At 33.2% G+C, this 144,179-nt stretch overlaps 1 protein-coding gene across 1 annotated transcript; it reads left to right on the top strand.

Moving 5' to 3' along the window:
- The first annotated feature begins 73,057 nt into the window (after window positions 1–73,057).
- LOC126022453 (platelet glycoprotein 4) lies at window positions 73,058–133,568 on the top strand. The gene is made up of 15 exons (XM_049783352.1): window positions 73,058–73,167; window positions 98,905–98,999; window positions 99,479–99,678; window positions 109,400–109,560; window positions 114,736–114,883; window positions 115,936–116,115; window positions 117,757–117,848; window positions 120,414–120,460; window positions 123,458–123,527; window positions 125,052–125,239; window positions 127,573–127,691; window positions 128,249–128,322; window positions 128,866–128,920; window positions 129,932–130,096; window positions 133,070–133,568. Exons 3-14 carry the CDS (start codon window positions 99,559–99,561, stop codon window positions 130,094–130,096), a joined length of 1,419 nt encoding a protein of 472 aa, XP_049639309.1. The 5' UTR covers window positions 73,058–73,167; window positions 98,905–98,999; window positions 99,479–99,558; the 3' UTR covers window positions 133,070–133,568.
- The last annotated feature ends 10,611 nt before the right edge of the window (window positions 133,569–144,179 follow it).

Here is a 144,179-nt window from a genome sequence, read left to right as displayed (position 1 = left end):
AAGCTTAATAGGAATATGATCTTACTATTGAGAAAGGATTTACACCATTAAATTAGGGTTTCATGATATAAAATATTATCAACAGCAATGAGACAAATATAAAATATTTATTTGAAGTAATTATGTTTCCATACACATACCAACTAGAAAAATTTGTTTTGTTTTCTTTTGACTAGTTCTGGTTCGACCTCAAATGTTACATAATCCCCTAAAAACCTGACTTCAGGCAAAGTGCAGGTGGTTGTTTCTCTTCAATGTACTTAGTTTTCATTATGCTATAATTCTGGCTCTTAGATAGTTCTGTTTTTATAGCTTATGTTCTTTTTTTTTTTTTTTTTTTGGTTTTTGGGTCACACCCGGCAGTGCTCAGGGGTTATTCCTGGCTCCAGGCTCAGAAATTGCTCCTGGCAGACACTGGGGACCATATGGGACGCCGGGATTTGAACCGATGACCTCCTGCATGAAAGGCAAACGCCTTACCTCCATGCTATCTCTCCGGCCCCTAGCTTATGTTCTTAAACTATTTCCATTTATCTGTTTTTGCCCTAAAAACTTAATGTTTGCCCTAAAAACTTGATCTGATGTTAGTCTTTTTATCCCTTTTACCTTATTTTAAACTGAGAAGTATAATGCTTATTTAAATTATAAGTCTCAGGAATCTGAGTGGTATATATAGTACAGTGGATCAGGTTGAGTGTGATTAGTTGATTCTGATTTAGTCTGCAGTATTACATGATAGTCCTCTGAACCACCACCAGGAGTGATCTCTGAGAATAAACCCAAAAGTGAGTCATAAGCATCCCTGTGTGTGATCCAACTCAACCCTCAAACAAAAACAAAAAGAATAAAACTTTCCAAGCTTTAAATAATTAATACCTTAACAAAATAATTGCATAAGAAAGACAATCCATCATATCTAAAACCAAAAGAATTTCATAAAAATGAGAGTTTAAGAGTAAAAAAGAAAACCTTCCTTTAGACAAATTTTGGCTTTTGGGGGCTTCCTAAGGGATCTGAGAGTTTATCTTGTTATGTTATCAAGTTAATATCTCTTATTTAGCTCCCAGCTTTGTTCTAGTCACAGGACATTTCATAGTAAGGATAAATGCTACTAGATTTGCAGGGTAAATTTTTAATGTGTGTTTAATGGCTGAGAATTTTGAAGCTCAAGGAGTTTGCCTAGATAACACTTTGTAGTTACTAAGATGTGTAAGGTGACCATAATCAAGAATGTAGGTCTCTCCCAATTGTTATTTTTTTAATACCTACAACTACAATGGTAGATGAGGTTAGTAAAACATGGTTAAGGCCGGAGACATAGTACAGTAGTATAGGCCTATACCTTGAAAGCAGCTGGCAGAGATTAGAGTATTCATCTCAACCCTACCAGAAATAAAACATGAACAGAGATAATAGTAAACCCCAACCACGCACGTGTGGTTCAAAAATCAAAAACAAAACAATAAAACACTCTTGGTTTTTATATCATCCTGTACCCATCTCTTCACTTCACTTACTGTACTAACATTCTCCATTTTTCTTTGTCCTTTCCTCATTTTATAAGAACTTACACTTCCCCCTATACTGTATATATTGCTCCATCATTTTACATGAATCATATCAAAGATTTTCATGATAATCTCTGAGCCAGGGCCATACCATTCTTCCTTTCATTCTAATCCTAATGGGTAGAAATGAGTACAACCATGATAATCTCTGCCTGAAGCATATTGGCTGATGTGAAGGGCAGGCAGACTGGGAGCCAGCACATTTCATAAAAGCCACAATCAAGTTATTAGAGATATGACACAGGACAAAGTGAGCAAGTCAGACCAGAGATGAAGACTGATTCATTCACTTTTACTGTTTTTATTTTCTATTTCTCTAGAATTTGATATAGGTTTAGCTCCAGAAAATAATGAGAATAGGGAGAAGCCTACGTTTTCTTCCACTTAGTCTTCAAAGCACCTTTTATATTAAAAATGGCAAAGGAGGGGCCTGAGGAATAACAAAGTGAGGAGGGTGCCTGCCTTTCATAGAGTAGAGCCAGTTTGATCCTTTGCTTCCCATATGGTCTTTTGAGCACAGCCAGGAGTAATTCCTGAACTCAGAACCAGGAATGACCCTTGAACACAGCTGGGTGTGTCCCCCGCCAAAAGCCAAAAAATTGCAAAGAAAAAGTTTTATCTTATAATGTACTTTTCCCTTCTATGTATCTTTATTTTCTATTCCTCTTAAGGGTGTGTTTTTTTTTCAATATTTTAGCATATTTGAAACAAATTAGTCATCTGTCTTCTCTAATTCAGGTTAAAAAATGTTTGTCATAAGGGATAGTTGCAGAATATACTGGTGGCTCTACTTGTCACTTTTGACAGAGCCTCAGGTTTTTTAAAATTACGTGTTCAACACGTAATGTGTGAGACACATCACTGTTCTGTGCCCAAGATTTTTTGAACAGCTTGAATTTTACAAAAAGAACATTCTGGAAGTGGGTGTCCTAGAGACGACTTGATGTCGGAGAATTTAGGATATGAGCTCACTCTGTTTCCTTAATGCCTGATTTCTCTGGGGAGGAAATGTATTCCCTTTCCTTACGAGGTCTCAGTTGGAAGACAATTGTTCTTAAGTCATTCTACTTGCTCCTTCTTTTAAAGTTCTTGGACTTGTAACAGGTTTTTCTTCACATATATTTAAGTATTGGTATTGGTAGGAGAAATTTTGAGAAGAATAAAGGAGGGAAAAAGGAGAAGTTTATGAAGCCAATAATTTGACATGCTTTTATAAATTTTTGATAATCATTAATTATGTTATCAACTCCTGCCCCTCCCGAATAAAAAGGATGAATTCTAGTTTTAAAAGGAGGTAATATTCATAAATTAGTTGTAAATCTGTAGAGAATTTGTTTGTGAGATAATGTTGAATCTATTTCTTATTTTAATATCTATAGTTCAGGGTTAAGGCACAGTTAACTAACCTCAGTTCAATCCTGTCTTCACATGGAAAATCAGAGATGGCAACCACAAATATCAAGTGCAGATCAACCCCAAAATTAAATAAAAACTATAAGATATAACTGTAAGATATAATATCAGGTAAGGTACTTTTAGGTGTAAACTTTAAACTACTTTATGAAGTAAGGTAAACATTATAGAAAAACTAATCAGTCAAGATTAAAATCCACATAACCCAAAATACAAGTTCTTTGGACTAGGATTTCTGTTACAGCTACCAATAAGTGAAAAATGTGAGAGTTTGATTGTGTAAGGAATACTATGATTGAGTAAGGCTGACACTTAGTAAGATTAACATACTTGTGTAAGTTTGACACACTTTTTTGTTTTGTTTCGTTTTGTTTTGTAATGGGGACATACCTGGGAATGTCCTACATTTATACCTCATCTGTGCTTGGAGATCACTCCTAGTCATGTTTATGGGACCATTTGCAGTACATTAAATATAAACTGTGTTGGGTTGGCCATCTACAGGGCACACACCATACCTGACACATTATATTTCTGACCTCTGTTTTTACTATAGCAAGTTACAAGAAGAGTTTTTCCTTTGAGTACATGAACATAAAAGTCATTAAAATGAAAGAGACCTCAGTGTGAATTATGAGATGAAGACTAAGATCTTCATATTGATTTTGAAGTCACCTCACATGAACCAGTAACTTTTCTCTGAATTAATTGGCATTCTTTTATGTATCTTTCTATAATGTCTAACTAGTTAGACTAGGCATGTGAATATTTGTAATAGGAAGTTTTTCTACATAATGATTATAACTCTAATCATATAGTGGATCAAGATCGAATATAACTTTGATTGGGTTGATAATTATAATAGAGAAGAATCAGTCTATTCAAAAATTCTAAAACTTACCTGTACTCTAGACAGGCTTTCCAGTTCCCTCATTCATTCACACAATTATGGTAGTTCTGTGTAGTTATTTATTGTCTCAGTAGCATATTTTTATTTTATTTTATTTTTTGTGGTTTTTGGGTCACACCCGGCAGTGCTCAGGATTTTTTCCTGGCTCGTGCTCAGAAATTGCTCCTGGTATGCACGGGGGATCATATGGGACGCCGGGATTCGAACCGATGACCTTCTGCATGAAAGGTAAATGCCTTATCTCCATGCTATCTCTCCGGCCCCGCATATTTTTATTTTTATCACACAAAGAAGAACATTAACAAATGTAATTAGAAACTAATAAAATTCTAGGAACATATTTTCATTTATGACTTTTAAAAACGGATGTTTTTGAAAACCGAATGCCAAATTAGCAGAAATTTCTATACCAGCACTATAAATGTAAAAAGTTTTCTTGGGAATAAACTTTGACAGCTTACAATATAAGTAGAAAAACATTAATCTGATTCAAAATATAAATCAAATAGAAGTGTAAGTGCTAGATTCTAGGTAAAGTCAAAAAACAAGTTCTGTTTATATGTCCTGATCCAATCTCTTGCATTGTTTATATAACTTCATTTAAACACTTCTTATATATACTTAAATCACCTATTATGGGCTCTAAGTTCAACTAAATTTCATAGTATTGTTCATTGATATAAGACAAATGAGATAATAGTTGACTGTTGTCAAGATAATTTCAAATTTTGCAAATAAGCTGTTCAATTTAATATTTCTCTACATTTTATTGTGGAGCCAAAAGTGCATTTCTCAGCATAACAAAACTCTCAGGGGTCAATTTAAAACAATTATTTTGTAGTTTGGTCTGAGATGACTTTCAGTGATGCAGAGGGGAAATTCATTGACATAAAAAAAAGGAGAATAGAGAGTCACTGTCCATCTCTTCAGTATTTGTTGCTCATTGATATGAGGAAAGATTTAGGCTTGTCACTTAGTAAATTAAATTGGTTGTCTCATATATCCAGGACTGTCATGACTCAAAATGTAAAGTGGGTGACTTTTCCCGTGAATCTATTACTATGTTCATAGAATGACTCTGACATTTTAGAAGAACATTAATAATTACTTGGTAGTGTATATACCAGTTGCAGTACCCAGAATATTTTCTCACACAATTCACTACCTTTGTTTGCTTGCTTGTTTGTTTATTTTGGGGAATTCACCAAAGAGTGCTCAAAGATTATTCTTGGAGAGGCTCATATGCAGTGCTGGGAATTGAATAGAGTCAATCACATGTAAAGCAACTTCATTAATCTCTGTATTATTTCTTGATCCTTCTAACACAATTCACTGAAACAACTTGCCTCATCATTTTTGATAAACAGAGCTCACTGTGACATGTCCTGAGTTCAAGAATGGTTAATCTACAAAATTATGGCCAAAAAGGTTGAACTAGATTTCATATGTTAATATAACAACCACCCACTTGATATTAACACAAGAGAATAGATATCTCTTCTGTGACATCATAGTGGGATGTAAAAGTGATATTTTTAATTGAATAACTTTTGTGATTCCTTTGACCACAAATTTTGTTAAAACTGTGCTAGCATGTGACAGAAAAGCAATTTAATCAGTTTCTTAGGTTATGAATCAGCATCAATTTAAGAAAAGATTAGTGACAAATTTTTCCTAGTGATTCCTGACCTTGGCTCTTCTAATTCTAATCTAATCTCTGATTTAAATTCCAACTTCAAATATTCAAACTTCCATTCAAATAGTCAAACTTACTTTCATTTTCAAAATTTTTCCTCCACATTTTCTTTTTTATCATCAAAGCTTTTTAAACTGAATACCTGAAATTCATTGATATGTAAGTGACAGTCATTCAATATTTAAACAGGGAGGATGGTCATAGAAGGTGGTAATAATTTTAGGTCATTCTTGAAGAGTACAACAAGAAAATCATAGTATAAATTATTATTAAATAATATACTTGTGAACAAAATGAGTACAGATTACTAAATATTTTAACTATAAAAGAATAAAAATTTAGGGATAGTTAGTAAGTTTATGTATTTTTATCTATTTAAAACAAAAGGTATTTTCCTCTCCATGGGTTTGTGCTTTTAAGTTCAACTTAAAACTGTTGTTATACAATAAAATTTTTAAAAGTTCTTTTGATAGGGTAGTGTCATGTAAATCCTAAAGTAGAATTAGGCTTGATGTCTGAATTGCTGAGCTCACTCTAGGTTGTACTTACAGTTATTAACTTCTATTTAAAATTTCCCAGCGCTGAAGATTTAAGATATCACTGTCAATAGAGGCCAGATGTTTCCTGCATACCAAGATGAAGTTTATTAGTTGCTTTTCTAATTTTTCTCATTACATTTCTACCCATATCTTCTGTGTAGTTATTTGAAGGCTATTACAGTGGAGAGTCCTTGAGCTGATAGCTTAAAATAATGTCTCTGGAACAAGGAAGGAAGCTGTAAGTAAAAAATGTAGAAAGGAAAAAAGGAAAATAACACAGTTTATGGATAAAACAGATGAGAATAAAAAATAGACAGCATTCTTTAACATAGTTAACTCTTTTCTTAGTATAGAAGAAAAATGCTTCATGGAGAAAAGATCCAGTTTGTTTTAACGTTCAGTGAAGCTTTAATCAGAATGTCTTTTGAGATATATCTAAAAGTATTTTCATGACAGTATTCCCATGGTTTTGTTGAGTGATTTTAGTATGAGGAAAAGATAAAAACACTGATAATGTTTTTCACTGTATTCTTCTGGATGTCATTTCTGTTCTATATCTATATGTTCTATATGTATAATATGTATATACAGAATCCATAATAATACTGTAAAACTATTTTATTACATTCATTTACTTACAATATTTGGTTGCATTTTGCAAATTACAGAACTCGAATGCAAAGAAGTTGTGGAGCCTGTGATAACTCACTTATAAGTGGAGAATGAGAGTCTTACTAACTAGCACTTCCAAGCTCCTGCTTTACATATAGTTAATTTAAAATTTAATATATATATAATATACATATTATATATAACATATAGTGAATTTAAAAGTTGAATATGGAAAATATTTTATGTGCAATAAAGCAAAAATAAGATACTTGGGATGACAAAGGTAGTAGAGAGGATAAGATACTTGCTTGCCTAATTCAGATTTGGTCCCCAGTACCACTTATGGTCCCCAGAATACCACCAGGAGTAATTCCTGAACCCAGTGTCAAGGAGTAAACCCTACACACCACAGGGTTATCTGGCCACACCCTGAGTACTAAGGGGCTTCTTCTAACTAAGGGGATAATATGACCACAAGGGATTTGAACAGGAGTCAGTGGCATGCAAGCATAGCACTTTACCTCCTGTACTACATCTCGGTCTCAACTAGCTTTCTTAAAGCACTTTGGTTCCATTGTCTCAATTTGTATTAGTTAAACCATATTCAGCATCAGCAGCAGGTGGTATATGCTTTGTTGTCTTCTTTTAAACATGGTTTTTCTTTTCAACTTTTCAAACATCATTAAAGGGTTCGAAGGTGGTGCTTGAACGCAGATGCCACTAGGTCAAAGATGTGGCTTGACAAAAGAATTTACCAAAAAGGCGGTTTATGCAAAAGCCAAGCAACATTATTGAAGGGAAGAGAACATCACTTCTACAAGCAGTGGATACTGCCAAAGATATAGGTCTGTCTGACATTCTTAGTAATACATACTCATTTTAGCATATTTTTGAGAGAAATATTTTTTCTACAGATTATTTAGTCCTGGAAGCTGATGAGCAGTACACAAATACTTAATATGGGGAAAGAGTTAATTGTAAATAATTCTAAGCCAATCAAATAAGAAAGATAAGAAATATATATATATATATATATATATATATATATATTAATTCTGAGGCAATAATAGAAAGATAGTTAAGTAATTTTAGCCTGTCTTAGGAAAGAAGGGCCAATTCTAGGAATTTGAGTGGCATAGCAGAGAATATATGGCTTACTGGGTAAAATTGATAAATTGGCTAGTACAAAGGCCTATGGAGGTAGAATGGAATAATGAAGACTCTCTAGAGCCTCCAAAGTTGCTACTTTGCATTAAAGCCCTTTGGATGGGCTTGGATGGTGGTGGATGGTGATGGAGGCCTTTCTCCTCCAGCCCAGGACCACGTGTATCCAACTCCCTGCAGCCAGGGGATCAGCAGGTATCAGAATAGGGCAAGTAGAAAACTCACAGCCAGGCTTTGGAGTATATCATCTTTATTCAGGCCCTGGCCAATATGTGTGGCCTACCATAACCATTTATGCTGGATCCTTATTCAGCCCTGCATTCTAACTTGTCTTCCAGACATCTCTCCTCCTGCTACTTCTCCATCCTCTATCCATGCAAATCCCCTTTCTCCTCAGGCCAAACCTTTTTGTTACCTACCAAATGTTACCAGAAATGGGCAGGTCTTTCTTGTAGGTAATGTTACACAGGAAGAATGGGGGATCGAGTTATAGGTACAACTGACCAGAGCATCCTTATCTTAGCCAAGAGAGTATCAATTTGCTCAAAATTTAAAATGAGACTTAAATGAGGCAACTTTTTAGGGAAATTTTGCTGCAGTACTTTAATCCACATAAAATTAAGTACTACTATTTTGTCAATTAAATTTTCAAACATATATGGGGCCACAGTAGTAGGTAGGGTATTTGCCTTGCACATGGTGGACATGTAACACAGGTCATTTAATATGACCACCAAGCCTACAAGGAGAAATTACTGAGCACAGAGCCAGGAGTAACTCATGAACACCTCTAGGTGTTTCCCCAAACCAAAATACTTAAGTTATTGAATTTTTAATATTCAGAAATTAATATATTGCATTCCATCTAAGCCTCCTATCAATTGGTGACATTACATTTCAGCCTGAATATCTACTCTGTTTTCCAAGAACACATTAAAAGTCATTTAGAACCAAGATATTTACAAAGGAAAAACATGACAAGAAAGTATCATTTTAAAAGCCATGGCTATATTTCAAGAATGAGGGCCTACCTCATGGTAATCTCATTAAAATTAAAATGAGGAGCCATATGAAAAAAAAGTGTTACTGAATTTTCTTTATCATGTATTCCAAAGCAAACCCAGATGAAATCAAATGAATTTATAAATGTAAATTTATACACATAAATTTATTTTATATAGGTTTACATAGTTAAACATATCTTTTCGGAAGCATATTTAGTGCAAGCTCTGGCAACCACCACTATTGTTTGCTTCCATTAAGATTATGATCCACAGTACTATCTGGAGTGCAATAAAAAGAGACTAGAACTAACTCGGCAGCTACATAAGTGAAAACCTTAGAAAATAAATGCCTTGGTCAAGTACACAAGCATCACAATCTGCTGTAAGACTCTGGTATGCACCACAGTTAAAAATGCATGAGCAGGGGCCGGAGAGATAGCATGGAGGTAAGGCGTTTGCCTTTCATGCAGAAGGTCATCAGTTCAAATCCCGGCGTCCCATATGGTCCCCATGCCTGCCAGGAGCAATTTCTGAGCATGGAGCCAGGAATAACCCCTGAGCACTGCCGGGTGTGACCCAAACCCCCCCACCCCCAAAAAAATGCATGAGCAGAAGACAGAGAGATAGCAGAGCAGCAGGGCATTTGCCTTGAAAACAGCCGATCCAGATGGACAGTGGTTAGAATTCCGGCATCTCGTATGGTCCCAGAGCCTGCCAGGAGTGATTTCTGAATTCAGAGCCAGGAGTAACCCCTGAGCACCGCCAGGTGTGACCCCCTCAAGAAAGTATGAGCACTCCATCTAGGAGTGTGTATAAGTTCACCACCCTCTTCTCACACCCCAGTACCACCACCAGTATCAATAACACCAAAGGAAGGGAAAGAAAATAAAGTGTATCATTAAAAGCATTTTAATTGGTGACACAGTAATAATAGATAATGCATTAGTACTAGATCAAAACAGACTTCAATTTTACCATTTTAGGGTGCCTTCCTATGTTTTCAAGAAGCGTAGGGAACTCACAAAGCATTTCTTGGCCAAAGACTCAAAATAAAGACCTGAAGATGAGCACATGTTCAGATATGAAGTTGTAAGGATTATTAGGGGCCACCCTGACAGTTCCTAGGGGTCTCTAAGATCACATCCAGGGGTGCTCAAGAGATCCAGGGATGCACTTGGGTATACTTGAGGACCACGTGGTACTTAAATGCACAGCATTTACCTTATGCAATCTCCCTGGTCCCTACTTCTACTTTTTTGGGGAGGTCACCTTACAACTTGATGCACACAGATCTTTCACATTGATGGGTTTGGACTTGATGAGACTAGGAAATGGGGTTCTGTTCAGACCAGATGTGTTCAATATTATCAGTTCACTCTATTTGGTGCTTGGGGTGCTTGGAGACCACCAGGGTTGCTACTGGTGGGCCTGGGTTGTAGGTGGCTAGTAAAAAGAACCAAATGAGAGTCTCATACATACTCTAGCCCTTTGAACCTTATCTCTTTCTTATATTTATTAATATTTATTTTGCTTTGGGGCTATACTTGGATATGCTCAGTGTTTACTCCTGGTTCTGTACTTCGAACTACTATGTGATTCAGGGGATTGAACCAGGTTGGCATCCTGCATGAGAAGCATCTTGTCTGCTGTTCTATCTTTCTTCTCCTAATTTTTTTTGTGGTTGTTTTTTGGTTTTTGGGTCACACCTGGCAGTGCTCAGGGGTTACTTCCGGCTCTACTCTCAGAAATCACCCCTGGCAGGCATGGGAGACCATATGGCATGCCGGGATTTGAACCACCATCCTACTGTATGGAAGGCAAACACCTTACCTCCATGCTATTCTTATTTTTAAACCTCAAACTCAAGCAAAAGTAAGTCAGTTAGGATATTTATGAGTTCTTCAAAGGCTGTTTTATTAAGATCCAAGATCTCACTGAAAATTCCTTGCAAAAAGAACAAAGAAATTTTGATCAGTTGTAGAATAAAGAAAAAATAACCACAAAAATATATGAAAATCTATCTGCTTTCTAGGCAAAAACACAGAACATATGAATATCAAGTACAATGAATGGTGAGGTTTACTGTTAAAATTGGAGAAGCAAAGCTCAAGGTATAAAATTGAGTATGCCATGAATGCATACTCAATACTCAAAATAGTTTTGACTATAGTTTTGAGCTTCATAAGCTATCTAAACTATGCAGCAAAATTCAGAATCAGGGAAGTATGTGGAATATTTTTAACACAAAAACTTGTCAATAATTTTGTAAAATGACTTAAGGAAGTTAATTTTCTTATTGCTGAATATTTATACCAAAACAATAATCTGTATTCTCAGTAAAATTTATACTACCAAATGCTTGCATACAAACTTGGCATTTGATAGACATTAAAAGAAAAAAATCTTAAATTAATAGCCAGTTTTGGGCATCTTCCTGCTGAAAAATTTGTGGTACTTATACCAAATATATCATATAAAATCAATTAATTTTGCCATTTTTCTTCATTGAAAATGTGTATAGACCCCTGTAAGTCTATTGCCATGCTCTATTTCGGTTGCTGAAATATGTGAAGACTTGATAATATAACATCAAGTTCAATAATCATATTGTGTCTCAAAGGAGGAAAGCTTATACAAACACAGGTTGGAATGATCCAGAGTTAGAAACTATGCTCACATCAAGCACTCTGCTGGTTAAACAATTAGCAATATGAACATATGAACACATATGTAAAATCAATGGGAATAACTAAAGAAATTTTCCACAATTCTATAGCAAAGGGGGGACCTTTGCTATCTTTCTGATCTTTAGCTTTTGCTCTAATGCTGATTTGTACAAAACATGTCTGGTTCTTTATATTCTATCTGACTCTTTTGAACTAATTGGTATGCTATAAATCTTCAAGTTTTAAGACAATTTCACACTTAAGAATATGTACTTTCAGGGCCAGAATGAGAAGTTTCTTTGCACATAGCCAGCCTATATTTTAGCCCTACTATCCATATGGTCCCCAAGCCTGCCTGGAGTCACTTCTAATTGCAGACCCAGGAGTAGCCCCTGAGCACCACTAGGTATGTGAAGTGTGAATTAAACAGTGGTTTAGTATTTATTATAGTTAGATATAGTATGTTGTACATTGCATCCTTAGGACTAACTTAGATAATAAATGGACATTTCTGCTTTTTTATCACATTCCCCTCAATTACCTCTTTGCTCACCTTTCACCACCAATGATCAAAGTCTTGTCTCCTCTCTTATGTATATTTTAAGGTTTCACACATATGTAAAACAAAAAAGTATTTGTGTTGGGGCTGGAGTGGTGGCACAAGCAGTAGGGCATTTACTTTGCATGTGCTAACTGAAGATAGAAAGCTGTTTGATTCCCCAGCATCCAAAGCCAAGGGCAATTTCTGAGTGCATAGCCAGGAGTAAATACTGAGTGTCACCAAGTGTGGCCCCAAAAGAAAAAAATATTTGTTTTTGTGTGACTGATTTAACATAAAAAATTATTCCATGTTGTTATATTGTATTTCCCCATTTTACCACAAGTAATAATTAATTTTATACAAAATAACCTTTCAACCATTGATAAACAACTCAGTTGTAAGATAGCCTTTATGACTTGTCTATTACAAATAATGTTATAAATACCGTTGTGAAAAATTTGTTTTATAATTTAAACACCGTGATTACAAATATAATTTTAGTTGGGTTTAAGTCATAAAAGAAAACCTCCTTCACCATGCAACCTTTCCATCACCAATGCCCCTATCTCTTCCCTCCCCAGTCCCCGCCTGTATTCGAGACAGGCTTTCTAGACCCTCATTCACTGACATTGTTATGATAGTTCTGAGCTTAGTTATTTCTCTAACTGCACTCACCACTCCTTGTGGTTTGCTTCATATCTTGTGCCTGTCCTTCAAGTCCTCATCTCTGGAAATTATTTCAATGTTTTTAATTTTTCTTAAAACCCATAAATGAGTGAGATTATTCTGTGTCTGTTTCTCTCCCTCTGACTAATTTTACTCAGCATAATAGATTTCATGTATATCCTTTATAGAAAAATTTTATGACTTCATTTCTTCTGGAGGCTGTATAATATTCCATTGTGTATATGTACAAAGGTTTCTTTAGCCATTCATCTGTTGAAGGGCATCTTGGTTGTTTCCAGAGACTGGCTATTGTAAATAGTGCTGCGATGAATATAGGTGTAAGGAAAAGATTTTTGTATTGGATTTTTGGTGTTCCTAGGATATATCCCTAGGACTGGTGTAGCCTAATCAAATGGGAGCTCAATTTCCAGTTTTTTGAGAAATCACCATATTGTTTTCCATAAGGGCTGGACTAGACGGCATTCCCACCAGCAATGAATGAGAGTTCTTTCTCCCCACATCCCCGCTCACACTGGTTATTATTGTTCTTTTTTATGTATGCCAGTCTCTGTAGTGTGAGATGGTAACTCATTGTTGTTTTGATTAGTGATGTGCAGCATTTTTTCATTTGACTTTTGGCCATTTGTATTTCTTCTTTGAGAAAGTGTCTATTCATTTCTTCTCCCCATTTTTAGATGGGTTTACATGTTTTTTTCTTGTTAAGTTCTGTCAGTACATTATATGTCTTAGATATTAGCCCCTTATCTGATGGATGAATAATTTCTCCATTCTGTGGTGGCTTTCGATTCCTAGGCATTATTTCCTTTGAGGTGCAGAAGTTTCTCAGCTTAATATAGTCCCATATGTTTATCTTTGTTTCCACTTGTTTGGAGAGTGCTGTTTCTTCCTTGAAGATGCCTTTAGTTTCAATGTCTTGGAGTGTTTTACCTACGTGTTGTTCTATATACCTTATGGTTTCAGGTCTGATATCAAGGTCTTTAATCCATTTGCATTTGGCCTTGGTTAATGATTCACTATTTGTTGAAGAGACTTTCCCTGCTTCATTTTACATTTTTTGTCCTTTTATCAAATATTAACTGATTATATATCTGGGGATCATTCTCTGAATTCCAGTCTATTACACTATTCTAAGGGTCTGTCTTTATTCCAATGACATGCTGTTTTAATGACTATTGCTTTGTAATATAATTGAAAGTTGGGAAAGGTTATTCCTCCCATATTCCTTTTCCCAAAAATTTTTCTAGCTATTCATTGGGTGTTTATTGTTCCAGATGAATTTCAAGAGAGTTTGATCCACTTCTTTGAAGAATATTTTGGGTATACTTAGAGGGATTGCATTAAATCTGTGCAATGCCTTGGGGAGTATTGCCATTTTAATTATATTAATCCTACCAATCCATGAGTAGGGTATGTGCTTCCATTTTCAAGTAACTTTTTTTATTTCTTGAAGCAGGGTTTTGTAGTTTTCATCATATAAGCCCTTCACATCTTAAGTTGACCCCAAGATATTTGAGTTTGTGTGAGACTAATGTAAATAAGATTTTTTTTGATATCCATTTCTTCTTTATCACTATTGGTGTATAAAAAGGCTATTAATTTTTGCGTATTAATTTTGTAGTCTGCCACTTTGCTATATGAGTCTATTGTTTCTAAAAGTTTTCTGGTAGTGTCTTTAGGGTTTTCCAAATACAGTTTCATGTCATCTGCAAACAATGAGAGTTTGACTTCTTCTGTTCCTATCTGGATGCCCTTGATATCTTTTTCTTGCCTAATTGCTATAGCAAGTACTTCCAGTGTTATGTTGAATAGGAGTGGTAAGAGAGGACAGCCTTGTCTTGTGCCAGAATTTAGAGGGAAGGCTTTTAGTTTTTCTCCATTGAGGATAATATTTGCCACTGGCTTGTGGTAGATGGCCTTAACTATATTGCGAAAGGTTCCTTCCATTCCCTCCTTGCTGAGAGTTTTGATCAAGAATGGGTGTTGGACCTTATCAAATGCTTTCTCTGAATCTTTTGATATGATCATATGGTTTTTATTTTTATTTTTTATATGATCTATTACATTAATTGATTTACAGATGTTAAACCATCCTTGCATTCCTGAATGAAACCTACTTGGTCATGGTGAATGACCTTCTTGATGAGGCATTGAATCCCATTTGCCAGGATATGGTTGAAAATCTTTGCCTCTGTGTTCATCAGGGATATTGGTTTGTAGTTTTCTTTTTTTCTTCACTTTTTTTTGCAGTATCTCTGTCTAGTTTTGGTATCAGTTGATGTTAGCTTCGTAAAACTTATTTGGGAGTGTTCCTGATTCTGCAATTTTATGAAAGAGCCTAAAGAGAATTGGTAGAAGGTCCTCTTGAAAGGTTTGAAAGAATTTATTAGTGAATCCATCTGATCCTGGGCTTTTGTTTTTGAGAAGATTCTTGATGACCACTTTAATTTCCTCAGTAGTGATGTATCTGTTTAGATATGCATGGTTATCCTGAATTTAACCATGGAAGATTATAATAGCCAAAGAATTTACCCATTTCCTCCAGGTTTTCATGTTTTACGGTATAGAATTTCTCAAAGTAGTCTCTGATAACCTTTGAATCTCTGCAATATCTGTGATTTCCCCCTTTTTATTCCTAATCCAGAGTATTAGATTTCTTTCTCTCTATTTCTTTGTGAGTTTTGCTAGTGGTTTATAGATCTTGTTTATTTTTTCAAAGAACCAACTTTTGCTTTTTATTGATCTTTCAAATTTTGGGGGCATTTCCATTTCATTGATTTCTGCTTTAAGCTTTGTTATTTCCTTCTGCTACCTATTTTTGGTTCCTTTTGTTGGACATTTTCTAGTTCTAAAAACTATGTCATTAAGATTTTTATATAGGCCCCTTCTTCCTTTCTGAAGTGTGCTTACAAGGCTATAAATTTTCCTCTTAGTACTGCTTTTGTTGTGTCCCATAAATTCTGACAATTTATTCTTCATTGTCATTTGTTTCCAGCAAAGTTTTTATTTCCTTTTTGATATTATCTCTGACCCACTGGTTGTTCAATAGTGAACTGTTTAGTTTCCAGGTGTTAAAGGGTTTTTTTTTTCCGTGTTTCTTTGTAGTTCACATCTAATTTCAGTGCCTTGTGGTCAGTGAAGGTAGATTGTACAATATTTTTCCTCTTGACTTTATGGATATATGTTTTATGGGCCAACATGTGGTCTATCCTGGAGAATGACCCATCTGCATTGGAGAAGAATGTGTATATAGTTTTCTGGGATGAAGTGCCCTATATATGTTTACCAGTCCAGTTTCTTTCATTTCTCTTTTCAGAACTAATATATTCTTGTTGGGTTTCATCCTTATTGAAGTATCAAGGGGTGTTGGGACATTGTTGAGATCTCCCATTATTATTGTGCTGATATTAATATCTTCTTTCAGTTTTGTCAAGAGTTGTATTGAATATTTTGTAGGTCTATCATTGGGTGCTTAGGAGTGTGATTTCTACTTGTTGTATGTATCCTTTGATTAGTAAAAAAAAATAACCATCTTTGTCCATTATAACTTTTCTGAGTCTAAAGTTTGTTTCATCTGATACAAATATGGCCACTCCAGCTTTTTATGGGTGTTGTTTGCTTGGATGATTTTCCTCTAGACTTTGATTTTGAGTCTATGCTTTTTGATTATTCAGCTGTGTTTCTTGTTGGCAGCAAAACATTGGATTCAGCTTTCTGATACATTTTGCCACTCTGTGTCTCTTAACGAGTTCATTTAATCCATTGACTTTGAGATAGTTATCATCAGATTTATCATTATCTTTGTGTAGAAGTTTGGTGTATCTGTTGGTCTTTCTTTCCTTAAAGTAGACCTTTCAGCTTTTATTTTAGGGTTTGTTTTGAGTCTGTAAAGTTTATGAGCTGTTGTTTATCCATAAAACCATGCATACTTCCTTCAAACCTGAAAGTGAGTCTGGCTGGGTGTAGTATTCTATGTGAAGCATTCATTTTGTTGAGTTTTGTCACTATATTCCACCACTGCCTTCTGGCCTTGAGGGTTTCTTGTGACATGTCTGCTGTAAATCTTAAGGATATTTCTTTGAATGTAATTTACCTTTTTGATCTTGTTACATTCAGTATTCTATCTCTATCTGTGGGATTCTTCATTGTGACTAGGATGTGTCTTGTGGTGTTTTTCTTTGGGTTTCTTTTAGCTGGTACTCTTCTGGCATGCAGGATTTGGTTGCATGCAGTCTTTATCTCTGGGATAAAGACTTTGTAATGATATTCTTGACTGTTGATTCTTCCTGGAGATTTTCTTCCTGGGTGTCTGCAACTTCAATGATTCTTATGTTGTTTCTGTTGAAATTATCGAAAATCTTTATTTTCATCTATTCAAATCTATGAGTTTTTTTCCATTGTCTTATCATTTTCTTTGAGGTTCTTTTCTAATTTCTTCTGTTGTATGAAGTTATTATGCATCTCATCTTCCAGCTTACTAATTCTCTCGTCAGCTGCTGTTACTCTATTGGAGAGGCTTCCCATAGTTTTTTACTTTCTCTACTGCATTTTTTTAGTCCCATTATTTCAGTTTGAAGTTTTCTGACTTCTGTATTTGTAGTCTGTTCAGATCAATCTATGCTTTCTTTGAGTTCTACAAACTTCCTACATATTTCTATTCTAAGCTCCTTATCTGCAAGGTTAATTAGATGGTTGGCATTTTTGGGGGTCATCAGAGCTGCCATCTTTATTCTCTATTCATGCTCTTGTCCTGTATTGTTTCCCCATTGCCACACTTGAAGTGTTATTCTTACTCCATATTGCAATTTTTTTTTTTGCTGTATTCTTCTTTGTCAGTGGGAATCAGGAAGTAGCCCCAGGTTTCACTTTTAAAAGAGTCAGCTGTAGCCCAGAGCCAGGCAGGAATTATTTCCACTCTTTGTCGGCAGAGGCACTCCTACCTGAGGTTAGGTGCTTGTGAGCTGATTTTGCTGTATTCTTCTTTGTCACCAGAGATCAGCATGAATTTTTAATTAGTATTTTTATATCTGTTTTCTATGTATATATTTATATATTTTTCTATATTAATAAGAGTATATTTGGTATTTTATAATAGCAGTTTTCATTATATAAAAATTCTTCATGTTTTAAATTCATATTAAATTAATTAAAATTCATTATTAATTCATTCATATTTAAAAATTCTTCATGTTTTTAATAGTGCATAAAATTTACAATAAAACAGTGCTCAAGGATTCTCTTTTATTCACTTTCACATCAGCATCTGACTCAACTTTTTGATAACAGACAATTTAACTGATATGAAGTAATGTCTCATTGTAGTGTTAATTTACATATTTTTAAAGGCTAGTAATACTGAGATGTTTTTAAAAAGCACCTGTTGACCTTCTGTATGTCTTCATTGGAAAAACATAAATGCTCTTTGCTCATTTTAATCTTATTGTCAAATAATTTAATTATTTTAAACCATTGTTATTATTTGGTATAGAGCTGTGTGAAGTCTTTTTGTTTGAGGGGTTACTCCTGGATCTGTGATCAGGAATTTACTTTTGGTGTGCTCTGGGGATGTTTGTGGTGACAGTGATAAACCCTGTTCAGCCATTTACAAGTCGTGTCATACTCACTGAACTACCTCTCTATCCCCACAAATTCTTTTAGATATTGACCCCTAACCAGATATATGGTTTAAAAATATTGTAGCTTCTTTTGATGTATTGAAACTCTTCATTTTTATATAGTCCCACTTTTGAATGTTGGTTTTGCTGCATTATATAAAAATTTTAAAACATTATTATCTTGACCAATGGGAAGAATACCTACATATGTTTACTTCTAGAAGTTCATGCTTTCCAATCTCATGTTAAAATATTTAATAAATTTTGTGTTAGTTTTTATAAATTGTATTAGATATGGATAAAGTTACATTCTCTTACATGTGACTGCAATTTTCTCAACATTTGTTGAAGAAATTGTATTTTCTCCTTTGAATATTCTTATTATTTTGTCAAATATATGCTCGTGCTGCTTTCTTTTTTGTGGGGAGGTCACACCCAGTAGTGCTCAGGGGTTATTCCTGGTTCTATACTCAGAAATCGCCCCTGGCAGGTACAGGGGACCATATGGGATGCTGGGATTTGAACCGCTGGCCTTCTGCATGAAGGCAAATGCCTTACCTCCATGCTATCTCTCTGGCCCCACATGCTGCTTTCTTATATCTTTATTTTGGGGAGGTCACACCCAGCAATGTTCAGGCTTTGCACTCAGAAATTGCTCCTGGCAGGCTAGGGGGACCATATGGGATGCCGGGATTTGAACCACCATCCCTCCTGGGTGGGCTGTATGGAAGACAAATACCCTGCCACTGTGCTATCTCTCTGCTCCCCTTTTTTATATCTTAAATTATAGCCCATTATTGTTTGTGTCTTAAGTCTATTACATACGATTGTGATTACTACAGCTTTTTAAAATAATTTGACGTTTGGTGCCTTCTGTTTTTTATTATTTATTCTAAGGTTTTTTAGAATAATTGTGAATCCTCTGTGGTTACAAAATAATTTTGTAGTTTTTCTTCAATTTCTTTTAAAAATTTTATTATAATCTAATGCGGATTCCCTTTAATTTATGACTCTTGGCAGTGCTGACATCTTAACAATATCATATTTTCAGCTCATGAAAATATTTCCCTCACTTTATCTGCATGTTTTTCATGTTGACTATTGTTTACTTTTACTATACTTTATCCAATTTTTAGAAATAAAAAACACATTTATAGAACTAAATTTAACCAATATGATTAAGAATATTATTAAATAAATATGGTTAAGAATATTAATCTAATTAGTTGTAGGAATTACATATTGTTTAGGTATGCTGAAACTTAGAAGAATATTTTGACTAGGATAAACTAACACTGTGGGTATGGCAGTTACCTTGAATATGGTTTTTCCTGGATTATATTCCTAGCACCACATATGTTTATGAGCACTGCCATAAGAAAGGAATAAAGGAGGGAAGGAGAAAGAGAACATAAAGAAAGAAGAAAGAAGGAAAGAAGGTGGGGCCGGGCGGTGGCGCTGGAGGTAAGGAGCCTGCCTTGCCTGCGCTAGCCTAGGACGGACCGCGGTTCGATCCCCCGGCGTCCCATATGGTCCCCCAAGAAGCCAGGAGCAACTTCTGAGTGCATAGCCAGGAGTAACCCCTGAGCGTCACAGGGTGTGGCCCAAAAACCAAAAAAAAAAAAAGAAAGAAGGAAAGAAGGTTTTAATATTCTCATGCATAGATCCTTCTAGTATTGACCAAAAAAAACTGTAGATGGACAACTTTGAAACTTATTTGTAACATTTGTTCAGAAGCAATATGTTCAGAGATGAAATCTTGCTTCTAATATTTAGATAGCAGAACATATTCAATAAGCTTAACTTGTCAGTCACTTTACTGATGATATTTCTATTTTTCCTTAAGAAATTATCAAGAAAAAAATCAATAATTTATGATATGCAATATCATTTTATGGCACTGAATATTTTATTAGCAGTTGTGGTCTTTAATAACTTAATTTTTACTTTAGGTTTACAGTAACTGGGCTTGTAATGCAGCCATTCAATGTGTAATAATACATTATTTCACAGGTGTTTCATTAAATACAAGTTTGGTTATTTGGGAAGAGAATTCAACCAGTAAGCAGAAGCAGATCATAAAGTTACTTTAGTTTTGTAAAAATAGCTTTACCAGAAATCTTCAAATTATTTTAATTCCCAAAATCCATTCCTTAATTAAAAGACCATTTACTTTGATCTATTGTCATCAAATAATAAGACCAAACAGTAAACATCTTAGCTGTCTATGGTAGCATGCAGACACATTGGTTCATGCATAATAACTATCCATATCACCTACAATTTGGTCATCAACCACTAATTCCTTTTCTTTAAAAGAGAGACTTGAATCTAAATAGTTAGGATCCTCCAAGTATGGGCTATTCCTTACCGCTGCCATCTCAGAACCACTTTAGGGAACCCTTTATTCATCTAGGCCCAGTAAGCACAAGATATATTTAACTAGGTATTGAAAAAGAGGTAGGAATTGAGAGTATGTACATAAAAACCTAAACAACTGATACATTTATTTAGATGACTTATTAATGTTATAGGATATCCTTGGAGGTAAACAAGACATTTTTGTAGAGAGATAATTTTTTTATTATTACAGCTTAGGGAACATGGTTACACTTTTGTTAACTTGACACTTTCAGTGTACTTAATGTACTTTCCCCAATACCAAAGTAGCCCTCTAAAATGTCCTATGTCACTTTCATTATGCCTCATCCTTTCACTATTTCCATGGTGTATATTGGACACAAGTACAATTAGACTTAGGAAACAAATCTTTAATACATCCCCCATTAGACACGGATGTCTTCAGTAAAATGGGTTTGGTTTTTTTGTTTGTTCTTCCAATTACTATGTACAAATATTATATATACATAGAAGTTTTATAAGATTATATTTTACTCATGTTACTTTCCAGAACTGTAGCCTAAATTAAAAGAGATTTACTATTAATGGTGGACACAAATTCCAGCCAGAAGTAGGACATTTAGATTATGTTATAGTTGGTTCTTATTCTTGAAAAATTGTTTTCTTAAAAAATTAATTTTTATTAAGACCAATATGAGTTACAAGTCTTTCACAGTTGTATTTAAGGTACATAGTGACAGTAAATTAGGGCAATTTCCACCACCAGTGTTGACCTTTCTCCTCCACTGTTCCCAGCTTGCGTCTCATACCTCCACAATTAGCCCCCTGAACTGCTAGTGTAACAGGCCCATTTTGTATATAGCTTGTTGTAGTGTGGATCTCTTAATTCTATTGTCCTTCTGGGTTGGGTATTTAGGTCTTACCATTTATTTAATTTCCACTGAATTCTCCTGAGACTGCTTTGCCACTGATACAATCCACATTTTTTCTCAATTTGTAGGAAGACCTAAAAATATGAGGCAAGGCAAGATGATTCATGTTCTGTGGGCAGGACTACGGTCTAGAAGCTATAAATATAAATAAAATTAAATGAAGATTAAATAAAGATAAATAAAAGGGGATAATATAGTAAGTAGGTTTTTTTGTTGTTTTTTGTTTTGTTTTGTTTTGTTTTTGCATAGGCACAGTAAATATTGGGTAAATTAGAAAATAAATTTCCTTGACCTAATTGATGCAGTATGTCTCTACCCTTATTGTCATGAGACCTATTACAGGCTCTGGACATGTTCATTGGCAAACCTCTAGGTCTTTCTTTATAGTACCAGAAAACATTCTGATCAATCGTGGTTGTCAAAGTCAGTCCTCTGTAATTAGAGATCTTGGTTTTTGCAGATACACTAGGATGAAGTCTAGAATAGAGACTTTCTTTATGGTCCCAAGAAAAGTTCTGCTCAGCTGCGGTTGTTGTGCCAGTTGTAAGGTTAGGATCTGGGGCTCGGGATTGAACTATCGATATTCTATCACATGAGGTCTTAGTTGAGTCCCCATGACAAATATTCAGGGTTGAAGTCAGCCCTGTATTATAAAATTTATGTATTCTTATCCCCATTAGTTTCTCTCTCTATATATATATATATATCTGTGTGTATATATGTGTGTGTGTGTGTGTGTGTATTGTGTTTTGGGCCACACCAAGTGATGCTTAGAAATTGCTCTTGTCTTGGGAGACCATATGGGACCTACAGGATCAAACCGCAGCGGTCTGTCCTAGGCTAGTACTGGCAAGGCAGATGCCACCCTCCTGGCTCCAACCCTATTAGTTTCTATACATAAGATTTCCTCATTTCAGTGTGCCTATACAAAAAGGAACAATTTCATATTATATTACTGATGTATGTGAGGGTAAAAATGATAAGCTATACAATTTCTGTGCCCTGGTTTGACTTAGTTCTTATCCCAATAAAAACATTTTTACTAGAATTTCTTACTAAGCAGAACCAAAAACAAAAAAAAAAAAAACAAAAAGCAAACAAAAAAAAAGGAGGGAGGTGGAGGAGGCTACTACATTTGGAAATGAACACATTAAGAGTTATAACTATGACGGATATAAACATACAAAGAAATATAGATACCCCATTAAGTCTTTTGAAATAGTATGGGGTGGGGGATAAGTTCCAGGGCACATTTTTGTCCTGCACCTTAGTCTTATGGAGTCTGAAAAAAAGTTGGCAGCAGTAAAGATCAGATAGTGTCTTCAAGCTGGTGGTCCCTCTGGAGCTGAATCTGGTGACCACTGTGAGGGGAAGTGGAAGATAAAAAGACCACATAGAATGAGTCAGCTGGAGCTGTGGCTGAAACTTCTTGCTGAGGTGAGAGATGGGGGGCTAAGTGGTGTCCTTTAACTTTGGAAGCCAGGTGTCAGCTTACTAGGGCAGGGTAGGGAGGTCACAATTACTGAGAAATTAAGAACTGAGGGTAAGAGGATTAAATAGGGAGTGATAATAGATCAGGATTGAGGGCGTGAGAGGGTAGAAGGAGCTTTATAAGGTGGTGAATGGGGAGGAAGAGGGATAATATATCACAGGGGATATATAAAATATAGGCAGGGATTATTTACAATACAGATTAGACAAACATAGAAGAGTTCACTGCATATACACTAGCAACCACTTATAGACAGACATTAGAGATCTGTTCACAGGTTGTAGTTGGAAAACTGACCCTTATGGGATGGGTTTATTTTGAAAAGTTCTGTTTCCCAAAATAGGTTCTGCCAATAAATCCAGGTGTTGAAGTTTGTTTGACACATATTAGGAAGATAATTATAATTTGAGTAATGCAATATACTAGGAGATAAAGGTAAAAAGTGGTCAGCAAAATTCAATTAGATACTTCAATATTGTTTGTTTGTTTTCAGGTGTCCCACAGCTGTCAATGTTGAGAGTTTATTTACATTTTTGCTCAAAATCAGGGATCACTACTACTGGTGTAAGGAGCACCATGTACCAGTGGTTGAACTGGAGATGGCTATATGCAACTAAAACTTAGACTGTCTTCCAACCTCATCATTTTCTTTTTAGTAACACTTCTCTGTTTTTGGTATTTGAGTATTTTGGTATTTGGTTTTTTTTTTTTTTTTGGTTTTTGGGCCACACGCGGTAACGCTCAGGGGTTACTCGTGGCTATGTGCTCAGAAATCGCTCCTGGCTTGGGGGAACATATGGGACACTGGGGGATCAAACTGCGGTCTGTCCTAGGCTAGCGCAGGCAAGGCAGGCACCCCTTACCTCTAGCACCACCACGCCAGCCCTGGTATTTGGTATTCAAGAAACTGCTAAGAAAGGTTTAGGATTTTTTAATTCTTTGAAAAAGATTGAGAATTATAGGTATTATTGTCTTTATGAAATAAAATGTATTTATCTTTGATTTTACAATTGATTTCTTACACATATTCCTAGAGATATTTTTTTCTTATGAGTGGTAACTTTAAAGATACGATGCCCACTTCATCTACACTTAAGATGAACTTCTCTATTTCAAGCTAAGAACATGATTATTTTGGAAGACCCTGTAATGATACTGATAAAGCTTCCTGTAACCATATTTCCTGAACCAGACTGTGATAAAGTGCCATAATGTGTATGAGCTCCCGAGTTGCCAGAGCATGAAACACAGTAATAATGAATTTGCAGCAATTCTCTATAAAAGTGGGTTCTTGGATACCTGAACTTTGCCTAAGGTTGCAGGTGCAACATAGTTGAGCCATCTGTCTGATCAATTGGTGTGATAAAGAACTTCTTGTTCTTCTCTCCTGATCTGGTGTGCTTGATGAAGTGAACTCCACTTAGAACAATGTGTTTATTTGTACATAGATAAATAAAATGGCAATTTTCTTGCAGAGAGCAATAAATGTTTTACATTTGCACATTTACTGCACAGCTAATGAGACTAACTGATTTTTTAAACATGGGAGTATTTATTAATTCTGATTTAATTACCTAGACTGGAAATGGAGCATATTATTTTAAAAGGAGTTTTGCGTGCAATTTAACACCATGTTTAAAGAGCATTGAATTTTGAGAGTAATATTTATGTGGAGGATTAAAAGATCCATATATAAGATATATTTGAAGCTTTAGGAAATATGAGGTTACAGTTCAGAGGCCATAAAACTGGAGCTGTCACTCAGTGGAACAATATTGCATTGCATGTATAAGAATTTCAGTATAATTTCTGAAACCTGAGACTAATAGTCTAGAGCAAGAAGTCAGAACATTTTATTAAAAACTATGTTTAATGAAGTAAAATAAATTATATTTGAGAATTCTCACTAAAGGCCCAGGAGCTTAAATTTGACTCTGTAGACATTAGGTACTATAAATGTTTTATAATGTTAAATAATACAATCTATTTCATGCTTTAAAAATTAATCTCAAAGAAAATTAAAGTGATCAGTCCCCTGGAGGCAGCAAGCAACTAATACCTGGCCCATGGCACTGAAGAGAACCAGCAGCCTGGCTGACCAGTACCACAAAGACTGCAAGCAACCATTGTCTGGCAGTGACCCTGAAGAGAACAAGCAGGAAGATGAACAGTCCCTCAGTGCAGCGAGAGACTGGTGCCCAGCACAATGGCCAGAGGGAACCAGCAGAAGGACTGATTAGCAGGTATTGAGCTCCCCCTGATCTCCCATTCTGCTGTCCCATGCATATCCTCTAAATAAGGAACTCCAAAATAATCCATAAAAAAACAACACACTACAAAGGACACAATGGGGAAACAACACAGAACACCAACATGCTTAAAGAATGATGATGTTAGATCTGCAGACCCAACAAGTGCCTATATATCCTACATATCCTCTCCGATAAAGACTTTAGAGAGGAAGTGGCTGAGGACTACATCAGTGAACTGGAAGATGAAATGTATAACAAAAGAGGATGGAAAAGAACGTAAAAATGACCAGATAGTGAAAAAAAGTATTCAAGGAATGTGAACAGGCAAAAATAGAAGTCTGGGATAAACTTAACAGAAATAACATAAGAATCAAAAGTCTTCCCCAAAACAAGATCCTAGCCCAGATGAATTCACTAGCAAATTTTTTAAAACCTTTCAAGAGGAGGGGCTGCAGTGGTGGCACAAGCAGTAATCAAAAGTTTTCCCCAAAACAAAAGCCTGGACCCAGATGAATTCACTAGCAAAATTTTAAAACCTTTCAAGAGGAGGGGCTGGAATGGTGGCACAAGCAGTAAGACTTGCTAGCCTAGAACAGACCGTGGTTCAATTTTCTGGTATTCCATATGGTCACCCAAACCAGGAGTGATTTCTGAGCGCATAGCCAAGAGTAGCCCCTGAGAGTCACCGGGTGTGGCCCAAAGACCAGAAAAAAACTTTCAAGAGGATCAAATGCCAATTATTTTCAGGCTCAGAAAACTAAAGCAATAGAAACACTCCCCAATAGTTTTTATGAAGCTAACTTCACTTTGATACCAAAAGCATATAGAGATACCACCAAAAAAAAAAAAACCCAAAAACTACAGACTAATATCCTTTATAAATACATATACTAAGATCTTCAACAAAATCTTAGCAAATAGAATCCAATGTCTCATCAACCCTATGACCAGAAAGGATTCATTCCAGAGATGTAAAGATACATTAACACATGCAAGTCAATCAAAGTAATACACCATATTAACAAAAGGAAAAACAAAAAACATATTATCATATAAATAGATACATATAAAATATTTTATAAGGTTCGAAACCTTTTCATAATTAAAACATCAACAACATAGAAATGAAAGTAAATTTTCTCAATAGCCAAGGTCATTTACCTCAAGTCCATGGCAAAGATTACCCTCAATAGGAAAAAACTGAAAGCCTTTCTTCTAAAATCTGCAGAAGACAAGTGTGCTCCCTCTCTCCACTCCTATTCAACATAGTAGTGGAAGTACTTGCCATAGCAATTAGGCAAGAAAAAGATATTAAGGGTATTTAAATAGGAAAGGAAAAAGTCAAGCTCTCACTGCTTTATATATATATATATATAAACAATAGATTTGTTTAGCAATGTGGCAGGCTACATAATTAACATACAAATATCAATTGCCTTCTTAAATACAAATAATTATAGAGAAATAAAAGACATTAAAAAACTCATTTACAATAGTAACACAGAAAATCAAAAATAGTTTAGTTAGAGAAATAACTACATTACGAACTATCCTAACAATGAGAATATATGTGGGAAATAGAAAGCCTGTCTAGAATACAGGTGGGGGTGGGGAGGAGAGGAGGGATATTTGGGACAGTGGTGGTGGGAATGTTGCACTGGTCATAGGGCGTGTCATCTTATATGACTGAAACCCAACCACAATCATGTTTGTAACCAAGGTGTTTAAATAAAAAATATTAAAAAAAAACAGAAATAAAAAAAGAGAAAATCAAATACAGTGGAGTCAACTTAACTAAAATGGTGAAGAGCCTATACAAAGAAAATAACAAAAATCTGCCTCAAGAGATAAAAGAGGACACAAAGAAATGGACACATACCCCTGTTTATGGGTTGGGGAAATTAACATAACTAATATGGTAATAATCCCCAAAGCATTTCATAGATTTAATGCAATCCCTTTAAGGGTATCTATGACATTCTTCAGAGAGTGGATCCAGCACTTCTAAGATTTGAAAAAATGAATGTCCACGAATAACTAAATCAACCCTTAGAAAAAAGAAGATGGGAGGCATCACTTTCACTAAATTTAAATTGTACTACAAAGCAATAGTCATTAAAACAGAATGACATTGGAATAAAGACAGACCCTCAGATCAATATACTTGAGTAAATTGAATAGACGAGTATTCAGAGAATGACACCCAGACATTTAATCAATTAATCTTTGATAAAGGGGTAAGAAATGCAAAATGGTTCAAGGAAAGCCTCTTCAACAGATGCTGGTCAGTCACATGCAAAAAAGCAACTCAGACATCTATCTAAAACCATTTACAAATATCAAGTCAAAATAGATTAAATACCTTGATATAAGACCCAGAACTATGAGAAATATAGAAGCAAACATAAGCATAACACTTCGTGACTTTTAGATTAAAGACATCTTTAAGAAGGACACTCTTCTTTTTAAGTAAGTAGAAGCAACAATAAGCAAATGAGACTACATTAAATTGAGAAAATTCTGCACTTTAAACAAAACAGTAATAGTAATTCCACCCGTGGATTGGAGAAACTATTTACCCAATATTCCTTTGATAAGGGGCTAATACTAAGACATACAAGGTAGTGAAATAACTCAAGAAAGCACTCACTCACACACACAAACACACACATACACACACACACACACACACACACATCCAAAAAAAGGGGGAGCAGACACAGATAACCAAAAGGCTCATGAAAAAAATGCTCCACATCATTAATCACCAGAGAGATGCAAATCAAAACAATAGGAGGTACTTCTCATGCCACAGAAACTGGCACACATCACAAAGAGCATGAACAACCAGTGCTGGCACAGATGAGTGGTAAAAGGAATTTTTATTCACTGCTTGGTGTTAATGTCATCTAGTCCAGCTTTTCTGGAAAATAATATGGACTTTCCTCAAAAAAACTGAAAGTTGAGCATCCCTATAATATGAACTACCAATACCACTCCTGGAAATATATCCTAGGAACACAAAATTACAATACAAAAATGCCCACTTCTCTATTCATCGCAGCACTATTTATAATAGCCAGAATATGGAAGCAATCCAGGTGCCTGACAACAAATGAGTGGCTAAAGTAACTGTAGTATAGATAAATAATGGAATATTATGCATCCATTAGGAAAAATTTAGCTATAAAATTTGCCTATACATGGATGGACATGGAGACTATTATATTGAGTGATATGACTCAGAGGGAGAGGGAAAGATATAAAATAGTCTCATCATCTGTGTGATATAATAATAATAATAAAAGACAGTATGGTATTAATATCCAGAAACTATAGAGATGAGGACTATCAGGACCAGTCCATTATATGAAGCTTACCACAAAAGAAAAGGGAGAGCAGTTAGAGCAAGACCTGCAATTACCATTACAACTACTATGACAATAATAGTGAGAGAAAGAAATTAAATGCCTGTTGCAAAGACAGGCAGGGGGTGGGGAGGAGGAAAATGGGGGATATTGATGGCTGAAAAGTTACACTGGTGATTTGATAACTAAAAACAAAAAATGAGCATTTCTGTAAGATAGTGTTTAAATAAATAAATTATTAAATATTAAAAAAGGAATGAAAGTGATAATAAGAATTAATTCTGAATGCAGGAAAATCAGCAAAATAGGTTATGACAACTGTTAGGTTTTGTGTGTTTGAAAGTTCACTTAGGTAGTAGAGTCACAGAAATGAAACAGCGAAGACAAATAATAAATGTTGAAGTTAGAGTTGTTAGGAATTGGTAAACAATTGAGTGTATAGGGAATAGTTGAAATTGGATGCTGGAGAGTATGGTACTTGTAATTTTACAGTGACTCTGAATACAGACTGGGAAAAATGAAAAGGGAAATAAATGTTTAAAGCAGCTGCATACAGATGTTCACAGCAGGCTGGTAAGCAACAACATAGTGTTGAAGAGCTGGAGATGTGGAGTCATGGAGGTCTGGACAGAAACTGAGTTGCTTGGAATGATGTGATAGTAAAGTAAGTAAGCTACTTAACTTTTCTAAATTCCCATTTAATTTTGTAAAGTGTTAAATAATAGTTTTATCTTCAGAGATATAGACACTTAATTGAAGTATTACGGAAAATCTATAAGTGTTGAAAGAATTATCAGAAAAGTTAACTAATTTCATTAGTCCAATATCATTTAGGTATAAAAGTAGAAATGGGATTATGTGTACAGAAGTGCTACATTAAGGCAATAGTGTATTGTAGATTGACAAAGATAAGCTACATGAAAAAAGGAAAGAAGAAAATCCTGTACCATTATAGTTATTGTTTTTAATGTGCCACTGCATGCTGGAACCACAGTTGACAGAGAATTCAAAGAATTGGATGTCAGATGTTCACATGCATAGTTATCAAAAACAGGGAAATCTTATCTGATCCAAAGAGAGCATTTATTTTAATGATATTTTCAAATATTTATTTTAATACTTTGTTAAAACATTAATTCCAGTGTTCTATTAAACCAGTTGTTTGACCTCAGGATCTTCCTGATTTATCTTTCCCTTTCTCTTGAAGACAAGAGGTTGGAGCTGCTATTATCTAGAAACTGTACAATAATTCATATAAAATTATCTTGTAAGTAGATTAATTATTACATGAAAACTTAAAATTATACACAAATTGCTATAGCATCGAGGCAATAATTAAAACAAGCCAAGTTGTTTCTGATTTAAAAACCAGTGGGACAGATCTGCTTGGCTGAGACTGTAATTGGCCACCAGCCTGTTGTTTTGTTGTGCTAAAGAAGGACTTTATGTCCTGTGGATATTATTTGCTCTAGGTCCAGGGGGACACAAGTTTCCAGTAGATTACAAGTTCTATATATATATAGCCAAATCAGTACAAGAATCTTGCACAATTTTTCTATGTTATTTACATTTTCCTTTTTATTTTTTTTTCAATTTCCTATTGCCCTGTTTCTGTCAATAGTATTTCTGTGACTACCTTAATCAGTATCAATAGTATCATTACAAATCTTGTAATAGCATCTGATATTAGCCCAAACAAAATAGATATTATGATGTTGTAAAGCAGCTATTCATTTCTATTTGTACTGTACTTACTCCTTTATTTATTTATTCAAGAGTTTTTGACTTACCTTATCTATTTTATTTACATGATGCATGTAATTATACTCATTATTACATAGTATCTGAAGAGCAAATGTTCAGATTAGGATGTGTAATAGTTTTCAAAACAGCATCAATTAAGTTTTTTCTCAGTTTTATCTGTTTTCTTTAAATATCGCAACAACCATCAGTACTAAAATCTGATTTTTTTTTTTACTATTGTAATACTTCTTATATCCATGTTGTTTTTCAGTTTTTCCTTCAACCATTTAAAGCAAATTTACTGTTCAAAATGATCAATAGTGGTCTCACTGGTTTTTCAAGATCTTTTCCCATTATACACAAAACTTTCAGAAATATTGTTTCTCCTGGGCCCAGAGAGATAGCATAGAGGTAGGGTTTTGCTTTGCATGCAGAAGTATGGTAGTTTGAATCACGGCATTCCTTATGGCCCCCTGAGTCTGCCAGGATTGATCTCTGAGCGTAGAGCCAGGAGTAACCCCTGAGCACTACCGGGTTTGACCAAAACAAAACAAAACAAAACAAAACAACAACAAAAAAGAAATATTGTTTTTCTTAATGTAATTTAGATCCAATCATGTTCTGGATAGTTCCTTGTCCCTTATACCTTACTTCTGAATGCTTTTATAAATCCTTGCATATATGTGATATATACATCGATGGCACCTATTATTAATTATATGCACACAGAAATATATTCATGATTATTTATCATGTTCTTCCCAGTTTACAATACATTATAATTTGTTAATTTGTACTCATCTTCCTGTCCTAAAATGTAAGATAATGAACTCAAATTTGGCTTTTATTTAAATTTTTTTAGTGGAGGAGCACAATGCCATCCACATAAATAGAAACAGAGTATATGTTACATTCATTTGGGTTAATAAATAATTTAATGATATCTTAGATATCTAAAAGAGGAAAACTTATATTTCATAATTTTTTGATTCCTGGAGTAGCAAACTTTATATGAACACCTATGTATTATTCAGTAAACTGGGTCTAATCATCCAATGCTTGGACCTAGTGATGTGCTTCTCAGACCCAATAGTGCAGGGGTTTATCAGGGCCATATAGCAGTGCTCAGAGGCCTCCAGAGACTATCAGCGGTACTAGGGACCAGGAATACCTGAGAGCCGAATTCTCATTCAAATTATTCCTTTCCTCTTCTTTTCTTTTTGATTCTTTTTCTCCATATTCATCAATGCTCTGGAGTTACTTCTACCTCTGCACTCATGAATTATCTTGATGGTGCTTGTTAGACCATATAAGATGTGGGAGTCAAACTCAGTTTTGCTGAGTTTAAGGAAAGTGCCCTACCTAATATCACTATGGCCCCTTCCTCATAATATATTTTTATTTTAATTAATTTATTTAAACATGATAGTTATAAGGTTTTGCAAATAGTTGGCTTTTTCACAGTTACAAAGTTGTTCATGATTGAGTTTCAGTCATAAAATGTATACCAGTGCATATTTCCACTAACAAATACCTGATTTTCCTCTTACTCTCTGACCCTATTACCTACCTGTCTCTGTAGCCAACATTTTCTATCTCTCTCTCTTTCTCTCTTTCCCCTCTATCTCCTTTATGCCTTCTTCCTTTAGACACTGTGGTTTGTAATATTGTTAGTGAAGGAATACCATACATATCACTTTATCTCCTTTCAAAACCCAGTTCTTGTCCAGAGTGATAATTTCCAACAGTTGGACCCTACCTCTTCTCTAATTTATATTTGTGGCAAGCTTTTTTAGCATGGACTGCTCCTCCTGGCTCTTATCTCTAATGTCGCTGGATATTATTACCATACTATCATTTCATGTCCCACAAATGAATTTGATTATTCTATGATTATTATTGTTATTCTGACTCACTTCACTAAGCATAATGCTCTCCATATCTGTTTAAATGAGGGAGAATAAAGCTCGTGAGGCCCAAATAGAATAGACCATTTATGGACCTAGAAAGGCTTTAATCATTAACTTTCCTCAGGATCATATTTAGGGTAGTCCCATGGAGAAGCTTTTCTACTGAGCTGCTCTGAGATTGACTCAGAGTCTGAAGATAAGGTAGCCAGCTCATCATATTTATCTTCCTCATCTAATGGCTAGACATTAAGCTATATGGAGATCTCCCAGCTTTGATACCAGTAGTGAATGATAAATCACTGGCCCTGTGAAAGGTTTTAGACTGAGAATATATCTCCACTGGAAAAGTGCCTACCTTTTCTTGTCAGGAATAGGTGCAAGAGGGTAACTAGATCCTGCTTTGCTCCCAGTTTCATCCTAAATAATGGACTGAGGCACAGGAGGAACTTTCTTTTCAGGGCATGGGCAGGGAAGGAGCTCTCCTTTTTCAGAGCATGAGCACCGGTGGGATTGAAGAGGTAATTTTCTAAGTCAGGGGCCTTGTTTGTTTTGTTACTAATAACCTTAGAGATTTCAGCAGGAGTTACTTTATCTCTTTAGTTCCCTTTCAAGTCCCTCTTCCTCTCCTATCTCATATCTAGCATCCACTTCTCTAGCACTACCTTCCAAAACCCAACTAATGGACCCAACAATTGCCCAAGTTACCCAAAACTGTGGGTAAACATCAGTTCCCTCCTTAAACACCCTGTAAACATTGTCCTTAATCTTTTTTTTCAAATTTTTATCTCAATTTTTAGTTTTTCAAATTTTTATCTCAGGGAACCAAGGATTAACTTAAAATATAATTTTAAGGCAGGACTGGAACTGGTCACAGGAAATTTCATGTCCAGTTTTGTGGAAAGGTGCAGAATTGACTACAGAAAGGCACTGCACATTCAGTCCAGTGAGAGAGATACATGGTAGGGATTGGCATGGCTCGTTTTCTATTCATCTTAACAGAAGAGGTATGGTTAGGATTCTATCTCTTCAGTAACACAGAACATCTGTTATCCCATTCAGCTGTTTATATGGGGGGGGTTACCAAATTATGTTCATGATCTTGTTTTCACATCCCTATTCTCACATTCTTGTTTTCACATCCGTATTCTTAAGATCCTGTTCAGGTACCAGATATGTTGACTCTATTAGCCAGCAAGGTCAGCTTCCCTTTTCCCTGTGAATCTGGGACTGAGGATATTCCCATCAGCTAATGATTGGTAAAGAAAGAAAAAAAAAAACACCACCAACAACAACAAGAACAAAAAGATGGCACCCAGGCTGATAACTAATGACACTTTATTCCATTCTAATAATGATTATATAGAAGAACAACTAGGTTAAGTGCAGGGTATCAAGGTCCAGAACACCAGAGAAGGGTAGCTAGCAGTGTGAGGCACCAGGGAAAAGTTAAAAACAAACATTGGGGGCCAGAGCTATAGAGTAGCAATAGGACATTTGCCTTGCACCAGGTTGACCCAGGAGAAACCTGGGTTCGATTCCTGGCATCCCATATGGTCCCCCATGCCAGGAGCGATTTCTGAGTTTATAGTCAGGATTAATCCTTGAGCATCACCGGGTGTGGTCCCAAAACCAAAAAATAATAATAATAATAATAATAATAATAATAATAATAAAACCCCAAACAAACATTGGGCATCAGAAATATTTGGGAGCAGAGTAACAGGGCATAAGATTAGCTTTATCTCTCTCTCTCTCTGAAAAAGTGTGCTTTGGGGCCGGAGAGATAGCATGGAGGTAAGGTGTTTACCTTTCATGCAGAATGTCATTGGTTCGAATCCCGACATCCCATATGGTCCCCTGAGCCTGCCAGGAGAGATTTCTGAGCGTGGAGCGAGGAGTAACCCCTGAGCGCTGCTGGGTGTGACCCAAAAACCAAAAAAAAAAAAAAAAAAAAAAAGTGTGCCTCCAAGATGTCTGCCTCAGGGAGAATCCACAGAGTAATTGCTCTACAGAGTTGACAAGATTAATTGCTTTATGAGCTCATTATGCCAGGCAGTGTAGTAACAGTGTACTAGGGGAGAATTTAACATTCACCATATATAAGGATAGTTTATGACTTCATTTTTCTTAAGAGCTGCATAGTATTTCATTGTGTAGATGTATCAAAGTTTCTTTATCCACTCATATGTTCTCTGGCATTTGGGTTATTTCCAGATTTGGGCTATTTTGAAAAGTACTGCAATGAACCCAGGATTTCAGAGGTGTTTTTTTTTTTTTTTGGTCATTGTATTTTTTTTTATTTAAAAACTTTTTTTTAATATAAATTTTTATTTTGATCATAGTGGCTTACATATTGTTGACAATAATATTTTAGGTACATATTTACATAAAATCAGGGGGGATTCCCATCGCCAAATTGTCATCCCTAAGCCTCCGTTTCTATCCTACCTCCCTTTTCCTTTTCCCTCACCCCAGGGCGGCTAGAATATGTGGTCCCCTCTGTATCTAACCCACTACTTAGTAGTCTTGCACCTGTTTGGTCTTGATGCCTCCCTTATTTCCCCCTCTAACTGGAGTCAGGACTAGCTAGTTCAAGTTGCGTGGTTTTGTTTGAAGGAGAAAAAAGTAATAAACTGGGGTAAGAGTCTAATACCCTGAAAATGGGCGGAGTCCTTCTAAAGGCTCTCATCATCAATCTGGGAGATGGAGAAAAAGTAGGTGAAACACTCCACTAGTACCAAAAGAAGTGTCAAATATCCAGTGAGGGCTCCAGCTATATCGATAAGCACCACACAGAGCAGACAAAACAAACAAACAAACAAGTAGAAAAAAAACAAAACAAAAACAGACAAACAAAAATCACGCCATGGTCTTGAATTAAGAAACATGGCATAGCACATAACGAAAGAGAAGAAAGGAAGAGAAAAAAAATAAGTATAATTGGGGACTACACTTTCAATAATCATTGTATTTTGGGGCTCCTAGGGTTTATTCCTAGGAATGTTATTACTGGGTCATATGGGAGTTTAATTTCTATTTTTTTTTTTGAGGAACATACATATTGTTTTCTAAAAAGGCTGTGGCAATTGACATTCCTACAGCAGTGAATTAAAACTGCTTTCTCCCCACTTCTGTGCAAGCACTGGTTGTTTTTCTTTTTCTTTAGGGTGTGTGTCAGCCTCTGTGTTATGAGTTGATATCTCATTGTTTTAATTTGCATCTCCCTGATGATTGATGTGGAAAATTATTTTATGTGCCCTTTGGCCATCTGCATTTCTTTAAAGAAATGTCTGTTCTTTCCATTTTTAGATGACATTAGCTGTTTTTTCTCACTAAGCTCTTCTGATTCCTTATATATCTTAGATACTGACTCCTTATCAAATGTGCATTTGGTGGATAATCTCTCCCATTCCCTAGGTAGTCTTTGTATGCAGCAGATTTTAAGTTTAACATAGTAGTCCCATCTGTTTATCTTTGTTTTCACTTTCTTGGTGAGAGGTGTTCATTAATCCTTAACAATGCCTTTAGCTTCAGTGTCATCATTAATCCTTAACAATGCCTTTAGCTTCAATGTCATGGATTGGTTTGCTAGTATATTCTTCTATGTAACAATGGTTTAAGATTGACATAAAGTTCTTTAATCCCTTTTGATTTGACTTTTGTGCTGGTTTTAAAGATATCCAAGTTCACTTTTTTGCATGTTCTTGACCAGTTATCCCAACACCACTTGTTGAAGAGGCTCTCCTGTTCCACTTTATATTACTTGAAGGTTAATCAAAAATTAATTGTTCATAAAAGCTATTTGGAAGTTTTCCTGTTTTTTCAATTTCATGAAAGAGTCTTGCCAGGATTGGTAGTAGTTCCTCTTGAAAGGTTTGAAAGAATTCATTAGTAAATCCATCTGGGCCTGGGCTTTTGTTTTTGGGCAGACATTTGATTACTTTCTTAATTTCCTCAATAGTAATGGGTGTGTTTAGATATGCTACATCCTCTTCATTCAATCGTGGAAGATTATAAGATTCCAAAAATTTATCCATTTCTTCCAGGTTTTCATTTTTAGTGGCATAGAGTTTCTCAAAGTAGTTTCTGATTACCCTTTGAATCTCTACCATATCAGTAGTGATCTCTCCTTTTTCATTCCTAATACGAGTTATCAAGTTTCTCTCTCTTTCTTTCTTTGTTAGTTTTGCCAGTGGTCTATCAATCTTGTTTATTTTTTCAAAGAACCAACTTCTGCTTTCGTTGATCTTTTGGATGGTTTTTCTGGTTTCCACTTCATTGATTTCTGCTCTCAGCTTTGTTATTTCCTTCTGCCTCCCTATTTTTGGATCCTTTTTTTGGATCCATTACCTTGATACCTAAACCAGACAGTTATGCTACGAAAAAAGAAAATTACAGACCAATATCGCTGATGAATGCAGATGCAAAGATCTTCAACAAAATCCTGGCAAATAGGATTCAATGCCTCATTAAGAAGATCATCCACTACGATCAAGTAGGTTTCATTCCAGGAATGCAAGGCTGGTTTAACATCCGTAAATCTATCAACATAATACACAACATCAACAGCAAGAAAAATAAAAATCACATGATCATATCAATCGACGCAGAGAAAGCATTTGACAAGGTCCAACACCCATTCTTGATCAAAACTCTCAGCAAGATGGGAATGGAGGGAACCTTTCTCAATATAGTTAAGGCCATCTACCACAAGCCAGAGGCAAATATTGTCCTCAATGGAGAAAAACTGAAAGCCTTTCCTCTAAATTCTGGCACAAGACAAGGCTGTCCTCTCTCACCACTCCTATTCAACATAGCACTGGAAGTACTCGCTATAGCGATTAGGCAAGAAAAGGATATCAAGGGAATCCAGATAGGAAAGGAAGAAGTCAAGCTCTCACTGTTTGCAGATGACATGATACTCTACTTAGAAAACCCCAAAGACTCTATCAAAAAGCTTCTAGAAACAATAGACTCATATAGCAAGGTGGCAGGCTACAAAATTAACACACAAAAATCAATGGCCTTCCTATACACCAATACTAATAAGGAAGAAATGGACATTAAGAAAACAACTCCATTCACTATAGTGTCACACAAACTCAAATATCTTGGAATCAACTTGACTAAAAATGTGAAGGACCTATACAAGGAAAACTATAAAACTCTGCTCCAAGAAATAAGAGAGGACACGCGGAAATGGAAGCATATACCCTGCTCATGGATTGGCAGGATTAACATCATTAAAATGGCAATACTCCCCAAAGCACTGTACAGATTTAATGCGATCCCCCTAAAGATACCCATGACATTCTTCAAAGAAGTGGACCAGGCACTTTTGAAATTTATTTGGAACAATAAACACCCTCGAATAGCTAAAGCAATCATTGGGAAAAAGAATATGGGAGGAATTACTTTCCCCAACTTTAAACTTTACTACAAAGCAATAGTTATCAAAACAGCATGGTATTGGAATAAAGACAGGCCCTCAGATCAGTGGAATAAGCTTGAATACTCAGAGAATGTTCCCCAGACATACAATCATCTAATTTTTGATAAAGGAGCAAAAAATCCTAAATGGAACAAAGAAAGCCTCTTCAACAAGTGGTGTTGGCAAAACTGGGTAGCCACTTGCAAAAAATTGAACTTAGACCCCCAGCTAACATCATGTACAAAGGTAAAATCCAAATGGATTAAAGACCTCGATATCAGCCCCAAAACCATAAGATATATAGAACAATACGTAGGTAAAACACTCCAGGACATTGAGCCTAAAGTCATCTTCAAGGAAGAAACTGCACTCTCCAAGCAAGTGAAAGCAGAAATTAACAGATGGGAATATATTAAGCTGAGAAGCTTCTGCACCTCAAAGGAAATAGTGCCCAAGATACAAGAGCCACCCACTGAGTGGGAGAAACTATTCACCCAATACCCATCAGATAAGGGGCTAATCTCCAAAATATACAAGGCACTGACAGAACTTTACAAGAAAAAAACATCTAATCCCATCAAAAAATGGGGAGAAGAAATGAACAGACACTTTGACAAAGAAGAAATACAGATGGCCAAAAGACACATGAAAAAGTGCTCCACATCACTAATCATCAGGGAGATGCAAATCAAAACAATGATGAGATACCACCTCACACCACAGAGAATGGCACACATCACAAAGAATGAGAATAAACAGTGTTGGTGGGGATGTGGGGAGAAAGGAACTCTTATCCACTGCTGGTGGGAATGCCGTCTAGTTCAACCTTTATGGAAAGCGATATGGAGATTCCTCCAAAAACTGGAAATCGAGCTCCCATACGATCCAGCTATACCACTCCTAGGAATATACCCTAGGAACACAAAAATACAATACAAAAACCCCTTCCTTACACCTATATTCATTGCAGCTCTATTTACCATAGCAAGACTCTGGAAACAACCAAGATGCCCTTCAACAGACGAATGGCTAAAGAAACTGTGGTACATATACACAATGGAATATTATGCAGCTGTCAGGAGAGATGAAGTCATGAAATTTTCCTATACATGGATGTACATGGAATCTATTATGCTGAGTGAAATAAGTCAGAGAGAGAGAGAAAAACGCAGAATGGTCTCACACATTTATGGGTTTTAAGAAAAATGAAAGACATTCTTGCAATAATAACTTTCAGACACAAAAGAGAAAAGAGCTGGAAGTTCCAGCTCACCTCAGGAAGCTCATCACAAAGAGTGATGAGTTTAGTTGGATAAATAACTACATTTTGAACTGTCCTAATAATGAGAATGTATGAGGGAAATTGAGAACCTGTTTAGAGTACAGGCAGGGGTCGGGTGGGGAGGAGGGAGACTTGGGACATTGGTGATGGGAATGAAAAAAAAATTAATTGTTCATACACTTGAGAATCAATTTTAGAATATTTAAGTCTATTTCAATGGTGGGAGGGTCTGTCTTTATTCCAGTATCACAGTTTTAAGAACAATGGCTTTATAGTACAGTTGAAAGTTGAGGAAATTGATGCTTCCCATCTTCACTTTCCCATGGATTATTTTAGCAAATATTAAAGTCTATTATTCGATATGAATTTCAGAGGTATTTGATTTATTTCTTTGAAAAATGTAATGAGTATCCTCTTAGGGTTGCATTTTATATGTACAATATATTGAAAATTATTGCCATGTTAATGAGGTTACTAATCATAATCCATAAGCAGGAAATGTTTCTATTTTCTATGTCCTCATTTATTTATTTTTTAAAAAAACTAATATTGAATTCGAACTCACTAAACCAACTTTTAAGCAAATTTGTGAAGATAATACCAAAATGATGGGTCTTATTTGAGAGTTTTCACATGAACTATATTTTCTTTTTTTTATCATCATCAAAGTTTTATTTTTTTTAATTAAAAAAATTCCCATCACCAATGTCCCAAGTGTCCCTCGTCCCCACCCCACCCCTGCCTGTACTCTAGATAGGCTTTCTACTTTCTACTTCCCTCACTCATACACACTGTTATGGTAGTTCTCAGTGTAATTATTTCTCTAACTGCACTCATCACTCTTTGTGGTGAGCTTCATGTCTTGAGTTGGACCTTCCATCCCTCCTCTCTTTTGTCTCTGAGAATTATTGCAAAAATGTCTTTCATTTTTTTAAAACCCATAGATGAGTGAGACTATTTTGCATCTATCTCCCTCTGACTTATTTCACTCAGCATAATAGATTCCATGTACACCCATGTGTAGGAAAATTTTATGACTTCATCTCTTCTGATGGCTGCATAATATTCATTGTATATATGTACCACAGTTTCTTTAGTCATTCATCTGTTGAGAGACATTTAGATTGTTTCCAGACTCTGTCTATTGTAAACAGCCCTGTAATGAACATAGGTGTGAGGAAGGGATGTTTGTATTGTATTTTTGTATTCCTAGGGAATATCCCTAGAAGTGGTATAGCTGGATCATATAGGAGCTCAATTTCCAATTTTTGGAGGAATCTTCATATCGCTTACCATAAAGGTTGGACTAGATGCTTTCCCACCAGCAGTGAATAAGAGTTCATTTCTCTCCACATCTCTGCCAGCACTACATGTTCTTATTCCTCATTTATTTCTTGAAGATGTGTTTTGTAGTTTTCTTTGTATAGATCTCTCAGCTCTTTAATGCAATTTATTCTGACACACTTTTTATGAGACACAATTGTGAATGGAATTGATTTTAATACCTTTCTTCTCTTTTATTATTTGTATATAGAAAAGTCATAAATTTTTTGTTATATTTGTAGTCTGCCACTTTTTTACAGAAATATATTGTTCCTAGAATATTTTCTTTAATCTTAAGTGTTTACTAAAATAGTATCATGTCATGTGCAAAAAGTGAGAACTTTACTCCTTCCTTCCTTAATATATTTTTCTTGCCTAATTGTTATGGCAAGTACTTCTAGTACTACATTAAATATAAGTTTTGAAAGTGAGAAACTTTGTATTGTGGCAGATCTTAGAGGAAAGTTTCTAGCTTATGTACATTTTGTATAATTTTTCTTGTGGTAAATGGCTTTGAGGAAAGTTACTCAAATTGCCATCTTGTTGAGAGATTTTATCAATAATGGGTCTGTACTTTGCCACATGTTTTCTCTGCATACAGTTCTATAATCATATATTTTATATTATCTTTTATTGATACAGTGTGTTACATTTGTTGACTTGCATACGTTAAATAATCCTTGCGTATCTTGGTTGACTTAAGTTGGTTACAATATTTGATCTTTTTAATATATTGTTTGATGATAATTTTTGAGTATCTTTACATTTGTTTAATTCTCTAATTATGTAGTTAATTTAATTCTCTAATTAAGCAAGTAGATAGTAATGTTTCTATCTACTTCTGGTATTAAGTGATGTTTGACTTTGTAGACTTTGTTTGGGAGTATTTCTGTTTCCTCAACAATAGAAAGGAGATATTTCCTAGAAAGGCCTAAAAGGCCTGAAAAGAATTAACAGTAGATTCTCATCAAAGGTTTAAATAAAAGTATGTGTATATATAGTATATATATACACTGTTGTGTTGTGTATATATACCATTTTGTATAAATATATACATATATAATATATACACAAATATAAATATATGTATAAATACATGTATGTATGTGTATATATATAAATATAGCTCTTGTCTTCTATTTATTCTTTGAAAGTCAATTTATCCTTGTTGAGATTTGGCCTGGTTGATCATTCACCAATAGATGTAGTACAAAAACTAAAAGAAAGAGAAAAAAAGAAAGAAAGAAAGAAAGAAAGAAAGAAAGAAAGAAAGAAAGAAAGAAAGAAAGAAAGAAAGAAAGAAAGAAAGAAAGAAAGAAAGAAAGAAAGAAAGAAAGAAAGAAGAAAGAAAGAGAGAGAGAAAGAAAGAGAAAGAGAGAGAAAGAGAGAGAGAAACAAAATTCCTGTCAGGTTAGTGTGAGCAAGGCAGAGGCTTTACCTCTTGTGACACCTCTCTGGTCTCTCTCTTTTCTTTTTTGACACTGTGGTTTGCACTATTATTAATGAGGTGTGCTATGCATGTCACTTTATTCCATTTTGGCACCAAATTCTTGCCCAAAGTGATTAGTACCAATTATCATTGTCATAGCAGAACCTTCTCTACTCTAATTGCACTCATTGATTTTTGTGGAAAGACCATGGATGGTCTTCCTGACCTATATCGTATTTTCTCTGGATACTATTATATTATTATATAACTATATGCTAAATGAATTATTATGTTTTATGTTTCTTATATCTCACAAATGTATGAGATTATTCTATATCTATCCCTCTCACTTTGATTCACATTTCACTCAGCAGAATAATCTCCATATCCAAGCATGTATAAGCAAATTTTATGACTTCGTTTTTTCTTTCTTTTTTTTATTTTTTTTATTTTTAATTATGAGAACAAAGATGGAAAAAAAGAGGACAAATAAAGTTACAGTGGAAGGACAATCACCCATAACATAATTCTCAGAAGTCCCCTTGCTGATATCTTAACTTTGAACTTTCAGCCAAAGAACAGTAAGATAAATAAAACAGAATCCATGTACAATTACTTTGTCCCTCAAGTCCCCAGATTGTAACACATTATAATAATTCTTAACAGCACACAAGGCAATCTAAAGCCATAAAACTTATGTAAGTCCTTAAACATTAGAGGCATAGTATTTTTTACATTTCCATGTACATGCATATTAGCTTAAGTTAACCTCAAATTTTAAGTGGTTTTTTTTTAAGGATTAGAGTCAAAGAAGCACAGTAAAAACGGTGTTAGAGTGGCAATTGTTGTTTGCATAGGCCCACCAAAATAGGAGGGGCATGGAAAGGAATAACCTTGGCCTAAATACAAAGAGACCCGACCCCTGAAGTTTCCTGGCATAAGACCAACTCTAGGATCCAGGCAAGCTAGATCATCCAATCCAAAACATTGTCTGTAGTGCCAACACACTTTTATTTTTCACACAGTCTCTGTTGTTGGTATCATGTTTCTGTATTAAATATCCTGAAATCTGCATATCCTACATTGAAGTCAGGATGTGGAGCATCTTCTTGTTCCACCTCACCATTAAAGGGCAATGCAGAGAGCCCTGTCCTGTAAGCAGGTCGTTGTTGTTGTTAAGTCTTCTCAGTGTTAAGGGAACTCTCTTTTGAGCAGGTCGATGTCTGAGCAGCGGTAGGGTCTTCCGTGGTAGAGGATTGCTTCCAGGTGATGTTATAGACAAACCTGGATGTTTCGTGGATGGCTTCCCTGGTTCAGGGGTAAATGGAAAATGCCCTTTCTTCTGAGGCCTGTGCCATTATGTCAATGTTCAGGGTGTAAGGTCCCTTTGCACTACAAGATTTGTGTGTTCCAATCTCTATTAGATAGGATCTTATTTGTATGTATAGTATTTTTCCATTTTATTGTGCCTATGCAGAAAAGGAGCAATGCCACGTTGCGTTATTGGCACATATGGGGGCCATAAGAACAAGTCCAGCAATCCCCATGACATGGTTCAATCATAAGCATTAAACTGGGGGACTATTTCAACAAAATTCCTTGTTGAACAGCTCATCAAAAGAAGATTAAAAGTGGTTAAAATCGTCACTATATAAGAGAATATTTAGTAAGACATAGCTGTCAGAGAAAAAACACAAAATATTCGAAAGAAATATGTGTCCATTTTATGTCTTTTGAAACAGTTTGGGGTTGTCACACAAAATGCACGGCTTTGGTCTGTGATTAGGATTGTGCAGTACTAAAGTTAAAAAGAGTAATGTGGGTTAGTGATGTTTGGGGGGTGAGAAAGTTAAGGAGTAAAAATGAGCTTTGTAGGGGTGTGGGAAAGGACAGAATACAAAATGTACATTCTGGATACGCAAAACAAAGATAAAAATAAGGGATGCTCTTAATACATGCTAGCGCCCCCGCGCGGTTTTCCATATGTGGACTAGTCAGAAATTGCCAGTGACAAACAGCGCAACCGAGCAAATCTCAGCACACCCCAAGTTAAGACCCACTATTTCTGGCCTCCTGGGCTGGAACCCCAGAAGGCCTGGAGGCCGGGGGCAGAAGAGGGGAAGGCTAGGGTCCTATCAAGGCTTCCAGTGAACCCAAGTTAGGGAGAAGGCCTTCCACATGGGGTCTCCCCAAACCCCATGTGGCTAGAGCTAGCTTCCAGCTCAAGAAAGGATGGATAGAAAGCCAGATCTGCCCGCCCTACACCCTGTGCCCTTCCCACCCTAGACTTCGTTTTTTCTAATGGCTGCAGAGTATTCCGTTATGTAGATGTAATACAGTTTATTTGCCAGTTATCTGCTGTAAGGCACCTACGTTATTTCCTATTCTGGCTATTGTAATTAGTACTGCAATGCACTTAGGAGTGTATAGGGCATTTTTTTTTTACTGTGCTTTTGTGTTCCTAGGATATATACATAGAAGTGGTATTGCTGGGTTGTATGGGAGCTCAGATTTCATTTTTTTTGAGGAATCTCCACATTTTTTTTAGAAAGGCTGAAAATAGATAGCATTCCCACAGCAGTGAATGAAGGTTCATCTCTCCCCATACCATGTTAACACTGATTTTTTCTTGTTCCCTGTGATGTGTGCCAGTTTCTGTGCTGTGAGATGATACCTTACTGTTGCTTTGATTTGCAACTCCTTTATGACTAGTGTTGTGGGGCACTTTTTTCATGTGCCTTTAGGCCATATGTATTTCTTCTTGAAGAAATGTCTAGTCATTTCTTCTGCATATTTTTGGATGGGGTCATATTTGATTTCTTCTTAAGTTAACCCATATCAGATGGGGTTGAGTGGAAAGCGTCTCGCATTCCATGTGTAGCTTTCACATCATACTCACTGTTTGCTTTGAAGTACAGAAGCTCCTCAGTTTAATGTAGTCCAATATTTTTATCTTTGCTTTCACCTTGCTTGGTCACTGTTTTTTTCTTCTTGAAGATGACTTTAGTCTCCAAGGAGTGTTTTGCTTATATTTTCCTCTATGTAATCTATGGTATCAAGTCTGATATCAAAGTCTTTAATCCTTTGTGATTTTACCTTTGTACATGGTGTTCATCAGAGATCTGAGTTCTCTTTTTATTTGCATGTAGTTAACCAGATTTTCCAACAACACTTGTTGAATAGGCTTCCTTCTTCACTTTGTATTGCTTGCCCCTTTACCAACTGTATTTCTTGTGGTCAGTCTTAGAATAGTTAAATTTATTCTATTTATCTGAGCATCTGTCATTATTCCAATATTGTGATGTATTTGTTTGTTTTTTGGGTCAGACTCGGCAGCACTCAGGGGTTACTCCTGTCTCTACTCTCAGAAATCGCTCTTGGCAGGCTCAGGGGACCATATGGGATGCCAGGATTCGAACCACCATCCTTCTGAATGCAAAGCAAACGCCCTACCTCCATGCTATCTCTCCTGCCCCATATTGTGATGTTTTAATAATAAATTCTTTGTAGTACAATTTAATTTGGGGAAAGTGTTGCCTCCCATCTTCTCTTTTCTAAGGGTTGCTTTAGCTGTTTAGATATTTATTGTTCCAAATCTATTTCAGAAGTGTTTGATCCACTTCTTTGGAAAATGTCATGAGTATTCTTTGAGGGATTGCATTAGATCTGTACAATGCTTTGGAAAATATTTTCATTTAAATGGTGTTTATTCTAAAAATCTATGAGCATGGTGTATGTGACCATTTCTTGTAACATCTTTAACCTGGTGTCTATGTTGTCTTTTATTAGAATGACTCTCCCTTCTTTGTAAGGAAGTTGTTTGTTTGAAGGATTATTTCCAATATGATTTTGAGTCTGTTTGCTCTAACTATTCAAATGTTTTTCTTACAGTTTGAAAAATGGTAAATTCAAGTTTTTGATTTATTTTGCCACTTTGTGTCAAAATATGTTGCAAATAATTAGTCCATTGGCATTGAAAGAGATGATTCTCATGGAGTTTTTTGCCCTCTTTTTCTAGAAGTTTTGTATGTTTCTGGGGTATTATTTGCTTTAAAAAACTACATCAGATATCTTATTAATGTTTGTTTTGAGCTTTGTTTTTCCATGAAGCTGTGTATCCCTCTTTCAAACCTAAATGAAAGTCTCACTAGGTGAAGTATTTTTGGTTTGGTATTCATTGAATGTTTTCATTATATTGACCATTGCCTTTGGACCTGGAGAGTATTCGTAATAAATCTGCTATAAATCTTAAGAATGTTTCTTTATATATAATATCTTTTTTTTGATATTGCAGTTTTCATTATTCTACCTCTATCTATAGTTTTCTTCCTGTGAGGAAGGTGCCTTCGGATGCTTTTATTTGGGTCTCTTAGCTGTTACTCTCTACACATCCTGGGAACTTCTCAGCAATCATGCCTTTGACTGCTATTCCTTCACGGTGGTTTTCTACCTGGCTCTCTGCAATCTCAATGTTGTTTCTGTTGATTTTATCCCAAGGTTCTATTTTCCTCTGTTTTCTCATTTTGAAATTATTTTTCCATCTTTTATCATTTATTATGTCTCTTTTCCAACTTCTGCTGTTTTATTGAGGCATTATGCAGTTCATCTCCTAGTTTACTTATACTGTCTTTACAAGCTCTTACTTCTCTGGTGGTACCTTCAAGTTAGTTTTTAATTCACTGACCAATTCTTTGTAGTTCTGCCTTTATATCTTCCTGTTCTATTGGCTATCTCTTCCATAGTTTCTTCAATTTTTTGAATTTATATAACATTTTCATTTTCAAGTCCTTTTCAGAGAAGCTACTTAGGTATCTTATACTAGTTGAATATTCAGAACTACCATCCTCATTCAATAACCAATGTGGAGTTCTATTTTAAGATCTTTGTAGTGTGTTGTTATTTTTTATATCTTGTGGTGGGGCTCATTAACTAGAATAATTGCACACATACAAATCAAAGAGAGTGAAAATGCTCTTCTGATTAAAAGATGTGCCTGCTACTAGTCTTTTCTCTCTGCCTCAGTTTTTTGGGATTGTGTGGTAGGTCATACAAATTCTTTTCAATGACCTAATGGCCAATAAAATTTACATTGAAAATAAGAAAATAAATGAGAACATAAAAGTTTAGCCATACTTTTATGCTTTAAAAACATATGATTGCTACTTTATTAAGGGCCACATATAGTACTAATGTTTGCCATGCATGGTTATTCTAGGTTTGAAGATTCTGATACACAATGTAACACTCTGAACCCCACTGATAATAATAATCTGAGCTGTAAATCCTGAATCCCAGAGTAATTCCAGATGGTGCCCAAAATTTAAAATAAAATAAAATACCAAAGAGTACTTAATTAATTTTTATATAAGAGATTATACCCAAAGTTTACTCACACACAATAGTATGCACTCTATTTGTGAATTAAGGCCCCCACTAAGTAGGATTTCTTTGTATCAACTGAATTATTTTAGTTGATTCAGCAATTATTTCCAGAAATCCTCTTACTTTTTATTAATAAATTCCTGTGAAAAATTATAAATGAATTTTGAAAATAAATGTCATTAAAATCTAATCTAGAGCTGATACTCATAATACTTATTATCCATGTATATAATTGAGGAGATCTAGTAAAATAAAGATTAATAGTAAGCCTTTGTCAAAGCTCATCTGAGCAAAAATTTTTTATGAGTACATTAATTTATTCCATGATAATTTTGGAAGCAAACATAAACAGGAAATTCTGGTAAGCAAAGACTCTTGGTTTAATCAGTTACAACTTATTTAACTGTCTTATATACCCTTGGTAAAAGTGATATTTATCCAAGTGTTTTTATGTATATATTTTTCTTAAAATTGGTTTTCAAGTTTAATGTGCTCAGTCATCTTGGTTAATATTTTTTAAATTTTTTTATTTTTAATTTTGTGGACAATGATGCAAAAAATGGGGACAAGGTAAAATTACAGTGGAAGAACAATCACCCAAAAACAGAGTTCTCAGAAGAAATCACCCTGCTGACACCTTAATTTTAAGCTTACAATCAAAGAAAGATAAAACAGAACCCATGTACAATTACTTTGTCCCTCAGGACCCCAGATTGTAGTACATTATAAATTTTCTTAGTGGTACACAAAGCAATCTAAAGACATAAAATTTATGTAACTCCTTAAACTTGAAGACATAGTAGGTTTTACATTTCCATGCACATGCATATTAGTTTAAGTTAACATCAAAAGTTTAAATGATTTTTTCAAAGTTTAGAGTCAAAGGAGCACAATAAAAAAGGTGTTAGAGTGGCAATTATCGTTTGCATAGGCCCACCAAAATATGGGGGACATGGAAAGGAAAAGCTTTGGCCTAAATACAAGGAGACCCTACCCATAACAAATTCTAGGCTCCAGGCAAACTAGTTTATCCAATCCAGGTCATTATCTATCATTATAATGCCAATACAGTTTTATTTTTCACACAGTCTCTGTTGTTGGTATCTTGGTTAATATTTTTGCTTTTAAATGTTTGGAAGTTTTTTCTCTTAAATTTTCTACAAACTATTCCTTCTCCTTTTTTATAACAGATATTTATAATTAGACTTAGAGTTACTTATACTTACTATACTTAGGAAAAGCCTGTTATCAAGAGTTATGTAATGAATATGACTATAAATTAGAAAACTTTCTGCCTAAATTTGAGTTTCTCTGAAAACAACTTCTTAAAGCACAGTATTAATAATCAAAATTTTATAAATATATTATTCATAGCACACTTAAGGATAAATTTACTGCTGCTGATCATGCTTAATGAAGTAGAATCCCAGTTTCAAATACAGGCAGGGGTAGAGGAGGAATTTGGGGAGCATTGGTGGTGGGAAGTTGCACTGGTGAAGGGGGGGGGTGTTCTTTTCATAACTGAAGCCCAACTACAAATATGTTTATAATCATGGTGCTTAAATAAATATATTATTATATTTTAAAAAGCATATCAAATGATTCCTGTTAGATGTAAAAAGATCTGGAAAAATAAAAAAGTATATCCTGAAGGCATCAATGAAGGAGTTGTGAGGTGTTAGCAAAGAGTAAAAATAGTGTCATTATTCCTGCTGCAATTGATGATGCTTTGCATATGTACATATTCATTTAATTACTATGTCTGAGGAAAATGTGTACATGCATGATAAATTTCACAATAATGTCTTATTAAAACATTCTATCAACAGTTGACAACACCTGCCATTAGCAGCAGGATTGTTTATTCAAGTTTAACACCTTAAAGTTTTACCACGTATGCAACACAAGCCAGAAAAGTTTTGATTTGTTTTTGTTTATTTGTTTGTTGTTTTTGCTATTGTTGCTCAAGCTTTAGTCCCATAAACATTTAAAGAGCAATCAGTTGGGGGACAGAGAGAATCCTAGGTTTCATTAACATTTTGCAATGAAATGCTAAATTGTGAAAATAGTTTCAGAAAATATCTGATCATTGTCTAAATAAACAGTACCAGAGGTTTTCTACTAATACTCCAGAAATATAATCTCTAAACCAATGTTTAATTTTTCTTTCCTCTTCCTTACCACTTTTTTTCCATAAGTTGATATCAGCCAAGAGTGACCATTTAATGAGACTGGAATTCACAAGCAATGATGTTTAGTATTTCCTGCCTGTATTTATAGACTATAATCCATATTCAATGATGACAATGCATATAATGGCTGGCATACTCTCTGATGTGTTAGAGTGATTCATAGAAAATGTATGATCTCACATTTATTGAAAATTTAGTTTTATCTTTTCAATTATTTAAACAATTTTTATAAAGAAAATGTTTAACAATATGTCACATAATATATATCAAAGAGAATATGATGAGAAAGTAGTCCTCACATAAAGATCTTCCTGGTAATGGCCACCAATCTTTTCAGCTAACTCCATGAATTTGGAGAGTTCTCATCTACCATATTTTCTGGCGTATAAGACAACTTTTAAAACAAACAAACAAAAAAAGTCAACCGAAAATCGGGGGTCGTCTTATATGCCGAGAATATCCTGAAAAATGTTTCAATATGCCGCTAAACAAAAATTGGCTGAATATTGCCACAAAACGAATTTTCCAACTCGATCTTGCACCAATCACTGCAAGGCTGCTCGGACCGCCTCTCTAATTCAGCCAATCTAAAAAGGCTTTTTATGCATGCAAATTAGACAATGTTCTGGACCCGAATCTACACTGTCAAAAGCCTGCTCAGATTGGCCAGAGTCAGAGAGGAAGTCTATTACAGTATAACCTTTGAACCTTTGCTTGTTGTGATTGGCTCACTGTGGTACATACAGTTGCAGCACAGGAACGTTCTGTCTGATACAGCGAATATAGGCCTAAACCTATGTTTTAACTGAAAAATTAGGGGGTTGTCGTATACGCCGGCAAATACGGTAGATCATTAACTCAGTCTCCAACTGCCCTGTTTGGTGTGATTGCTGAGAGGTACAAAAATCAGGTCACCAGACTGATATAGCTAAAACATATAAAGACAAATTGAAAGTATAAATACATGGGATAAGAAATATCTGGAGCTAGAGTTGTGTCTTACAGATCTTTTTCTTGTTCCAGGGACATAATTCATGTGGGGATTTTCTGGTGTCATAGCAATATTCCTGTGGGGCAACTCCGCTCTTTCTCTAATTCTGTCTTAAAAGGTTGAATAAGCCTTGGTATTATGCATAATATGAGTAATTTGATATGATAAAGCATGGATAAAGTCATATTTTATATTTGTATTGAAATTTGGTTGAAAGAATGTAGGTGTTTATATATATATTCGAGGTATGATGTTACCATGCACAGTCAAAAATGCAAATATCACTTTAACTTAAAGTTATATTGTAGGATATTAAATAAATATGTTTTAGTCAAAATTGTACTTTATTTTAAAATAAAAAACTTGTTAGCTAAACGTACATAGTCAAAATTTTCTTTAGTATACAGCTTTCTGTAAATAGAACATAAAAATGAAATAAATTGAGATGTTATTGGGTATTAAGAAAAGTGAGAGCATGTGATATCTATATAAAAAAGTTCCAAGGAATAAATATACTGTATGCATTACATGAGATCAGTTATTAAGTAATTGGATATAATAGTCTGCATTTGAAAAAAGTCATGTTTACTGGAATGGCTGCTGCTACTGATTACAGGTCAGTTTGATTTAGAAAGTGATAAATCTAAAACCCAGCTTTTTTCCTCAATTCTTTTCAGTTAAATATTAATATTTGGAACTAGTTAAATTCAAAAATAATCTCAAGGAGACCAGACAAATTATTCTAACCTTTATATATATATATATATATATATATATATATATATTCCTATAATAAATTTTTCTACTTAACCTATAAATCTCAAAAATATATATCTTTCTCTTATAATTAAAAAAAATAGCTTTAGCTATAATCTAATCAGATTCAGATATATACCAAGAGTACTAGGCAAAATTCTATCTTAATCAAATCTATTTTTCAAGTGTGCCAAATGACTAACTCTAATCAGTGTTCCTACAATGTTTAACATCTTTTATCTCTAATAGAGGCAACTGAATGAAAGGCCAATCTGATACTGAAGAAGATAGTCCTAGAAAGTTTACAAGAAATATTCACATTTAAAGGAATGTTTTAAAATTTTGTTCATTCAAAGTTTTATTGAATCAATAATAATATTCATTATTATTTTCTTATAATAAAGTAATTATAAAAGAGGAAAAGCATTTTGAACCTACCTCTATTGTTGACAAATAGTGAACACCTATTTATTATTAATGACTAATTATATGAGCACAGAAATCTTTGCTAAGGAACAAGAAAGGCTTTTTAAAAAGAATAGGATTAAAATTTTTAGTTTTCACACAGACTCAAAATGAGTAAGCTCTTTCTAGTTAGCATGAACTTCATCTGGCTCAGGTATCAGAGCTCTATATTTATCTTGTGTAGGCTTGCGCCTGCAGTGCTGGAAGTCTCAGGATGTTAATGGCTTTCAGATATCATGAGAATCTGGAATCAGGAGCTTCATTTCTGAGCTTCATTTCTGAGTTCTCAGCTGCTATGATGTGAACATCATGTGTTTATTTCCTGTGTCTCCTGCTGCAACTGTTTTTGCTAAGGCCAGTTTTAAAATTCTACATTTGTTCAAGCAAGTTCCTCTACACATTTGGTGAGCAAAGTTTTTTTTTTTTTTGTTTTTTTTTTTAGGGGAGTGACTGTCTGTAGTTTATGGAGTATCTTCTAGTAAATGGTAATGTTTACTTATGACCTATTAAGGAGTAAAAAATGTCTGTTATAATAAGTATATGGTGTCTTTATTTAAATGGATTAAGGCTTAGAATTTTAACACTTAAATTTTACATTTTCTTTAGTTTTAAGTCAATTCTCTGAATTTCCACTTGCATGTTATTTGATTTTTTTAGGAAGTATCAGAAAGCTTAAGTTTCTAATTATTTTGAAGTGTATTATAGTGAAATGTTTATTCTTTCAGATTCTCTAAGCTGATCATTTTTATAAACTTATGTATGATTTTATACAAATATCTGTCAACATAAGATTTTAAAAATATTATTCTTTGAAAAAGGATACTCTATATTTTCTCTTCAAACTAAAAGGACATTTTAATGGAGTTGGAAGTTGAATGCTTTTCATTCAGGCGATTCAAATACTTTTAGAATTGTTTTCATGAGTACCAAGTATGTAAGAAAGAAATTTAAAAGACCAAATTTTCTTAGCAAGCCAGCTAATGAGAAAAATCAAAGACCTTTCTATACATAAACATACAGAGAATTAGTGATCCTAAAATTATGTATTACTGCAATTACAGATAATAATACTTGGGGGCTGGGAGATTTTACTACATAGAAAAATTTTTGTTACATTGCATATTTCATGTTAAGGTTATATAAATAACTTCCCCAAAGCAATGGATGATGACTTAACCAGAAAGAAAATTTAAAGATATGCTTATTTAGAAACAAATTTGCAGGCTAAAATAATAAGCATTTCCTAACTGGCTTATTCTATAGGCTTGTGTATGAATGTCAACTCTTTTACATTTGAAAGAATATTATTTTCTTGAGTTCTTTAGAGTTTGTTTGATGCTGCATGGAATTCTATGGGAAGTATTCTGGGATGATACCTACAAAGTGCTAATTTATTACTCAATTCCTGTGAGACAATTCGAAACACAGACAGAATGTGGATCTGATGAATAGAAGTAGGCAACTTGATTTGGTCTAAAGTAAAACTAAAGAAATAATAAAAGTGATATTTGTGGGAAAATATTTAAGACTCTGAAATACTGACAGACAAAGAAGAGATTTTCAAGTAATGTTCCACATAAACAAAAATTATTAGGAACTTTGTCCTTTTGGTAAAGGATAGTGGCAACTTTACAATGAACTGTTGTAAGACTTAAAGAAATCAAACACCTGAGGACAGCAGACTGATTTTCACATGGAAAAATAGGTAAGAAGCTTGTGAATTCCAAAGTTATTGTTAAACAAAAAGGGGATTTAAATTTTAACATGACAATGACAGACCAAATGAAACTGCAAGCTGTATCAGTTAAATAAAAAATATGAGATTATTAGAGCAAAGTTTTAATAACAACATATTGTTTATTATTTAATAATGGATAATGTTTCTTCTATCACAATTTGCTTATTAATGTTATAGATTGTTATTCAATCTGATGATCTTTGTATTCATACACAAAGCTTCAGAGTTTAAGTCTTAAAAATTCACAAAAACATTGAAATTAAAAAGCAACTACTGTAAAATAAATATAAATAGGAATATACCTCTTTTAATTTGAGGATGAAAATTGTACAGTGTGTCACTGATATGTGATATGAATAAAGAGTGGGAACTACTTGATATTGGATAAATTAAGTTTCCATATCAGGTTCCTGGCATCCTACATAATCTCTTATACAAAGTGGTTCTTATTCACAAACAATGGGTCTTCGTCAGGAAAAGGAAAGTCTAAAACTAGCATGAGTGCACAGAGAATATTAAACAGTTTACTTAACAGTTTTAACGTTATGTGTGCTGTATGTCAAAGTGCAGAAACTGGCTAAGTACATTTTTTTCTTTTACAAAGAGTCATTAGTATGCCATTGGTTCTACTCTGAACTTTCTAGTCATCTATATAATGGGCAAGGTGCATTCTGTTTTGTGTCTTCTGACAAATTTAGCTGTATGGAGATAAAGTAACACCTTTAAATAGGTTCTTGGTGATACACAGTTAAACAGCTTAATTTGTTTTCAAATATACTCAGAGACCTTTGTCACACAAACACTGACATCTGAAGGAGGAAATGACAGAAAATTGGCAGCATCATGAAGGACACATAAACAACTTGGCTGCATTCACCAAGGATTGCTCAAATGTAAAAGAGGCATTTGCCTTTCAGTGACCATGAAGTTTAAAAGAGGAATAAGGACAACAATTTTTAAATCATGTTTTATCTTTTAATTACTAGTGATTTATTCCACTTAAATATTTCAGAAATGTGACTAATCATTTATCTCACTTTTTCTTTTAGTAGTATTAGTAAATCTATTAGTATTAGATTTTTCAAAATCAAGGTTATATTTTATCAAAAATTTATTTAGGGACTCCTTTTGTTGAATTCCCGAACAAAGTTTTTTACTTCATTGGAATATAACTAATATCATTATAATATATCTTTCTTATTTTCATTTCTAGGAATGAAGTAAAGAAAATTTATGCTTTACAATTATTCTATAACATGGATCCTAAACATGAACTTTTATGATGCAGGGATTTTTAACAAGTATTATTAAATACTGAGTCCTAAATCAGTATTTTATGTGTCAGTAGTATGTACTGGAGAACATTAGGAGAAATTTTGTGTTGGGCTTTGGTAAGAATCAAGGATCTTATTATAGGCAATAGTTTGAAATTTATTTACTATAGAATAAAACTTGTTTGACAACAGTTGCAAAAAATGATAACTTAGAAAATTATGAAAATATAAGCTGAATAAATAAATGTATGGATACTTTTTCCATTACTGCACAAACAGACCCTTTAATGAACTATTAAGAAACTAGGCCAGCTGCCAATACTTCTCAACTACTTTGGTCTGAACTAATACCTCTGTGGCATTCTTAAAAGAGGACAGATTCCCCTTTTTACTTGAACCTCAGCAGTCCAGCACCATCTCCTACACCCTCCAATAGAAACCCCAGACCCACAACTTAAATTATCAACTGCCAGACCACTAAATTATTTATATTGTATCTATAAATTCTAGACAAAACACCTAATGACACCTCAAAATTTTAATATAGTGTCACACACTAATATGACAGGAAATCTTATAGGCAATCTACCAAACTTATTGGGCCTAAATAGTAACACAGAAGGTTCAACTAACACCAACCACAACCCAGTAAATCCTTAGACACTGACTTTAGTAATACCATAGAGAGGTTTAACAATATTTTCAAATTGACCCTTTTTTGTTTGTTTATTTTGTTTTGTTTGGGGGCCACACCCGGTGACGCTCAGGGGATACTCCTGGCTATGAACTCAGAAATCGCTTCTGGCTTGGGGGGGACCATATTGGGAAGCTGTGTGATGGAACTTCAGTCAGTCCTAGGCTAGTGGGGGCAAGGCAGATGCTTTACCTCTTGTGCCCCAAATTGACCCTTCTTGATCTAAGTTATAATAATTTCATTTGCCTTTGAGTTGTAACAAATAATATGAAGTAAATTTGTTTGTATCTGTAAGGAGACAAACTATAGTTGTGAGTGAGATATTGGGTACACTGGTGAAGGAAAGTTCATCCAGGTTGTGGGATTGGCGCCTTAACATTTTATGACTAAAACTTCTTTATGTATTATAAACAACTTAGTAAATAATGGTGTTATAATAAAAAAATATTTTAAAAAAGAAACTAGGCAAACCAAGAGATAGTTATTTTTCAGGGAGATAAGGAATAAACCAGGTGAAGTAGCTTTCCTTGCTCACTTTCATGCTACTGCCTATTCAAATGTGTGAATTAACTAACATAAAGAACATGGAGCCCCTTCCTAATAAATTAACTTAACTGAAGCATGCAATATAATCCTGAGGTTTGGTGACTTCCTTAATGCAATTTTCGTTACTCAGCTTTGTCTCAAAAGGGAACCAAATACTAATCTAAAATTTACTTGGACCTCTTAATAGAAAGACCTCTAGTTTCTATGGAAACCTTTAGTTTTGAGCAGTCCAGTTCTTTCAGAAGGACTTAATCAAAAGATAACATCTAAACAGACACTTCAGTGGGCAGTTTCAAGGCAGGGGGGCAGGAGAGTGATCAGGGATACAGTGATAAGGGAACATTTATATGACCTTTGCTATTCCTGAGACAATTCTCATTGGGTTGTAAACTCCAGGAAGTCAGAAACATGTGCAACTTTTATTAGAAGCAGCAACGTTCAGTGCCTGCTGTGTATTATGCACATAACAGAGCCTATTAATTTATTAAAATATTATGACTGTCTTATCTAACCACAGATGTTCTTCTTTCACTATGGGCTATGAAATTTTAAGACGTTTTCATTTTGACAAGTTAAATAAATCTGTCTACCATTTCTTATGCTTAGAGTTATTCAAATTGACATAAATCTTGATCATAAAGTAGTACATATATATATATATATGCCATTTTATTTCATAAAGATATACACCAACTGAAATTAGGGTACCAAGAATCACTTGCTAGGGGCCATTCATTACCAGGTATCAACTAACTTGCACCACCACTAGTGTTCTTTCCCTGGCCCTCAGGCCTGTATTTTTATTACTATCACCACACCTCCACCACTTTACCCAATATGCGTGGGTTGTTTTTTCTTTTGATGCAATAAAGAACAGCTAATTCATTAAAAAAATGCCTTACAAAATTTAATATAAAAGTGCTCTTTAATTTACAGTAATTAGACTCTAACAATTTTTATGTAGCTCATTCTTTTTAACTAGGACTTTTTGTCCTTTTCACCACTCTGTTTTCAAAACTGAGATGAGCTTGATTCTGGTTTTTTTTTTTTTTTTCTATTAGGCAATTTTGTTGCAGAGAGCAAGCTGGAGGAAAAACTAGAGAACCTCTAAGCTAAGTTTCACTTTAGGTCCAGAATCAACTTAAATATCTGTTTCAAGTTTTTCTTAGAAGTAAGGTCTCCCTAATGGATTTCTGCCCAGATCAGATTGTGATTTTTCACTTCTCACTGTTTTGGGGGAAACCACAGCATGTATTGTGGTTACTCATCTTTAGCCTGTTCATGCATGCTCCCAGAAAACTCTTTCTCAGGTGGATGTGGTGGCCAACTTGTAGTGGAAGTACAATTATCTTCTACTTCTTCATTTATAACCCTTGCTAAAAGTTCTTTTATAGCCTCAATGAGTTTCTTGAATGATTCTTCACCTTCAGTTTTCAAACCTGTGCAATGTTTTTATTTATAATCTAGTTCTATTATAATATCTCTGAATACAATCAGGAACATAGAACCTAGGCAAAAGAAAATATAAAGCCTTGTATTAAGAAGCAAACAGAAAGAAGCTTACTATAATTATTCTCATTACCTTTTATGCACCATTCCTAGTCCATTCATAGTATTCAAAATGGTATTTTTTCTATAAAAGTTTCCAGGCAAAACTTCTATACATTATAACTATGAAAGTATTTCTGTGGCAGAAGTTTTTGTAGAATAAAAAAAAAACTGAAAGTATTTAAATGATCTTCTATGAAAAAGAAAGTTACTTACTAATTATTTACCACAGCAAAATAATAACTATGAAGCTTGAATTTTCTCTCTGTCCCCAACCTGTGGAATTTAAGCTTAAAAGTCTACATTCAGCTGCTTTCCTGATGTCCTAGTTGTTTATACATTCCTAATTTGTTTACATATTTGTAAGACTACAAACATTAGAAATAGAAATAGTTTGTACAAAACTCTTAAACCAAGATACACTGTGCTTTGCCTGTGAGGATTTGAGGATCAAGAATTTAAGTACATATCCTCCACTGGTCATTGGATTTCCACTCTCTAGTTTTGCAATTCTAAACTCTGAATCTTAAAGGAGCCTAAATTTATATTACATGGCTCCAATTATTTTTCATGCTTTGATATATGTCTGTGTTTGTGTGACTATATTTCAAGATACATTTTTGTCAAATTTATATGTGAAAGTTCCATTGTTAAGTTAAAACTACCAAAACTCAAAGTAGTTAATCTTACATTTGTGTTCTAACTTAACATGTGTATCATATATTTAAAATTAAATAATAATCAACTCTATAATGAGTTTACTACATACTAGTTTTGAAATTACTCTGATATTCATTAAAATGTATTCATATGCATCTCCAAAAATTATTTTTAGGCCATTCGTGTATTGATATTTAATACATAATTATACTCATGCATGCAAGATAGGATGATAGCAATTATACTAGTGGTCAGAATTTAATGATAGCTTTTATAAGTGGTTGGTTGAGCCACACTGTCTGTAGATTTATTGAATAGATTTGAAATTTGGATCTGCCACTTCCTTTGCTAACTGGTAAACGTAGTATATCAAATACATACTTCAAAATACATATAAAAGTGTATTCTACATGATAAGTACTATAGAAGAATTTGAATTATTATTTAATTTTTACTATAATTTTAATTCGGCCTTTTACACTGAGTTATCATTAGTTTAGATATGGAATTTTAGGGCTATAGATTAACATCTTTTTATGTATATAGGGTTCACTGCATTCACTACCAAAGTTTCAGTATCAATACACCAATGAAAAATTCACCAACCCCATTACGATCTTGCAACCACCATAGTTTTCAGTGAGATTCAGAATTAATTTTGTTGTTTTAAACACAATGATTGCTTTATTTAATCCTATCCCACATGAGTAAACCATTTATTGGCTTCACTTTGTTGTTTCAATTACTATAATCATTCTAAGTTCTGTGTCCCTAAAGGGTACAATTTCATACATTTTACACACAGAATAATAGTCTATTTAGTCTATATACCACAGCTTCTTTACAGCTTTTCTGCTGAGGAGCATTTAGCCTGATTATATGGTTTGGCTGTTTTGAATAATAGCTTTATGCATATGGATATATAAATTAGTATTTTTATATACTTCATGAATTTGTATTTTTATTTCTTTCAAGAAAATGCCTAGTAATAGTATTTATAATGATTTTAAAGCAGGTCTTGTTCCACTTTTTTTTTAATTTAGTATAAAGTTTGCAAGAAATTAAGAAACAAGCCTAGGATCATGTGACTAGAAAATGAAAATACACATAGCACTGACCTCACCTATCTTGCATTCTAGTCCTATTTCCTTTCATATTGTTACTTCAGTCTGAAAACTAGCACTTCATGTTGATTTTTCTGTTCTACCTAACTATGCTGAAGGTTTAAGATACAGTGTCTTGTTTACTTTACTCTAATAACTAGATTTAAAATATTTCTGTGGCTCTGGCTAAAGATAGGACTGGGCCTTGCTGCAAGCCGTGGTTGGACGCGCATCCTGTTTTCCCCTAAGCCAAATCAGATGATGGAACACTCCATGTCTGAAGAGCACCACCTGACTGGTGGGCAACATTAATGACCTTTCATGTCTCCCTGCCCTTCGTATACACGGGCAATCTCATCTCTTTTATTGTTTACACTCCTGTATAATTATCCCTTTCTCACCTACAATAAATGAACTGGAATGCTGAACTGCTTCCAGAGGAAGTCTTGTGTCTCTGTGTTCCCATCCCACTCTTGGCCTCACGTGGCTGTTAGCACACCGCCACTGAATGACTACATTTTCTAACTTCTACAATCTTACTTAGGGAGCATATATTTCTGCCTATATTATCTTTTATTTGTTTGTTCTATTTTTAGTGGGCCACACCTGGTGACCCTGAGGGGATACTCCTGGCTAAGCTCTCAGAAACCGCTCCTGGCTTGGGGACCCTACAGGACACCGGGGGATCAAACCCAGGTTCACCCTGGATCAACTGCGTGCAAGGCAAACACTACTGCTGTGCTATCACTCCAGCTTTTCATTTCTTCCCTAAATATATTTTAACAGGTTTATATTGCTCACAAATGAACTCCTAGAGAATGAAATCCTAGGTAACCAAGGCAAAAATCTTAGTCTGTTACATGATACATTTTATTAGAGTTTCATGATATCTTTTGACTTCCCCATCACTCTAGTTAGTAATGTACCCAGTTTTTCCACGGATCTTACATTGTACCAAACCTTTTCCAAAATATCTGATATCCCCAGTTATGTTTTCTTATAGATCTATATGTGAGGTAAATATATTTGATTCTCTGTATTTTCTTTTTTTTTTTCTTTTTTTGCTTCTGGGGACACATCTGCAGTTTCCAGTGCTTACTTCTATCTCTGTGTTTGAGGACTCACTCCTGCACATGCTCAGGAAACCATATTCAGGGTTGGGGATTGAACTGTGTCAACAGTATGCAAAGCAAACACTTACACCTCTTACATTTTTTACCTAAATTTCTATTCTGTAACTTTCAAGCAAGATATCTCTTCCTTCATCAAGTGTAATCTAATTATGTTCCCTACCACAGCATTTGCATACCTAACAGGACACATCACTGTAATTTGTTATGTTTTGCTTATGAATCACCCTAAACATTCTGTAAACTTCCTGATGAGAGATAGCAGTCTTTAGAATTTTTGATTTTCTCATTTTATCTCATTTAACACCAACACTAATATTACTTTAAACATTTTATTTGTGTTTATAAGGACTACAGATTGATGAAACAAATTTTAAAAGAAAGAATAATGAAAGAAAAGAATTATTTCTACTATGGTAAAAAAGTCACTTCAAAAGTAATCTAAAATAACTATATTTTGTGATAGGGAGAATACTCTATTAGAAATAATAAGCTCTCCAGTAAAAGACAGGAGTGAAAAATTGTCTTTCTTCTGAGTTTTGATCTGATGCTACAGGGTGCCAGATTAGAATTTGGTTCAAGTTTCAGGCATGACTACACAGCAGGTGCTTTCTAGGCAAAGGGTTGAGGGCAAAAAGATTAGAGAAGGACATGTAGAATGAAGCATGATTCAGATCCAGTATGTGTAATCTCCTTATAATCTTCTCTTCTTTTGTAAACAAGTACTGAAAAGTGAGTGCTAAAAACTATAGTGTAAAAAAGTATTAGAAATTTAGATTCAGTTTGAACACCTATTCAAATTAAAGTAAAATTTTTTCAATAGTTGTAAAAAAATTGGGTGTACAAGAATCATGGCTTGACTCAATATATAATGCCTTTAAGAAACTTTAGTTTTTGTGTTATTGTAGCTCTTTGTCTCTTCATTATCTTCAACATCAGTATTCTTAATTTTCCCTATCTACATTCACACTAATATTAAAATGCTGTTTTAAAAAATGTGTTTAATTTTTGCACTTGTAGTGCATAATATAAATCTACTTCTATAAAAATGGTTGAAAATATAAGACGACTCTATTTTGATATCTCTGAAAATAACATTAGTTTTTCTTATACATAAGAGTGTCATTATAGTAAGATTTGTTTAAAAAAACCTATTAAGTGATATAATGTAAACTTTAAGTATTATACAATATGTTTCAATAATACATGCTTTCAAATTGAAAATGTCAATTAAATACACAAATGTCACATGCTTATAATTTGCTTTGTGACATTATTTTTGAGGAAGTGTTGAGGGTACTAAGAAAGAAATAAAAGTAGAGCTTAATACTGATTATATCACACATAGCAAAACATAGTTTCATAGTTTATTATATAAGACCAATTTTAAGTAGTATTACATGTATAAAATTATAATTCATACTACAGGTTTTGTAATTGTGCTCTACATAATAAATTTGTAGCTTGATTTGTATGTAATTTTGTTTCTCCATTCCTGAAGGGTTTTGATGGTGGTGGTTGAATATAATAAAGGCCTTACATTTTCTTTTACTTCTAATATATCATAGTCTTAAAAATATTTTGATTGACTTTTATTAAGCTATCTCTTCAATTATTATGGAAGATGTGATCTAAACAAAGAGAGTCGTTTTTCACTTTCTTCTAAAGATTTATCCTTTTATGATCTTATTTCATCTTTCCTATTTTCAGCATGAAAATATGTTTTGTGTGATCCAGATATAATACTTTTACTGACTAGGGAACTGAAATTGATAGCTAAATTCAAGTTTAGCTTCTTAAGTTTTTGATGGAGTAAATAATGCTTATCTATTTAAAGACCACAATGTCTTTCATGGACCTAATAGTTGTATGTTTTTTCAAATTTTATTCAATCAATGGTAACATCTTGTGTCCTTAAAGATGAACAGTTTTAGGGGCTGGAGTGGTGGTGCAAGAGATAAGGTGTCTGCCTTGCACAGCACTAGCCTAGGATGGACCGTGGTTTGATCCCACAGCTTCCCATATGGTCCCCCAAGCCAGGACAGATTTCTGAGTGCATAGCCAGGAGTAACCCCTTAGCGTCACTAGGTGTAGCCCAAAAACAAACAAAAAAATGAACAGTTTATAGTTACTTAATAGCAGTATCCTAATAACTCACTTAATTCTTATTAATATTAATAAAATAGAAATAATACATGATTAATACATTACTACAAATAATACATTAAAATGTCCATTCATTATTTTGTAAATGAAGATAACGAACACTTTTAGAATATCCACAGAATGTGCTTTTGTGTATATTATTTAATATTCTTATCTGGAAGTTTGTTATCAAAAAAAATTTATACTAGCTTGTATGGTGGTCAAAAAAGTTGCTGCCTTGTTTACCAATAAATTCAATTTGAAATAAAATTTAAAACTAATTAATGTCACAGAATTTTCTTACCTATAATATTCCTGATCATGTTTTCCTCAAGCTTTCACATAACTGATATTAGAATAATTGGTGGATAAGTTAATGCCAAAAAAAGATAAAAATTTCCTTTTATTCCCCTATAATCTAACCTTTGTTTCTCCAAGAACATATCAGTCTTGGTGAAAATGACTGAATTGTTTTTAATTGAAAAAAACCTCCCAGATTATTTCTTGGCAAGTTTCCATATTTCCTTGGCTTTAGTCTTAGATTCTCTTTTTATCTTTATTCTATTCTTGCCTCTGTAAACTGTGATAATACATTTATTTTTTTATTTCCACTGAGCAAACAAGATAAATTGTAAATATAATCACTTAAAAAAGTTCATATTATTATTTTATCTACTGCTTCTGCCTGGCAAAGACTTGCTTTAACTGAACCCTATGACTTTAGTCAGTAATTCATTCATCTTATGAATGAATCAAATAAGGAATCTTATTTGATTGTTGGTTCAAGGTCTTTTGTGTAAGCCCTTTCTCTAAGTGTTTGTTCCCAAACCCAACTTTACTCCTCCTTGCTCATCTCAATTTCTATGATGCCAAAGTACTACTATCTTGATTCTGTATTCTCTTGGAAGCTAAACTCCATCTGCATTTGAGACAGAGAAAATGAGAAATAAGGCTCTTGAACACATCCAAATATGATAAAATCTGCCCCTCTTATCTGCCCTATTCAAGGTTGGTTTTTGTACTGCATTTGTTACCTTAACCACAAACCAATAAAATAAAAGTTTTTTTTTTATTGCTTTTCCTTTGGCCCTCAATGAAGTGTCTCTGCATTTACTGGAATTGTTGCTTAATTTCATAATCTATTTTTATTCTCCACATACTCCTGTTGTTATGCTCTAGAATGCTGACAGAAAACCTTAAGCAGAGTACTTTTTCCAATCCTGATGCTGATGTGGTCTAATTTCTCAAGTTTTACAATTTTCTCTGCTATGACTGCCATCCAGCACTGCAAGTAATTTCTCACTAATCCATAACCCTATCTAGAATGAGTACATCTTTAGTAGACTGAGTATACTTTTCTGAACATTTTATCAGTATTATTAATCTTATGTGTGTACTTTCATCATAATTATTTAGTTTACTGTGTATTATAAAGTTAAAAATCTGATTCTGTTAAAACAAAAAAGAAAGAAAGCAGTGAGCCCCTATATAGAAGCTATCAATGTAAATTTAAAAGAAGAAAAAGAAAGAAAAAGGAAAAAGGAGGGCTGGTGTGGCAAGGTTTTTGTTGTTGTTGGCATTTTTTTTTTTTTTTGCACAGGCACAGTAAATTTTGGGGAAATTAGAAAGGAAATTCTCTTGGTCTAAGAAATGAAGGTTATCTCCACCGTTGAAACATACTGTCATGAGACCAACTAAAGGCTGTGGACATGGTCATTGTCGAACCCAAGGTCTTTCTTTGTGGTGCCAGGAAATTTTCTGCTCAGTTATTATTGTCAAAATCAGTCCTCTGTAATTGGAGATCTTGGTTTTAGCACAGATCCTATTTCTATGTCTTCCAACAAATTGAGGGAAAAATAAAAGGGAATGGTACCAGGGTCAAAGCAGTCTCATGAGCATTGAGTGAAAATAATATGATCAGACCTAAATAACCTATCCAAATTTAATAGTAATAGAATCAAGAGACCCAAACTACAAGTATACCCATAAGGGACCTGCCCCACTAGAAGTCCAGGGGCCTAAGAGTGGAGTTATAGGATGCATGCTGGGAACAGTGGAGGAGGAAAGTCATCACTGGAGGAGGGGATTTCCCTAATTCACTGTCACTAAATACCATAAGTATAACTGAAAGATTTGTAATTCACATTGGTCTCAATAAAAATTATTTTGAAAAATGCTAAAAATCTGAACTGGAAAGACAGTACAGCAACCCAGGTTGGATCTCTGGCAGTCCATGTGTTCCAACAAAACCCTCAAGATCTCCCAGAGTTCGAACCATGAGTAAGCCATGAGCACTGCCAGGTATGGCCAAATACCCACCCCCCCAATATTTATCAGGTATAGAGGTTTGAACTCCTAAGAGAAGCTCAGAGGTTCTTGGGAATATTCCTGGTCTACTCAGCCAAACAAACATTAATTCAGTACAACACCCCAAGATATCCGACTTCTGTTCTACTGTCCCGGAGTGCCAGGGACCAAAAGGACCATAAATGAAAGTTCTGAATCCTCCAGTTCTACACATTGGCACTGAAGCAGGGACCAGGGACATGCGGTAAAGGTACATTTCATCTCTAGAGTTTTTTCCTAAACATGAAAAGTGAAAATGCTTTCCGTCTTTATGAATAATTACAGCTACTTAACGATTCTATCCTGCTTTAAACTTTGGTTCAAACTCCTTGGATTATCATGTAAGGGCTAGCAAAGTCTGTTTTCTACATTTTTTCTCACTCTTTTTTTTTTCTCCTCATATAAACCAGTTTTTAAAGTGTTTGAAATATACTATGCCTTTCCATTCCTTTATGTATGCCAAATGTTTTTTCTGCTTGCACTTACCTTTCTCCCAGTTACTTGATAAGGGGCTAATATCCAAAATATACAAGGCACTGACAGAACTTTACAAGGACAAAAAATCTAATCCCATCAAAAATAGGAAGAAGAAATGGACAATTTGACAAAAAAGAATACAAATGGACAAAAGACACATGAAAAAATGCTCCATATCACTAATCATCAGGGAGATGCAAATCAAAACAACTATGAGGTACCATCTCACACCACAGAGATTGGTACATCACAAAGAATGAGAACAAGCAGTGCTGGCGGGAATGTGGAGAGAAAGGAACTCTTATCCACTGCTGGTAGGAATTCAGTCTAGTCCAACCTTTATGGAAAGCGATATGGAGATTCCTCCAAAAACTAGAAATTGAGCTCCCATATGATCCAGCTATACCACTCCTAGGGATATACCCTAGGAACACAAAAATACAATACAAAAATCCCTTCTTTACACCTATATTCATTGCAGCACTATTTACCATATCCAGACTCTGGAAATAACCAAGATGCCCTTCAACAGATGAATGGCTAAAGAAACTGTGTACATATACACAATGAAATATTATTCAGCTGTCATGAGAGATGAAGTCATGAAATTTTCCTATACATGAATGTACATGGAATCTATTATGCTGAGTGAAATAAGTCAGAGGGAGAGAGATAGATGCATCTATTTCATAACTCATCTATGGGTTTTAAGAAAAATGAAAGACATTCTTGCAATAATTTTTAGAGACAAAAGAGAGGAGGGCTGGAAGCTCCAGCTCACTTCATGAAGCTCACCACAAAGAGTGATGAGTATAGTTAGAGAAAAAACTACATTGAGAACTATCCTAACAATATGAATGAATGAGGGAAGTAGAAGCCTGTCTAGAGTACAGGCGGGGGTGGGGTGGGGAGGAGAAAGATTTGGGACACTGGTGATGGGAATGTTGCACTGGTAATGGGAGATTGTTCTTTACATGACTGAAACCCACCACAATCATGTTTGTAATCAAGGTGTTTAAAGAAAGATATTAATTTAAAACAAAAGAAAGTATATACTTCCCCAATTAATTCATTAGAAAGTATCTACATATTGAAAATTTTCTATTGTTTTGTCATATCTCACTGTAACATGTCTATTTAGGATCATATTTTATTCATATTTGTGATCCTCATATTTGATTCATCCTAGTGCAACACCTAATGTCTGACGTACATACTTAGTGTTTTCTTTATCTTTCACTGTTCATTCCTAGTCATCAAGACTGCAAACCTAAATCTTTTATTTTCACAATCCAGTACTATAATTTTGATTTTGTTTTCATCAGTCAATGCCACTTTTATCCTGTAATTTCTTTTTATTCCTGAAATGAGTCTCGATCTCTAAACTATCAGAAGACTATTTTCCCTCTCCTCTACCATCTATTTTCCTCTGACAGAGAAAGGTGGGTGGGCAGACTAGATAGAGAGTACAGAGATACAATTTAGGGAAAGAAATTTCTTAATTCAGCCGATTTCTGGACTGGAGATATAGTACAGTGGGTAAGTTTCTTGCCTTGCATGTGTCCAAGTCGAGTTCGATACTTGGTCCCGGATATGGTTTCCTAAAACCCCACCTGGGGAGATAGATCCCTGAGCATAGGGCCAAGAGTCAATCATGAGAAGTGTCCAATGTGGCTTAAACATGGGAAAAGATAAAGATATTTGGTCAATTTACACCCCAATTTTCATTAATTCTATAATGCTATTTAGAACCCCATTTAAATTACAGAGCATATTCTTTTTTCTTTTTTCTTAATTGTTCTGTATACTCAAACATGGATATTCTGGCCTGAAGAGAATGATGCTGAAATGTCTTATTATGAAACTGCCATTAACAGTATTGTAAATCAGTGTCTAGATAAATATATTTTAAAACATATTAAGGTGGGGGAGAGATAACACAACGGTAAGGCGTTTGCTCTGCAAATAGCTGATCCAGGATAGACAGTGGTTCGAATCCTGGTGTCACATATGGTCCCCTGTTCCTGCCAAGAGCAACTTCTGAGCACAGAGCCAGGAGTAGCCCCTGAGAGTGGCTGGATGTAGCCCAAAATCCAAAAATAAATAAATAGATAAATAAATACATAAATAAATGGGTCTTGAATCACAAAAGATTTAAGAAAACCTGAGTTAGATGAGACACATAAAATTCTTAAACTGGTGTCTGTTTTTGTAGTAAGTCACTTCAGTGTTCGTCATTAGTACAATAGGACAGGATTCAGATTATTCAAAAAATATAATTATGACATTTCTAGAAATTAAAATTTTCACAAGGAATAAGGATGGTTATGTGGTTACTTAAAGTCGGTGCTATATACAATCTTTTCATTTTAATTGGTGTTTTAAAAATACTCACTGAATTGAATTTAGTTTATCTTAAAAGGAGACAGGGTCAAATTACTATTAAGCTGGTTGTTACAATCAGATTTTATAATTACTTGCCCAATTTTCTCAATGTATATATCAGAACACTTATTCATAGATTTAAATGTTGAAGTCTATAATATTCAGGAAGAGGAGTTTACTCCCTGTCCGGAGGGACTTTGGGAGTTACTTATTTGAATGTGAAGAAAACTCTACTTATTATTACTTAATTCTTGTTGAGCAATCCAAAGGTGGGAAAGAATCCAGACTGAACGCCCTCAGAGGCCAGAGCTGGATTGTTCATGAAGAGAGAGAGAGCTGTCCTCCCTTTGCCTCTGCTTCTAGTAAGGTCAGTGGAGTTTAAAACTAAATATCATCAGGATTCATTATTTATTGTGTGTCACCGATAGAATATACAATCTGGGTTTGCAAAAAATATTAAATAGAGAAAAATAAAAGATACTTAAGCAAACAATATGTTTAAAAAGTCTATTCTGTGACATAGTGCTACTACAGATCACATAAAAACATTTATGCTTAAAAACAGGAAAAAGTAGTATATTATATTTCCGTGTGATTTTAAATAATAAATCAACTTTACACTTTATTTAAGAACATACTAATTAAGTATCTGTTGTATTGTGAATTATTATTTATACAACCTTAGCTTTCTTCTTTTTCTTTTGTAGGGGGTGGTGTTGGTTTTGAGGCCAAACCCCAGTAGCTCTTAGGGATTACTCCTGGCTCTATGCTTAGAAATTGCTCCTGGCAGGCTCAGGGGACCATATGGAATGCCTGGTATAGAACCCTGTTTGGCCAAGTGCAAGGCATATGCCCTACACACTGTGCTCTCACTCCAGCCCCTCTTTTTTTAAGCCTTGAATTTCATTGTTTGCTTTCTCTACACCTTGTAGCATTCACAAGATGATATGCATTATCTACATGAGATACAATAATGTAATATGATCTTTTAAAATTTTATTCTACTTAAAAATACAACAAAAGATCTGTCATAAACATTAATTTTGATATATTTAGTCAGATTAGTTTTAGATTTAAAATTTATTAAGGTGCGGGGCCGGAGAGATAGCATGGAGGGTAAGGAGTTTGCCTTTCATGCAGAAGGTCATCGGTTCGAATCCCGGCGTCCCATATGGTCCCCCGAGCCTGCCAGGAGCGATTTCTGAGCGTAGAGCCAGGAGTAACCCCTGAGCGGTGCCGGGTGTGACCCAAAAACCAAAAAAAAAAAAAAAAAAATTTATTAAGGTGTTATATAGCACTTATGTCACATGAATCCATTTACATGTAGTATAAATTATACATGTATCATTTTTTTAGTCTTCATTTCTTTCATGTCCAATTGGTGAGTCTTTTTTCTATAACATTGAACATATTTGCCAAATAACAAAACCAAACCAAGATGATTTATAAAACATATCCAGTATCTTTTTCTTCTTTCTTCTGCATTAAGTAAAATGTGTTTTGAAGCAGAACTTGTAGTTTTTTTTTCTTGTTTTACTTGTGCAAGAGAAATGATCTTACATCAATTTAACACAAATTGCTTTTGAATTCTAAGATGTAACTAAATTTTTCTGCTAGAATAAAGTGAATATAACATGCACTCAATTAATTTGAGATGCATTTTATCTAATCTAACCTAGTTAGTTTTGAATCACCACAAAAATGTTTTTTACATTTTTCCTGATATAAATAGTTGATATTAGAAATGGCAATAACTTTCTAAAGCTGAGGAATTTCACACTAAGTCAAATCTATAGAAATTATACTCTAATTCTTGCTCAGTTTGAGGATGAAGCCAAAAATTGGTTCTTTGAAGCTTGTCTGCCATTTCTAAAATTTCATAGACCCTGTAGGAACTCTACTGAACCATATTCTTCCATTAAATTCTTCTCTCTTTTGCTGCTTTATAATATTCTTTCTATTTGTCTTTTAGCACCAGTCAGTAAAACCTAGGTTTTATTTTATTGATTTATATCATATCTAGATCAGTAGTATCAGATACCAAAAGAGAACATTTTATTAAGTTAAATAATTGGTAGTAATTATTTTCACTGTAATCTTTATATAAAATATAATTATTCTAAAATGTCAAAATTGTAGCATGATCAGACTCTACCAAAATATTTATATAACAAAACTTAAAAATTTAGAGATGGGGGGCCCGGAGAGATAGCACAGCGGTGTTTGCCTTGCAAGCAGCTGATCCAGGACCAAAGGTGGTTGGTTCGAATCCCAGTGTCCCATATGGTCCCCTGTGCCTGCCAGGAGCTATTTCTGAGCAGACAGCCAGGAGTAACCCCTGAGCACCGCCAGGTGTGGCCCAAAAACAAAAACAAAAAACAAAAAAATTTAGAGATGGGCAAGAATGTTAATTAACCTTCTATCATTATATCTTCCTCCCAATCTTTGACATTATTTTTCACATAGATGCATACACTCAATGATTCATTTCATATCAATTTTGGACATCTTAGAAGTTAATTTTCCCATGTCAATTATCTTCTCCGTAGACATATGTCTAATAATACTATATTTACAGAATATTTGGAGACTGAATAACACAATAAATTTAAAATAATATCAAAACCTTAGTAATATTTTAAGAAGTATTTGTTTCTTCTCATCCTTTCCTGAATGTTCAAGCTGTATTTATTAAGGGAAAAAATAGACTGCACTAATTAAGTATAGAATTTTATTTTTGTTTAAACAATTTAGTTAATTATATACATTTTAACTTTTAAAATTCTAATGTTCACTGAAATCTGAGTAATTTAAATCTGACTTCAATTCAGAATTCAATTCAATTCAATTCAGGGACAAAGACAGTAACACAGCAGTAAATCATCTGTTTTATATACTTTTGTTTGTTTGTTTGGTTGGTTTTTGGGGCCACACCCAGCAACGCTCAGGGATTACTCCTAGCACTGTGCTCAGAAATCGCCCCTGGCAGGCTCAGAGAACCATATGGGATGCCAAGGATCGAAGCCCTTTCCATCCTGGGTCAGCTGCATGCAAGGCAAACACCCAACTGCCATATTGTTACTCGAGTTTTATATACTCGAGCATCTGAATCCAATCCCAGCACAGCAGGAAAAAAGTAGATAACTGCACAATACAAGAGTTCAAAATAAGAGGTATAAATTATGCTGATTATCCAGAAACTTAAATTAACTCCCATTGTGGAGATGAATGAAGATCATGAGATTAACAGAAAATTAAAATAATATTTTTGTGCTATCAAAGAAAAATCTAAGTAAAGAAATATGAAAAAAGTAAAAATGCAGAGACAATAGAGAATAAAGGAGCAAAGAGCAGTATCAACTGGCAGGTTTTTGGTTTGAAATTTTTTTTTCTTAATATCTTATTACAGCAATGTAAAAACAGCAATTCTTGCTCCCTGGATCTCTAAAAAGACATCTGTTAAACGGTCAAGAGTAACTTCCTAAGATTGTTTCCATTCTACAATCTGAAGGTCATGAATAGAGAAAAAAAATGTCACACAGATTTGGGTGAAAGGTCTTTAAACTAAAAGTCACAGTTACTTATATCTGATAAATTTCGATGTCCTATGAGTTCAGGATACTTTATAATATTCTACTTTAGAATATTTAAGTAGAATCTTTCTTTGGGCTTTTGAGGACATTTCAAGAATGTGAATTTCTTGAGTGTTTCTTCATTTAATTTTGTTTACTTACCCTGAAGAAATGTATCCACATGGATACACATTATTGAGTTAGCTTAGTAAATGCTGGTAAAAAGTTTTCAGTGCATAATTGTTGAAAGAACCATTGGTCTCCTCTCCAAAACAGCCAAGTGAAGACTTCTCAGATTGACTTTTGATTGAAGGAATTGAAGACTGATTACTTCCTATTTCATATGCTTTCTCAAATTCCCATGCTCATCCTTTCAGGAATCCCAACAGATTTTTCTAAAGCATTCCTCAAGAGGCCAACATTTAACATTCTAACTGAAGAATTCAACTAACAGTTCATCTCAGCCAAGAACCTAGAATGCTCTAAAATTAAGAGCATCTGTGGTATATCTGAACTGAGCCACGCATATGAATTTAGTGATTTATTATGCCTGTCACATAAGAAGAGGGAGTAGTAATATTTTAGGCATTCACAAATATTTTAGTGATTATTATGAGTGGAAACCTCATCTTTAAGATGTATAATGCACATTTTTATATTTTAAGATATTTCAATAATAAAATTGTGGAATATTACAGGATATAATTATTACAACTAAGGTAGCTGCCCACTTTGAGAAAATAGATTAAAATTAGCTCTTAATTATTTTATTTCATTGGGGGCAACACCCAGTACTGCTGAGGAGCAGCTCCTGTATGTGGTGCTGAGGAGATACTTGAGAATATATGAGAATGAGTTATTGATTTGGCTTCTTGAAAGTAAAACATACACATCATCCTTGAGCTATCTCCTTGAAACTTATTTTATTTTAAAGTATACTATGGATAACTTCAAAATAGATATTAAAATTCATTTTTATTGCAAGGTATTTGTCACTTTAAATCTTCATTAAGTATGCAGGTGTATATATACATCTCTTCATCATTGATCCCTAAGAATGACTCTTAATAGATCTAAAAATATGTATTTTTCTAATTTATCATAAAGTACTTTGCTTTAGAGTTCTTATTTTAAGTCCTAATTTGTTTATCAATAATACCCATAAAATATTGTTGTCTTAGTTCTTTTGTGTGGTAATATAATAACATAACTATTATTTCAACCAGAACATATTTGATTTCCAAAGTCCTGCCCATTATCATTCTCTTTGGTAGCTTTTCAGCGACTACAATATACTGTCTTTTATATTAAAAAGGAGTATAAGTGTTCATATTAAAACCAATGTGTACCTTGTTATGTGGTTTCTAGGAGGACAATAAAGTCCTATAGCAAAGACACAGAATGAAAAGACTCAAGAGGATTGCTGTGAGAACATACAACTAGGGTCATCCCGAGAGAGGGATTTGCTTCTGTGTTCTTTTAAAAGTCACAGAGTAATTGTTTCTTCCTATTTTTTTCCCCTCCATTCTTCTTGTTTATGAAGAAAAAAGCAAGGGGAAGAGCAGCTTTACAAACTGGAGTGGTTAGCAAACAGCCTGCAAGGTTTACTTTGGTATAGGAATCCCAGGCTCACTAGTGTCAATCAGAATTTCACAACCATTCTCGGATACTTAGAGGTGGGGCTAGCCGATGCATAGCAGTGATTTGAACCTGCACTTGGGACAAGTACAACCAGAGTCATCAGTGTTAATTACTTGGTCTTCAACAGCATTTCGAAAATCTCTTAACATTGGTGGCCTTGAATTTTTTTCATCAAGACTTCTAACTGGTAATTACATCTCTGTGATCACTTTTAAGTTCAAGCCGGGATGCCTGCAATACTATAATATTTGGTTCCTTTTGTTTTATTCTCGTTTAGTTAATGCATGTTTTCACTTCTCTCTCAGGGAGTTGTGAGTATATTGAATGTTAGATATTTAGGAACCAATTCCAAACTTTTAATAAGGTCTAGCTAAAAGAAAACAGAACTAGTAGGTCTAGTAGGGTAATTTTTTTTTAGATCTTGTCAGCAATTGCTAGTAAAATAGCATAAGTAAGAAAAGACTCATAAATCTTTAAACTTATACAAATCCTCCAGCATACAATGGGGAAATACAATCATAGAAAAAGGAACTGAACAAGCAAATTCACATTTAAGTTTTTAAGAAATTTATTAAGAAAGACTTAAATTGGTGATGGCCAATATTTTCTGGGGCATGAAATTGTAGTGTATAGTTAGATAATCACTGGACAATCATATAGAAATTTAATTTAGAATGGGAGTCTTGCCTGTCTTGAAGAAGACTCTATCCTGTCCACTTTCTATAATCAGCTGTAATCTGTAAAGGTTACTGGAACTTTCTACTGCTGGCATTCTTGGCATTGCTGTAATTAACTGGTGTCTACTCTGAATTGTTTGAGAGGTGACTTTGCAACTTTATCTCACTCTTAGGTCAGAGAGCTTGTTTATATATTGTCCATTCAGCTAGGATCTTTGCTGATGCATTTAAAACATGTTGCAACAACTACGAGTTATCAGAAGTAATATTAAAATTTACTTTTAAATTAAAGCCAGTTTTTTCTCTATAATCTTTTTTATAATTTATTTTTTTATTTTGATCAAAGTGGATTACAAATCTTTCACAGAAATATTTTAGGTACATAGGGATATGTTCCCAGCTTACATTCTATATACACCTCTTTTACACCCAGGCTGCTAGTATAGGTGGTCCGCTCTGTGTCTAGTATGTTGTAAATTGGGTATCGATTCTGTTGTCGTTTAAAGCCAGTTTTTAATTTGCATCTGGGTCCTATGTTTTTCATGTTAAGGTTTAAGTATATAGAATACTGATAGGAGTCACATAAAGTCAGATGCTAAAACTAGGAAAAGTTTTACAGAATCCAGATATAAACACTTTATAAGTCACATCAAATCATTTATATGATGATTTATATGATTTTTATTTCTATTTTCATTGTGATGTTCTCTAGGTTTAAATATTATTTAAGCCTAAATTTTATATCTTAATTATCTCCAATATTAGAGAATATACGTTGTGAGTTAAAAGAGAATAGTGGAGGCAATGGGATTGCCATGATATTGTGTGAATAGGGAAAGTCAAAGAAAATCTTTAATATAAACAAGTAGCAAAAATTATATATATGGTCCTTTAGCAAATAAAATCATAAACTTGTTTGTACTTCAAATCTATGTTATTCTATTTCACATGTGGGTAGTTAATATTTAATTATCAGACAAACGCTAGTATTTCAATACATAATTATAATAAAATACCAATTTATGCTTATAGGTTACTTAAATATAAAAAATAAGAAACATTTAATTACCTCTGTATAGTAATTTTGATTAAAAAAGTACATATTTTAAATGATAGGACCTTTATGAATAACTGAATTTGTAAAAATTAATTTGTTCTGAGAGTTACATTTTTATGTCCCAGTAATTCATTTAATATATATGTATGTCTACAAAATTAAAATACTGATCATTTCCTATCCCTACTTTCACCCATTTGTAATTTGAGTATACAACTAATTTCTCAATATAAATATTATTGTCTAATCAATATTTATCTATACAGAATACATTTTACAGGGTCACTGCTGTATGGGGTAGTCAGAAAATATTCCTGTTAGTTTGGTATCACAAATTTTCATACTTTTCCCAAAAGGATGATGAAAGATCAGTGGACTCCTAAGTACCTAAAGTCTGTGGAGTCTTAGGTTGCTTAGGAACTCAGTGATTATGGGCTTGCTATGGCAACACAATTTATAAGTGTATGCAAATTTAACTTAGCTGGCTTTGTGTCAAATCTCTATCTTTTATTATTTAGATAAATTATTGAAAAACATTATTAAATATTTAAAGATTATTTAATCTGGTAAAATTATTCAGATATATTAAATCAGTATTTTTAGTATTTATACAATTAAAGAATTTACCAGCTTTTGAAATTAGACATTTCTTATTTATAACAGATGGCAGGCTATGGTAAAATTGAACTTAATATTACACTATAAATTAGGTGTTTCATATTTATTATGCCTGTTGTTTACTATTTCATTGCCTAAGCTTGCTGATATATTCATAATTTTGCCTTAAAATCACCATAAGCAAGGCTAGTATGGATATAATCTGTATGGATAAGTATCTATACTAAACTCTTATTAATATTTATATCCAAAGATCTCTATATTTACACCTATGTATAGATATAGTAAAATTAACGATATTTAATTAATGTTAATGCCCATTTACTACAGATACAATGATTTGTCACAACATTATTGTTCACTAATATATTATTTCTACACTTATTTTAGATAAGATGCTATGTAATGTGACACAAATGTATTTGAAATTAAATTATTTGAAGGGAACTTTTTTAATAAAGATACAAGGGTATCTACATTTATCCTCATTATAATTACCTATTATGTTTAAAACATTTGAAATCTATTTTTGCTTTTCTGATTTTGTGTTTTCATATTTTAATAGCACCTTCATTTTTATACTTATTTATGTTATATATAAATAAATTTTCTTAGTACCTCCTCATATGTGGTTATTGTATTTATTTTATCTCTCTATTAAGTATAACGTGTGTGTTTATTTATCATAATTCATAGGAAAGGTATAACTAGCAGACTCTCCTGAGACAAAAAGCTACCAGGTTCTATTTATTGTCCTTTTCTCTAGGGTTTTAATATTTATGCATTTTGCTTTTTATTTAAGAATTTATCTTACTAAATTTTCTCTTGAGAAAATTCTGGTCATGTTTTCATGGTATAAAAACATTAGGTGATATTTTATTTCTTTCATTATACTTTCAAAAGAAAGTATTTTGCAGCTCATCAATGTTTTGAATACACTAGTATGTCAACACAATTAGGCAAAAGCCATGTTTAAGTTGATATGTCATATCTTATTGGTGGAAATAAAAACAGAACTGCTATAGAAATTGTTTTTTATTAAGCATTATAAAAACTCAATAAACAGTTCCTAAGGGTTTATGTTTAAAGCTACTGTGATTATATTGCAGTGAACAGTGGAGTATTTTATAATAAAGTAATGGTGCAGTAAATTTTTGTAAACCAAATGAATAATCCAGGACAAATTCACTAAATAGCATTTCATCTTTCCTTATTGCAGAGTAGTTTTCCATTGTGTGTGTTTGCGTGTATATCTACTATTTACTATCTACTATCCATCCATCTATCTATCTATCTATCTATCTATCTATCTATCTATCTATCTATCTATCTATCTATCTATCATCTACTATCTATCCACTAGTCTATCTCTATATATCATATGTTCTTTAACTCTTATTCTCTTGATGGGTAATTAAGTAGTTCACAATCCTTATCTGTTCGAAACAAACAATTCAGGAATAAAATAGGGTGCATATTTAAAATATAGTTTTTATATACTTTGAATAAATACCTAGAAGTATAATAACTGAGCCATAGAGTATTTTATTTTTAGATTTTTTAATTTTAATATAATTTTTATTTTAATCATAGTGGGTTACATATCATTAACAATAATATTTTAGGTACATATTATCATAAAATCAGGGGAATTCCCACCACCGAATTGTCCTCCCTCCACCTCCGTTCCCATCCTACCTCCCATATCCTTTTCCCTTACCCACAGGGCTGCTAGAATAAGTGGTCCCCTCTGTGCCTAACTTACTAGTAAGGGGGCTTACCCCTGTTTGGTTTTGGTACCTCCCTTATTTCCCCCTCTAAATGAGAGGCAGGTCTAGATAGTTCAAGTTATGTGGTTTTGTTTGAAGAAGAGAAAAGTAATAAACTGGGGAAGAAAATCAAATACTTCGTACATGGGCGGAGTCCTTCTAGAGGCTCTCCTCCTAGGTTTGAGAGATGAAGGGAAAAAAGAGGGTGAAACACCACAACAGTATAATAAGAAGTGTCAAATAAAGTATCCAGTGAACACTCCAGAGGGAAAAAAAAAGGATAAGCATCACATAAAAGCCATGGTATTGACATAAAAAATGTGGCAGAGCACATAAAGGAAGAAAAGAAAAGAAGAAAAATAAGTATAGATGAAGACAACGACTTCAATGGCCAAAAGATTTTTAAGAAATATTTATATTTTCATAGTCACTAATATATATTTTATATATTTACCTATATATCCCCTTTAGATATACAAAGAATCTCTTTTCTTTACACATTCTCACCAACATTTATTGTTTGCAATAATTCATTGTTACACTTCTGACAAGTGGAAGGTGTTATGTTATTGTAATTTGTTTTTCTATTTTCCATAATAGCAACTTAAAATAAATACTTCTCATGTATCTAATTTCTACCTACATGATTCTATTAAGATTAAAATCTTTATTCATTTTTTTAATTTTTTAAATGTCATTATTTATACAATTTGATTACAGACATAATTGTAGTTGGGTTTCAGTCATATAAAGAACACCCCCCCTTCACCAGTGTGACTTTCCCATCACCAATGCCACAATTTCTTTCTGAATCAAGTTGTTATTTAGTGATTATTGGCTTTTATTAATTTCTTCTGTATTTTAGGTATTACTCCTTCATACATATGAACTCAAAGAATTTTCTATTCTATAGGTTATCTTTTATCTACAATATTAGTTTTTGTTGTTGTACAGAAGATTTTTTTAAACATTATAACATTCTTATTTTTTTTCCACCTTTAAAATTTAGTTCTCTAAGACATTTATAATGCCAAGTCTGTTTTCTCTATGAAAATTAGCATTCCAGGTCTTTTGTTTTATTCATTCATTAATTTTTAAATAATACTTGTGTAGAAAGTAAAACAATGTCTATTTTTTTTGTATGAGGTTGTTTGGTTTTGCAACACCACATATTGAAAATACATTTCTATATTTATAGCAAATTCTTGGTGTTTCATGTATATATTATGTGTGGGTTATTCATACTCCTAAAACTGGGCTATTGCTATTATATAGTTTTTTCAATATCTATCCAATAAAGGCTTTAGAGGTATTAAATCATGGAGGCCCAAATCACCATAAAAGTGTCCTGAGTTGTATCCAGTACCACATGGCCAACAGCACTGTGTCCTCTGGCCCTTATCAAACACATTGTCTGCAAAACACAATAAAGAATCCTGACTTTCCTCATCACTGTTTAGGAGCCTCTCACACACACCCTGATATTTTTATTATATCTAAAAATCTATTGCATATTTATATAGATTTTTATATAGCATTCATCATATTTATATAATTTTACATGTGATAACAAGCCACATAATAGTAAATTCTAGGGAATTGCTCATCACCTGTATTTACCAAAATTATTTAAAATATGAAAAATAATAATAGATATTACAGTTAGTTCCCTGGGAATATATTACAATAACTTTCATTGTGGCTAACTTATTAATTGAGTTTGTTGGTAACTATTTCTGAGTAAATAAATGAAATATACTAGAGACATATAGATGAATAGTTTATGTGGTATTTTATCTTGTGCATTACCTTATGTCCTTTGTTTTGGAGGACAACTAGATAAATTATGTTTCTTGTTCATATGGAATGGGCTAAAGTTCTGGATAGATATTATCATTGTTCAAAATACAAATAGTCTAAAGCCTATGATTTGCATAAAATCTCAGAATATTCAGTTTTCATATTTGCAACCCAAGCTACCTGAGTTAATATGGATACTTCATTCTGAATAAATGGAAAGTAGCTCAAATATGTTCAAAAATCTCTAATTTAAGTAAAATAATATGGAAGATAAAAGTAGATGAAATAGAACTTACTTCAATTAATCTTACTATTTGAGTATCAAAGTGTGAAGAATTTAAATATTTTCTACCATATGGGATGGTAAATGCAAGGTTAAAATAAGTTATAGAACAAGAGTTAGTTTTAATTGAAGTATTTTACCACATATTTGGGTATTGGAAACCCACTAGTATGTACTGAACTGCCTCTCAACGGTGAGTGCTTTTCAAAACCAAAATATTGGTAGGTTGGATACTGTTAGCATATCAATAAAAGGAGTTAAACATCAGTGACTAAAGACTTCTGCCAATTTAGAGACAGTTGTGACATTGTACATAAATATGCTGTTTATATGAATGCAACAAACTTTACATACTTAAAATATTTTATCATTTCCCAAGAATATTAGATAAATATGAGTCAAATAAAATTCACCAGTATAGATAAATGTAGGATAACTAAGGAAGAAAGAGGAACAAATTAAAGCAGAGAAGCCTGCAAAAGAAGAGTTTTCTAAAGTGTATTAGAATTAGTATGTTCGGACATTTTATTTATAATATGAAAATTATTTAAGTTTAATTTGGAGCTGCATAAAATAATGTGGTTTCCCATTTTTATGGATTTACTTCATCTCTATATTTTATTCACTATAGTCCTCTTTCCTCAGGCCTACTATTGTTAGTGAATTTTCCCTGAGGAGTTACAGAAAATGAGAGTATAAACAGGCCTACCAATGATCTTGGACTGTATCCAGAAAATGTGTTTAGTCCTTGAAATAGGTGGAAGACACGTCTGTAAGTCTTGCACACGCAATTTGCTAAAACAATGATATTCTTATCATGTTCATTCTAAACAGGAAAGTACTGTGTGCTTCACAAAGGGAGTACTGACGAGCATACAAAAAGGTACTTAAGGCAACATAGGAATTTCGCATACATTTGGATCTGTAGCCATGAATTGGAGACAATATGGAACTGGAGCATCTGCTTATAAAAATCACACAACTGAGAAAGCAGTTTTGTCCTAACAGATTCTGAAGACAGATGTACTAATCAGGTGGTATAAAACCAGCAAAACTAGTAGAGCCATTTATGGTTGCATTCCATAACAATCCAGATTTCTTTACCTCCAGTTGATTTAAATTCAAAGTCCAGAACAAAGGAGTTTCAACAATAAATAGGTTCTGCATCCTTAGGCATTGTTGAAAAGCAATGAAGATGACACATCCTTTGCATAAAGACAGATATGTATTGCCTAAACTTACCTAGAACAGTTAGAATACAAATTTAAAGTTTTTCTACTAGGCCAAAAGGTCAATTGTTATATCAAGTTCTTTATCATATGCCCATAATTGGATGCAAACATTAATGCTACTAATGAAGCACCAGGGTAAAAATGAAGCTTAGTAAGTAAGTCAAACTTTTCTATTGTATGTGTTTGTAGTATACATGAGTATGATTTTATTAGAGTTCAAATATGTATATTTTTTATTTTTCCATTCTAAACCTGACAACTATTAGATCATATGTTTCCAAATTTCTTAATATTTAAATATTGAGTACCTACATACTATGTTTACAAACTGATAAATCAGTTTGCAAACTGATTTGAGTTTGAGAAAAAAATAAGTCTGCCAACATTTTTAGATGACCTATGACATTTACATATATATCTGGGCCTGCCCACATAGGCATTATCACATATACAGAAATATTTTCTCTCATGTTTCTCTTAATTATAACTCCTAGGATGTATTCTAGTGAATATATATGTAAGTTTGTTTTAAATGCTCTGAGCTTGCTTTCATCTTATGTTTTGATTCACTATTTCATGTACTTAAGGCTATAATTACCTTTAAATATTCATTAATCTTTTTAGTATGCTGAAAATTTTCTTTTAAAGGTATGTGTTATAAACTTACAGTTTAGTTTATGCAGCTTACCCTGACATTTCATCATACTGTTTTTCTGTGTCATTAAAAATAACATATATATTTGCTATTCTGTCTGTGGCATTATTTCTCACCAGAGAGATATGTTGAATGTTTATGTAAAGTTTAACTACCAGTTTGATATTTGCCTTACATGTGACTGTACTCAAGAACCTAGTTAAAATCTCTGGCACCGATAAGAACTGCTTAGAACTATCAGGCTGTTTCCTTAGCACTGAGTGACCCTGGAGCATCACCAGATGTGTCCACCCCCACCCATACTTGCAGAAAAATAAAAATGATGCATGTTCACATAAAACATCCATGAATATCTAATTGTATGTATATATGTGCAAAATATGTGAGTGTAGCTATACTGCAAAAATTAGTTGTTTGTATTAATATTCATTGTTGTCATCTCTAATGTTATCCCTGAACATAAAACAATAGCCCAAGTATGATTTTCTGTGGACAACAGATGTTTCTAAAGTTGTATAGCTCATTACAATTTGTTTTTACTTATTGTTTTAATCACACAATAATGACCTTAATTGCCTTTTACAGAACTCATTCATTGTTATTTATTCTTTTTATATATTCAGAACTAACTTTTTTCATTATTATTTCAGGATATCTGAATGTTACATTAAACTTGTATAAACATTTGAAAGGAACACAGTATTGACCAGATTTTTAATTGGATTTTTTTAATCATTCTTTTTTTTTTTTTTGGTTTATCTGGCCACACCCGTTCGATGCTCAGGGGTTACTCCTGGCTAAGTGCTCAGAAATTGCCCCTGGCTTGGGGGGACCATATGGGAGGTCGGGGGATCGAACCGTGGTCCTTCCTTGGCTAGTGCTTGCAAGGCAGATGACACCTTACCTCTAGCTCCAACTCACCCACCCCGGATTTTTTTAATCTATTTTAAAAAAAAATTTTAAATTCTATGTTTAAATTCTCTATTCATACTTATTATCTGTAGGACATCAGTTCACACTGGCTTCTTAAACTTTGTCTATTCATGACTTCTTTTTATGTATAAAATTCAATATGAGGGCCGGAGTACAGCATATCTGGTAAGGCATTATGGCCAGGTGGCTGACCTGGGCCCATTTTCCCAGCATCCCACATTGTCTCCAGGCCTACCAGGAGCTATGTCTTAGCAACAGAACCAGGAATAACCCCTGAGTGCTACCGGGTGTTGTCCAAACCTTCCCCAAAATGCAATATAAAAAAGCACTGCCAGAAATAACTTTGATTCATTTCATAGTTGATTTTTAATTATATGTAATGGGTACCAATTTGAATTAATTTTTAATCAGAAGTCATTTACTGTTGCCAAAGTTTTCATGACACCCCCTACCCCCAATTCATGTTTGCAATTCTTTTCTTGAAACTAGGATCTGAAATCCCTCAGATTAGAAGGTATATATCTGAAACACTTATGAAACACTTGGTTCAACACTTAGTAGCTATGTCATTGTATCATCATAATTTGTCTTTGATTATCCTTTTATCTTTTATTTTTATTTGGTTTTTGGGACACATCTGGTAATGCACAGGGGTTACTCCTGGCTCTGTGCTCAGAAATCACTCCTGGCTCAGAGGATCATATGGGATGCTGGGGATCAAACCCCAGGTCCATCAGGGTCTGCCGCTTGCAAGGCAAATGCCTTATCACTATGCTATTGCTCCAGCTTCTGTTTTTGATTATTCTATACAATATATGCTATATTAAAATTCTTTTCACTTTCTAAAGTGTAAAAAATTAAAAAGAACCACTTAAAAGGACCTACATTAAACCATATATGATTATATTAATAACCATTTTAATTACTAATAAATTTGATTTTCCACTGAGGGTGTGAATGGTTGCTAAAAAGGAAATCAGAATATAATGGCTATGTCTTATTCAATTTACAAATCCTACAAATAGCTCTGTGTTCAGTATTTGCACCATGTGATCAGTCTTCTAAAGAACCTTATATCTATCATGTACATCTCAAATATGTTGCAAGATATATTACTCATTGACTTCACTCTTCCTCTTTTACTTCCTATACTCAGTTCCATGAATTATTATATCTAGAAATAGGATTTCTAAATAATAGAAAGGCTACAGAAACTTTATTATTTTACAAGTATTTAAATTAGGTCAAGGAAGAGACAATTAAAGACTATGAAAGTCGATGGTGTGAAGTAAAAATTTCAAAATATTATAGAACAAAATATTAAATGCAATACAAAATTATTGAATATTTGAAGGCCTATTTTTATATTTAACCAGGAAAGAAAAAATCATAAAAAATAAATATTATCAAGAATGTTATAAACTATGAATAGCTAATATATTTAAAAACTAAGTTAGAGCTCTCTCAATTAGTTACACACAAATTAGTTACCAATATTTTAAGAAGCCTTTCTATTTCATATAAATTTATGTGAATGATGTGTGTAGGCAGCCATTGCATACATAAAAATTTAATAATACTCTAACAAGAGTTCGTTACCTTAACTTATTAATTCCAGACTTAAACTTGTGGTACTTCCCTTTCATTAAATTGTGGATTTGGGAGGGATTACCCCAAATAACGCCCAGAGGTTCTGGGGTGGAGCGGACACTTCTGTAGGGGCACACTTGCCCCTGTTGGCAAAGTACAGATAATTCTGTGCTAGAGTCCAAGATTATGCAATGTTAAGACTTGTGGAAAGTCCTTCACTCAGACAAAATACTCTTTATTCCACTCTAACCAGTATATATTTATGATGTGAATAATCAATACAATAACCTCTGACTTTTTTTTTATTTTTGGTTTTTGGGCCACACCCATTTGACGCTCAGGGGTTACTCCTGGCTATGCGCTCAGAAGTCGCTCCTGGCTTGGGGAACCATATGGGACGCCGGGGGATCGAACCGAGGTCCGTCCTAGGCTAGTGCAGGCAAGGCAGGCACCTTACCTCTAGCCCCAACCTCTGACTTTTTAATGATCATTGCATAAGGTCATTATTCAGCTATTGATGGTGATGGTCTCTGTACATTGGAAATTCAACAGACAAGTGAGTGCTCCTCTTGTCCCTTCCTCCTGAAATCTTAGCAGAAGCTTTATATAGAAAGTATATTAACATCTGTGTAAGCTCAACTGGCCCTGTAAGCAATGTATGCCATTTACTACATGTTGTTTTTATTATCACTGTTTTACCCTATCCATATTTTGTTTAAGACAATAAAAGAAAGTGATTTTGTAAATCATATTCTTTAGAATCATAGGGAGAACTTTGTACTGCCTGGTTCACTTATGCCTGTGTGATTCAAAATCTTTATGGTTTCTAAGACAAAATCTTTATGGTTTCTAATGAACTAAGTATTCTTAGTTTCCAAAGAGCTATGCCAAAGTTGTATTTAAGCATATTAAAATTTTAGTCATTTATTCTGGCTAAAAACAAAAATCAACGATTAAATTTAAATCCTATAGTGGATTTACATAGAGCAGGATAAATTCTCTTAAAAAATAGCTCTCTTCCAAACACTGAGATAAAATTTTCTTTTTCTAAATGGATCCTCCATAATGAATTCCTCTGATATGGGTACAGTGCTTTTCTGTCCTATCAATTAAGTTACATATTTTGCTTTCTTCTGAATATGTGGCTGTAAATTTAATTCAGTCATGAGCTTTCTAGGTCTAATTTGCTAACGAACTGCTGTCTCTGGGATTGAATACTTAACAGGTGCCTCTGGGGATGTAAATTTGATTCTTTGGATTGCTCTTGGGAGTGTGACATTTCCTTCTCCAGAGAATCAAAGGTTTAGAATGGCTTTAGACTGATTAAACATTCTGTGCATATGATCAACATCAATTTAGTGTCTATATCTACTTTGCATAATTTTAATTCTAAAAAACTGTTCTCTAGTAGTGTTTATATTTTCATTATTATTTAGCTACTACTCATTCAATATGTTTAAAATATGCTCTTTAAAATAGATCCCATCGGAATTGATATGTTGATGAGCTACTTCTGAGTTCTCATGGGGGTTGATATGTGAGACTAAATATATATATGCATATGTATATATATTTCAAAGCAAACTAAATACAAAATAATATTTTAACATTTAAATTAGCATTTATATAACTTCCTAATAATGTAACAAAGATGAAGAGTCATTGTTGTAAGGGTATTATTTTTGTAATTTATCTTGAAATCTCTGCAGTTACTTTGAAACATATATCACAATAAGGTTGCTAATGTCCTTTCTATTTGGGTGGGTGGAGATCTATATATGTGTAGAGCATTTTCTAATTAATTACTTTTTAATAGGTAAAAAATGCCTCAGAAAAGAAAGCAATGCTTGAGAGAAATAGGGACACCGAGGTTTTTTCTGGTAGCATGTAACTGCTAAAAAATTAAAAAATAATTGCTTGCCCAGAAGGCCCACCATGAGCAATGGAAGATGTCTTGATTTAAATATGATCTAATGAACTAAGTATATTTCTGCCTGTTATACTTAGCTTGTTTTATTTTAAGGATGACTTCTGGGCTTTGGCCAGCTGACCTGTCAAGTAGATTGACTGTATAAATTTCTGAAGATTTTATTCTGAATATATAGTCCTGAGAATTTATATATAAGAATACCATCGTGGGGCCCAGAGAGATAGCACAGCGGCATTTGCCTTGCAAGCAGCCGATCCAGGACCAAAGGTGGTTGGTTCGAATTCCCCTGTCCCATGTGGTCCCCCGTGCCTGCCAGGAGCTATTTCTGAGTAGACAGCCAGGAGTAACCCAGACGACGAGGTGGCGCTAGAGGTAAGGTGCCTGCCTTGCAAGCGCTAGCCAAGGAAGGACCACGGTTTGATCCCCCGGCATCCCATATGGTCCCCCCAAGCCAAGGGCAATTTCCTAGCGCTTAGCCAGGAGTAACCCCTGCGCATCAAATGGGTGTGGCCTGAAAAAAACAAACAAAAAAAACTAGAATACTATCTTAGCTTTTCCAAAAATGGAGTTCTATCTTGATTAAATTTTAAAATGTCCCTTTTTTAAATATATATTTACATATATACTTTATATTTAATAGTTCATTTTTAATAGTAATTCTATATTCTATTTGAATGTTATAGTAATTCTATTTGAATATTATAGCATTCTGGCTATATGTCATTCTGTCAGAATATAGGGTATTCTGATACTTATAGAATAACCATTTTAGCTGAATTTTTTAAGAGAAATTTTATTGAGTTTTTGTTTCTTTTGTAAGAGGATTGTGTTAATCTTGACACTTTAGTAAAACTAGCAAAAATGATAAACATTTAAGAACTTCCTTTAAGAACAATAGGCTATTTCCTTTCTGTAAATCTGTTTGTCATCTATGCTGATTGACAGTCTCTAATTGTTTTTAAGGTTTTTGATCTCAAAGTTTTTCATAGTAATGCTTTTCAGAAAAGTGAATTTATTAAAATGTTATTAAAAACTTTTACAAGCTAAATAATTATGGGAACTAATTATTCTCACTACACTTTCTATCCCAGACCCATTTTATCACTGGGACTAAGTATTGAATAGTAAACCAGAATATGTTAGAGGAAGTTTAAGAAATCAGTTATTTTTGTCTCTTTGACTTACTTGGATGAGAAATTGGAGAGAGAGAGAGAGAGAGAGAGAGAGAGAGAGAGAGAGAGAGAGAGAGAGAGAGAGAGAAATGTAAGGCTAAGTATCTTAGATATAGGTGATGGGTCCTCACACGACCATAAAAATAGATCCTATGAGCAAGACCAGTAATGTGATATGCGTGGGTTTCTTTTCCTTTTGAAAAAAAAATTACTCTGGCAACAAACCACATACTAGGTTCTGACGTAGTCTTTTTTTTTTTTTAAGCATATTTAAGCTCACATGGTTTATGTAATGCAGAGTTCAGTGTAGGAATTTTCTTCAGAGCACTGTTTAGTCCTACTAAGAACTCTGTGTTCAAATGTTAAGGCATTTGGTTGAAAAATTCTTTTTATCCTTTCTCAAGGTAAGTCACACGATTTTCTTAAATTAAAAAGAACAAGGGATTTTATAACTTACAAATATTAGGAAATGATACACTATATAAATAATATTTATATATTATATGAAAGTGACCATCAAAAAAGCAGTAAATGTTTCCTTAAAATCATTTGATTTATTTAAACCTGAGACGTGTATTTTTTTCCAGTTATCAATCTTCTACTTTTTGTTTTAAAAATATTAAAATATTTTTAAGGCCAATTTTAATTAAATTTGTAATGTTTTAAATATTATCTGTAAGGATTTATTTGTTAATATTTAAAATAATTTTCACTCAGAATCATTGTGACATTTTCTTTGTAGACTTAAGCTATTTATACATCATTGTTAATTTAAATTGTGAATGAAGATCATCATAAATGAAAATCAATATAGTAAAATTAGTTATTGTAAATGACTAGCCATTCATATGTTGACATGTTTTCTGATATAAGTCATTAGTATTTATTACATTATATAAAGATTAGTTTATTTGATTGTTTATCTGAATCAACAGTCATTGGTGAAAGTGACTTTTATAAATGGTTAAAGTAAATGTGTATTTTGCAAATGTTTTTAAGCAAATTTAATGAACAAGATTGAATTTGCTATTAAATGGTAAATTATATCAATTTCAAATAAATATACTAAATTTCAATAATTGATATTAAATTTAGCAAATATTAAGTTTAATTTGGGAGCTACCTATAAAGTTCTTTTTTAAACTGCAAATTGCTTTCTTCTGCCATGATATCAAGTGTAAATAAAGACCATATTTTTGGAGAAATTAAAAGTTTTAATTTAGCTATAATAAATAAATTAATGTATAACTATAAATGGCATAAATTTCCTAGGGTAAATTTCAAATATTTTCTGGAACAACCAGGCAAATATTCAAAGATTTATTTTAAATGTTAGCTAGTAGCATTTAGTTTATTGCTTTTAGTTCAAAGTCTTTTGAATTTAGATCATCACCTTTAGATATTTTATTCTCAACAATAATCAAATTGAAATTTTAGAAACTTTTGTTATTGAAAGAGAAAATGTATTTTGGATTTTATGAAATAAATAAATAAAAATATTTTTTAGAGACAAACAAAAATAAAGTCATCATAAAATATTAGTCTAAAAGTAAATATTAACTAAAATTAGAGAGATACTGAACAACATATTGAAATATTTAGTTTATCTCAGAAATAATACTTATACTAATTTTTATGAAATTTTGGACTTGTTTATTCACATAGTAAAATTTATAATATAATATATAGTAACATTTCATAACTATTTTCTTATTTGATCATAGGGCATATTAGTTCACTGATCCAACTCTGATATAATACTAAGCAGTATTCACACAATCACCACTGTGTGAAATTAGTAGTTTCCTTTCTATTTATTTGGTATTTTTAATACCTGTATAAAGGAAATAATAAATACTTGTATTTGTAAAACCTTTGGTTTGATGCCTACTACCATTTTAATTCATCTCATCAGATTTTATCATAACCTGTTTTTATAAGTATACAAATTATTGTACTTATTTTTTTAATTATTTCACAATTTTTCATTAATGTTTTCAACAACTGATAGAGTTGTTAAAATATAATTTCACAAAATAATTTTAAAAGCAGTACTATTTGCTAGGCTATCATTTTATAGTCTACTCGCAGTGGTCCTCAAACTATGGCCCGCGGGCCACATATTGTATTTGTATCTGTTTTTTTTTCTTCATTGCAAAATAAGATATATGCAGTGTGCATAAGAATTCGTTCATAAGTTTGTTTTTATTATAGTCAGACCCTCCAATGGTCTGAGGGACAGTGAACTGGCTCCCTGTTTAAAAAGTTTGAGGACCCCTGGCTCTACTGTAATATTATTTGACATTGGCAATGTAATTTTAAATGATGTGCAATAATTGGATAACAAAAAGTGTAATAATAAGATCTATCATATTGTCTGTTTTGGGATCACACCCAGTGATGCTAAGGTGCTACAACATCTGCCCTCAAAAAATTATGTCTGGCAGACTTGGGAGTAGATTTCGGATGCCTGGGGATCAAACCCAGGTTGGGGGACTGGTGAGGTGGTGCTAGAGGTAAGGTGTCTGCCTTGCAAGCGCTAGCCAAGGAAGAACCACGGTTGGATCCCCCGACGTCCCATATGGTCACTCCAAGCCAGGGGCAATTTCTGAGCGCTTAGCCAGGAGTAACCCCTGAGCATCAAATGTGTGTGGCTCAAAAACAAAATAAAAAAAAATAATAAAAACAGGTTGGCACATGGAAGGCAAATACCCTACCCTACAATATTATCAAACTAGCACTCTGGCCCCATAAATATTATAATTGAGTCCAAATTACTTAACTTCAAATACCAAAGTCTTAACCATTGTAAATATTTAAGTATTTTATTGTCAATGGAAATATTTGGGGTAAAAATATAATCTTTTACTAGAGTAAACCATGAAGATATATAATATTCATTTCAAATTAATCCTTGCTAATATAAGTTTTATAGTTCCATTTTTCTTTATATTGTAACATTTTGAAGTAAATTTGTGCCTTTCTGGAGGCAGGCTATGATGGTGAATGGGAATTGGGGACACTGGTCAAACTAAAGTCTGGTAATGGGATTGGTGTTTGGGCATTTAATGAATAATTAGTGACATTATAATAAATATCACAGCGTTATGAAAATAGGAAAAAGTCTAGAATTTTAAAATATTGCATTTGCGCCTAACTCATAGTTCAACAATAATTCTAGATAATTCTATTAATGCCTAATTAACTTTAAAAGAATCATTTTGATCACATTATAGACTGACTCAAAGCCTTAAAATGATAGTCTAGTTTCTAGGACCCTTTTAATAATATATGTAGTCAGGTATATATTTGCTTTCTTAATTCTTCAAAATTTAAAAAAATTTTAGGTTAGTTTTATATCCTATACTGTGCAGTTTAATTTGGTATTTATATATGGTTTGTAAAGTTTCTATCATATTTATCTGCATTTATGATAAAATCAAATACATATATAAAATTAATTATGATAACTAAATAAAAATCAGAAGTTGGACATCTCAGTATATTTATTTTAAAAAATTTCTACAGAGACACAACCTGTAGAATAACCCACAGATTGCATTGGGATATTCTCAGAGCCCAATTGTTATATTACTGGAAAATTATGGGCCACAGTATCTGGCGGAATTTTCAAAAGAAATTTTCTTTGAAATCTCTTTAAGTAGGAAAATTGGGTATAAAATATATGATCGGATTCTGTCTCTAAATAGATCTAAAATTGCTGAATTAATGTTGATTCTCTCTGATAAAACAGTCAATTTCTATCAGTAATTTCTACCCATTTCAGTTGGCTCCAACTTAAATCTGCATCTATTCATGTATAGTGTACCATTATTTGTAAAGATGTATAACACAGTATGAGCATTCAAAAGAGAATTACTTTGGAGCCAGAGAAATTGTATTATGGATTGGGCACATGCCTTGCATGCTTCTGACCCAGGTTTGATCCTTGGCAAGCTATATGGTCTTCTGAGCCCAACCAGGAGTGATCTCTCAGTTCAGAGACTGGAGTGAGCCCTGAGCACTGCTCCAAAACAAATAAAAAGAAATCCCAACTGCAAGTCATTAGACTTAATTTATTTTGAACGTTAATTTTTATATCCATGCTCAAGATATTATTGAATTCATTTCCTCCCCAAAAGTGATTTTTATGTGCATAATCTGTATTTAGTAGTGAGGAAGACTGCAAATCAAGGAAGTGAGAGTGTATGGGTTATAAACGAAGCAGGTGTGTTGGCTACTTCTATTTTAGGAAAATAAGAAAGAAATTTATAACTGAAAGAAAAATTTCGATTCTCATTTAAAAGATGGTATCATCTTGGTCCTGCTCTTATTTGTGGTATAAATAATCTATAAGCCCGAAACATTTTCAGATTTCATAGTTCACATCCCAGGAATTTCTGCCTCTGGATCATTCCATTCTTGGGTGGAGTTTCCCAAGGATTTATCTGCAAGTGGAAATAATTACAGAGAGTCTGAGTATTTGCACAGATGTTCTGACCTACATATTGGAGAAGATTATTTTAGTTCAAGCTACTTCAGGCTCAGAAAGCAAATTCTCACTCTGTGTTTTCACCACATTTTCAATAGAGTGAAAAAGCATGATACTCAAAAATCCATTGCAGAACATTGCCTAGAGCAGAGGTTGGGAGGGGGCTAGAGACAGAGACAGAGAGAAACACAGAGACATGACATTCCTTCTCTCTTGCCAAGTTCTAAGGGTATGTGAGAAATTTAGATTACCCTCTCATAGAATGAAAAAGTTACATGATTTGTGGTTTCTTAAAATACCCCTTTTATTTTTTTCTCTTCCTAATTTTTAAACATCCCCAATTTTATTTCTTTTATCTGTTTTTGTTTACATTCTAAATGTAAACATGAACTACAGCATTGCAGTTATAATTTATGTCTATTTTAGTAAGATAAATTATTAGAGATAAAATTAATCAAAAATTAATAATTATTTAAAATTTTATATTCTAATACATGAAAAACTAGATTAAGTATGAGGGAGAGTTGCAGCCAACCCAGGTTCTATCCACATCACCCATATTGTCCCCTGAGCACTGTCAGTAGAGATCCTTCAGCAGAACAGGTGTGGCTCAGAAGAGAAAAATGAAAGGGCATAAGTGTGTTGGGAGATATTATTTTTGTATACTCTTAATGGATAAATTTCAGCATTGGTGATATGCTCAGTGGTAGATTGCACACCCCAACATATGTGAAGTCCTGGGTTCCAAACCCAGAAGTAGAAAAAAAAAGAAAAGATAAAAGCTAAATTTTAGTACAAAGTTTCTCTGAAAACAAATGTAAGTGAAAAGTCTGTGCTGTGTAAACTGAATTTTTCTCTTCTGTGCCTAGTACATGTGTTATGTAATATCCTTGGTCCTCCTAGGCCCCAACAATTCAATGCAAACATTCAAGTGTGATTATGAGAGCAATACTTGATTGCTTAGGGTGTAAAGATACTGAAAATAATAACAAATGAACACAAGTTATGTCAAATAATTGCCATCTTAATTGAAAAGATGTTGGCAATTTGCATTAGGGAAATAGAAATTTAAGAAAAAATGAGATGAACTCCATCTCGCCTCTCTGGAATATTAATGGATAAATGAAGTTATATTGAATCAATACTTTAATGTTTCTTTTCATTATACATCCTCAGAACAGTAATAATTGACAAACCATGTGATTTAGCAGAATAAATTACTTAAGATTTCTGTTTTCCAAGGAGCTTGACACAATAGCAATGATAGAAATGAAAAATCTCACTTCAACTTTAAGTTCAAAGCACAAGGAAGCTAGACAATATTCAGGCCTGTCTCTGATGAGCATTGTTGGGCTCAGGGTTCACAGAGAGCCAAAAAATGAGTTTTCAGTTTTAGAGACAGGAGCTGGGAATCACTAGCTGCCCTCTGAGCTCTCTAGTGAACATTCTTAGGATACTTTCCCTTATAGGAGCAATTCTTTTTTTTTTTTTTTTTTTTTTTGGTTTTTGGGCCACACCCGGCAGTGCTCAGGGGTTACTCCTTGCTGTCTGCTCAAAAATAGCTCCTGACAGCAATTCTTTGTAGCACATATTGTTACTTCAAGGAAAGAGAATGTTCTGGAGGAAAGTCAGATGTTTTATAATACAGAATCCGAGAGTAAATATACATGAAAAATTATATTTCATCAGTCAAAGAATTATAATTTTTGTGGTTTATATTTGTCATTTACAGATAACATTAACATTACATACCTTTTGTGATGTTTATAAAAACAAAATATTTCAAGTGGTTAAAATTAAACTGTGTGTTGTGTTTTCCTAATACATGCATGCTAGTATCAGCAAAATGGATTTTTTTGTCTTTTTGTTTTGTCTTGGGCCACACCCAGCAATGCTCAGGGGTTACTCCTGCCTCTGCACTCAGGGATCATCCCAGCAGTGCTCAGGGGATCATATATCCTAAAACAAACATGGGTCAGCTGTATTCAAGGCCAATGACCTACCCACCAAAACCTACCCACTAGAAATTTTCTATACTATTTTTTGTTATTTTTTTAAAAAGAGAATTATATTTGCTAACTTTATACATATACATATATTTAGATAAAATCTCAAAAAGACTAAATATTTGATAATGGAATTAATCAGAATTTTATATAATTTTAAGACTTTTAACCATAGTTTATTCATCATTTTAAATTTAAAATTTTCCATTCATTACATTTTTAAAGTTAATTTATATATTTTGGATTGCACTTGTAGAAGTACTAAGAAGTCACACATGGCTGGCTGTGTGCTCTGGGGCCGCACATGCATTTTTGCTCAGTTGTACCCCTGGAAATGCTCAGGAAACCATATGTACTACAATATTTCTCTTTTTCTTGTTTTTGTTTTTTGGATCACACCCAGCAGTGCTCAAGGGTTACTCCTGGCTCTGCGCTCAAAAATAGCTCCTGGCAGGCTCACGGGACCATATGGGATGCCAGGATTCGAACCATTGTCCTTCTGCATGCAAGGCAAAGGCCTTACCTCCATGCTGTCTCTCCGGTCCAATACTACAATATTTCAACCATGGTTAAGGATCTCTTTATATTTTTTATGGTTTCAAAAAGCCATTGATTCCTACAACGGTTCTTCGGGGCTCCAAAAGATGTGATTAGTCTATGTTAAATGCAAGTGGGGAAAGTAAATTAGGAATAAGGTCTTTGTATTCTCAGCACTGACAGCGTCATAAATACTCTGCCTGTTGGACTTCCATGTCAGATCTTATTTGAAGAACTGTTTCAGATATTTAAATTAAAAACTGCTATTTCTTATTTTACACTTCAGACAATTGAGATATATAGAGATTAACTAGTTTGTCCACAGTCACCTAGCAAAAGTGCCAAATCAGTTTGATGTACTTTTAGTCTACTAATACCAATTGTTAACAGGTTGAATTCCATATTTTAATCGTTTCTTATATTTAATAAACGTAACTTTGAAATGAAAGTTTGGATGGTCCATGTTGTGCATTTAGTAAAATCTTACTTTATAAGCTAAACTGAATACTTGTTTACTATATGAAAAGTACAAGATGATATTCACTATTTTTTATTGTGATTTTAAGATTATTTTAATAAATTTTAAGGTACTTTACAATTATATGTTGAAGAGAAAATCCTACTTAATAATATCCAAATCTTTTTTTTTTTTTGGTGGTTTTTGGGTCACACCCGGCAGTGCTCAGGGGATATTCCTGGCTCCATGCTCAGAAATTGCTCCTGGCAGGCACAGGAGACCATGTGGGATGCCGGGATTCGAATCAATGACCTTCTACATGAAAGGCAAATGCCTTACCTCCATGCTATCTCTCCAGCCCCAATAATATCCAATTCTTATGAACAGTTTTACATAACTTGTTTTATTTCATTATGTTTCATAAGGCCAAAGGAAATAGTATGTCAAATGATCTCAGAAAGCTATTCTCTCTAAGAGAAATTGGAGTGTGAATACTCCAATCCTAACAATCATTAAAAAGTCAGCTCTAGGTTAGGGATATGACTCAAGTGGTATGGAAAAATGCCTCTTAAACTTGAGTCCCTGGATTTAATACCCAGTACTACATGGTCTCACCAAACAATGGTGGGGTATATCCACTATAACAGTTAAAAAGCCAAAAGCCAACTCTGAGTCCAGAAGATAGCCCAAAGGAGTAAATTATGTTTTTATCCTCAAGGCCAAGGTTTAATTTCAAGCTTCATATGATCCCCTAAGCATTACCAAAGCATCAAGCTGGTATAGACCCTGAACACCACTGGTGTTTCCCAAACACACACACACACACACACACACACACACACACACTATGTGAAAAAGAAAAAATAAAATAAGTTAATAAGTTAGTTCTACTTACTCAGTGGCTATAAAAGGGTACAGAAAAAAATAAATGACTTGTGTAGGTATATAAATTTTTCTTTTGTATTGAATATAATACTATTATTCAAGCTTGCAAAGTTTAGCCTTCAGAATCTCAATATAAATGAGTTTGTTGCTTCATAATTATAGTCAATTAAATTATTATTATATGATTATATTAAAACTAGCATATAATTAACATAACATAATATAATTATATCTTAAAATATTCTACTATATTTAAATACTATACTAGCAATTAGAGCAAGATTATATATAGCTATATACAATATAACATAATTTATATTATACTATACTAGCAATTAGAGCAAGATTATATATAGCTATATACAATATAACATAATTTATATTATATTCTACTATTATATTATATTGTATTATATCATATTATATCATGCCATGTCATATATCATATCAGACCATATTATATTTATTATATTATATTTAAAAATTACTACTTATATTTACTAGTAAAAGGGCATAGGAAATGAGAAAATCCCAAAAGACAGGAAATAGTAAAAAATAAATTGCATAAACATTTTCAAAACATTGATCCATCTCTATTTGAGAGGAAAATCATATTTTCCTTACCACTTTTGTTAGCTATTGACAAAATACTCTGTGAGGTGTTTGCCTTGCATGTGGCCAACCCAGGTTCAACCTTGGGCATCTCATATAGTTCCTGATTATAATCGAGAATAATCCAGAACACAGAGCCAGGAGTAACCCCTGAGCAACACTGGGTATGGCCCCAAAATAAATGAACAAATAAAAACAACAACCAACTCCTATAATATCTAAATGGCAATCAATACTAATAAAATCCTATATCAGGAATGTGTTGCAACAAACTGTTCAATGAGAATAGGAATTCAAAACAAAATATGATTTTTATATTACATTTAAAATATTGATAACTTTTCTGTAAGCTTCTCTTGCATATGCTGGTCACTTCATTTGGCATTTATTACTTTCTTTAACTATGGGCATTTTAAACTTGGAAATGTTTGTTTATAAGCCATATAGAACATCTGCTTATTAATATAATGCTAAATCCAGTTTTTAAAATTAACCAAAATTGATCAAATAGATTTTCAGATGTTTGTCAAAATAATAAATTAATTATTTTTATAATGGAATTCATTCTTGCACAAATTATTTTTCTTTCAATCTATGAAAGAAATACATATGAAGACATTAAAAGTAATATCAGAACAAAGTCATACAAGCACAAACTAGTTAATTTAAAATGGAATTTTACTATGCATAATAATAGAATAATGTGAATAGGTAAAAACAAATATTTGTGACTAAGAAAGCAATCATAATAATTAAAACTAGGTGTCTTCATTTAATTTTTGTCCAACTTCTTTGTACATATAGTCTAACCCAAGTCATTGCTAATAAATAAATTGAAAATAAAATCTACTTTATTTTTTGTTTGGGAATGATACTCAGGTGCGCAAGGGCTTACTTCTGGGTCAGCATTCACAGATCACTTCTGGCTGAAATTGTAGAGGCATATATAGTGTCAGGAATTGAACTTGGGTTGGACACCTGCAAGGCAAGTCCCCTACCTTTATACTAATTTCAAGCCCCCCCCAAATAAAGTATAATTTAAAATATTAGTGTCTTCAATACTTTTATAAGATAACAATTTAAGAATAATTAAATAATTTCAGCACTGATTAAAAATAGTATTTTCTTTTCATAGTGAAGGTAATTCTAGATATATTGAAAAGTAAGCCAGATGTGATTAACAATATCTTTTATTGACATCTATCTCTAAAACACAATTTAATTTGAAAAGATTTATTTTAATTTGAAAAGATATATGTATGCCTTAGTTCAATAGCCAAAACATGGTACCAATCTAAATGCCAAGTTACAGATTAAGATCAAGAAGTTGTATTATATATACACACAGGGGATATTGTGCAGTTCTAAGAAAGAACAAACACAGGGGCCAGTGAGGTGGTGCTAGAGGTAAGGTGTCTACCTTGCAAGCGCTAGCCAAGGAAAGATCGCGACCGCAGTTCAATCCCCCGGTGTCCCATATGTTCCCACAAGCCAGGGGCAATTTCTGAGCGCTTAGCCAGGAGTAATCCCTGAGCATCAAATGGGTGTGGCCCCCCAAAAAAAGAAAGAACAAAAACATGCAATTTTTTTTCTTTTTTATTGTAAGATTTATTCAAGAGACAAAATTGATTAACATAGTGAGGTAAACTAACATAACATAATATAGTGACCTCACATAACATATAATATAATTGATATAATAATAATACATGCAAGTCAAAGAAAGTTTCTGATTAAAAACACATTTTTTTCCATAATGGCTTACATATCTTTCACAGTAGTGTTTTAGGTACATATTAACATTGAGTCAGGGGAATACCCATCACCAACTATGTCCTCCCCCCATTCCAGTTCCCTTTCTACAACCCATATACCCCACCATCACCCCCCGGGCTGCTAGGGTAGGTGGGCCCCTCTTTGTCTGGCTTACTCTTAGTGATCACATATCTGTTTGGTCCTGGAAACCTCCCTTGTTTCCCCCTCTATTTAAGAAGTAGAGATAGAAAAATCAAGGTATGTGGTTTTGTTTGAAGACAAGAAAAGCAATAGAATGTGGTACAAAATAAGAGGGGAAAAAAAAGAAGTCAAAAGTCAAATACGCTGAAAATGGGCTGAGTCCCTAAGAGGCTTCCAACCTCAGTTTGAGAGAGGATGTGAAAAAGGTAATTGAAATACCACAACAATACAGAAAAAAATATAGAATTAAATAACCGGTGAGCACTACAGCAATAAAGACAGGCACCACACAATAGTCTCGGTTCTGAAATCAAATCATGCTTGAGTGCAAAAAGAAAAAGACAAGACAAAATAAAATCAAGTAATATTGGAGACATCAACCGTAATCTCCACACCAAAATAAAGACGTCAAAAAAATCGATCATTCGATAAGTAAACATGTGGAAAAATTATTGTTTTGTGCTCTTTTTTTCTCCTTTTCTTTATCCCCCTGCATAGGCACAGTAACTATTGGGGATATTGTAGAGGGAATTCCCTTGACGTAGGAGATACAGCGTTTCTCCACCCCTGAAATATACTGTCATGGGATTAACTCTAGACTCCTTGCATGATCATTTACTCTCCCCTTAACTGCTTTTGTGGTGTGTGGAAGACTTCTGCTTTGTCTTGGATGGTAAAATCAGACCTCTGTTTCTAGAGATCTTGGTGGCTGTACAGCTCAGGGAATGGAGTATATGAAGTCTTTCTTTGTGGTTCTAGAAGTTATGTTTCTTCAGTGTCGTTTTAATCCATCTTCTGTAGTTGGTGTTCTTGGTCGTTATGTTGCTCCTAGACTGGAGCCAGAGATAAAGTCTTTCGTTATGTTTCCGGAAGACCCGTTCAGTTGCAATTTGCAGCAACATGGATGGTTCTAGAGAATGTCACATTGAGTGAAGTCAGTCAGAAGGAAAGGAATAGATAAGAAATCAACTTCCTTAGTATCTTAAAGATACAAAGCAAGGAACTCACAAAGGTCCAAAGGCAACAGAATGGGTGCGCCAATCAACACAATTGAGATTGGAGAGAGTTTTGGAAAGGAGGAGTCTTGGGGTCCCTAGGAGAAGGTGGGGCTAGATTGGTGATGGAAATGGTGTTGAAATTATGTTCAGAAGAAACTAATATTAAATACATTGCAAACCACAGAATCTCAATTTTAAAAGTGTTTTCAAAAGGATAGTCTTTCTGACAATATTTCCCTGATTCTGTGTTTTTATTTTTTAACAGATCACTTACAAATGATTAAAAGAATTGATTTTTTTCCTGAGACTCATCAATTCACTTCCTGAAAAATATCATTTTGCTGATTATTTGTAAATAAGGTACAGTAAAGAAAACACCTGTAACTATTCTTTTTAAGCATTGTAATTTATAAGTTATCAGTACCCCAGATTTACTTTGCAGACTTATAAGAGTGTGGATTGCCATATTTGGGTGGAGAAGCAAGATAGAGGGAAGTATCACAGTCTGAGGGGAGGTGGATGGGGTTAAGAGTACATCCAGTAAGCACATTTTCCTTAGATAAGATTTCTTTGTATTAATTACGCGATAGAAAGAAAAACAAAAAGAGAAGGTAAAATAAATGTTCTAGTTCCTAATGCTTATTATTTCGCCCATTGGTAAGTAGTTAGAAGCAAGAAAGGGTAGGATCACAAAAGTGAGCTTTGTGAAATGAAAATTAAAGTATTTGTTTATATAACTGGCAAAATTATCTGTCTGACTTGTATGTTTCCTTTGTACTTTGATCTTTTCATTCTGATATTTAAGCTTGTTTTATGATCTCTTTATAATGACAAAACAGACTCTTGGAAATCACTGGAATCAGACTCAAGTGTTTAAAAGAAACGGGTGTGCACCTTAATACTATTCTCAATTAGAAAAATGGGCTGTGATCGGAACTGTGGACTTATCACTGGTGCTGTTGTGGGTGCAGTGCTGGCTATCTTTGGAGGTGTTCTAATGCCAGTGGGAGATATGCTAGTCGAGAAGACAATTAAAAAGGTACGAGTAATCTGAAACACATTTTTTTGTCATTCTGTTCTATTCTACTATCTGTCCTTTTTTGCTTTCCTTTGATCACCTTGTTTATATTTCATGGGAACTAAAAATATTGCATCTTCAACACAGAGGGGATTATAAAGAGATATTACAAAGCTAATATATATTTGTCATGATTTTTGTCAAAATACATGAATACATATAACTGATTTAACTATAAATATCCAAATTATGAAAAACTTTTAGATATGTTGATTTGTTAAAATAATACTTTAGACTTAATTCAAGAGTATATTAGCATGTTTTTAAATGATTATTTTGAATAAGAATGATTATATTTTGTGAGGATAACTTAAGTGTAGTCAGTCTTTGGTTAATATTGAGAAAAGTCAAGTACTTCATATATATAAATGTAATCAAAGTTTGTTTATATTTAAGTAGAAATCAATGGTAATTTTTTATAAACTGGCGATCTTTATGCTACATACATCTTTATTTATATAGTAGTCCTGTAGCTATAATTTATAAAACTTTATATCTAATTTACAAAAATATACAAGTGTTATTTCAATCATATGTATCATGTTTCATCAGTGTATACACATGTTGACTATTTTTAACTCAACAGAGCCATTTAATATACATGCTTTTATAAAAAAAAAACTAACTCAATGTAGTTATTGTCTAAATGCTCATGAACATTAACTTGTAGAAATAGGGAAGAGTAGAATAAGCATATGCAGATTTGCTGAAGTTCTAAAACAAGGATTCAAACTTAAGTGGCTTTTGGTGTTGGTGACACAGATATTTTAAAAGCATGGGAATCTTCCAAGAAGAAAAGAAAATGGATTTTATGGACTATCCTAAACTTGAGAGCGTATTTTTTGCCAAATGGTACATATTCTTATCTTTTTTAAGAAAATGTTGGCCAAACAAAACATATATCTGAGAACTGGTTAGACTCAACTTTAAGTCTATTTAAGATATCAAAGAAAAAAGAGGGGTTGACAACATAATGCACAATGAAGAATAACAAGAACTAAATTTAAAATCAACTAGAACTAAAACACTGAAATTTCTGTTGCTGCCAAGAATCTGGTATCTCTTATTCATTTATTTGTAGTTGAAGTCTTGCTTTTACTAGAAATACATAGAAAAAATTATTTCACTGTCTATTTACTAATATAATAATTACTATAAACTCTAGTCACACAAGAGTTACTTGTGACATAAAGTAACTATTTCCTTTTGTGTCCTTATCTAAAAAAGTTGTTGACCTTAAGTTAAATAATCTCATCATACCATAATAACTTGTTTTACCAACATGTGTAGAGTAACAAGTCATATGGTAGATGATTAAAATAAACTGAATATTGTTTATTTTCCTTCTTTTACCAACATTATTACAATAAAGTCTCTAGATGGTATGTAAAGTTGATGACTACCTTATTTAATATTTATGTTTAAGATAATTGTTAATGATAAGAAAATAAGAATTTTTAAGATAGTGCAGGGGTTAATGCATATCATCATATTTTGTCCTTTTGGAAACTCTATGGTTCCCAAGCACAGAGATAGACAAAGCCATCAAGAATAGTCAGGAATAAGGCTTTGATTACTAGTGAGTGTGGCCCAAAAATAAACACACCACAAACACAAATATACACAGAAATAATACAATAAAACAAAATAAAGAAATTTAAAACAAAATTGTCTGCATATTCACAAAAAGAGAGGAAATGCATTTATCTCCAAAGCATTAGATTTATCTAGGTAATACATATATATCTAGATACCTATGAAATTCAAAATTTAATAGTACACTAATAAAATACTATACTATATAAAACATTAATGTTATTTAGAAAGACAAATCTCTCAAAATATTTTAAAAAAGGGTCATGAATTTTTGCTTGAAATTTAGAATTTTGAAATCTAATTTAGGCTACAATACAATTGTCAATGGGAAATGTAGTAGAATTACAATTAAATGTTCTAAAGAGGGAAAAAAGAATACAGATATTGTCACACAAATATGGAATTACTAAGAGAGGTTATTAGATAAAAAAGATAAGATGATTTTCAAAGGAATCTTTGAACAACTATAAGCAGACTTTTCACAATAATAATTGTCTATTTACAATAAATGTATAGCATATAAAAACTTACTTCATTGATTGATATTATCAAATAATATTTGTTTACAAAGAACATAGTATGAATGAACAAAATTCACAATGGTTATACAATCACATTTATTATACAATAGAATTTTACATCACAAAAATTATGTATAAGAAAGGCCACACTCAGGGTTTATTTCTGTCTCTGTTCTCTAAGCACATTCTTCAGCAGTGTTTAGGAAACCATATGCAGTGGTGCTGAGGATCAAACCAGGGTTGGTTTCATGCAAGGCAAGTATCTTACCTGCCTGTATTGTCTATTGAACCTCCATCTAAAATCAAATTGTCAACTCAAATAACTCAAGGAGTCATTTTCCAAGCTATATCTGAACATAAAGATCAAATTATATGCATTTTTGCACTCATTATTTATATTTAAAAGCTATACAAAAAAGTTAGCAAGGAGATTAGGAAACAATATAAAATATGTCTGATAAAATACTTTCAAGGAATTTTTCTGAGTTCTATTAGATGATATATGCATTGTATAATAAAAATACTCTGGTATATTATGATCAAATATTATTAAAATGATGTAATGTCCAACAACAATTTAGAAAGACACTAAATTAAGAAAGAAGGCATATAAATATATATTTCAAGATACCCAATTGAGTTATTATTTTAATTCAAGCACCATGATTAAAAGGTTGTTCATAATACAGTTATATATTTTTACAGATAAAGTTGTTCATGATTGAGTTACAGTCATACAATGTACAACAACCTTCAGCAGTGCACATTTCCTGTCACCACTGTCCCCAGTTTTCCTCACTCTCCTTGATGCCCTCTTCCCTCCTACCCATTTGTCTCTGGGGAAGACATTTTACTGCACTCTCTCTGTCTCTCTCATTTCTTTTTTTACACTAAGTTGATGAGGGGGTGCCACGCACATCACTTTATCACTTTCAGCATTTAATTCTTGTCCAGAGTGATCAGTTCTAACTATCACTTTTATAAGTTGTGGAACCTTTTCTACTTTCTTTGTGGCATGCTTCCTACCATGGACTCTTGCTCCTAATCCTCATCTCAATTTTTTTCTGAATATCATCAACACATTGTCTTTTTCCCCTTATATACCATAATTATTGAGAATATTATAGTTCTAAGAAAAAAATAAAAAAGAGATTATTATAGTTTTGTTTTTCTGTATTTTTGGTTTGAGGGCCACACCCAGTAATGGTCAGGGGATAATCTAGGCTCTTGCACTCTGGAAGTATATGGGAATCATATGGGATGCCAGTGATCAAAAACTGAGGATGCATGTAAGGCAAGCACACTGCCTTTTGTACTACATTTTTGGCACTCCAGCTGAGTTATTAAAAAGAAGTGTACTGTTGATCATAACAAAGATTATTTATAATTGTCATGATAGGAACATGTAAGTGTATTTTGAAGGTCGGAGTTCAAATAGATTTGATTGTCACTATAAAGATTTCAGATAAAACCAAAAGTAGTTTTGCTTTCTAGACTTGTTTAATGTAAAAGCAAAACAAACAAACAAAAACCAAAGACATTTCTATAGTACCTGCTTGTAATTGAGAGGTAGGACAAAATAAATTATAAAATAAATATTTTTATATGAATATGTAAAAATAATTTATTTTTAAAGAGTTTTTGTAGAGGACCAGTCTTTAAATAGAGAAATAAAATATTCTTAGTTGATAAAATAAAGCAAACTAAGAGAATAATCCATGATACTTATATACATTTTAAGTATAAATTTAGTAGTATAAGGTAATTAAAGAAAGTATAAAATAAAGATACCTTTATATATTTTTAAAATAGAGCAATCTAAAATCTTAAAAAATATATAGGCAATAGGAATAGAAAAATATACAAAACTGAAATTTGAGGAAAGTCTAAGTTTTGAAACAATATTAAATAATAATTTAGTTTGTATGCATGCTAAATACTTGTACACTAAAGTTCATCTTCAATGATCAGAGATTATATTATATAAATAGTATGTGCACCCATTTTTATTCTTTATTTTCAAAGTTTTTTTTCTGGGATATAACCAGGTTTATTTGAATTGTAGATTAAAATTTTCTTACTAGTTTTTAAAATAGTTTATATTTTAGTAAATATTTAGTTTTGTAAGTAGTTTAGTAAATAAAAGTTTAATACAAATTATGAGACTTTTATTTTAGTAAATAGTTTAGTTATAATTAGTAAATATTACCAGATTTTATAAGTATAATGTAACAAATTTTTAAATAAATTTTATTTACATCTCGATGACATGTAAACACTGAGAAGGGAGTTCATCTTTTTATTGTGTTAAAAATACTGATAAATGGGACCAGTGTGATAGCACATCGATAGGGTATTTGCCTTGCACACTGCTGAGCTGGGACTGACCTAGGTTTGATTCCAGGCATCCTCTATGGTCCCTTGAGCATGCCAGAAACTATTTCTGAGCACAGAGCTAGTAGTAACCCCTGGAGCCACCGAGTGTGGCCCCCAAACAATACAAACAAACAAACAAACAAAATCCTAATAAATGGGGCTAGAGCAATAGCACAGTGGGTAGGGCATTTACCTTGCACGCAGTCAACCAGGTTTGAACCACAGCATCCCAGATGGTCTCCCAAGCCTGACAAGAGTAACTACTGAGTGCAGAACTAGGTGTAATCCTAGATTGCCACTGCCAGTTGTCTTCCCCAAACAAACAAAACATTTATAAATGTAGAGTAATTGAGAGGATGGGATATTTTCATGTTTCTTTTGTCAGGGAATTTTTCCTTTTTTTTTTCTTTTTTCTTTTTCTTTTTTTGTCCTTTTTGGGCCACACCAGGTGATGCTCAGGGGCTGGCTACTCCTGGCTATGCACTCAGAAATCTCTCCTGGCTTGGGGGAACCATATGTGATGCCTGGGGATCGAACCTTAGGTTAGCTCATCTACCACTTGCACCACCACTCTAGCCCCTGTTTTCTATATTATTATTGTTGTGTTTTGCTTGCTTGGTTGCTTGCTTGTTTTGAGAGTACCACAACCAGTGGTGTTCAGTGTTAACTTTTGGTTCTATACTCAAAAATGACTCTTAATGAGACTCAGGGAAACATGGAATGCTAGGAATTGAACTTGATTTTCCACTTTACTATTGTTCCAGCCCAAAGAGTTTGCTTTTACTTTTTGTTTGTTTTTGGTTTGTTTTTTGGTTTTGGGGCCACACCCTGTGACACTTAAGGGTTACTCCTGGCTTAGGAGACCATATGGGATGCCAATGGATCAAACCACAGTCTGTCCTAGGCTAGTGCGTGTAAGGCAGACTCCTTACCACTTGCACCACCGCTCCAGTCCCAGAGTTTGCTTTTTATTTGGAAACAAAATAAACATAAATATAAAAATATAAAATATAAAATAAGGTTAAATGAAATATTGTGAAGAGTTGTTTTATACGATATTACATGAGTTCTTGTCACATAACTTTTACAAGCAAAAACAGAATAAATAAATAATAAACAGAATAAAACATTTAAATAGTCTAGGGAGAAAATTATGCTAAATTTTTCTCCCTAAAGGATGTGTATACACACACACACACACACACACACACACACACACACACACACATCCTTTTTAGCTTTGGAGCCAGCTGTGCTCAGGGTTTACTCCTGGTGAGTTTCAGGGACCATATAATGTTCCAGGATTTGAACCAAGGTTGTCCACATCAAGACAAGTACCTTACCTGCTATACTATTTCTCCATTCCCAAGTCGATATTTTTAATAATAATAGTTAATGTTTATGAGCATTTTATATGTGCTAACATAATACTAAGTTATTTAATAATAATAAAATACTAAAATAAAATAAATATTTATGAACAATTATTCATCTTTCTAACAATATTTGAGGATAATACTAGAACTATTTTCAACTTGCTTTAACTTCTTTTTATATTGTTTTGGTTTGGTTTGATTTTGATTTACCCCTGACAATGCCCACGAATTACTCCTAGTTATGTCCTCATTACACCTGGCAGTTTTCAAGAGACTATGTAGGATTCTAGGGATAGAGCTGGATTGACAGGGTGCAAGGTATACATCCTACCTGCTAAACTTTTGCTCTTGTCCAAAATTTCTGTTACTTTCAAAAAATCTATATGTTTATATATGTTTAACCTCATATTATTTTCTCATTTATAGAAGAAACTGATTTACAAAAAAATTAATAACCTGTCAGCTTTGTATGGCTAACACATAATGAAATAGCTACCTATAATCAAACTTGCAGTTTCTACCTTTACTATTTATCATTTCACTTTACAGTTTTGATGGAAGCTACATTTATAAATGGGCAGAGTTGACTAAACAGAAGATGTTGCTCCTTCCAAATATCTGTATATGAATTGAACTTGAGGAAATAGAGATAGGATAATCTGTAGTATATTTGCCTTCCACTTGACTAATTTGAGTTCTATATCTAGCATCCCATATGGTCTTCCAGGAATGATTACAGAGCACTAAGACCCTTGAGCAAGCATTGCTGGGTGTATTCCAAAAAAATTTCTGGGAACAAGAATTTTAGTCAGCAGTCCTGACCCCAGAAGTTCTGGAACTAATATTTTTTTAGGATAGTGGCTTTCAACCTAGCAGAAATCCATGGCACTTGAGAGTTGTTCAAGTTGAAATACAGTCATTACCTGGCCTACAAATTCTGTTTACTTCACTTCAGGAAAATATATTGATATATTTATCAGTCAAGTAAGAAGATCTTAAGTTAAATTACATTTTGTACTTATAGTAATCTATTATTTACTTAAAGTTTAAATATTTTTAAATTAAGTGCTAAATTAGCTGAAATCCAACTTGAAACTCATTAAGTTGTATGAATATATTATGAAAAAAATTATGAAGATATGGCATCATTTGCCTCCTTTAAAATAAGATAAACTTGGGCAAGAGACAGTACAGGTGGTAGGCACTTGCCTTAGAGCAAACAGCTGCAAAGGTCACAACCCTAGTTTGAATTCCTGGCACTACATATGGTCCCTTGAACACTGCCAGGGAACACAGTGTCAGAAATAGCTCACTTACAACAAAGGAATATACCCTGTCTCTTCAAATTAAAGGAACTTGTAATTTTAGACCTTGGAATGTCAAGTAAAGCCTATACCAATTTTGAATATATATCTTAATATTCGTGGAAAATATACTCCTATTTTATTCCTTCAATATTTTTCTCTTTGTCTATCAACAAATTATGGTCATATGTAAACCATGGAATTAAATTAAATATTTTATTGTCTATTAGTATTAATAATCCTTTATTCATATCATATTTCTCTAAAATATATTTTACTGAAAAATGATAGGATTATAGATATATGGCCTGAAATATTTATCTATTTAATCTTAACTATTTGTATATACATACTGTTCAATTTAAAAAGCTATCTTTATTAAAAAAACTATCTTCATATAAACAAATAAGGCAAAGTTATTTATAAATTTTAGAAGGCCTTACATTTAGCTGTTATTAACACACATGTATTAGAGTTAGAAATGTTTTCTGTTCAACAAGTGTTATAGCTCTTTTTCAATTGAAAAATAAACATTACTGAGGTCCTTTAATTAATATCTATAAAAATTGCCTTGAAAAGTAAAGTTTATATTGTACTATAAATTAGGTTATGTTGCATAATACCTAGGAGTCTAAAGTATGAGGAGTAAAGTTTATATGTATATTCATATGCATATATATTTATGTGTATGTGATTTTCCTTACAAAATACCTTAAAATATTGAGTTAGTGTAGTTTTACCTTATAAATTAAATGAAAGTTAAACACTTTTATCAAACACCTTTACATTTAGAATAGCCAATAATGCTTCAATTATCTATATTCATTTCTCTTTACTATTAGTCTTGTGATGTAGCAATAAAATATTTTAAAATATCTTGATTTTAAAAGCAAGTTAAAAGTTTTCAAGTGGCAATTGGTTACAAAATTATTAGTCTGTCTTCTTACAGTTCCAAATTCCCCATTATAAATGGATTGCAAAAGCATAGGATTTTGTAATGACATTTTTACTTGATACACAGATATCCTCTAAGGAATTATCTTATTCTCTGCATTAAGCAATATGTAAAATATCCTGAAGATATGAAACATAGTTTGACTCCTACCAACTAAGTACAGAGGGTTACAGGGGCAAAAAATGGCACTAATAGCATGGTGTAAAAGAGGACTAGTCTAAGGGTCAGATACTACAACTCTTAAACTAAATCTATTTCTATTTGCAAGATTACATTTGGACCAGAAACCTGGCTTCCCAGAATCTCAGCATGCTCTACTAGAAAATGTGAAAGTATAAATGTTTTTTCTGCTCTATTATTCTATGAACTGGTGCTTTCAGGTGAAGGAAACAAATAGGTCAAGTTGTTCTTGTATTCATGGATCTGTTAAGGCTCACTTTCTGTGAAATACTTAACTTCCTGTTCATTTAGCACATTAAGTTGAACTATTTTCAAGGTACTTAATTGAAAATCATACCAGTTACAAAATCACCTTTGTTTGCAACACATTTCTATACCTTCAGAGACTTCTGCCTTACTTCATGAAAACTCTGATGCCAAAAGAAACCAGAAGATCATCTAGATAATTCCCTTATTTCAAAGACAAAAAAGTTTACCTTTAAGGTCATACTTCTTAGTTCCATAACTACTAAAGCTAAAATACATTCCTGATATAGGATTTTCTCATTTTCTTATTGGAATTTTTTCCTACTCTCTATCATCACATCAAAAGGAATTAAGTTATACAAAAAATAGATCAACTCTTCTATTTTTCCTTTTTTTATTGAAAATTAGTTACCTAATAAGAATTCATTTTCCTGGTCTCCTTTTAAGAACATGTACTAACTAGTAGAAATAATGAGTTGGCTATTAAATGTGTTGAAAGTTCAGAAAGGCATTTTGAATAGACTTTGACTGCAACAGATTTGTGGTTTTCCTCCAGAAGCATTTTTTTCTTAAAATGCTTAAGAAATTATACAGATAATTATCATCTGAATTATCTAATTTTTGAAGAAATGTAAAGTGTTCCAAAGTCACTAGATTTTCCCCCTTTTCCTGTTCTTACTCATTAATCAAGTTGTTATAGAAGAAAAGTTAATGTTAAATTTGTAAAAATTTTCTGCAACAGCTTTAGTAATTTTGCTTAATAAATTGTGACTGCTTTTGCAATATTGCTTAGCGTCACTCTAAAATTTGACAAATTCAGCAGATATGTATGCAGTGTTTCACATGATCTCCTTCACTAAAAGAGCTACTATAATCATTTTTTTGAAACATTGATGTTGAAAGAATGTGTCAAAGTTGCAAAGGCACTCTTGAACAAGGAACTCTTGATGCTTTCTTTTATTTATTTTTATTTTACTATAATTGCTTTGTGTAAGCACCTTTGTAACAGAATTCTTCATAGTTGACTTTAGTTACTTTTCATAGTTACTTTTAAATGGAAGGGTTATAAAATGCCTAGAACAGTCCATATTTAATAGTAATCTATTACTTGTTGGTTTGTTTTCATAGGAAGTTGTCCTTGAAGACGGTACAATTGCTTTTCAAAACTGGGTTAAAACTGGCACAGAAGTTTACAGACAGTTTTGGATTTTTGATGTGCAAAATCCACAAGAAGTGGTTGTTAACAGTAGCAAAATTAAGGTTGTGCAAAGAGGTCCTTATACTTACAGGTAACCAAGTACTTTTAAATAATTGTAATAATCTTTCCATTACTATAATATTTCTATAAAGACTTTACTTGACAAATGCCACTGAATTAAAATATACCTTAGTATTTTCTTTTCATTAATCTATAATGCATTTCTTTTCTTACTGGAAAAGAGTGGTAATATAAACATGTATTATTCCTGCCTCTATTTTATGATTATAAGAAGTATGACTTCCAATTTAGCACATTGGATAATTGCCCTACATCTCAGAAGTTTAAGGTATTTTATTTTTGTCCCACATATATTTTCATCAACAGTGAAAAGTGCATTCTAAATTAAAGATACCTTTACCAAATTTTCAGAAATTTTTAGAATGTTAAACCATTCTTTAATGATATGCATGTTTTAGAATAAATTTATAATAAACAATTAGAACTAGAATAAATTTATGAGCCAGAACTTTCTATTTTTACTTAAAAACTAAAGACTAATGGATGTGAAACATGTTTATGTTTACCATATATATGTAAACATAACTCCTAGATTATTAAAATATACAATTTTTTTGACTTTTGGTCACACCTGGCAGCGCTCAGGGGTTACTCCTGGCTCTATGCGCAGAAATCATTCCTGGCAGGCTCAGGGGATCATATGAGATGCCAAGATTCGAACCATCAACCTTCTGCATGCAAAGAAAAGGCCTTACCTCCATGCTATCTCTCCAGCTCCTAAAAACACAATTTGATTAGGTTTATAAACTGTATAACTTTTCAAACTGTAAAATTCATAGGAATACCAGGGATGAAGCACGATTACAATGGGTAGGGTAGCCTTGCACATTGCTAACTTGGGTTCCATCCTGAAACCACTATGGCCTTTCTTTTTTTTTTTTTTTTTTTTTTTTTTTTTTTTTTTTTTTTTTTTTTTTTTTTTTATTTTTGTGGTTTTTGGGTCACACCCGGCAGTGCTCAGGGGTTACAACTCCTGGCTCCATGCTCAGAAATTGCTCCTGGCAGGCACAGGGGACCATATGGGACGCTGGGATTCGAACCGATGATCTCTTGCATGAAAGGCAAACGCTTTACCTCCATGCTATCTCTCCAGCCCCAACACTATGGCCTTTCTAAAATGCCACAGGCCTGTACTAAATCAAAAGTTCAGATCCGGGGCTGACGAGGTGGCACTACAGGTAAGGTGTCTACCTTGCAAGCGCAAGCCAAGGAAAGATCGCGACAGCAGTTCGATCCCCCGGCATCTTATATGGTCCCCCAAGCCACGGGCAATTTCTGAGCGCTTAGCTAGGAGTAACTCCTGAGCATCAAACGGGTGTAGCCCGAAAAACAAAAAACAAACAAACAAACAAACAAAAACAAAAGTTCAGATTCAAGAGTGATCCATCAGTACTGCCAGGTATGGCTTCCAAAATAAAAAAAATTACAATAATAAAAATAAATAGGAATTTTTTTTTTTTGGTTTTTGAGCCACACCCGTTTGATGCTCAGGGGTTACTCCTGGCTATGCGCTCAGAAATCGCCCCTGGCTTGGGGGGACTATATGGGATGCCAGGGGATCGAACCGCAGTCCTTCCATGGCTAGCGTTTGCAAGGCAGATACCTTACCTCTAGCGCCACCTTCCCGGCCCCATAAATAGGAATATTAAGTTTCTTCTTAACATTACCCTAAACCAAAATCATAAAATACATTTATGATTCCCATCTAGGAGTATAAAATCCTGCTAAGCAAGAGATCTTTTACTCTAGCATCATTGCAAGTTGTGAACACCATGATCATTGTTACCACAAAATATCATACTTGTGATGCCTTCTGGTAACCTATATTTTTAGAATTTACAAACTCTAGATTGTCCTTAATTATATTACTTCCTTTCCTCTCCATGAATTAATTTTCTAGGTTTACAATCATGCTGCTTTTATGAAATAAGGTATGAGAGTAATCTGCATATGACAATATGCAATAAGGTATGCAACAATGTGAGTGCTTCCATAAATGACATGCACAACTGCAGGAGGCCTCAAGGCCTCATTTTCATAGACGTTGAACATAACCCCCTGTCTCCACCACATATCTTTTATTTTTCACAACTTTATTGAAACAAACTTGGTTGTCATTGCTACTTAGGAAACATATTATACATTCATGTTTTTATACTTCATGTGTTAACAAATAGCTTTCTGAATTTTTGTTCCTGGAAAGTTACAACTATAGAAAATCAAGAATTCACATGTGATATAATTAGACTGCCAGTATAATTATTGTAAAATCATCATCCAAGTGTGAGGAAAGAGATTAGTTGCTGTAATTTGAGAGACATCATGCATTTTGGACTGTGATTGTTGAAAGTTGGCTTTTATTTAGTAAGATAAAAATATTTTAAGGCTATTACTTGGAATATGGGAATCCATAGAAATAACATTGAAATTAATCTTTCTCTGATAGTTACCAATTAATGTAATATATTTTATTTTGGAAACTATACACTATCTAAAACATAAGGCATATAAATATACATATAAATATACAAATTTATATAGTATACAATGAGAGAATTTTGAAGTAGCTGAATCTGAAGCTTACATTTATAATCAGATATTATATAGACGTTATAATTATAATTAGTATAATGAATTGTATTTATAACTAACAGTATTTAGTTTATTAAGCAATATTAACATATTAAGATATGTCTTGGGCCAAATTATTACATTGCAAGTTTTGGGATCTTTATTATATAATCCTTACCCTACACCATCTCTTTGAAGAGTTCATTATTACATCAGCATATTCTCAGATACAACATTAACCATTTTATTTTCACTTTCTTTGCTTCTGGAGAAGACTAAAGAAAGAAATCTTGAGGAAAATATAGGACTTTTTTTTTTGCCTCTTTAACTCACACTTTCCCAAATCTGTAAATGCTCTTAATTTTAAAGCAGAAATTAAGTGATTATGTTCATTTATTAAAAATATGTTCTAATACAGGCTTCCATTTAAAAAAATGTTTTTCTTATGAGTGCCATCTACTGGTATAATATTGTAAGCATTATTTAAATAAACTAGAATTTGACAACTATTTTATTAGTGTTTCATATATACAAATTATCCTAAAACTTAGACATTTTAATGTTGACATTTATTTGATAATGTGAGTTAAAAACAGTTCTTTAAAAAAGAATAATTATCACTGATAGATTTTGAGTACTAGTTCATATTTTTATACATGTCTACAATTACTTCAGTATAAAAATAGCCAAAATGAGCTAGAGCAATAGTATAGCTGGGAGGGAGTTTGGCCTTTCTTGCAACCAATCTAGGTTTGATTCTAAGCATCCGATATGGTCCCCTGAACCTGCCTGCCTGGAATGATTGCCAAGTGAAGAGCCAAGAGTAACCCTAAGCGTGGCCGCCAAAATAAAAAAAAACACAAAAAAGCAAAAATTTTGTAAACTTTTATTCAAGTAATCTAACTTTAGATCTTTGTAAATTTTTTAATCATATCAGTCATTTTTTAATTTTTCCACTCAAAATATTAGAATATTGCCAGGATTCAGACAATGTCAGGAATTTATATTTTTATTTTAATTGAGATATCCAATTTTTTATATTTGTAATCCCCTGGTTTTTTGGTCTTCTCACTGCCCACAATAGACTGTTACATATAACAGTGTAATAAGTAGTGCACTTTTTTATTTGTCTGGCATTGAGTTTTGTGTTTTTTGTTTTGACAAATGTTTTTCTCCATAATAATCATCCCTTTCTACACACCTATAAAGCAGTTGGTACTTTTTAATCTAGGGACATTAGAACCAGAAGGTTATAAGTAGTAAATATTTAATACATGAAGTAATTGGGGAGAGGATTTGACTTAATTGTCTTTAAATATGAAAGTCATATCTATTTGTTTTGTTTGTCTGTCTGCTTGGGGTTCATGCCTGGCAACTCAGGGCTTATTCTTGGTAGGCTGAATAAAGCATAAGGGGAGCAGGAGATATAACATGGGCTTGTTTAAGACAATGACATACCCACAGCACTATTGATCTGGTCCCTATTTATTTTAATAACTATTACAATATTATAAAATGTGGAAAAATTGTAGCTAGATAAGTTGCCCACTACTTTTTTTTATTATGAGATGTGTTCTTTATATCTGCTGCTTTAAATCTTTTCAGTCTCTTCCTTTCCCTCAGAATGAAGACTGATCATTTGACTAAGAAATATTTTCTCCTTTATATCTTAATTCAATTGCTTTATTACCAAAACTCTCCTACTTGTAAAAACTCTATTATCCAACCAAATTCAATGATATGATTTTTGCTAATTTGGGAGTCATGCCAGCCTGTGGTTAAGAGGTAATCCCCAAACATATAGCGCCAAGAATCAACTTGGCTCTCTTACATTCAACCTGGCCCTTTTACATGCGTGTAAGAGTTGTCTTTGGGCTCTCTTCCTGGTCTGGTCATGTAGCTTTTCAAACATGCACCTTGATTTTTCTTTCTTTTTTAAAAAATTATCTTTATTTGATATTTCTTTTATTTGTGCTCTCTCTGTGTTGTTCTCACTCTCTCTCTCTCTCTCTCTCTCTCTCTCTCACACACACACACACACACACACACAAACACACACACAAATTCACTCACCCTCTCTCTCCTCTCTCTCTTCACTCTTTCCCTTCTCATTTCTCCCCTACTTTCTCATTGCTTGATGTGCTCAGGAAATGTGAGGTGCTGGGGATCAAAGTTGGGGTCAGCCACATGTAAGACATGTGCCCAACCCACTGTTATCTCTCCAAACTCAAATTAACTTGTCTCTATCATGCAATGAAACATCATTTCTCTTTCTTTCTACTTATGCAGAATAACTGTTAAATAGGTATTAGCTTTCAGTTTGACAATGAGCATCCACACAGAGATTTTTAACTAGTGCATATTTTTACATGGACTCTTTAAACTCTGGTAATAAAGCATCTGACTGATTCCCTGTTGTTTTCATTTTCTTTTTGAAAAAAATTCACTAATTAATTACCTAGAGTCTAGTACTGGTTTATTTTTCATTTAACTTTATTGTTTTATATAATTTCAGTCCATGGTATGTCCTTAAAAATGTTTGTGTAAATTAATAACAGTTGAAGCCTAAAATTCACATAAGATGACTAGGATTTTATTTATTTTTGTTTTTCAGAGTTCGCTATTTAGCCAAGGAAAACATAACCCATGATTCTGAGAGCCACACAGTTTCCTTTGTACAGCCTAATGGTGCCATCTTTGTACCATCACTATCAATTGGGACAGAGAATGATACTTATACTGTTCTCAATCTGGCAGTTGCAGTGAGTAGATACATTAAAATTTTTTGGAGTATTTTAGCTCCCACAATAATTTCATTAGTGATAGCTATCTTCTGCTGTTTCTTTATTTTGTCTTCTAATAAAATATACTCCTGGGTCTTTACTTTGAAAAAAGTTTGTAGTTTGCAAAGATGTTAAAATCATGATGCAATCAATGAACTGAGAATACCATTTAAAATACATCATTTTTAGGGGGTGGGAAGTTAGGTGGCAACATCCAAAGGTACTCAGAGCTTACTCCTGGTTCAATATGCGGAGATCACTACTGGCATGGCACCCATATAGGGTACCACAGATTAAACCCAGGTCTGCTGCATGCAAGGTAAGTGCCTTACCCATCATACTATCCTCTGACCCCCAAGCTAATGGTTTTTCTTTTAAATTAGGAGTCAGAGATATGTTGTAGAGCTTTAGTTTATTATCTGGCATCACATGGTCCCTGAACACTGGTAAGTGAGTGCCTGAAGAATCCCCACCAAGATGACTCAGTTCCAGTAGAACTGAACACAATCAGCACCATGTTTTGGGGCCTTCAAAGTGAGCCACTGTCCTGGTTGGCTGAGAATCACCAGGAATGGTCTCCCAAGTGGGTACTTAATCTCAGTAAAGTTATGCATGTTTGCAAAGTATCTTCCTCCATAACAATCATCCTTTGCACACAATTATAATGCAATTGGTATTATGCAATTTAGAGTGTCAGAACTAAGAATTTAGAACTAATACGGACTTAATTTGTAGAGTAAATTGGGAGAAGAATTGTTCTTTTTATACAAAAATGCACTATTATATTTTATTTGTTATTTGTAATAATTATGTTAGGAACATGACCTAAAAACAAAAATAAAATAAAATAATTTTGAGGTGTCTCTGTGGAAATTATATCTCAATATTACAAGTTTTCTTTTAGTTTAATATATAGTTTGATTTTTAATAAATATAATTTTAGTAGTTATTTCATTATTTATTAAAAGCCTCATACTTCCATTGGTATCTTGAACAGTGTTGTCATTTTTTTCTTTCTTTTTGCTTTGTAGGCTATACCTCATCTTTATCCAAATGCATTTGTTCAGTCTGTACTCAATTCACTTATCAAAAAGTCAAAATCTTCTATGTTTCAAAGGAGAACTGTGAAAGAACTGTTGTGGGGTTATACAGATCCATTCCTCACTTTGGTCCCATACCCTATTGTTACCACAATTGGTTTGTTCTATCCTGTGAGTACGAAAAAATGGTGATTTTGTAATTCTTTAATTAAATAAATATTATAACAGGTGATTCATAATTTCTAACTTTGCATATTTTAAAAATATTTCTGATCTGGGAATTATATATTCAATTTTTACAGACCTTACATGTCTACATAGCTTCAGCTAGTCACATTGGAAAAATTTACTTATTTGAACCTAAAAATCAAAATTTAGAAATAGGTTTAATCAGTTTTTAACTTTGTTAAATATACAGTTTCTTTAGAATTAGTTGATAAACCTGTAAGTCTTCAAACAATTTCAAATTTGTTAACCTTCTCAAAAAAATCAGTTGGACATATTTTTATTTGTTAGTTGTATTCATCTAATATTCATCCTTCTCTTTATCTCGTATAAATTTTCTTAACTTAAAACTTATTTAGGTGACAGAGATAGCACAGTGGGTAAGGAATTTGTCTTGCATGAGGCTGACCTGGTCCAACCCAGCATTCCATATTGTCCCCCAAGCACCACCAGGAGTAACTTCTGAACTTAGAGTCTTAGTACCCCAGAGCATCTCCAGGTGTGGTCCACCCAAAATACCAATAACAAACAAACACATTTCTTTAGCCAAATTTAGACAGAATCAGTTCAAATGAATATATCCTGTTTTATAAATTTAAAACTTATTCATATAGTAATTTCTTATAACTAACAGACAATTAAAACTTTAAGTTATTTACAAATATATTGAAATGGTAGGTTTCATTTTAGAGAAGGATGTGAATTTAGTGATGAATTAAGTAACCATTTAGATTTTCTGTTTGTTTTGTTTTGTAGATTTTTTGTTTTGGGCTTTAAAGTAATACCTGCAGTGCTCAGGGCTTATACCTGGCTCTGTGCTCAAATAGCACACCTGGCAAGACTTAGAAAGACTGTATAGACTCATAGGGATACCTACCCTGGTGGCTGCATATAAGGCAAGAACCCTATATGCTGACTGCAGCTCTGGACCTTACAGTTTAGCAATTAACTATTGCGTTGGAATGTGTATATTGCATTTAAACACGTTTGTTATTTTACTTTTATATAGTATATAATATTATAGGATTATTTATTAATTAAATTTGGATATAGAACTATTTAAGAAAACATTCAATTATTTTAGCTCAACATTCATAATTTCCCTACTTAATTCTATTTTAATTTGTTTACCTAATTTTTAGTAACCACTTATTAATGATGATAATATTTAGAATTTCTCTAGAAAACTCTATTTCTCCCCATATTGTTCAAAACACTCTCTCCTGAATACAAAATTAGTATTTAAAAGTATTAGTTTAAGCAAAGCAAAATTAAAAAAAAAATTCAGAGTTTGAACCATATACTTGATTTGTATTACTTTTGCTTCATTGGCTTAACTGAAGCAAAAATAATTAAATAAAGCCAGAGTTTGAATCATTTAATTATTTCTATTTGTTTTCTTGCTTTGTTTCAATCTACTTATTTCTAGGTACAGTTGATATTTAATTCTTTAAAATATTTAAAACTAGAAATCTGACAGCAGATCATATATATTTCAAATACTTTTAAATGTTGATGAGTATGTGAGAAAGTGAAAGTAAATTTGTATTATATTTATAATAGTAACTGCATGTGCATTTTTTTCAGTACAATGATACAGTAGATGGAGTTTATAAAGTTAACAGTGGAAAAGATGATATCAGCAAAGTTGCCATAATTGAAAAATATAAAGGCAAAAAGTAAGTCCCAGGTAGTATTTGATGTGATACTTGACTTTTCCAAAATAGGGGAGGCTTTTGTTACACAATTAAAAGGACACAGTTATAAAATCCACCTCCTGTAACTCAGTTCTTAGTACACCTCTTCTGTCAAATATTAACCCTTTACTTCTCTATCAAATGCAAAAACTGTTCAGTATTTATCCCATTTGTGATTTGGCATACTTTTATATACTGTATCTTAAATATAAAATCAATTCAAATGTGCTGTTTTCTTCTTTGCTACAACATCAGCATTACAGTCTTCCTATACAGTTAGATAACTAATACCAAAAAAGGAAGAAAACTAATGCCAAAGCCAACAGTCTTTATTTACTGTTGTTGTCCTTTAAAATCGAGCCCATAAAATAAATATATTTTAGTAGTAGTCTAACAAGGATCTATAAAGATGCAATTCTAATGAATCTATGCTAATATTTTATGATTCTCCTACATTTAAAAAGAACTATCTTGAATTAAAATTGCATATTAAGAACTCAGATTTTTAAACCTTTATCAAATAAGTGGAATTAGTAATTCAAGTACAGATCTAAAATTTACAAATTAAACTTGAAAATAGATTGCTTCCTTTGTAGTAGTAGTAGTAGTAGTAGTAGATGTTTCAACTTCCACAGCTATAGTTTCCTTTCTTTTCTCGCATCTACCCATTCATCTGGAATATACATGCTGAACATATATGATAAATGGAAGAATGTCCATTAATATGTGGGAAAGAGCTTTGCTTGCCTCAAAATTAATAAATACATATTAAAACAGTTATTTCCTGAAAAAGAATGAAGTAATCTAATGTGAAAGAGATTGAATGCTTTTGTTTGTTTTTATTGGTCCACAATTAGCAGTAGATAAATTGTTGTTTGTTTGTTTGTTTGTTTTCCACAATCAGCAGTGCCAGAACTTACTCCTGGCTCTGTGGTCAAGAATTTTATCTGGGGGGCCGGGTAGGTGGCGCTGGAGGTAAGGTGTCTGCCTTGCAAGCGCTAGCCAAGGAAGGACCGCGGTTCGATCCCCCGGCGTCCCATATGGTCCCCCCAAGCCAGGGGCGATTTCTGAGCACATAGCCAGGAGTAACCCCTGAGCATCAAACGGGTGTGCCCCCCCCCCAAAAAAAGAATTTTATCTGGTAAGGTTCTGAGTACCATCTAGGGTGCAAAGAACTGAACCCAATTTGGGAAGGCATCATGCAAGGCAATTGCTTTTACATGCTGTTCTATTGCTCTGGACCCAAATTAAATGCTTTTTGAGTAGTCCTTGTCACCAATTCCTATCTAAAATTTGAATACAAAAGTTAAATATTTATGGGTACAGTACATTATCTCTATAGCTACATAAACACAATTTTTTATTAAAAATTAAACACTACTATTTATTTCATGGGAAATCACTAATTTGTATAATGAAGAATAACTTACACTTCTTCATAGAGAAGTTTCTAGGAGAAATGCTAAGTACTCAGAATTTTGGTTAAAAATTTCACATTATTTTAAGATTATGACAAGGTTAATTGAACTATGTATAGAAATATTATACTATCCACACTATTATTAATAAGTTATAATTTTTTTAAATATGCAGGGGCCTAAGTGATAGCACATGAGGAGGGGACTTGCCTTGCATTTAACCAACTCAAGTCTGAAGTTTGATTCTCAGCATCAATATGATTCCTCAGCTGGTCAGAAATAATTTCTGAGTGCAGAACCAGGACTAACCCCTGAATACTGCCAGGTGTAGGTCAAAAAACAAAAAACATAAAACCAAGTTTACTGATATTTCCCTGGGTGATATATCAGTAATGGGAAGAAAACAGTTTTTCTTTTATCGAAAGTAGTGATATGCATATCTATATACATCTATATATATCATATAGATACATCATATATCATATATATCTATATCATATATAGATATATCTAAATAATGTATATTATATCATATAAGTGAAATTACTTATAGTCTTGCTTATGTTGCTCTCAAATATATTTATTTCAATTTATGAGTATATGTTAATAAAAAGATTCATTCTTTAGTTCCAGTTTCTGTAAAATTTGATAGGGAATAAGCTTATTTATTGATTTCTTATCTCTATTGGTCAGGCACAATGATCTTTCTTTTGTTGCCCATACTTACTTTTGTTGAGCCTATAGTTGTTAATAATTTAATATTTTACCCCATTAAGTTTGAACAATCAGCATACAATCATATTTTAATTTCTTCCATTGAAAAATATTTTACCCTCATGAGAGATCTAAATTTCTAATAAATTTTTCTCAGTGTTTCTTTTTCAGAACCATGTCTATTCTAATTTATAACACATGGTAGTTTTTAATTTTCCTGGCCACTTAATGATATCAGGAACTTAATTTATTTCACAAGAAGGAAATTGAAGTAAAATAAAATTTATTATATAGAATATTTTTTCAACTTAGGATGGTCCAATCTGCTATTTTGACACCTTTATTATCATAGTAATATGAGAATGTGTTCTTTAATAAAAGTATTTGTTTATTTGTTTTTCTTTTTGCTCCCAAGGAATCTTTCATATTGGGAAAGTTATTGTGACCTGATTAATGGTACAGGTAAGAGCATTTGTTTTGTAGTGATAACTGCACTGAATTCATCCCTTATCTTTCACAAATCCCTATTGTCATATAAATAGTGCCCTAAAATTGAGAGTATGTTTTTACAATTTATATCTTACAGCATAAGATAGAATCTATTCTTGTGCAGGCCAAATCAGTTGCTTCATGGTGATAGAATTTCTGAAGATTTGTTTTAACTGCATTTCTATGGAAATGTTTACTTTGTAACACTTTACTTAATGACCATTCTACAATGGAAGAAAAGGGTTTAAAATCTTGGGGAAGTAGTTACTAGTCAAGTCTTTTAAAATATTATATACGGGACTACAAAAAAATTGAACATGACTGCTTTGAATACTGACAGCTAAGGTTCCTGAGCAATGAGCTAGTAATAGTCCCTGAATATTGTCTGGTATGCTGCCAAACTCAAAATTTAAAAAAGGGTACATTATCAGGTTATAGAGATAACTAAACAATATGAGCTCATGCTTTGAAAGTAGGAAATACAAATCTGATACCTAGCTTCATATAATCCCCCCAAAACTATCAAAACCAACTTCTGGGTCTGTACCAAGAGTTTCCCTTAACCACTGTTGTGCTTAGCCCCAAAACTGAAATAAACAAAAAATACTGTACAGATCATTTAATAACAAAATTATTCTTATAAAATCAAGATAATTTTAAAATGCAAGTCAGATTTCAATGTGATGGTTCAGAATAGAAATAGAATTCATGAAATTGCAAGGAAAAGAACACATCTATTTTGAATAAAAAAAAGTGATCAGAACAAGAAAGTAAAGAACATCTTTTGTAAACCACACCAAAAGAGTTCCCTAAGTTAAATATCCACTAATAATTAAGAAAGAGTGCTGTGGCCAGAGAGATAGCATGGAGGTAAGGTATTTGCCTTACATGCAGAAGGTCATTGGTTCAAATCCCGAAATCCCATATGGTCCCCCGAGCCTGCCAGGAGCAATTTCTGAGTGTAGAGCCAGGAGTAACCCCTGAGCGCTGCTGGGTGTGACCCTAAAAGCAAAAAAAAAAAGGAAAAGAAAAGAAAAGAAAAGAAAAGAAAGAAAGAAAGAAAGAAAGAAAGAAAGAAAGAAAGAAAGAAAGAAAGAAAGAAAGAAAGAAAGAAAGAAAGAAAGAAAGAAAGAAAGAAAGAAAGAAAGAAAGAAAGAAAGAAAGAAAGAAAGAAAGAAAGAAAGAAAGAAAGAGAAAGAAAGAAAGAAGGAAAGAAGGAAGGAAGGAAGGAAGGAAGGAAGGAAGGAAGAAAGGAAGAAAGGAAGAAAGAAAGAAAGGAAGAAAGAAAGAAAGAAAGAAAGAAAGAAAGAAAGAAAGAAAGAAAGAAAGAAAGAAAGAAAGAAAGAAAGAAAGAAAGAAAGAAAGAAAGAAAGAAAGAAAGAAAGAAAGAAAGAAAGAAAGAAAGAAAGAAAGAAAGAAAGAAAGAAAGAAAGAAGAAAGAAAGAAAAAGTGCTATAGATTTAGATTTGAATGTGGATAAATCTAATTTATTTATTTACTTATTCATTTATTTATTTATTTTGGGTTTTGGGCCACACCAGGTGATGCTCAGGGGTTACTCGTGCTATGCACTCAGAAATTGCTCCTGGGGCAGGGCGGTGGCGCTGGAGGTAAGGTTCCTGCCCTTGCCTGCGCTAGCCTAGGACAGACCGCGGTTCGATCCCCTGGCGTCCCATATGGTCCCCCAAGAAGCCAGGAGCAACTTCTGAGCTCATATCCAGGAGTAACCCCTGAGCGTCACAGGGTGTGGCCCAAAAACCAAAAAAAAAAAAAAAAAAAAAAGAAATTGCTCCTGGCTTGGGGGACCATATGGGACGCCTGGGAACAAACTGAGGTCCACCCTAGATTAGTGCGTGCAAGATAAACACCCTACTGCTTGTGCCACTACTCTGGCTTCCATCTTATTTTTCTTAAAAATACTACTCTAGCTCCTGTCTTATTTTCCTTAACGTATTTAGATTTTCAGGGTGTGTCCCCCCAAAAAAAATTTTTTAGGTTTTATAAAACAATGAAAATCAAATATCACAACTTACTCAAAATCAAGATGAGTTTCAACTTCTAAGAGGCAGATGTTCACAGCTCACTGTAACTGTACAGTTTACTGCTTACTGTAAACAATATTTAAAGTTGTACACTAGCCTATATTAAATTGACATATAAAATTTCCATGTAAAGCTGTGCTGAAGATCAGCAGTAAAAGGAAACATGGAGTGTATTTTTCCAAAAGTGCTGAGTTTTGCCTATTTATTTAATTTTGTTATAGAATTGAGCAAGAAGTACTGAATTTTCTTGTGACTTAGGATCATGGGGGTTGGTGGAAAATTTTCTTCCTAAGTAAAGCTTTTCAGAAAATAAGTTATCGGGTGTTCCAATAGTATTGGCACAAGTGATTGTATAAAAGTATTATTCCACTTCTTAACAAAGAGAAATGTACTTTAATGTTTCTATTTGGTGACTAGCATTTTATGGGTTTAAGTGAAAAATGGCACATTACAAATTATCTCTAAAGCTAAGAAGTAGATATATTTTACAAGAGGAAACATGGGATTATTTGATAATAATTAATGAAAATTCATAAGCATCAGGCATGAAATTGAAAATACCTAAGAGGATAATAGAATTTTAAAAATAAATAAATATTAGAGATATATTGGATAGAACAGGGATCTCTGATGTGATTCTGCTTGGAAAAATTCTTGGTTATAGCACTGGGGAAACAGAAAAGACTGGAATGTTTTCATCCTGAGTTAGACGTATTACTTTTACCTTCATTAATACATTAAAACATAAAAATATTGATAGATATATATATTTTAATGGTGGAATATTTATAAAGCCCTGCTAATATCATCCTGAAGTCACTGCCCTTGTGCTACTGGCAGGTCTTTAATAGTAGTGTGATCATGATTTTCTGTATGCGTTTCAATTATGTACTTTACATCTATTTTCACTGGCTTGATTTTTAAACAGACGCAGCCTCGTTTCCACCTTTTGTTGAAGAGAGCCGAGTATTGCAATTTTTTTCTTCTGATATATGCAGGTAAGACAAAAGATGGGTATACACTCATGTTATTTAAAAATATGTTAATGTATTTTTTAGATTTATAACAAATAAGTACAATATGGACTTACAGTGCTTGTTAACTAAAAGTTTGAAGATTGTAAGAAAAGGTTTAAATGATGTAAAGCTCCATTTTTCTGTGATTTCTAAGCAAAAGCTTTTCCTTTAATTTTACTTAACTAACTGCGGACTTAATAACAATCAACTACAGAATAGCATGACCAATCTTTCTAAAGATGTTTAGAAAAGGCGATGCAGCTGTCAGATAACTATATAAATTAGTGTGCTCTGCTGCCACAGTGGCATTATTGTAAGTTAATAGAATCTAAATATATTACACAAGCTTCAACGTCATGGACCTGACTCTGATCCTCTTCTGAAAGACTTGTGGTTGCAGCCAAGTATTCAGTATTTCTGGGTCATCTACTATAAATATTAAAAAGAGGTGTTCTTTCAGAGATTGAACAAGAGTATAGTGAGTAGGACACTTGACTCGTATACAGCTGACACTGGCTCAATTTCCAGAACCTTTTATTGTCCCCTGAGCCCTCCGGTAGTGAGAATTAGGCACAGAACTTGAATAAGCCCTGTGTATTGTTGGATATGGCCCAAACAAAACAAAACAAAACAATGAAAAGAGGTGATATTTCTTCATAGAGGGATATTTTGAAAATAAAATAATGTATTGAACCTCGGGACTTTTCTAGGCTATGGTGGATACAGTTAATTGGAGGAATGCTGTTTATATATGTATATGCGTACACATTAGAACACACACATGTGTAAATCTCAGTTTATGCAAGCTACCAAGTCAATGAAGTGAACCAATCAGAATTGTTTTTTGATAAACAGAAACTATTTTTATCTAAATTGAACAGAAACAAAGCACTTGAGAGATCTAGATATTCAAATTATAGAAAAAATAGGGATACGTGTTTTGAGCATAAACAATCTGTGGTAACAAAAACATTGCTTTGTGAAATTTTTGAGAAAAAATTTTTTTCTTACTTTTTGAGTTTTGAAGTGGCTTAAAATTTCACAAAATATCTTTAATAGAATTAAAGATGGGGCCGGATTCGTAGCACAGTAGCACAGTAGTAGAGTGTTTGCCTTGCACATAACTGATCCAGGATGGACAGGGTTCAATCCCCTGTATTCCATAATGGTCCCCTGAGCTAGAAGCGATTTCTGAGCACAGCCAGGCATAACCTCTGAGTGTCGCTGGGGGTCACACCCCCAAAATACAAACAAAAGAAAAAAATTTAAAGATAAAATTAAATTTCTAATAAAAAATATACTGTTTAGTATCAGTGATATATCTTAATATGATAGAGCACTTCACTTGTCTTACAGATGTAAAGCCCTGAGTTCAATATTTGGTACCTGAATCAAAAAGAAGTATTAATATTTCCCATATCAATGCAAGAATGTAAATCTGAAAATAAAAAGGAAAATATATCTAATATAATTTATGTACTAAGAATGAAACTTTCTTGTTATTAGGTCAATCTATGCTGTATTTGGAGGCAAGATTGATCTGAAAGGAATTCCTGTATTCAGATTTGTTCTTCCCTCCAAGGCCTTTGCATCTCCAGTTGAAAATCCAGATAACATTTGCTTCTGCACAGAAAAAATTTTCTCGAATAACTGTACAAATTCTGGTGTCCTAGACATTAGCAAATGCAAAGAAGGTGAGTAAACATTCTCAATATAATAGCAATTGACAAAACTTACAGTGTCATTTGAAAGGTAATCATATCTTTCTGCAAAAAGTAAAACAATAATGACAGAATGCCAGGTGGTGGCAGAAATACTTTGTTTTGATATTTTATTGTTTTGAATTATCCATTGTGTTATAGATTTGAAAATGTGATTACTATTAGATAACTTCAGTGCCAGTTTGTATATTAATTTTGATTTCTTATCCATGTATAAATATTTTAATTGAATTTTTTATTTTATGATATGAGTACTAAATTCACATTAGATATGTGACTTGAAAATTACTTTCCCATCTAAAAGGTATGTTTTTCATGCTTTTAATTTTCTTTTTAATAAGAATTTTATAGGATATTTTATAGGTTTAAAATATCTTTGAAAAAACTTCTTAAAATATATTAAGCAGCTTATAGAACTATTTTTCTACTTATAATAAATATATAATATTTAAAATAAAATATAAAATATTTTCAATATTTTTAAAACAGAAATTGGCATGCAAAGTTGGAGTTTGTCTTACTTTGATCACTTTTTAATTGCCATAATAGATGCAGATAAAGAAAGAAAAAAAACTCTTATAGAAATTCTTTCATACTCTCAAACCATATTATATGACAAAAACATTTATGGCTGAAACTTTATGTCTAGGAGTTAAACTTTACATAACTAACATTATTAATAACTATGAATAAATGGCATGAATCAACTGATTAGTAGGATATGTCAGAATTATATTTTGTACAATAGTGATCAGATATTATATATTCTTTCTAATTTTCAACTCCAGTTTTCAGGAACAACTTTTATTTTAATATCTTTATTTAAGCACCATGATTACAAACATGTTTAGAATTGGGTTTCAGTCATAAAAAAAAAAAAAAAACTTCACCAGTGCAACATTGCAGCATTCCAACCACCAATGCCCCCATTTCTCTCCTCCCCCTCATCCCCTCCCTGTTCTACTTCTCTCACTTATTAACATTGTCAGGGTAGTTAGTGTAATTATATAACTTCACTCACCGCTCTTTGTGGTGAGCTTCATATCCTGAGCCAATCCTTCTAGCCCTCAACTCTATTGTCTCTGGACATTATTATAATGTCTTTTATTTTTCTTAAAACCCACAGATGAGTGAGATTACTTCACTCAGCATAATAGTTTTCATGTCCATCCATGTATTAGAAAAGTTCATGACTTCATCTCTCCTGACAGCTGCATAATATTCCACTGTGTACATGTACCACAGTTTCTTTTAAAATTCACCTGTTCAAGGGCATGTTGGTTGTTTCCAGATTCTGGCTATTATAAATTGCATTGCAATTAATATAATGTGAGGATGAAATTTTTGTATTGTATTTTTGTGTTCCTAGTGTCTATCTCTAGATGGTATAACTGGATCATATGGGATCTCAATTTCCAGTTTTTTTGAGGAATTTCCAGATTGTTTTCTTTATGGGCTGTTCTAGACAGCATTCCCACCAGCAGTAATGAGAGTTCCCTTCTCCCCACATCTGTCCAGCACCAATTGTTCTTGTTCTTTGTGATGTGTGCCAATATCTGTGATAAGATGATACCTCATTGTTGTTTTGATTTGCCTCATTGTTGTTTTGATTTGCATTTCCCTGATGAGTAGTGATGTGGAACATTTTCTCATTTGCCTTTTTTTTTTTTTTTGGTTTTTCGGGCCACACACATTTAATGCTCAGGGGTTACTCCTGGCTAAGGCTCAGAAATTGCCCCTGGCTTGGAGGGACCATATGGGACGCCGGGGGATCGAACCACGGTCCTGATCCTTGGCTAGCGCTTGCAAGGCAGACACCTTACCTCTAGCGCCACCTCGCCGGCCCCTCTCATTTGCCTTTTTTGCCATTTGTATTTCTGCTTTGAGAAAGTATTTATTCATTTCTTCTCACCATTTTTTGATGGAGTTTGATGTTTTTTTTTTCTTAAGTTCTGTTAGTACCTTGTATATCTTAGATATTAGTCCCTTAACTTATGGGTATTGGGTGTATAGTTTCTCCCATTCTGTGGGTGGCTTTTATTTTCTCATCACTATTTCCTTTGAGGTGCAGAAGCTTCTCAGCTTAATATAGTTTCTTTGGTTTAACTCTGCTTCCACTTTTTGGGAGATGCTGTTTCCTCTTTGAGGATGCTTTTAGTCACAATGTCATGGAGTGTCTTACCTAAGTGTTAATAACAATTTTATTTTTATTTAATTTAAATATTTTATTTTCATGGAAATATTTTATGAATGGTATATGTAAAGAAGACATTTATTCAAAATTATTTGGTGACATTTATTTTCAGGAAAGCCCGTGTATATTTCACTTCCGCATTTTCTGTATGCAAGTTCTGATGTTTCATCAAGCATTGAAGGTTTACATCCTGTAGAAGAAGAACATAGAACATACATAGATGTTGAACCTGTAAGCAAGTATATTATTGATATAATTTATTATTAATGTGTCTAAATATTTATGTGAAATACTCTATCAATGACATTCACAGTATAACAAAGGTAGTAGTTTTATTTACTGAGTATTACATTGATTTCCTATTAATTTCATGTTAAATATCTATATTATTCCAATTCAAACTGTCATTATAAAATTTTATACCATCTTTAATAATTCATAGTTCATAAATAGCAATAGTAATTAGTTTCCATTTTAATTAGCTTGAAATACTTTGAGGTCTGACATAAGTGTTTTTATTATTTTTAACTTTTTCAAAAGTTGAATGTCAAAATTTAATATTATGTTTCAGTTTAAATAAAGAGCTATTGGTATTACAACTAAACTGATGGCATATGAATTATCACTAAGACAAATATTGTGTTCAGGCCAAATAATCAACGATGGCATCTATCTATATCCACACATATGTATAGACCTTAGTAGGATCACCTTAATTTTAGTGCAAATATAAGTTTTGAATATTTTTAAAACATTTTATAATGGTAATTTTGTTTATTTCTTTTTAGATAACTGGATTCACCTTACAGTTTGCAAAACGACTGCAGGTCAACTTACTAGTTAAACCAGCAAAAAAAATTGAGTGAGTCTATTGAACAAGATTATTGGTATATGATTTTTAGTATATCCTCATAAGAACAAGACAATAAAAGTGGAAAGTATAACATTTGAAATTTTTGGCTTAGTATCATTAAGTGAATACTATTAAATACTTAATTATAAGTTTTATAGAGATTCTACTATTATAACTCATGCTGATTGATGTTATTTACAATATTTAGTAATATTTTTGAATGTTTGATAGCAATTTATTTTCTAGTTGTCCAAGTAATTCTGTGCAGTAGTTTCTAAAATTGATGGTTTACTCCCCCTAGAAAAATTTATTAAAATAGAAAATGTGCTTAGAAAAAATAAATACAACTAGAAATGTTTTAGAAAGGTTTCGTAAGTGAAAAATATCTGAGAGTTACATATAACTTAAAGTAATCATTAGAAAAAACAAATATTAAGAAACTTAACTAAATTTTAAGACTAATTTTTGCAGTTATTATTTTAGTTATTATTGAACTTTCTTTGATATTAGTAAATAGTATGTACATTTAAAATAATTTTCTGTATGTTACAGTGCTCTAAAACATCTGAAGCATCACTATTATGTGCCAATTATTTGGCTTAATGAGGTAAATATTTCTTCTATCATTAACTGCAGTAACCTCTTTATACTAATTAGTTTGGTTTTACAATTGAATATGTAGATGGATAATTTTAATTTGCATGCTTTGAATATCCAGAGATACTTTTATATTATTAGTTTTAATATTTAAGAAAACCAAGCACTATAATAATCACAAATTTATATTACTTTTCTTTTTTGTTTTTCTTTAAAAGACAAAACGAAGGTTGAAGAAATTACCATTAATAGGGCATTTGCCTTGCACATGGCTGACATGGTTTCAATCCCTGACACTCCAAGTACCACTCAGAGTGAATAGATAGGATTAGCACCTGAGTATTGCTAGGAGTGACCCCAACATTTAAAAAAAATTAAAGGTGACAAGACAGTTGATGTCATTTTAGATTACTTTCAGAATGTATCCTTCATACATTTGCATTTGTCAGGTATGCATGATCATAGCCATAAATAATTCAAGAATAAATAACAAGAATATACCACTGAATGTTATAGCAGTAAAACAAACTAGACCAATTTCAAATCTCAGGTTAAAATAGATTGGGCATAAGCATATTATCCTATTTCCTAGCTAAATATTTTATTAACAATAGGTAAAACAAACTTGGGAAATACAATCATCGTACTCATAGGGAGTGAAACTATCAGTCCTTGTCATTTCCACACATTGGGAAATATTCTTTCAGAAACTGTGAAATTTTTACAGAAAGATTGTTCTGAAGATCAAGTGATACTTAGAATTTTGGAAAATAATATAATATCTTAAATAGAATGAAACTATTTCACTTTTTAAATATTTTGTCTTTGTATTTACTCTTACTTTTCAACATGCAAAAGGATTCTACTGGCTTGTAATTAACATAGATAATTTACAGAAATAACTCATACCCAGATACTGAAGGAATAAGAGATACAAATGGAAAGATTTTGAGTGTTTTTGCTTTACTGATGTACCTAAAAATGTCTTTCTAAATAATTTTAACATTTACCTTAATTACAGACTGGTACCATTGGTGATGAGAAGGCAGAAATGTTCAGAAGTAAAGTGACTGGAAAAATAAAACTCCTTGGTCTGGTAGAAATGGTATTACTCAGTATTGGTGTGATAATGTTTGTTGCATTTATGATTTCATATTGTGCATGCAGATCAAAGAAAATAAAATAAGTAAGTATATTTGAAATATTATTTATGTAATAATAGTTTGTATATTATTTTTTAAGTTTCTCAAAAGGGACTTACAAATTATATTCATTATTTCTCTTTATGTATAGTCAGCTCTCATGTCCAATTTTGAGACTTATAATTTAAAATTAAAGGCATAGACTAATTAAAAAATGCCAAGGTCAAGCATCTCACTCAATAACATCTTTAATTCTAAAATGGATGGGATATAAAATGATATTGTTACCTCTGAAATTAATTTAAATATAGCCCTCTCCAAAATTCTGACTTTAAATTAATTTTCTGCTACTTAGAGAAAAAAACCTGTAATTTACTATATCTCAGACTGAAAAAAGTTATGTAAACTTGGTAGTGGATACTTTGAAAAAACATTTATGAGGGAAAAAAATGGAAGAAGAAATTAAATAAATTAAAAGATAAAACTAAACTCGTAGTAAGATAAAATATATCTTTAAATACTAACACAGAGGTAATATTAAGTGTAAAGTTAAACGTGAGGGCTACAGGGTTTGTGTACAACTGACATTAATGTGATTTCTGAGACATGTGCTCCCGTGAGCACTGCAAATAATCTCCCCAGTATAGAGCTAGAAGTAGCATCTTAGTCCCAACAGGGATAGTCCAACCACCCCAATTTGAATTTGAAATGAATATCAGCTACAGATATAAAACCAGGATCAGTTTGTCTAACCATGTTGCCATTCATTTAGTGAACAAAAACATGTTGGCACCCTTGATGTTTAATGTGGAAACCCTGTTGATTACAATTCATAGCTTAATTTTGAATGCAAAAAGTGACTGGAATTAAACAATGAGAGACACTTGAAATGTCATTTATTTTATGAGACTGTTTTGGCTATATTACAAGGTTAAAATTTTTCTTTGAATACAATGTTAAAATAGCAGAAACCAGTATTCATTAGAGTAAAGCCAATTCATTTAGAGTTTTGGGAGATAAACAGGGGATCATGGGCAAGAGGTAGTTTAAAGGATCTTATTTGGGATTTTTAGTTTCCAACTAGTTTCACTTATAAACAATGATAAATATTTAAACTTTTGTTTTTCTTCCGTTCCTGAATAAACCTGGGTGGCACTGTTGTTGTCTGTGGGTGGATAATTTTCCATTTCCGTTATAATTTCCATTAATTCATCTAGCCCATTGACCATAGATTGTTTTATATAGACATTATGGAGGTTGCTATAAGTAATATTTATTGAGATTTTACTATTTCACATATTAAATTATGTTCGATTTATGCATCTCTTATCACATCTATTCCCTAATATAATTTCAGTAAATATTTTGCAGAGAAAGCATGAACCAGTATAACTATTAGAAAGTATAATTTGAGGATCAATACTTGTTTTCTGTGGGACAGAATTTGTTTCTGGAAGAAACCCAAACTTTTTTTCTTGAGCATTTGTTCACTGAAAAAAAAAATTAAGGGACTAGGAAAATAGTACAGCAGGTAGTATACTAGCCTTGCACATGGCCATTAAATCCTAGCCCCTTATATGATTAAATATAGATTAAACCCTAGATTAAATCCTAGCCCCTTATATGATCCCTTGAGATATGTTCTTTGAGCATAGATCCCGGAATAAGTCCTGAGCATCCTCTGCTGTGTCAACAACAACAACAACAACAACAACAACCAGTAAACCAAATAATTCTGCTTAAAATATTTTAATAGAATATACAGAAAATGATAATACCTGAATATTATAGTTAAGCAAACATTGCATCACCTTCAAAATTTGTTTTTTTCCAATAATAAATAGTGATGATTCCTATTAATATAACAAATTATAAAAATATAAAAAACAATCATAAACATAATATAAAACATTTAATATATAAATCATATAAATAATTTAATAAAGTAATATAAATTAAATAAATAATAAATTAAATATATATTTATATTGCATATAAGTTAAATTAATCAATAAATTAATGAGTTATATATAAATATATACATAAATGTATAAATTATATATAATATAAAAATAAATAAATATAGAAAATAATTATAGAAATGATAAATTTCATATTTAAAAATTATAAAAATATTTTAAAAATGATATATACATATCAAAGAAAATTATTGATAAAGAAATTACAGCAAAAGAACTGATCAAAGTGGAAAAGTATGTTTTTCTAAAGATAACACAGTATCTATATTTTTCTATAAATATTTTTAAATTTAAATTATAAACTTTTTCCCTTTTTAAACCTTGCTTGTTTTTCTAAAATCCAAGTATGGCTTGGTATAATAGGTTAAGTATTAAAAGCTTTTCAGATTATCTTTCTCAATATGGATACTAGTTTTGCTTATGCATTTTATTTATAAGAACAAAATTAGTGGTATTTAGTAAACTTTTTTATAGACAGAAAAATGTCTAAATATAAAAATCCTGATTAATTTGAAAATATTTAGAAAGGCAAATACTTCCTTAAGCATACCTAAGTTTCAATATTATAAGAAGGATATTTTGGGAGCATATTTAAATAATTGAAAAATACTAAAATGAATCTGCAAAGGTAATTAAGTATAAAGCAATAAATCTGAGGTGTGGTTTTATACTGTAGATTGCAAGCAGAATAATCAATAATCATGTCCTATAATATATATATATATATATGTACATGTTATTTGAATAGAAGATGGTTTTAAGGGATAAAATTTTTGAGCATATTTTACAGAGGAAAATTTTTAGGTACCATTTCTTATCTGGCTATGTGCAATTCTTGAAACTTGTGAAACTGGTATTCATGTACCTTTCTTGACTAGAAACTCAATTACATACCGATTATGTATCTAAGAAAAAAATCTCTGCCACCTGAGAATTAGGGATAAAAAAACAATATAGTAGTAATTACAGTGCATAGAATTTAAAACTTCTTTTGTTTCTCTTTGCTTTATTATAAGTAATAATATTTCTTCCTTCTAGGAAGAAAATGAATCAACATTTCTGTACAATTACATCAAGAATTTTGCTACTATCAACCTTTAAAAGGAAACTTTCATATGCTTTATTTTCTGAAACATGATCTTTTAGTTGAAAAAATATGGCACTGTTTTTGTACTATCTTGCAGCAGCTCGTTTCTAAAAGATTGTTGATATGCCATTAAAAGCTATATTTTAAACAAAAGAAATTTCCTTCTAAAATGCATTACCTACACAGTTGAATTGATTTTTGTTTCTACAGACCTGCTCAAGTATGAAGCAGTTATGATCATGTGATATTGAGTCACTAATGCGTTTCATAGTGATAAATTCTGGACCCAGAACTTTTGTCTTTCTCATCAAGGGAAAAGCACATCCAGCATTGGTAGTGCCCCTATTTAGTTGGAACACAAAGACCCCAGGACTTTACATCACATTTCATCAGCACCAACTATTTCTGAAAAACTTTTAATAATGAAAACAAATGACTAACTATGAGCCATTTCTTGATAGTATTTACATTTCTTTCTCTATGAAATCCTTTGGACAGCAAGAGCAGGCATTATAACCAATTACTTTATGAAAATATGGACTTATGTTTTTGTCATATTTTTGTCACTGTGTATACAAATGATATATTTAACATATTTGGACTCTTCTTGTTTAAATAATTTACCATTAATCGCATTCTACTACTCTTTCGGGATTCTAAGTAAATTTTAATCTTTCTACGCAATTACAACTTAAATTTAGCAGCTTCGACGTACTGTGTGCTAGAATAAAGAGATGCAAAGGTGGGGCCGATGCTATAGTGCAGCGGTAGAGACTTTGCCTTAAACACGGCTGACCCAGGACAGACCTGGGTTCCATCCTTGACGTCCCATATGGTCCCCTAAGCCAGGAGCGATATCTGAGTGCATACCCAGGAGTAACCCCTGAGCGTCATCGGGTGTGGTCCAAAACAAACAAACAAAGAGAAGTAAAGGATATTAAGGGATCATTTTATGAAGTTATAAAGAGCGGTAGAATGTGAACTAATATAATTTTTATAATAGTTTTTGTTTCTGCATTTGCTTATTTTGAAACTTGAGGACTATTTTGAACTATTAAGTTCTTAGAATCTTCTAATTTGCCTAGTTCCTGTTATGTTAAGTCACAAATATTAACTTAATTTTCATTTTGCAGTACTCTATCTGAATTCATATTTCTTTATGAATTCAAATGTCCCCATAAATATTACTTATAAATTTAATTTTAACTAGTTTTGCCTAGGCGAGGTTTTGAAGACAACTGGAAGAAGATTAAAGAAAAACAAAAACAAAAATAAAAATGTACTTTATTATTTGCTGCACCAGGACTTAACTTCAGACCAATCATGAAGGAATCTTCCAATTTATCAGGAAACATAGCATTAAGTAATTCTGATTTTTAAGCAGGCTTTCATTTATTTCATAATTCACTCATATTGCTCAAAATCTCCTGATGAAAAAGAAAAATGGACCTCATTCTCTCTTATCATTTACACCCACATATCTATAGGACAAAGTTTAGTATGTTGTTTCTTCATACTAGCTGTGAAAGTAAATTTTGAAACCCCTAAACCACAAATAACCAGTTTGATGAAGCATTTGAAAATCTGAAAATACACAAAGTATATAGATTTTAATTTAATTTCAACAAAATATATCCTCTTCTAATGAGTAAAAGTCTACTCTCTTTTAATTAACATAGTTTATACACGTTTTAACTGCATAAAAAATTTGTATAGCTTTATATTTATATATAAAAGATATAAAATAAATTTAATTATTGAATGGAATAGAACTATATGAAATAGAAATTGTTCAAAAATAGATAAAGAAACATAACTTAAGGTCTTTATAGGCATTCAATTATTTATATTTAAAAATAATACACTAATGCATATTATAGTATTTAGATATCAGGAAAATAATTTGGCTTGGTCTTTAGTTTTCCTGAATTAAATTCATGTATATGCTAATGTATCATTCCTCAATTTTTTTTGCTATAATCTCTACAAGCACAAGAAAAAAGGCAGCCCTCTTACAAATGGGTTGTATTTTTAAATACCCAATATAAAAATAATATTTTCTCCCGAAAAAAATAGGAGATAGATTTGTGTAAGTATGTGAAGAGTTGCCTATCCATATATGCTAAGATAGGAGTGGGACAGGTTGAGAATGTAGCAAGTTTGTGACTTCTGTTGCCCTCTTGCAAGTATATGATGCTCAGAGAGCCTAGTTGTTCATAAATTCAGTTTGAGAATACATAATATCGTCAAAGACAGCCTACATTATCTAAAACTGAAGTAACATTTTGGTGCTGACAAGTTCATAGAAAAGAACAATATATACAGTTTTCACATTTGAAAAATAGAGGTAAAAGTGGGTATCATTTTAAGGAGAAAATAGAATCACAGACAAATATTGGTTATTCCCTGGAAAATCTACTCTGTGAAAATACTACATATCTGTTAACCTCCTCCTACAAATGTCAGAACTGCATCATTATTATTTAGGCTGGATTTTTTTTTTAAGTGTGTTCCATTGACAGTTCTATTTATCTGTCTGAAGTCCATGTATTAGTGATACTGTAGTTGCAACTTGTCTAACTACCATTCTAAATGGATTTTGAACCCTACGTAAAGAATCACTGTTTATTATATTTTTCTGCATATGCCAACAGATTTATTATGATTAGTTTTCATGAACTGTTTGCAGTGAGCTGAACTAATGAATTAAAAACAAGTTCCTGTTGTATAATTGTATCAAGATCAGCTGTTTATTACACTTTGCTTTTTTCCTTTGGTGACTAAAATGTAGCTGCATTTTAAATGTTTGTGAAAATAAAAACTTCGGTTGTTAAATAAGTCTGCTTTTAAATTTAAATTTGAATTCATAGAAGTTCAATATTACTTGACATTTCTACAACAATTTTATTCCCGTTGCCAATGGAAATACAAATTCCTACTTACTTATTACACCTATTTTCTATTCCCATAAATTTGCAAATACTAGTTGACCTCACTCTACAAAATCACAGAAATATTCCAATTGACATATTAAAAGAAATTGTGATATGACTAAGAAAAAAATGATTTAGAATCTTATTTCTTTATTCATATGATTCCCAATCCCAGAGATTTGGAATTCTTCAGGGTTAGCCTGGGAAATTCTTAAACATGAAGAACCCACGTCTGAACTACTGGACTAAAATTTGTAGTTTAAAAGAATATTCAACTGATTCACAACCTGAAAAGACAACCTGAAAAGTCTTGATCCTAGTCATATTGAAAGTGGATGAATTGTGAAACTGGATAATTTATTGATAAGGATTAGCTTGAGTTGTTATCAGAAAAAAGATATCAAATATATGGACTGATACTAAAATAAAATGAAACCATTAGACTTCACAAAACTATAAATATTCAACGAGGGTGCCAGAGAGATAGCTCAAGGAATAAGGTGAACATGAACACAATCAATACCAGCTCTTTCCTTAGCACCATATAGTCTCCCACAAGTGAGCACTGAGCACAGCAGGGTGTAATCCAAAAATAAACAAAAATTACACAACTAAATTTTTTCCTCTGTTAAGCTTATAAATGATATTTCATAGTTGGGTAAAATTTATCTACATTACAGTATAGAGGTTGAATTAGTAATATCTATACACCTTGAACTTGCTATAATGCATTATTTTGTATACTTTCTACGAGCCATGACAAATACTTTTAGTTACTCCTTTTAGCATGAAGTTTCTGAACAGGTAAAAGATTAAAAAATACAGGTATTACGCAAAATATATTTGGAAAATAGGCAGATGAATAAGGGAATTCTTCAGTATCATATTATTTTTAGATTATATTAATTATAAGAAATATAATGTAGCTATTATACTTTGAGAGCATTTTGTTTGGCAAGATATTAGACTAGGTTACTTGCTTAATAAGTTCTAAAGTTTCATCTTAAGCAAGAATAAAGGAAGGAAATATAAAAAATAAAATCTTATTTGTAATTGAAGAGTGTATTCTTAATCTAATACCTTTGTAGATGAGAGAGTGATCCTGATAAAGGCCAAGCCTACGGAATTTTGTTCCACCCATATTCTATCTTCAGTTTGCATAGTTGAGGACTATGACCTTTATGGAAAGATAGGAGTCCATGACTGAAATGGATAAGAAAAAAGGAATGGGTATTTGTGTAAAAAGCCCCAAACCTACATATTTAAGAGAATTTTGTTAAGGAAGACTTCTGAGTAGGGGCTAAAGTGATAATTCAGTTTGACATGGCTTTTTCCAGCTTCCCAATTAATGCCTGAGCAATAGCAAAAGCAATTCCTAAGTACAGCGTCAGATGTAATTATTGAGCATAGTCAGGTGTAGTCCAAAACAAACAAACAAACAAACACCCAGAAAACTTTTAAGGAGTCATCTTAACATGGAAACAAATTAAGAGAAAATCATAAATATCTTCCTCTTTTCATAGAGATCAGAAAGCATTTTGAGCATTCATAAAGAATGCTTGCTTAAATACTTAGTTATGGTGCATATTTCCCATAGACATATGAATAATAATTTAACAGTAATGGTTCCTTTATTTATAAGAACTTAGTGATCTCCCATAGTACTTTCTGATTTTTTCATCCCAATTTTCTCTTCCATCTCAGCCTCGCTGCCAAAAAACAGGGAATATTCTCAGGGGTAACTTTGGCTTTGATTCAGGAATTGCTCCTGTCAGTCAAACTTGGGGGACCACAGTGGATGCTGAGTATCTAACCTGCGTTGGTCACATGCAAAGCAAACATCCTACCCACCATATTATACCTCTGGCCTTCATGTTTCTTCTTTCTGTATTGGAAAGAAAATAATTTAGGGTTGCAAAAGAGAATGAAGTTTTTACACCTGTCTCCAAGTCCTTGTCCATACATCAAACTCTCACAGCTTCTGCTGTAAAGTACATTTAAAAAATGTCTAAGGGGTTCTGGAGTGGTGGTGCAGGTGGTAGGGTGTTTGCCTTTCATGTGCTAACCCTCTGCCGTTTCATCCCCCAGGCCTCCTATATAGTCCCCTCAAGCCAGGGGCAATATCTGAGCACATAGCCAGGAGCATCATGGGGTGTGGCCCCAAAACAAAACAAAAATATATAAGGGGTTAAAGTGACAGTACAGTGGGTAAGATTTTTGTCCTATACACTGTTATTCCAGATTCCTTCCAAGCATCCCATAAGGTCACCATACCACCAAAATTGATGTCTGAGTCTTGAACCAGTGTAAAATCTGAGTACACTGGTGTGGTTTAAAAGACAAAAATAATGTTTAAAATACTTGAATATCACTATATTTTTTTCAATTATCACAATTTATTTCTGGTCCTCTAAATTGTCACTAAAATATAATTACAAATTTAATTTTTGCATGAATATAAAGTACATGGACTAAAAGAGCTATATATAAAGATTTTCATATTTGAAAAAGTATTCTTAGCAATTCTTCATGAACTGACATATTTATTTTAATCTCCTGGTACGCATCATGACTGTCTTACTTTTATACCACAAGACACATTTCTGAACTATAAAGATGCCCTGTTCCAGGGACTAGATAAGGCAGATAAGACATTTGCGTTGCATGCAATCAAACTGGGTTCAATCTCTAGCACCCCCTGTAGTCTGTTGAGTACTAATGGGAGAAATTCCTGAGTTCCAGTTAACTCCTAATTATTGCTGACTGTGGCACCAAACAAAAAATAAATTAAAATAAAATGTATTTAATACCCTGTTATATATTACTGAAATTCTTATCTCACTCAGACATGTAAGAAAGTTGACTAAAGTTTCAATATTCCTTTATATTCATAATTTCTTTATTCTCTGGTTTCATATAGCAATATTAATCTTATTCTAAAATGATATTCAAGAGACATTCATCTGTAATAGCATGAAAATTCTACTCAGAAGGAAAGCTACTATGCACAGTGGCTCACTGCCACTGCCAATGAGTAAGGCCCAATGTGTTGGTGCACATGTCTTCTTGTTGATGAGCTGCAGCTCATTGACATAGAAAAACACATAGAAAATACTACCACACTACAAAGGTCACAATGGAGAAACAACACAGAGCATCACCATGCTTAAGGAATGAAAACGATTGTTGGAAGATTCTAACTGTTACCATCCACCTAATAACCTTTTTGAAAAGGACTTTAGAAATGTGGAGGATGTTCAAAGAACTCTAAGAAACCATATGATCAAACAGAACAAAGAGCCAATGAGACCCAGAAGAATATAAAAGCAGGGAGAAAAAAAAAAAACCTTCACAGAATTGATAGGACTGAAAAACTTACTGAAAGGCCCAATAACAGAGTAACAGCTGCTGATGACAAATCAGTGAGTTAGAAGATAAGTTGCATAACACCCTCCCCCATACCACAGATTATCAATAGTTCAGGAACTCAAGATAACATTAAAAGAAGAAATGAAGGGTCTACTTTAGGTAAGACAGACCCACAAACAAACCAAACTTCTAAAAACAGATGGCACAAAATAATAATATCTCTCATCGTTAATGTACTATCAGTTAAGAGACACAAAGTGGCAAAATGAATCAGAAAGTTGATCTTTTGCTGCCTGCAAGCAACACACTTTAATATTGAATACAGAGCAAACACATGCTCAAAGTCAAAGGGCGAAGGGCATTCCTTCAAGCAAACAACTCTCCTAAAAAGGCCAGGGTGGCCATACTAATATCAGATGGCACAGACTTTACATTGAAAAAATTCTGAGAGAGACAGGCATTTCTAAATAAGAAAGAGATGTATAAATCAGGAATAAATCACACTTCTAAACACATATACACCCAATGAGGGACAAGCAAAATATTTAAAACAACTGCTAATAGATTAAAAAAAAACATCAATAACAACACAAATATAGTGGGGGACTTCAACAACACCTTCACACTCTTGATAAATCAACCAGGCAAAAACTTAACAAGGATAAACTGACTTTAAATGAGAAAATGAAAAAAGTGACTTAGTAAATATGAAGGGCTTTTTATTTTTATTTTATTTTTTATGTGTGAATACGCATTCATCTCCAATGCACGTGGGGCATTTTTCAAGACAGACCACATGCTGAGTCATTAAACAATTAAACATAGCTCCATAAAATCAAGGGGATAAAAATTGAACCAATTACCTTCTCAGATCATCAAACTCAGAAATTATAAGTGAATTACAAACACACAGATAAAGAACTTTAACACATAAAAACTAAACAGTTCAACATAAAGCAGCCAGTGGGTTAGAGACAAAATCGAAGAGAAAATAAAAAATTACCTGGAAACAAATGAGAATGAAGACATGCAGTACCAAAATTTATGAGGCACAGCAAAAGCCGTATTAAGAGGAAAATTTATAGTTTTGCAAGCATTCATCAGGAAGGAAGAATTGGCCTAAACAGATATGGCACAACCTAAGAAATTGGAAAATACAAAAAAAAAAAAAAAAAAAAAAGCTGAAAATAGGCAGGCAGAAGGAAATAATAAAACTTAAAGCAGAAATTAATGACATAGACATCCCCCCAAAAAGATCCAAAATATAGGAGAGATAGCACAGCAGTAGGGAATTTGCCTTGCAAGCTGCTGATCCAGGACCAACGGTGGTTCTAATCCCAGCATCCCATTTGATTCCCTGTGCCTGTCAAGAGCGATTTCTAAGCAGAGAGCCAGAAGTAACCCCTGAAGCACTGTGAGATGTGACCCAAAGACCAAAGAAAAAAATTCCAAAAGATCAATGAAAAACAAGAGCTGAATTCTTTGAAAAAATAAACAAGATCAATAAAACATTAGCAAGACTCACAAAGAAAGAGTGAGAGAAAAAGTTAATCTCCTGAATTAGAAATCAAAAGGAGAATGGCACTACTGATACTACAGAAATTGTAAGAATAATCAGAGATTACTTTGAGAATCATTATGCCATGCCAAAAAACAAGAGAACCTGAAACAAATAAATACATTTTTAGACTTCTAACCTACCAAAATGGGATGATCTGGAATATCTGAACAGTTCTATTGAGAAATTTGAAGTGGTAATCAAAAGTCTTCCCAAAATTACGATCCCAGATCCAGATGAATTCACCAGTGAATTCTTTCAAATACTTAAAGAGATCATACTGCCAATCATTTTCATGCTCTGTAGGGAAATTAAAAAAAAAAAAAAAAGAAGCTTTCCCTAATAGTTTTTATGAAGTGTATATCACCTTGAAACCAAAAGCCATAAAAGAAGAGAACTACAGACCATTATCCTGATCTCAACAAAACTCTAGCAAATAGGGGCTGTAGAGATAACACAGAAGTAGGGTGTTTGCCTTGCATGCAGCTGAATGGAAGGTTCGAATCCTGACATCCCATATGGTTCCCCATGCCTGCCAGGAGCAATTTCTGAGCTCAGAGCCAGGCTAACGCCTGAACACCACTGGGTGTAACCCAAACACACAGACACAGACACACACACACACACACACACACACACACACAAGAATCCAATGTGTCATCAACAAGAAAAAAAAATAACTCATACAATCATATCAATAGGTGCAGAAAAGCATTTGACAAAGTCTAACAACCGTTCATGATAAAAACTCTCAAGATGAAAATTGAAGGAACTTTGCTCAAGATAGACAAAACCATTTATTTCAAACCCATGGCAAAGAAAATTCTCAATGGAAAAAAATCAGTCTTTCCTCTAAGATATGACACAAGAAAAAGTTTTCTCCTCTCATGGCTCCTTTCTTTTTTTTTTTATTTAAACACCTTGATTACATACATGATTGTGTTTGGGTTTCAGTCATAAAAGGAACACCACCCATCACCAGTGCAACATTCCCATCACCCAAGTCCCAAATCTCCCTCCTCCCCACCAAACCCCCCTCCTGTACCCTAACAGGCTCTACATTTCTCTCATACATTCTCAAATATTAGGACAGTTCAAAATGTTAGTTATTTCTCTAAACTAAACTCATCACTCTTTGTGGTGAGCTTCCTGAGGTGAGCTGGAACTTCCAGCTCTTTTCTCTTTTGTGTCTGAAATTTATTATTGCAAGAATGTCTTTCATTTTTCTTAAAACCCATAGATGAGTGAGACCATTCTGCGTTTTTCTCTCTCTCTCTCTGAATCATTTCACTCAGCATAATAGATTCTGTGTACATCCATGTATAGGAAAAATTCATGACTTCATCCCTCCTGACAGCTGCATAATATTTCCATGTGTATATGTACCACAGTTTCTTTTAGCCATTCGTCTGTTGAAGGGCATCTTGGTTGTTTCCAGAGTCTTGCTATGGTAAATAGTGCTTGACAATGTTATTAGGTGTAAGGAAGGGATTTTGTATTGTATTTTTGTGTTCTTAGGGTATATTCCTAGGAGTGGTATAGCTGGATCATATGGGAGCTCGATTTCCAGTTTTTGGAGGAATCTCCATATTGCTTTCCATAAGGTTGAACTAGAAGGCCATTCCCACCAGCAGTGGATAAGGGTTTCCTTTCTCTCCACATCCCCGCCAGCACTGTTTGTTCTCATTCTTTGTGATAGTGTGCCATTCTCTGTGGTGTGAGGTGGTATCTCATTGTTGTTTTTGATTTGCATCTCTCATGTTGATTAGTGATGTGGAGCATTTCTTCATGTGTCTTTTGGCCACTTGTTTTTCTTCTTTGTCAAAGTGTACTGTTTATTTCTTCTCCCCAATTTTGATGGATTAGATGTTTTTCTTGTAAATTTCTGTCAGTGCCTTGTATATTTTGGAGATTAGCCCTTTGTCCTGATGGGTACTGGGTGAATAGATTCTCCCACTCAGTGGGTGGCTCTTATATCCCTGGGCACTATTTCCTTTGAGGTGCAGAAGCTTCTCAACTTAATATATTCCCATCTGTTAATCTCTGTTTTCACTTGCTTGGAGAGTGCAGTTTCCTCCTTGAAGATGCCTGCAAGTCTCAATGTCCTGGAGAGTTTTGCCTATGGTTGTTCTATATATCTTATGTTTTGGGGGTCGGATATCGAGGTTTTTTTAATCCATTTGGATTACCTTCGTACATGATGTTAGCTGGTGGTCTAAGTTCAATTTTTTTTGCAAGTGGCCTAGCCAGTTGTGCCAACACCACTTGTTGAAGAGGCTTATCCTTGCTCCATTTAGGATTTCCTGCTCCTTTTATCAAAAATTAGGTGATTGTATTTCTGGGGAACATTTTCTGAGTATTCAAGCTATTCCACTGATCTGGGGTCTGTCCTTATTCCAATACCATGCTGTTTTGATAACTATTGCTTTGTAGTAAAGTTTAAAGTTGGGGAAAGTAATTCCTCCCATATTCTTTTTCCCTATGATTGCTTTAGCTATTCTAGGGTGTTTTATTGTTCCAAACAAATTTCAACAAGTGCCTGATCTACCTCTTTGAAGAATGTTCATAGGTATCTTTAGAGGGATAGAGTTGAATCTGTATAACGCCTTGGGGGAGTATTGCCATTTTGATGATGTTAGTCCTGCCAATCCCATGAGCAGGGTATGTGTTTCATTTCCGAGTGTCCTCTCTTATTTCTTGGAGCAAGGTTTTATAGTTTTCTTTGTATAGGTCTTTCACATTTTTAGTCAAGTTGATTCCAAGTATATTTGAGTTTGTGTGGCACTATTGTGAATGGGTTGATTTTCTTAAATGTCTATTTCTTCCTTATTACCATTGGTGTATAGAAAAGCCATTGATTTTTGTGTGTTAATTTTGTAGCCTGCCACCTTGCTATATGAGTCTATTGTTTCTAGAAAGCTTTTTGGTAGAAGTTTTTAGGGTTTTCTAAGTAGAGCATCATGTCATCTGCATACAGTGAGAGGCTTGACTTCTTCCTTTCTATCTCGGATTCCCTTGATATCTTTTTCTTGCCTAATCGCCTATAGCAAGTTCTTCCAGTGCTATGTTGAATAGGAGTGGTGAGAGAGGACAGCCTTGTCTTGTGCCAGGAATTTAGAGGGAAGGCTTTATAGTTTTTCTCCATTGAGGATAATATTCTGCCACTGGCTTGTGGTAGATGGCCTTAACTATATTGAGAAA

This window comes from Suncus etruscus, chromosome 1, assembly GCF_024139225.1.
Source record: "Suncus etruscus isolate mSunEtr1 chromosome 1, mSunEtr1.pri.cur, whole genome shotgun sequence".
NCBI lineage: Eukaryota > Metazoa > Chordata > Mammalia > Eulipotyphla > Soricidae > Suncus > Suncus etruscus.
The sequence above is the reverse complement of the archived record's forward strand: the minus strand, read 5'-3'. Positions and strand labels throughout refer to the sequence as shown.

Bases quoted from the DNA above. Each gene is read 5' to 3' on its own strand.
- LOC126022453 (XM_049783352.1), top strand. From the start codon at position 99,559: ATGGGCTGTGATCGGAACTGTGGACTTATCACTGGTGCTGTTGTGGGT. The intron at 114,884-115,935 runs GTGAGTAGATAC...TTTGCTTTGTAG, and splicing joins TTCTCAATCTGGCAGTTGCA to GCTATACCTCATCTTTATCC. The intron at 125,240-127,572 runs GTGAGTAAACAT...ATTTATTTTCAG, and splicing joins CATTAGCAAATGCAAAGAAG to GAAAGCCCGTGTATATTTCA.